The following is a 144,179-nucleotide window of genomic DNA, read 5'->3' on the forward strand; positions in this document are numbered from 1 at the left end:
TGCCAAGAACATGCTAAAATGAATGGTAATTTGTGGATATCACTCCCTCATATCTGAGCTGCTCTCTAAACACCCACTAGCTACATTTGAAGGTGCAAGCTCAGATATTTATTTTTGAAATTTATTTTGCATCTAAGACATTTGGAAAAACAATTAGCCACCCACTGTAATATTCATAAGCATGACCTTCACCACATTGTAGTGCATGGCTTTATTGTCTGTATGCTTTGTGATCATTTGACCAAAATGCCATGACTGTTTCAAAAAGCCAGCCTCATCTGAATGCAAGCAGATGTGGATTCACAAGAGAAAAGATTCACTTCCATGTCCAGTACTCCCCCGGCAAGAGCCAGCTGAGGACATCTACAGAGCATCACAATGGAGCTGAACGCTTATCTGGGTGTGACCAACTTATTGGAAAAAAAAAGGAATCCCAAAATGGTTAGTTCAATTTTTGAACTGTGGTACTTTTACTGAAGTGCAGAAAAGGAGGTGAGGGGTGGGCATAGGAGGAATTATGTTACAAGATGATCATTAGCTCTATTTAGAGCTCACCTGTCTTCTGCCAGCATAATGTGCCAATGCCATGACACGGAAAGAGGAGATCTTCTACTGAGAAAGAAGGATATGGTGAGACTGGGCTGATGGGATATGCCTCAGGAATGCTCTCCCACAGAGTGAAAAAACATCACCACAGGCTTCTGTGTAGCTCTCACAGCTGACCACAAGCTGATCTTCCTGTCAGGTTGTCCCAACTTGCTCATACAGGGAGTGCAGTGAATACAGATGTGAGTGATGAGGCAATTACCTTGTGGTCCTGGCAGCCCAGAGGAAGACTCTTGCCATGGCAGGTGCCCTCTCAAGAAGCCCAGTGCCTGAAGCCAGAGGCTGACTGATTGCAGAACTGACTGCTGGCTAATTAAGAGTGTGTTACCAGCCACAGATCAAAAGTTGGCTGAAACCTGCTCAGAAAAGCAGGCTGATGAAACATGATCAAAGGAGCTGTGCCCTTCAGGACACTCAGTCTCAGCTAGGAATGCAGACAAAAGTTCACCCATCCTCCTGGAGAGCTGACAGAGACATATTTTCTGCTCATCCAAGAACTATGCGGGCTGAAACATTCCCATGTCCTTGTCAAAGAAGAGGAGCTGACTTGTTTCACCTGACCAGCAAATCATATTGTTTCATGTCTGACCAGTATCACACAGTTCTGGGCCAGCCACACTTGGTGGGGTTTATTCTAATATTGGTTTTAATCCCTTAAAGTCCATCTCTGTACTGCCAGAAGAGAGCTGACTTTCACAAAGACTGCAGCTTTAGCTGCCGTACTTGGAGACCCTCCTGTTCACAGACCACATTGAAACAGTGATGCAGAGTATGAGAGTCTGTCTAGCAGGAGCTGGTAGCACATACAAGGTATTATTGACTTTCTGTGTCCTACTGTGACTGTGTCTTTTCTTACCAGCACATTTATTCCAGTTTATCACAAATTTGTGTTCTATATATATATATATATATTCGTCAGAAATATGAGAGTAGACAGAATAGGAAAAAATTATCAATATTTTGGACACCACAGGCCTGCTGAATACCAAATGGGAGAATGTATTCTTTGGTGATGGTATGTACATTCAGGAGTCAAAGAAATTATCATATCCATATGTTTATTTTCTATCTGAAAACTATGTGCTCTTCTCCTTACCACAACTTGCCTTGCCTTACCTTGTCTTGCCTCCTTCCAGCCACCCTCTTGGGGTCATAAGAAACAGGACCAGACCAGATCCTGACCTATCTGCCCTCCTACCTCATGACTATAAGGAGGAAACACAGTGGTGTGCAGCACCTCCCCTTTCCCAATGTGTTCATCACAGCCTGGCACATCTGCCTTTGTCACCATTCAGAATAGGGTGTAATCCCCTCCTCATAATTGCAGTTAAGTGGGAAAACATCCAACACAGATGTATCCACCCCCACACCAGTCTTCAGCATGAGAAGCAGATGTACCAGTAACCCCAGAGCCTTCCCTTGCAATGGTGGTCCTTGAAAAGTAGATATTCTCCTTCCTTGGGTATCCACTTGCCACAGTTTGCTTGGCAGGGACAGTACCCTATCCTGAATCTCTCCCCTGATAGACTTGGTGTGAACGGCTTTCTTTCTCATTCACTGACCACAGAATTAGGAGCTCCTGTGCCCAGACAGTTGCTTTCCATGGTTCCCTGAAGAATGAAGGAGGTTTAGGACTCTTATTTTTGTCCTGCATGCAAAAAAGGGCCAGGGCAAGGCTGACAAACAAAAAAGAAAACTGGAGTCTGTTGTATTTTTTCTTCATCTGGTCAGTGACTCATTTGGCACTGGTGTCTCAGAGCTCAAAATTAAAACTTAGATACGATCCAGTTTGCAACCCATAGAAGGAGGCATTTCCCTCTCTCTGTTCCAGGACTCTCCCAGTAGGCCACAAAGGGTTCAGCAGATAGATAGAATGTTTTCTGTGCTATGTATAATGAAATTATATTCACCACAGTTTCTACTGGGAGTTTTTGAGCTCCAGGTTTATTTCTTAAACAGCCACCAAAGATTTTATTGCCAGAACAAATAATTAAAGAGAGAATGGAGAACCTTGTCTAATGGATGTAAGTATCTCAAAGGAGATAAAATGATAGGTTTTAGTCAGATCATTTTCTAGGGATTGTATCACGAGATGATATGATCAATTATAGGGCAAATTTATATGAAGCAAAGGTTTTTAAAAGTTACACCTGTTTACCCATATCAGAAATTCCTTAAACTGCTCAAAACTAGAATAATCACCCATTAAAATAATTATCACTTAGAAATGAAGCATTAAAGAAAGGTAATAGGATGTGAGCTGTCAGCCTGTGTGATACACGTGTGGTTGAACTCTCTGGATGGATCCATTTCCCAGTTACAATGAAGCCTGTGCTAGGAGCCTTCTTAGACAGCCACCGATTTAGAAAGAACATCCAAATATAGCTCTATTATTCCATGTCTTTTTCTAAAAAAAATGTCTGCTAATTCACTAGTCTCCAGGGCAGCTTCAGACTACTTGTACTTTGGAGAGTCCTGCCCGGTATTTTTGGTACGTCAAAGCTTGAATTCTAAATTTGAGAGGAACTTGACAACCTTAGGAAAGTAAATTAAGCACATTGAGATGGGGAATGGCTCCATAACAGGAACAAATATAACAGGATGGAAGTGTTTCCCCTTAAGGAATTACATTCATAACCAGAACACAAAATAAATCAGCCCATGCAAAAGTAGAGCAATCAGCTCATTCCCCGGCATAGAGATAAATCCAGTCCCATGAACTATAGCTGTGTCACCCAGCTACATTCTCCCTGTTTTAAGCACCTCTGCATGAGGAAGGACAACCCCTCACAAGAGCCAGGTGCTGTCCTGGACCTCTCACAAGGCACCACTGATTTCAGAAGGCAGTAAACTCTGGATGGTGCTAATCGCACTGATAAAGCCATTATTTTCAGGGAACATTTTTCCATAGTAAAAAGCCCAAAGTCCCATTCTAGGAACTGAGATATTAAATAAGGTTCATGTCTTCACTTCGTGAATGATTCATGTAAGGAGGCTTTTTAGGGCTCAGAACCAATCATTTAGCCTCTGCTTAATATTTTAAACTCGGAGAAGAGCTCGTTTTTTGTGGGGGCCGGTAAGCCAGGGGTACAAGGGACAAAGAGAGTCTGCTGGTGAGACACTCTCTTGTATCAGAGATCCTCCCCAGGTCAAGGTGAACAGAAAAGGCTTCCCCCCGCATGCATTGTTCTGGTATGTTAATGTACCCCAGTTTTGCATTCTTGGTTGGCCATCGGCCGCCCCGCCCCCTTGCTACCTTATATGTTTCATATCCTAGAAAGTTCTCCACTCCAGGTTCCCCCCATTGGCCCTTGCCCCTCACCACTCCCCCAGAGCTTCCTCACTGGCTCCCGTTCCCTAGTCCCACCTTTGTACCACCCCCATGCCCTCAGATCATTGGTCTCTGAGGCTCCCTTCGCTCACGTACTTAAACCTGGACTCTCCATTGTTCTTGGTCTTCGCCTGTTGATTCCTTCGTGGTGTGGATGCAATAAACCTCCATCCGTGGAACTCTAAACGGAGACCCTTCCTGCCTCTTTGCTGCCAACCCATCTTACTGAAGCTATCTGTGCGTTTGTGTGTGGACACGTGTGTGAGAGTGTGGCTGGTCCTGCTGAGCAGCTTACAAGATGCTCTTGGAAGACCGCAGAACCTTGTGCTCTGGCACAGAAGCCATGGAGCTCAGGCTAGTGATAATTTTTCTCTTCATTTTTTTGTTCTCCTTAATGCTTAGGTAAGCATAATATATGGCAATTTTCATGTACCAGAACCAGCTTGGCTTATCTCCTCTCCTCAAAGCATGTGTCTGTCAGAGACTTCGGCACAGGACTCCGCGTTCAATTACAGCTTCTGCTTTTCAGTTGTATAATCAAGACATCACAGAGATAAGTGGCTCAATGCTTCTTCCCATCCTTCACTTCCTTTCTCATCAGCCAGTCTCACCGCAGGAATAGCTCCAAAATTGGTCAGAGTTGTCCAGGTTGTTCTCCTTCCTCTAAGTTTACTGGAAAATGCTTGTTGATTTGGGCAGTTTCACATAGGCCATTTAATGCATTTCATCTGCAACAGTGCCAAGAATCTGTTTGTACGAAGCCTTTTGTGTGGGGAGCTGCCATTGAAACTGGTCAGCTGCAGAAAATTTAAATACTCAGAACTTCATGAACTCCATACAGAAATAGAAGTGAATCTCCAAGAAAAGAAGAAAAAGCTCATTTTGCACAATTCCAAAAGAAACATTCCAGTATCTTGACTCAGTTGGAAAGTAATTAAGATAATCTGGAAATCAGATTCAAAATCTAGCAGGAAAGAAAGACTCCCACTGCAAAGAGAAACAGCCTTGCAGGAGATGCTGATATATAACACATATTCTGGTGAAACTGAGAACAACTAGATTGTCTGTTTTAATAAATAAACCCTATATTTTCATTCATTTACTGCTCTGCCTGCTTTCTTTTCTTCTTTCCTTGCTTGTCATTGTCCCCTCATACACATTCCAGGCGGGTCTGCTGTAAATCCTTTTCGTCACACTGTCACACTAACTGACATTTCAAGGACATTTCATTTGAAATGTTAAGAAAAACAGTACTTTGCAGCCTTCCAGGAAGAAGCATCAACGACTGTCAGCATTTGAACTAAAGTTGTGCCATCTCCAGCAGGACCCAAATCCTGAGAAGCAACATCTGGAAACAGAAATATCAGAAGAACTTCTAAAGGCCCACACACAGTTTGGGTTCGCCTGTGGCACCACTTCATGGCAACAATTCACTCACGGCTTGGTGCTGTAATTTAGCACAAGCTACCTCATTACTTTTTGCCTGGCTTGTCTGTAGTTTTACCCTTCCACCTGCAGTTTTGCTCATTCTTGGCATCCCTTGTTGCTTCCTCGGCATGCAGCTCTCCCCAGTTCCTCTTCTTCCATTATTGTTCACATCACAAACTCACTTAGAAGATTGCATTCAAAAATTATTGCTTTTGTAAATTATCAGCACCGGATCTTCCCCTGATGTCATTCATAGTAGTCCTTGACAATTAACAGCTCAAGGCTATTGAAGCTGCTGGGGAATATGGATTGCTGTTGTCAAACCCACAGTGCAAGTTCTTTGAGATAGGGCCTACACTGCCAACAAGTAAAAATATGTATCAGTAGATAAAAAGATGCTGATAGCGTCAATATGGAGTCTAAACAGCAAGGAGGGAAAAGGGAACCAGCCCTTGAACTATGAGACATATGGCAAAGAGAATAATCAAAGGTGACCCCTGGTAATGGAGTGTGTGATGTGGGACTTTAAAAGATTTGGAGAAGATGGCAGAAGCAAGATGGTAGAGCAGACCCTAAATCTTCGTGGTCATGTGGACAGAGAAGGTGGGTGCAGCTGTGCACGAGTGGAGGCCTCTGGGGACAGCTGTGCTCCTCTGCACCTGCTCAATGCTGGGGCTCTGCTGCTGAACCCCAGCCGTGGCAGTGGGTGGTCCTACATGAACTAATGGGTTTATCATACACTGTTTTCTCTATTCAAGGCATACCATTTGCAAAACAGAAACATGATATGGCACAGAGTAAAAGCCCTTATTCAGTTTTGATCTGCTGGAACAGCAGTATTTGGCAACTGCAAAGAAGAAAAGATCAAAAAAGTGCCACTGTAGACCAGCTAGATACCTGTGTCTCTAGTTATTATTTCTCTGCTTAAAAAAACCCCAAAACCAGCCCAAGTATGGAATCCAGATTTTCTTGATCTGCTCAAAAGTCACTTCCCTGATGATGGATTTTGCTTTCTCATCATATCCTCTTCTGTGTGAATCCCATCCTTGTGATAGACCAGCACCAGCTGTCATGGGTATAAAAAAGAAGTGAATCAAGGACTGTCATTGTTTCCTTGCTCTCCATCACTATCCCCTCACTTGCTTTGTTTCTTTTTTTGGTTTGAAAAAGAAAAATCACACAATCGATGATATGCCAACCTGAGATTCACTTTACTGCCCACCCTCTGCAATTTCAATAAAATTGTGGAATCACAGTCTTCAACAATATGTCATTGATGGCCTTTGGAAGTGGGACAAAAAAGTCAATAAAGTCTCATTTCTTCAGAACGACTTCTCTGTTGTTTTTTCATATTTGCCCTGTGGGATGTTTGGCAATTTGTCACACAAGCATACATAACCAAGTTGACTTATCACACACAGTTCTTTGAAATAACACTGGAGGAATTCAAGGATTTTACTTAACACAATATTGTGAAGAAACACATCAGGGTTCTGTTTGCATTAGCTTTAATTCCCTAATGTCCCAGGGGGTCTGTTCAGCTGGAGCTTGCAATTAAGCTAAAGTTGTTTATGCAATAATTAAGTTTTAATCATGGATACTTTTTAGAGCTCAGTTTGGGGTAAACCATTATTTAAGAACCTATGTCCAGATGAATGGTTGTCTTGGGTTAGATAAACATGTCAAAAAGTGACTAAGATGATACTGAGGGCATTTTCTATGATACCAACAATTGTCACTGTTGCCTCCTGTGGAGTCTACGTTTGAGAGAGTAATGAGCAATTCAAAGCCCAATTTTCCAGCATGCCCAGACCCTGCCTGCTTACGTGATCAATAAAGAGAAATCATCCAAACACCCTAGGGAGGTGCCAGTAGATTACGGTTTGAACCTCAGACAGGCTATATGGAACCATCACTGGGAAGTCAGAGGTCTAAACCACTCTTTTGGGTATCAATGTCATAGGAAGCATCTGAGCAGGACACTTAAGGGTTCAACCACCTGTTATGTTAATGCTTAGCCCTTAGTAGCACTGTTGGCTGGACAAGTTTGTTTGTAAATAACCATCCAGGTTGGTTTTATTGCAGATTGTTTCATTTTTACTGCCTGTGTAGAGCAGGATTCCAGCACCCTCTCCACAGTGAAAACCCTCTCTGCCGGCCTCCAAAGTACCTCTGCACTGGCATGAGGTTGTGAGTCCTCAGCATCCTACACCTGGTGCAGTTCAGTCCACTTGATTTGCACTTCCTACTGCAGTGGTGCTGGACACAGTATTTCCAGAGCCATCAAAGCAGTGATTCATGTGCCCCAGCAATCTCTGAGCCCAAAAGCACCCCCAGGCTTTTCATTTGGGAGGGAGCTGTGTTCCTGGGGACAACTCTACATGGCATTGGCTCTAACTGTGCGGGAACATTACTGGGCCAAATCCTCAGCTCTTGCTCAGTCTCTCTTCTGGGCTTGTTTACCTCTATAAATAACAAGCAAGAGAGAGACAGCAAGGTAGAGCAGAAACAGTCTCTGCCCTACCTTTGAACGATGCATGAAATCATAGCAACCTCACCCTCACTGAAGGCTTTCTGGTGTTACCTTAATAAAAATAATTATCCTAATTGCTCACTTTAAGTATTCCAGGTTGACAATAGTTGTGTCTTATAAATGAAAACATGAAATAAAAAAAAGTAGATGAAGCAACTAGTCTTATAAAGAAAAACTTGATCTAAACATTAAGTCCACATCGCAGCAGTAAGACAACATGAAGAATGTGGCTGTAGCATCAACATCAAACACAAGTTAGAAGTATTTCTTTAGTACTAAAAGTTTCATCAGTTTCACAAGCCTTTTGGTCCTGTGTGTGCCTTGATCTCCCCTGAGAAAGCCCATGTCTCAAAATGAGGGTTTTCAGGGTCCATGAGCCTCCATGCTTCATAGCACCTGAAGCTGGTTATAGTACCAGGGGCTATCCACATCCAGTGGAGAATGTCCATTCCTGTGAGTGAGACACTAACAACTTGCAAAGTTTGATGATATAGCTCTTCCAAATGGTTATTTTCTGCCAAAATCCTATTCATGACCTGGGATTGTTCAGCCTGGAGAAACTGAGGCTCAGTGGGGATCTCATTGCTCTCTACAACTACCTGAAAGGAGATTGTAGCCAGCTGGGGTCTCTTTTCCTAGGTAACAAGTAACAGGACAGGAGGAAATGGCCTCAAGTTGTTCCAGGGGAGATTTAGGTGGAATATTCGAAAACTTTTTTTGTGGAAAGGGTTGTCAAGCACTGGAACAGATTGCTCAGGGAAGTGGTAGAGTCACCATCCCTGGAATTATTTAGAAGATGTGTAGATGTGGCACTGAGGGACATGGTTTAGTGGTGGACTTGGCAGTGCTGGGTAATGGCTGGACTTGATGATCTTGAAGGTTTTTTCCAAGCAAAAAAATTCTGTGATCCTATTTCACCTTGAGGACCACAGCAGAAGAAACAGACTGCACTGCAGCAGGAGGGTGTGCCCTGGCAGAGCAGTAGCCATGTCTGCAGTAGCCTGTGGTGACAGGGGGAGAAGCTGGCAGAACAATGAACTCCATGTGTCTCTGCTGTGGTGCTGGCCTGGGGTAGGTCTGTATGCCCTACATTGACATGGCAGGTGGAAAGCCTCATTTGAAGACCTGATGAGCCCTTTGCCTGCTCTGCTCAGCCATGCCCAAAGCAAACAAAACATCCTGGAATCAGCGTACACTGCTGGAGTGGGCATTCCAAGCCTCGTGAGAAGGCCTGAGAGAGGCTGTGAGCACTCTCCTCACGCCTCAAGGGCAAGCATAGGAAGGCTGAAGAAGCTTTCTGCACTGTAAACCAGTGCTGGCACAGAGCAAGCTGATAGCAGCTTGCCAAGGGCACGCTTCAGCTGGGTGCTCACCGAGGGTCCCACAGGCTCAGAGCAGCCCCTGACCCAGCATAAAGGGCCCCAACTCCACCTCGGCCTAAAGGATGGCAGCTTTATAAGCAGCACTAGGTGATGTGGCACAGGAGGCAAAAGCAGGTTTGTTTTGATGAGCCAGGAGTCCCATCAGTCCCACAGCCCTCAGTCTACTGGGGAATTTTCATTAGAAAGCAGAAGTAGGGCTTATTATCCCTGCCTTATCTATACACGTCTGAGTCCTGACTAGTTGCCTTGCTGCCACTGACCAAGAACATTGAGTGCATCTTGCAGGGGAGCCCCTCTCTGGGGAAAAATTTATGAGTTCCTAATTTTAAAGCACAGGTTTCTTGAGACTTCGTCCTGTTCTTGCTTCTTTCCACAGTATGTCACTGCCAGGATGATCCAGCTGTGTAATAGTAGAGTAGAGGCTCCTATCTAAATTTCTTCCATTGTGAAAATTCAGGCCATGACATACCTTCAAGAACATATCCCTTTATATAACTGGTGATGCTCTGATGTGAGTCAGTCTGTGAATCACAGGAGATACACCTAGAAACCCAACTAGACCATGTTCCATTCTGTATTGTTAAAGAACTATTTTTCTGTAATATCAAATTACTCTATCCTTTCAGTTTGTTACTTTTGCCCTTCCCTCTCCCAATTACTTTCCTTTTTTCTTAATAGACGTTGCTTATTTATCCCTGACTGGAGTCATATCCTGCCACAAGTCAATGTGCCAGTGCATTCCCCTTGTCACTGGACTCAGGGGTGCATGTGGGACCAGTGGAAATGCTCTCTAAGGCTGGGATACTCTTGGTTCTCATGAATGCTGCAGCAGTGCCCAGAAATGCTTGCCAGGAGTATGTAAAAATTGCACACAAGTATGATACAAGTATGCTTTTAAGAACTGCAGTGTGGAATCCCAACTGGGGCTGTTGTGCAACCTCTTTCTTATCCTAAAGGGAAGCTTCATGCTGGAATATTTTGCTGCAAAGGGCCTAAAATGTAGCAAGGAGTAAAGTATGAGTGCCCCATCACACTGAGGTGCACAAGGACTGCCTGTGCTGGGGATCTGTGAGCCATGAAGGAAATGTCTCCTTGTGGTTGCATGGCTGGGTCCAGACAGGGTGAGCCCACACAAATACATGTCTGGGACAGCAAACTCCTGGCCTGAGCAAGTAGCTCTGTTGCACATGAGAGCAGAAAGTTGATTTTCCTGGTGGTAAGTATAGTTTGTCCATGGAAAGCAATTCTCTGTGATGCTGAAGTGTGGAAACCAGATAGAGAAAAAAACCACTAGAGATGGCAAAAACTTTCTCATGATTTTTTTATCCAGTGGTAAATCAATTTACATTCAGCCCTCTTCTGGCCAAGTTTTCAAGATGAACTGGCACAATCACGCTGGGGAGAGAGAAAAACAGTTTTCCCAGAAGTGTTTCAACATCCATCTTTCCATCTCTCAACAGTTAACATACCTGCAGAGTGGAGTTTGGCTGCAGGAGGAAATATCCTGTTCATTTGATAGATACAGATGTCCAAGTAGAGGAGTCCACTCCTGCCTAGGCAGAGGAGCCACTTGGGCATACTTCTGCCAGGGACAAGCCCAGGAGGGACCCGGCTTATCTCATGCTGCAGGTCCAGTAGGACTTTGCTTTTCCACTTTTGCGAACAATTTGCCCAGACCTGAGTTCATTTTTGCCTGCAGGTTTGGAGTCCTCTCTCAGTGAGGTGTCCTCTTCAGTGGCAAGAGCAGTTCCAGCCTTCATGACCACATTCAGCCAAGCTGCGAGCCCTGTTCTCCTTCCTTCTTGGACTGCTTTTGTGGGCAAAACACAAAGGAACATGGATACCTTTTCCCATGCTGGATGGGCTCCCTGTCCCTCCTCATTCTGCTGAGCTGGTGCTTTTCCCAGGCTGTGGCTGCAGAGGGCAGGGGAGGGGGCAGACATGGCTGGGCAGCAGAGGGAAAACAGGGAGTGTTCGAGCCAGAAACTAAAACTAGTGAGAGTAACTAGCACTGTGCAGGAGCTGGAATTTCCATTTTTGTGGGGAATTCCCCAGTTTTGCAATGGGCTATTATTCTTTGCTGAATCAAAACCAGAAAGTTTTGGAATTTCCTATAAAACTAAACTTGGGAAAGACAAGTAGATCCTTTCAAACCTGTCAAAGTGTTTGTTGTCAATTCAACAACTGACAGGGCTTTTTTTGTATTAAATTAATTTCAGAATGTGTTGCCTCACAAAAGAATAAGCCAAATATTTCACCATGCAAGGGTTGAAGCAAAGTAATTTTATTACTTTAGCACAGTGCTTCCTTCCTTGCTTCCAGGATTTTATTCAGTCTTTTTCTCTAGATGTTCCCTTAAAAATTTCCCTTAAAATGATACTTTCTCCTGGAAAAAGGAATGATACTTTCTTCTGTTTTATTACTGCTAACAAAGCTAAGCAATTGCAGCCATAAGTGTGTCCCTGGCACTTCCTGAATCTTGAAAAACAGCCCTATGGAAATAAAACAGATGCTTTTCCTTTCTCCTAAGTTTTCTTGAGTGCCACCTGTCCTGGGAGGGGCTGGAGGTATGCCCTGGTGGCACCTCAGAAGGGGACCAGCACCAGCTTCCCTCCCATCCCAGGGTCCTTGCCAAAGAGAAAGAGGGACAGACAGACAATCTATTGAAGGACTACAACAGCTCTTCAAGCAGGGACTGAATTAAAATTTGATGACTGTGGTAGCAAAACCAAAATTCAGGCTCTGAGCAGCTGCCTTTGACAGGCTGACAGCTTAATCTTGGACAAAAGCAAGCCTTGATGGATCTATCAGCCAGGCCAGCTCTGCATATGTATTTAGGCTACATGTTTTTAGTAAGAAAAATATACAAACACCTTATCCATGTCCTTAGTTTTCCATAAATCACGATCCTCCTGCAGCAAGGAGGTCCTGCAAACCCAGATGCCCACGCCACAGAGTGCACCTCACCTAGTGGTGGGAAGGAAAGAAGTTCATGTCTCCCCCAAGGCAATTGGTAGAGTGAGATGCACAGCCTGCGCCGGCTTGTGAGGTGCTGCTTTCATTTAATGAATTTTAAATAACCACGTTCTCACTTGATGCACCGATTCCCACCCCAGTTCTCCCTGGTAGGTGTGCACAAAGGCATGATCCCCCTCTGGTTTTGGTGGGTACAAGAACCACTGCAGTGTGAGCCATCCTGTTGGAGGAGGAACACTCCTTCAACAATGTAAATCCAAGTTCTTGCTTTTTTTTCTTGGCCATATTTATTACTTCAACTAAGTCATTCCCATCTGAATTCCTGAAAGCCAAATATCCTGACCTACCTAAGGCACTTTTTTAATCTTTATGGGAAAAGCAATGGGATCATTTCTTTGTATAGGTGCCTTTGTGTTTGTACTAACTGCTTTTCTTCATTTTAATTACTCATTTAATAGCCACTGCCCCATTGCAGCTACCTGAAGTACACTTCAAAGCTCCAAAACATAAGCTAGGTGCATATACATTTCAACACAAATTGAAGCAAAGATGAATCTCAGAAAGCCATAAAAGAGCTGCATGGAAAATCTTCCTAAACTATCCCCACTCACAGCAGGCAGCTGTGATGCCCCATGGTTCCTCCCTGGTAGCAAAAAAACTTTGGGAGAATGGTGCTCTTCCAGTATCAGCCCCTTCTCCAAGGATTACAGTGGGATATAGGTGCCTAGATAGTCTGAAGACTGTTATTTCACAGGTTTCAGTGAAATATTCAAGCCTGTCCATGAACAGCGTCCACCAAACACACTAGGGACCATGAGTGCACTCTGGTGTCTTGGCTGTGAGTAGAGCTGGAGGAGAGTGCTGGATCTTAATCCTCTCCCCAGGATGTGACAACTACTTCCAGCCCCTTACCAGCTGTCCCAGGGACCAGCAGCACCTCCAACACCTGGGCAAGAGGTTCTCTTTGGATGGGTCAAGTCGAGTTTTAAACCCTTCTGTGAATTAGTTGAACCAAGAAAATGATGGTGGCTTTCTATTTTCCTAGACCATCAGCTCAACAGAAGTTTCTTTCTACCCTGTTGGTCTTGAAGAAGCCTCCCTTGTCTTAAAACCATTTATCTGAGTTCTGCTCTTCACTGCTTGCCCCATACTCAGCATTCTTCTATTCCTAGCACTCCCATGTGCATTGCCATGTAAGGTATCTTTTAGGCGACATTCCTGACATGCATCCAAGTCATCTCAGCTGTCTTTCCCAACACTTCAGTAGCAGGGCAGCTTCTATTAGCTGTTTCCCTCATCACATCATCTTTTATTTTCTGCAGCTCTAGCCCAGCTGGCTTCTCTCCGTGGTCCCCATTCCTGAGTTGCTGCCGTTCTCATGCTCCACATCCTGACCCATTCAGCAAAGCCGTCTTAAACGCACTCATTCCTGACTTTGGCACAATGTTGGGAGTGCACTGCAGTCCTTGCAGTTTCTAGAATTGTTCCTCTTCTGGTGCCAGTTTCACAGCTCTAATCACTTCCAATAGTTCTCCACCAGGTTTTTCAGCTTGTCCTCCCTTTCCACCTCCCAATTCAATCTTTGCCTCTTCCTGTTGGTTTCATTTGACATAATTTTCACCTGCATGCTGAGCCTCTGTCCAAACTTTCTGATCTTTTGGTCCCACCTTGTCCATTATTCCTTGAAGACCTTTTTTCATCAGTGGTACCAGGTCACCAAGAGAGCTGAGCTGGGAAAGTGGCAATGAATAATTTATCTGACGGGTGTAGCTCCTTTGTGTGCCATGGCATAGCTGTGAGCAGCTTGTGTTTCCCTGGACTGCTTCCAAATCCTAGACCCATTTAGAAAAGTCTCTTAATCACCAACAGTTTTATTACTCACTCACAGGCTCGTCAGCCTGGGGGAGGCCAAGTCTTGGCTGTCACCAAGTACCATCAGCAGCTGGGTCTTGCACCCGGGTCCAGCACTGGTGGCTGAGCAATTTTCGCTCTATAGATGCCTTGCTGCTGATGCCTTCCACTGGAAGAGGCAGTTGAGAGTTTTCCCTAGGGGTGGAAAATCTGGTTCCCACACACCTGTGGAGGCAGCATGGCCATTCCTCATCACTGAACATGAACAGCAGCATGGCTGGTCTGGGCAAGCATGTGTGGCAGCTGGCTCCCAGAGGGATTTTGAGAGAACGTGGGGCCAAGGGGCTGTTCATGTCATGCAGCTGGGAGCCCCACCCAGCTCCCATCATGGGACAAACTCCTGATAGAGACTTCTCCATAAGGAGCTGCATGGGCTATCAGGTAATTTTAAAATCTAATTTCATCACCGGTTAAGTCAGAAGAAAAGGTTGTCAGGAAACTGAATAGCACAGGGAGATGTCTGACTCTCAGAAATCCAAGGATTATTCAGGGAAGCCTGTGTGCTGGCCACTCCTTTGCTGGCCACTCCTTTCTGAGTAATCCTTGCAATGAAAAATGGATATATAAACTGAGCCCAGCCCTTCCTCCCCTTGTAACCGCGGTCACAACAGACTGACAGACAGACAGACAAGGTATGCAAGTGAGAGAGCGTCGCATGTGTAGCTAATGGGTTGCCTTCATTCCCTGCAGGGATGGGATTTTATTCCCTTTTAGCTTCAAGTGCTGTCTTTGCCCAGTGGGCTGCAGCGGTGATTAATAGGAGGAAGAAGCTCATTGACCCAAACAAAAGCCCATTACAGTAAATGGATGCTGCCCATTGATTTTTCTGCAGGCTTCCTCCCATGGTCCAGTGAGAGATGATTTCCCTAGAGCTGGTCTGCAATGCTGCTGCAGCTTGGAAACAACTTTGGTTGGGACGGTGAGAAGTGGAGGATGGTTCAGATCCGCCCCCCTTTGCATCCCCACTGCCCCATGCTTTGGCCCCAGAGTACCATGACATTGTTTCCATTGAAACTGTGGGTACATACAGTCACCCCACATTACTTTCCGAAATCATCGTAGTGATGAACGCCCGTAGAAGAGGCTGTGCAGGCCCTGGGAGGGGGATGCAGCTGGGCATATGAACCCCCTGGATGTGGTAGGGTTTACCCCAGGGGTCTGCTTCACAGCTCACTGATTTGGAAAAGCTCAGGAAGGGAAAAAGGCTCCTGAAAGAGCAAGTCTTGGCAAAGGAAGGCTGCTCCTCTGAGGGGTCTGAAGGAAGCACAGTCACATCATGCAAACAGATGTATGCACAGTTGACTCCATCAGCTGGGGTCAAAAGGACTTTCAGGGTTTCAAACCTGCGTTTTCTGGCATATCCTCATCTGGTTCACAGGAGGCCACCAGTCAAAACCTGGTCTTTTTTTGCCCTTGAAAACTTCACTGTCAAGTGGAAAAGCTTCATTGTCACATGGGAGCCTGGAGTTCCCATCAGTGTCGGCTGGCACAAAAGCTACCACTCCAGACAAATGTAAGCTATATGCAGCTTCTACATCATTGCAGACAACAAACTATTTGCCTGGCTATTCACAAATTGGAACAGGCATAGCTCTAAAAAGGGAAGTAAAAAGACCAATGGGAACAAACACAAATGCTAAGCAACAGCAGAAAAAATACTTTAAATATGCTGAATACCATCCTGGGGCTGTTTTGTCTCCAGATGAAAATAGCTTTCAAGTCTCTAAATATTGGCTAGATGTTAGGATACAGCAAAATGGCATCTATAAGTCAGAGTAGGTTACTTTTCACCTGGGATGTGTTAAAAATGTTATTGTAACAGTCTAGAGAAAGTTAAGGTTATTAAGCCACTGGCTCTTGGAGCTCAGTCTGCAACACAGCTTTATTCCCATAAAACCAGTGATGTGGCAAAGCAAGCCCTGGTAATATCTGAATGTGCTTCCCCCTGCAATCTCACCGTGAGGCTTATGATGCTTGGCAGCATAGTAGTGTGTTTGAATTTACAAGATTTGGAGTTATTTCAGGGTAAAATCTCACAAAGTTGTTTTTTTTTTTTTTAAACAAGCATACATGTTTGAAGAGTCAGAAAAACAGAAAAGAAGATAAATGAGGCAGGAGTTGCTCTTAGTTGTTCAAAATATTGAATTGAAAACAGGAAAACTCTTCCTCGCTGCACTCCATCCTCCTGCAGCATGGAGTCAATGAACCCAGGGTGCCCTGATTTCAGAGAGCACATCCAGGGGGGAAAAAAGGAGCATTTGTCTCCTTGTTCTGTGCCAAGTGGTGCCCTGGCCTCTGTCTGCCATGCTTTGGACTCACTGGCAATATAAATCAGGATTTCCCAAGCTGTGGTCGAAGCCTATGCAGTAGGAGTTGAAATACTGAGCATATGGCTGCCTAAAGGCAGGCAGAGCCCCGAGGCAGGGGCAGGCAGGGAGGGAGGTGAAGGGCCTGGCTCCTCTGACCTCACACAAAATGCAAATGCATTGCCCAGATTTGACCACAGGGAAATAGGGGGAAATCATTGTGCCCCTCAGGCCAGCCCCAGGCAGCTTCTCCCCCACCTCTGCCTTTCCCGGCTGTCTAGCTCAAGCTCCACTTTGCAGGCGATGGTTTTGCTGCAGATGGCAGAGGAAGGAAAGACAGATTTCCTCCAGAAGTGGGTCCAAAATCTTATCACAGCAGAACTCATGTCCTATTTCCCAGCTCTGTCCCCAGCTGGCATCCATCTACCCAGCAACTCCAGTGGGAGGCAGGCCATCTCCACATGCTGGTGTCATGCCCCCAGCTCCTTGTGTGGCCGTCAGTGGATCACACTAGCAGTGATTAACTCAGTTCACACTCCTGCCCTCCTGCTCTGCGTCCCCAGACCTCTCACCCACCCAGCCATCCATTACTCCTCTCGTCACCCGTATGATCTTCTCCCTGCTGGGACCGACACCTGCCTGCTGGATTGAACAATGGCATCATCAGAAGCTGCAAGCAGAAAGCAAGAAGACCCAGCCTGGGTGCCTGGCTGGTGAGACAGATGCCTTGTGTGAATTTATGGACCTCATTTCCTTAGAAATGTAAGCTAAGCTAAGTGTTTGTGCCGTGACAGCAGTGGTTTCTATGATGATGTGAAAAGGTTGCTCTGGGCTCACTGCACGTCCTGGGCAACTGAGAGCAAAAAAGGTCAAATAATACATATATCCAGCAATAAAGATCTGTTAATGCAGACTTTCTTCTTTCTATGGCTGACAAAGAAATCCATCCCTGAGCACAGAAGCAGAGTCACAGAAAATAAGGATGGAAAAGCCTTTAAATATTAATTCAGCCTCGTGTTCCTCAGCTGGCACCCACTGCCCCCAACCCAACCCCAGAGTGGGGGTGTCGGACTGCTGCCCAGTGAGTATGCATCCACACTCCTTCCATGCTTCTGCTGGCTTAGGGAGCCTTCCAGAGACATCCTCATGGCCAGCAGGCCCTTCACTCATTACAGCACTGGGTCCCAGCTCACCTACTGCCCATGCTTGCTCAGATTCCTTGAAAAGAGTCGGTTAAGCCTCGTTTAGCTGGTCCTCCCTTGCAGGAAAAGCTGTGCACCATTTGAGTCCAGGACAAAGCCTGCTCTGCCATTTTTATCCATCTTATTTGGGAGAGGAGGCAAAGAGGCCTGGAGCAGTAAGGCTGGGGTGCAGGACTCGTCCATCCCTTTCTAAGGGACAGCACTGCTGCCTGCCAGGCTCATGCCAGGCATTATCTGTGGGCTGTTTCTGACTTGAGGACAAGAGCAAAACAATCATTCTGTTGCTGTGTTTCCTTCTGCTTCATCTGGCAGTGGTCACAGCAGAACAACACAAACAACATGCAGGTGGTCCCCAGCCCAGATTCCCCCTAAGCTGCAGCTTTCTGCTTTCCTCCTCTCATCCCCCTTGACAGAAGGGACACCCAGGGCACTCCCTAAAGAACACACCTACAGCACCACACAGCAAAGATGAGTAGGGACCCAACCCATCCCCTCTACCCCAAGGATAAATGATGCCAACTCTCCCTTTTTTCCTTGGAGGAAGGCACAGGAGGCTTTGCCCTACAAGGTGATGACAGACTTTTAGATCTATGGCAGTAAAAGAGATCAAAACGTAAATTAAAAAATACCATTAAGAGACATGAACAAGACCAGCATCTCCTGTGTCCAGATACAGGGTCAATAGGCCAGTGCAGGAAGAAGGATGCTGGGGCCATAGCAGCAGGCAGGGAAGGGACCAGAAGCCCTTCTGAAACTTGCTTGGGGCAACTTCACTTCAGTGAAGCCCGTTCAGGAGCCCAAATGCCTTCTTTTCTTCAGAGCTCAGCCGTGGCTCTGCACCACTGCACAGAGATCAGTCTCAACAAAGTGTACTTTAAAAATAGATGGGCAAAACCCAGGGGCGGTTCCTCAGGCAGGGAAGGGGCCGCTGTTCACGGCTCCTTCGCTTTACTGCAGCCGGCGTGCTCAGCGCTGCCGGAGACGTGCGTGGCCACCCCTTTGTGTTTCTCTGCAGCCTGCTGGTGCCGAGGAGGCAGCAACACCGCGCACAGAAACAGGGAACAATACCTGCAGCCACCAGAGCTGGCCGTGCCCTTCTCTGCAGGCAGAGCGTCAGCAGCCAGGCTGCCTTTCTGATCTGGAGCAGTCTCTGCCATCAGGAAATAGCCAGTAAAATAAAGGTTTGCATATGAGCAAAATACACGCCAGGATGAATTTCCTCCCATTTTATCCCTGTTCTTCGTGGTTTATAGGAGGTGAAGCACATGCTGCACCCTGACACTCCTGTGCTGCCTTCAGGATGCTCTCCCATGGCAGGAGTATGCTCATCTATCAGGGCCAGACAAGGGCACACTAACAGACTTTCTGTGTTCCTGAAATCACAAAAGAACACATGTCCTCTGCCAGGAGTCCCAGTTGGCTTCTGTTGAAAACCAGGGACGTCAGAAAATGGAAGTGGCTCAGTTAAGTGGAAGGGACAGGTGGAGATTTCCTGGTGTTCAAGCAGAAGCCCCAGCTGAGGGATTTTGCTTTTCAGCCAGAATTTCACCTGACAGCAGCCATCCTCCTGGCTCCCCCTTTGACATGAATCTCATTCCTGTAATTGGATAATTATGTCAATTATGAAGGTGAGGGAAAATTTTTAAGCTTGTAGGTGCTAGTACGGCTTCCTGGAGCCAACCTCTCACCACACAGCCAATACCTGTGGCTCGAGAAGCCTTCTGCATCAAGGATGAAATTCACCCCAGGAGAGACGTGCCAGAACAAACCTATGTGAGCACACAGGGTCTGTGGCTGGGGAAGGGCCAGGGCTGAGCTATCACCCACTCATCCCCTGCTGCCTGGTTTGGAGGTGCCTCTGGGTCTGTCTGAGCCCACTGAGGCTCAGGGCTGCAGTGGTGGGAAGCTGCTGTCTCTGTCCCTGGAACTCCACCGTGTGTGGCTCTGCTGCATAAACTGCTGTGAAATAGATCAATTTCTTTTTTGCCCTTTCCTTACAAGCAGACAAGCAAACCATTTGACCCTGTGAAAGCTGTGGTGTGTGCCACATGCCCCAGTCCGTGTCCCTGCTGCGGAGCCTGGGAGCAGCACTGCAGGGACTGGCAAGGGCAGAGAGCTGAGGGGGAGGCAGCAGCCCTGGTATGGGGCGCACACCCAGGGGGAACTGAATGGAGCTCCGGAGGGTTTTTCCCGGGCATTCCATGAACATTATATCAAAGTATAATCTAAAGTCATCTGACTCCAAAATCCCAAAACTCAAAATCCAGCTAAGCAGTAGCCAAAACGTGTTAAAGGGAGTGAGTGTCTTCAGTCACCTCTGCTGCCCGCTGCAGGATGGTGCAGGAGTAACTGGGAGTACAGCACAGCCAGGGACAGGAGGGGGATCCAGCACTGCCCCCACCTGTACCTTCCAAAATAAACAGTGGATTTCCACTGCATGGGCTTGTAGTGAAGGCTAGGAGCACTTTGGGTCAATTGTAAAGAAGGTCTTTTTCATTCATCAGGAATTGCATTCTTGTTATGCCACCAATGGCAAATGGTGATATGGCAGGGGCTGGAGTGGCAGCATGAATTGCAGCTTCCAGGGACTGGGCTTTGCTGAGACAAAGCAGGAAAATGCCTTTGAACCAGCAAACTGAGCTGGAACATGGGAATTCAAAGGTTTCTTTCAGTGCACCCAGCTCAACCGGCAAAGCAACGAGCTCAGCAGTCTGCAGCAAGAGCAGTGAAGTCTCTGCAGATAAGTGATCTCAGAAGGACAGGAAGGAATGTATTGATTTAGGGGCTTGGAGACCACTTTCATGCAGAGGATGCACAGGAAAGCCAGGGCTGTTTAGCAGGAGCTGTACAGGTTTTCTGGGGTTTTTTTAAGCTATGAGATATCTGCCAGAGGAAAAAATGGCCTGGACAGGAAACAAACTGCCTTCTACTTCTGTCTCATTACCCATGTATTTTTTGGCAGAATCACCTGAATTGGAGACCCTGTTAAATGTAAGAGAGAAAATAAATTACCCTTTTCAGACTGACCTTTCTTACATTTACCTTAATGTGGATTGCCTGCCTCACTCCAGTCGAGAAGGCAAAAGCTTTTAAGTATGCAGGGGTCCTCACCACCTGCCACGCAGAGCCACCATCATTCCAGGCAGGGCCAGAAAGAGGCTTTCTCCTCCTCTTGCTCACTGCATGCACATCACTGTTTTCCTCCTCTGTCCCAGCAGAGCCTCCCCAGAGGATGCTGCAGCTATCCTGCTCCTCCCATCCTCCCCAGGGCCACTTCAAAGAGCAGGACTGCCTTTTCCATAGTGACAACCTGTTTTGTACTTCTCCCTGGTTTTAAGCAAGAAGGTTTCTGGAAAAAAATTATGAGTAAATAGCTTTTGGACCTAGCAGTCAGCCACATAATTTGATATCACTGCTCACACTGGGGCCATTTTTAATTGAAGTATCTCTGGGTGTTTTTGTAATTGTCAGGAAACTGTTTGGAGATAGATACACACCAAACGAGTCTGGGGCTGCTGCATGTGTGAGAGGGTAAGTAATGCACCAGGCTATAGGTTGTAGCTCCAACAATGGTTCAGCATTTTGTTAATCTTAGGACCCTTGGATACTTCTGGCAGGGGCCTCAGGAGGTCTTCAGTCCAACCTGCTGCCCAGAGCAAGGTCAGCTTTGAGATCTGGCCAGGACACTCGGGGTCCTGATGTGTCCTGTAAACTTCTGAGGACAAAGAAATAGGACACCCTCCCTGGACAACCCACTCCAAGGCCTGGTCACTCTCACACTGGACATTCAGTTCTGTGGCAAAAGGGTATTTTCAGCCTGACTGCCCCCAGGCAGGCAGTCCCCTGGTCTGTGTCATTGCAAAGGGACAGGGTTTTCCTAGGTTTTTGTCCCTATTGAATTTCCTGATGTTCCTGCTGACCCATTCCTCCAGGATGCCTAGATCTCTCTGAATGGCAGCATAGTCATAGAATCATGGAACCATTAAGGTTGGAAAATACCTCCAAGATCATCAAGCCCAGCCTGTGACCAAACACCACTGTGTGAACTCAACCATGACACTGAGTGTCATGTCCAGCCGTTTCTTGAAGACCTTCAGGGATGGTTACTCCACCAGTTCTCTGGGCAGTCTGTTCCAATGTTTGACAATCCTTCCAGTGAAAAAATTCTTCCTGATGTCCAAACTGAACTTCCCCTGGTGCAGTTTGAGGCCATTTCTTCTCACCCTGTTGCTAGTTGCCTGGGAGAAGAGGCCGACCCCCACCTGGCTACACCCTCCTTTCAGGCAGTTGTAGAGAGCAATACAGTTCCCCTGAGCCTCCTTTTCTCCAGGATAAACACCCCCAGATCCCTCAGCCCCTCCTCATAGGACTCACTCTAGAACATTTCTCAGCTCTGGTGCCTTTCTCTGGACTTGCTCTACCACCTCAATGTCCTCCTTTTAATGAGGGGCCAAAACTGGGCACAGGATTCAAAGTGTGGCCTCACCAGTGCCATACACAGGGGGACAATCACTGCCCTGGTCCTGCTGGCCACACTATAATGACAGATCAGTCATTATAGTGTGGCAAGTGACCTCTGTTGCCTCTTCCAGGTAATTGGTGGCCAATGTTTAGCAGGACAGGTCCCACGATGGCCCCTGGTACTCCACTTACTGGGCTGTGGGTAGAGAAAAACCCATTAACCTCTGATCATCCAGACAGGTTTTTGCTTTTACTCCAACACAGCAGAGAGTAGGAAGAGGATGGTAAATCTGAAAAGCTGGTCTCTGCTGGCACTACTGATTTCTCCTCTCCACAAAGTTTGTCCTCTTCTCAGTAATTATTTAGAAGCGTACTAACAGTAGTCTTTGTGAGATCAGTAGCTTGCTTCTGAAGAGAGTGGACATGACAAAGCTATAGGAGGAATAAAACAGAACCTGTGAAATGTTACTATAATCGTCTGGACAGATAAAAGTGTCCTCAGGTCCCATCCATGGCTGCATCTGCACCATGGGCAGAGGAAAACAACAAGCCACCAAGAGAAAGACTGCTCTCTCCTTCTAGCCCCTTGCAGGAAGTCCTCAAAGGAAAACTCAGGGAGGGGAAGACTGATCCAGCCTGCCGACTTACTCAGATATCCAGGGGGATCTTCCTCCCTGAGGGATTTGACTCTGGTCTTGAAAAGGACAGAGTTATTCTGCATTCAGAAAAGGGACAAACTCTTTCACGGGGAAACTTCCATCAGAGCTTCTCCATGTTTGGTACACGGGCCAAATGCAAAAAAAGTAATGACTGGAGTCAACAGAAAGCTTTCTGTGAGCTACTATGGGAACAAGACAAGGCCACATTTCTCAGTACCTTTTTCTTTTTGCTTCTCCTCTCTACTGGCAGTCCTTGGAGCCCAGCCAAGTCTGTTTCCTGTGCTCCTCATTTTTCAGCATACACCTAAAAATCAATAGCCTTGCACTGGCTGCTTCTGTTAGTGCATTATCATTTCCTGCAACAAGGATAGCTTGACAAAATGAAGTCTCAGCTAATTAAAGATGGTAAAACAGTTGTGTTGACAACTGGGTCTCCAGCACTCTGTAAGCCACTTCGAACAATTTCTTCTGGAGGAGACTCCAAGAGATCTTGGCTTCTTCATGAGTCCTTATGTAGTTGCTACTGTGTGGTGTTCAGGTAGGACTCTGTCCCCCATCTATTAGGAATTGCTTTGATTTTAAGGATGCAAGTGCCATCCAGGTTCAATGGGATGTGAGCCCTTTGCATCACTGTTGACACAAAGGCATGGAAGGCTGCATCCACATGCAAATTTCCCATCTGTTAATGCTGAAACCTCCCTCATGGCACATGCAGTCCTTCATGTAAATGAGAATCAGCTTTTCTGATTTCCAAAATGTTTTCATTCGAACAGGTGTCTGCTGAAAAAACAACACACAATTGCCAAACGGCTCCCAAGGGTTGACTAAGGCAGCCCAGTCACAAGTTGGAGCCTTTGAAGGGAAGGGAAAGAAACTGTGCAGCAATTTTCAGTTTGCTGATAAATCCCAGGGTAGTCTGGGCAGAGGAGGACTAAGCAAAATCTATCTGGCAGCTGTAGCTCTCAAACAGTCCAACAGGCCAGTTAGGCTTGACAGATTTAACAGAGCAGTTTGCACAGCAGCATCATGTAACACATGAGCTGCAAGTATTCATATAAGGTGGATCCTCAGATTTTCAGACAGATGCAAAAAAGCACTGAGGGACCAACAAAGGAGTGAAGCTAAATAGGGTAAAGTCAGTACAAGCTCCTTTCCCATCTGCCCTTTCCCTAACAGGGATATTATGTCAACTTAGAGTTGTATTCACATGCTCACAGAAAAATCTCCCTTCCCTCCTTCTCAACACATGGTGAATGCAATCCTGCAGCTTGGCATAATCCAGATGCAAAAAGCCCAAAAGAGAGGATGCGCTGGAAGAGGAATCTAAGAGCCTGGCTGTGAAACTGCTGCTGGTGAGAGCAGGCAGCTGGTTTGGTCCCCAGTGTACCAGTAGGGTAATTTACACCAGCCCAAACTCAGTCACCTGCACACCAGCCCACCTTCCCAACTGTAGTCTAAAGCCTTTGATATATGATCTCAGAGTACAGCAGCAGCCTCATTTCCTCCCTCCCCGCGTGATGTGTGTGATGCAGCTCTCAGCTGGTTTTGCCGAACCTTCCCAGCAATTGCTTAGTAATGCACCAGCAGAGCAGCTATTGCTGTGCAAACAACTGCATCATAAAGATGCCTACCTTGTAGGAGGAAAGGAGATTGATTTCTGCTGCTGCAGCTTGGCCAACCAAATCCTGTAGTTGCCACTTTAAAAATGACAAAGAATATGTAAGTACACAGACCACTGGCACAGGATCTATGCAGAGACACAAAATGAGGGCATTATCATAGAGTTTTCCTAAAGAAATTCAAAGACCTGTCCATTCATAGTTTCTTGTTAGCACCTGAAAACCTGGCAGCCTCATCCAGGGTGTGATTGAGAGCCAGAGGTGGTGACCTCTGCCTGTGTCCATGCTCAGGCCAACAGTCCCAAAAGGGAGCAGTGATGGAGTAGCCATAAGAAGGAAATACTTCTTCTCACCACAGCAGGACTGATGGTCCAGTGTTGCCAAGATGTCATGCCACACAGAAAGGTGATTTGTCATGTTGATCAAGTGAATTCAGTGCTCAAAAGAGGTGCAAAGAAGGGACATCACACAGGAAAAGAAGAAATTTTTATTGAATCAGATTCCAACATTGTGGCTGGATTTTCAGTCTAGAAATGAATAATAGCATCTATTACAAGCTTCTGCATCTTTAGTGTGTCACACACAATCTTTTCCAGTTTTCAGTAGAAAAATGCTGTTTTCATTACAAAACTAGGACCAAAAGTCAAGCTACTTTTGCAGTACTGTAAAGGTGACTAAAAGGGCCTGCTCTGGTAATTATCATTTGTGAGACCTTATTTTCATCTTTAAGAAAATAACCAGTAAGCACAAATACCCTGGTGCAGGAATGGCAGCAGGTACAGGAGAGAAAGTCCTGACCTGCAGGCGCTGTGAGTCCCTTGTCAGGACCTGAGACGAACGTCAGAAATAAAAGCCACAGCCTCAGCTCCCCTCACCAGTCACTTCTCTGCTTCCTTATAAAACCAGCTCATCTCCCTTGGAGCATTTCTTAACACAAAGCTCTTTTCACCAGTAGAAACTGTACTTCTGTAAGGAAACAAGCTCAAGAACTGCAGCTGTAATGGGCTATCAGATGTCAAAATTCAGCACCTGTATCCAGGGATCGATATAGCCTCCATATGACAGTCTGCAAAATCCCAAAGTGCTGGAGGCAGCATTGTTTACAAGCAGCCTTTCATGGCTGATGCTGAGACACTGCGGTAACCTGCTTGCTTTCCCAGCTGAGTGGCACTCAGCCTTTTTCCTCCTCTTCCATTACAGTGCTGCCTTTCACCTTGGAAACTGGCATCCCTGACAGCAATGCTGCTTCAGGGGAGTTGAACGTATGATCTCTTGTTCCACAAATACTTCGTTTCAGCTTTGGCTCACAACCCTTTAGACTTATTTGGCCTGACGGTGCAATTAGGGATGCCCACATTCCTAATTTAACCCTCCTTATGCAGGTGAGTAGGGCTGAGGCAGCTCCACCACGCAGCTGCTGAGCCCCTGCTCCCTCCTCCCACACCGGTGCCAGTGGGGCTGGGGCTCCCCGACACTCTCTGGCCCTACACAGGGCCAGGAGCTCTTGAGGGCAATCGAGTTCCATTGTCTTCTCACTCAGCAGATAATAAGCTTCAGTCTGGGATTTTGCAAATCCCATTGGCTATCTTCAAAGAAACATCTGGTGAGTCAGGGAGTATTCATCCCAGGGGGTAGGGACTGAACCACCCACATTTAAATACCTCTCAGTGTCTGAAAAGGCGAGTTGTTGAATGCCAATTATGTCATGCTCTCAGAAGCTTCATTATCTCCAGGCTCTCGTGTTTGTCCTAATCCACCAACATGAAAATGTCTTTTCTCTGCATTTTTCATTTTTTCTCCTGAGAAAGGAGAGGTGTCTCTCCCGGTTTTGGAATCAGCCTGCAGGGACCAGAGGAACCAGTCAGGCTTTCCCTGGCAGCACCGATATTCACTCTAAGGAGGATGCTAGGAATGTTTGCTGTCTGTGGCCAACTCTTCTCTCTTGGAGCACAGGGGAATACTTACACCTGCCCTCCAGGCAGCTATTTCCAGCAGAACTGTTACCAGAGCTGACTAACTTCTGCACACTGGTTCCCCTTTCCAGGAAACCGAATGAAAGTTCTTTACTAAATCAAAGGGGAGCTGAGTTAAAGATTTAGATACCACAACACCAACCCAACATCTTTAAGACCAGGCTCCTTCAAGCAGCCCATGAACTTGTGCATGCAAGCCTTGCCACAGATGGGATTCTCCCATCCATGCACAACCCTGCATCACTGATAACCCAGCCCTCCTCAAAGGCAGGGTGGGCGTTTGGCACTTACACAGGCAACAAACCACCACACCTTCAAGCTGCCTTAATTTCCAGAGGTAACAAGAGGCTTCTCAGTGCCTGGCTGCAGTCTCCAGGGGTTAACCATTAACTTTCAGGTGAAAAAGAACCGCCAGGCACACATACAGTATCTAACAGGAACGAAAGCCTCTCGCCTTTTAACCACCAGGCAGAAGAAACTGTGTCTTTGAAGATGACATCCCCACATCCCTGAAGCCCAGGGGGAGGCAGCAGCTGCCGGCCCAATGAGGCAAAGGAAACCAACAGGCCTAGGCCTGGTACCCTGCAAGGCCTTCTGGAAGCCCAGGTTCCCCCATCCCGCTGGTGGCCGCACACCTCCAGGGAGCTCATGGGAGCATTGGATTCCTGAGGAGTCACCAGCTCAGGCATGGGTGCTGGATTTGGGAACAAGACTGTTCCCTGGTAGTCAGGTTGAGCCATGCAGCACCATGGTAATCAAGGTCACTTCTCGAAGGGGGCTGGAAGCACAGATGAGCAGTTGTGCAGCCACGGGCAGCTGGCAGAAGTGATCTGCACTGACTGCACCTCCCCAGCAGCTCTCTGAGGACAGGGCTGCCTCAGGCTGTCCCAGCCCTGCAGGCACATCCCAGCCTCCCAACCGTGAGCTCAGGATTATTCTAATCATTGCAAACCTTGAGATGGTAAAAGGCACTGGCAGCTGAGCAGCCCCAAGGCGAGCTCCTCCCAGGGCAGCTCGGGGTGCTGAAGCCAGGGCCTGTGATCCCAGTTCTGGTCCACTGTGACAAGGAGTTCCAGCAGCAGAGAAAAGGGAACAGAGCCAGGTCCCAAACCATCCCCGCAAGCTCTCTTCCCCTGCCTGTTTGCCATGGTCCCCAGGGTAGCCAGCACAGCACTCACCTCTGCAGTAGGGGCAGAGCTTAAGGTGCTCTTGACCCACACCTACTCCCATGATTAGACCTGGGAAAGCACTCCAGGGGTTACAGCCTCCCTGCTGCAGGAGGGCCAGTAGCTCTCACCAGTTTGATCACCACTGAGGTTCTCTGCTGCAACACAGCCTTACCCAAATGAAAGAGGCAGACGCGGCTGGAGCTGGGGGTGGCCAGTGTCATGAATGGCAGGTCTGCACTTTGCTTGGAAGCTCAAAGCATGTTCCTCTCCTCTCAGCAGTTCAGACTACCCATCCACAACCAGAGCCATGGAGGAGTCCTGTCTGCAGGCCAGAGGAGATGGCTGCAGCGGGATGCTGCATCCACACTGCCAATGTTTTTTCCAGTGGACTCAGCTCAGTGGAGCAGGTGTCCGGTGGTGATCCCTGTCCTCTGCAGCCAGAAGCACTAGGCTGGAAGAAAATCAGAACGATGTGATGCTCAAAGACCTTGGTGATGAAGCCAGAGAGTCACTGCTCAGGGCACAAGAAAAACAGAGCCTGAGGCAGCCTTCGTATCTATTTGTTGAGAGCAGACCCTTCCTTGGGATGCTGTCAATCAGGGTGACAGGAACCAAAAGATTTGGCTGGCATTGATTAATTAGTGCAAGAGTGCAAGAGAAGACTCTTGCCTATTTGCTTTCCAGAGTACCCATCAAATTCACTGAAACACAACTCAGCTGGTACAGCCCCATGGACTTGGTGGAGTCCCCCATTCTGGACACCTGCTGACTCGCCACACTGACATTTCATCCCACTCAAGACCTTTGTGCTTTTCCTTTCACATGGTGGGCACAGTTGTGGTGATGACTTTTCACCTGGTGAGGCTGCAGGGCACCCTGGAGCTCCCTGCCAACTCCAGCAGAGCCGTAATCTTGGCAGCACTGGGGATTAATGAGCCTTACTGAGGGACACGTGAGCTGCACAAATTAAAGAACTGAAATCCAATCTTTCTTTAATTTAGCCAGCACAGGTAACAGACAGATGAAGGTATACACACCAGTATGTATTTCCCTCATTCTGGAAGTCCAATATCATCCATCCAATATAGAGTTGGCTTCCAGAACCATGGATTTTTTAAAACATTAATTTTCCAATCTAACCTCTACAGGCATTTCCACTCTGTTACTCTGCTCCCCAATGATTGGTGCAAGATTCTATTCCCTTTTTTTGCCAGGCAACAGCTGAAAGTCTCATGAAGTGACAACTTGTCACCCCCTTCTGCCTCTCATTCACAACCTGAGCTACTTCACCCTGGCAGTCACTTGCTGACTGTGGGCAGTGGTCACCTCTTTCCCACAGTTGCTCTTTCTTGCATGGGTAGCTGCTGGTCAGTTTATTTTGACCAGACATTTAATGGTTGATCCTATGGTAGGCACCTAAAACTTCTCCCATTGTTTCTTCCTGATTTTTAGTTCAATGAATAGATGAAAGTAAAAAAGGAAAATTGTTGTTTCATCCCACTACCTTGCCTCTATCCAAACGAAATAGTAGTTGAAGAGTATTTTCTGTTAGAAGAGTCAAAACATTTACTACCTGTAAATTCAGCATCCTTGGAATTGATAAAAGCAGGGTGCCTGCATCTGGCACCACTCAAGAGGCATCAACTTCTGCCCCAAGGAACTGTAGTTCACATTCTCCACCAGCTAAAACACAGTAAATTATTCCCTCAAGCCTGCTTCAGGAAAGCACAAACATCCCCTTGAGTCTGACCAAAATTTCTTCTTGGGAAGCAGGACGTTTGTAGAGATAAACTCCTGCTGGAGTACACGATATGCTGGCCCTGGGGCTCACATTATGCACTTGCTTGTACATAATGGAAGTGGTAACATGCCAGAAGTATTTTTCCCCTAAAAGTTGGGCTCTTCACTGAAAGGTAACATAATGTCTGAAGGACAAAAATACTACCTTGTTGGGAAAGAGTTTGGCATACTAATGTTGCTAATTCTGGAAATTCTATCAATTTTCATTGATAAAATAATCCATTTTACTTTTATATCTAGTTCAGCTGTTCTCCTCAAATTCTTTCTGGTGGCAGTGAGTGCCATTCTTTTAATGAAAAAATGTTTCTATCAAATCTGAATTTGTCACCTCTGCTTTACAGACAAATGTAAAAACTGGGCCTATAAAGCTAAAAGACAAAAATAGAAGTTCTCCATCCATTTTCTCTGTGTTAAGCATGACTGTAGCTATTTTAACCTCTCATTCTCTTCAATCTCTCTGTAATATTTCTGCTGACTCATTATTTTTGTAAGCATTTTCAAAATCCTAAGGAACTTGTAATACAAAGTATCTGCCCGTGATGCCCAGAACTCAGACCTGGACGGACGCAGGTAATTTCTTTCAAAAGTAAGAGTTGTAAGAGTACTTTGCTTTCTCTACCTGTGCTGTCCTTCACATTCCAAACTGCAACCTCATTGTCACTGTGATCCTCTCCGTGAGCTTGATACGGTATCATTACAGTCTAATTTTTTTTGTGAGCTTGACTTTCATAACCTTCATTATTTTCTATTTCACTGGTCATTCCTTTTTCAGATTAATTAAAATACCCAAACCCAGACCCTTACCAATTAAAAAAAAAAGCCCAGCAGAAGTCAATAATAAACTATTGGAAAAACCCAGAGCATAACAATTGCATTTATACATAACATTGCAATTACACAGTCTAGTGTAATAAATCAGCTCTCACATTTTAAATCTCTTCACAGGTATGTACACGTGGCACAGAAGGACAAATATGCCTTTATTATCCGACTTTATGAGGGTTGTTATCAGCTTATTATCATGAGCCATATATTACCATCAGCCTCTTGAGTAACAACAAACATTTTATTGTGCTCTGAAAATAAGCTTGAAACTCAGAAGCTACGGCCAAGACAGGGTATCTAAGAAGAACCTCGGTACTTCAGCAGAAATAAAGGGGGTAGGAACTCTCCTTTAAGAGTCTTAACAGATCTTGGCATTTCCTCTGATTTAGGCACAGAATTCCCCCTGGTTTTAATAGTGTAACTGCTGTTAATTGTCTAAATGCCAATTTACACAGGACATGCAATTCAAAATCTGCTTAAGCTTACCCACTCAGCATAAATTTAGCAAGAGTGTTTTAGATAGAGAGGTATATCCATCCCTCTATTTGCTTTTGGAAACGAGTTTTGTGTAAGAAATCTTATCTGAGCACACACAGAACTACAAAATACATAAGCTTTACTTCCCTGGAAAGCAGCAGCAGCCACTCCTGATTTCTGGCTAGCCCAGAAACACCTGCCTGCCTTCTTACCTGTGAGAGAGGAAGGAAGTTTTTACAAAGTGCGGTATGTTTCTCTTCTAAATTAAATCATTGTTCCTTCTGCTGCAAATGCAGTGTACTAAGGAATGGTATCCAGAAACTGCAGAGATCAGCATTGAATTAATCTTGATGCAGCACCTTAGCAAAGCCTCTAACATTACAGTGGCCGCACTTTCTTCCTCCAGCAGCTGAGCTAATCCCCATGACTGTTTCCACAGTCATAATTTTGCTATCCTTTAAGAGAACAGAAGTTGTAGAGTACTTTCATTGCTACCAAGTATTACAGACTCTCAGAATGGGTCAGGTTGGAAGGGACCCCAAGGGGTCATGTGGTTAAACCTCCCTGCTCAAGCAGGGTCATCCCAGAGCACACGGCACAGGATTGCAACCAGGTAGTGCTTGAATGTTTCCAGTGAGTGAGGCTCCACAACCTCTCTGGGCAGCCTGTTTCAGTGTGTGGTCACTGCACAGTGAAGAAGTTCTTCCTCCTGTTCAGCTGGAACTGCCTGTGCATCGGTTTCTGCCCATTGCCTTCTGTCCTATTGCTCAACACTGCTGAGCAGAGCCTGGATCCATCCTTTGACACCTCCCTCTGGATACTTACAGACACTGATGAGGTCCCCTCCCAGTCACTTCTTCTCGAGACTGAACAGGCCCAGCTCCCTCAGCCTTTCCTCATAAGAGAGATGCTCCAGTCCCCCAGCCATCCTTGTTCTTCTCTGTTGGATCAGCTCCAGGAGCTCCATGTCTCTCTTGTCCTGAGGAGCCCAGAACTGGACACAGCACCCCAGATGTGCCTCACTAGGACTGAGTAGAGAGGCAGGATCACTTCCCGTGACCTGCTGGCACTGCTCTTCCACCCTAATCCACTCCAGGAGACCAATGGCCTTCTTGGCTACAAGGGCACTGCTGGCTCAAGGACAGCCTGTTGTCCACCAGCACCTCCACAGAACTTATTCCCTCAGCCTGTGCTGGTGCAAGGGGAAGAACTCTGCATATGCCTTTGTAGAATTTCAGACAGTTCCTCCCTGCCCATCCCTCCACTCTGTCAAGGTCCTTCTGAAGGGCTGCACAGCACTGCGGGCTATTGGCCACAATATTACTCCTCATATGTGTGAGTGTTTATGATTGATAACGCACACACAATGGTACAGGAGACAGATGTAGTCCCTTCACAGTATTTCAGAATAAGAAGGGCTCCAGATCATCTTCTCCTTCCCTTACTTCATGACATCTATTAACTCATCCATAGGGAGAAGATAATTTCTATCCAGCAGTGAAAATCAAATGCCAAACTCTTCAGTGTATTATCAGACCATCCAACAGCCTGACCCTGAAAAGACTTAGCTTTAATCTTTTTGCGCTGCTAGTATCCACTTGACTCCAATCAAAGTAGAAGAGAAGCATATGTGTGACCTTTAGCAAGGCTGGGAAATGTGGGATTAAGAGCTACTGCTTTTGTTTCAGCAAATACACAAACCACAATACAAAACATACAAGGAAAAAAGCACACATCTTTTAGCAATCCCCCTGCCCCAGTTTTCCGCCCGCCTCACACCACAACAGAAATGCTCTTCCGGGGCAGAACTCTGACCATTGTTAGGAAAATTCAGGCAAACTGTTCTATCCACTTTCTGCAGGAGTTATTTTGGCATGCTTTAAATGCCAGACAGTACTTAAGGATTTGCCTGGACATGTGCATATATGGATCTTATTCATCTTAACTAAAGGGGACTCCACATACTTTGCTACAGAACCTCACCGAATACTTTAACTAGAAGCTACTGGATTTTCATGTATTTATTCTAAGTACCTGACTATTTTTTCAAACCAGGATTACATCTCATGCATTCGTTTTTCAAAATCAATTTGAAAGACTTGTTTAACTAGCCGAGTATGTCCCGTCTCAGACCATTTCTTTTTCTTGTGCTGTCATAGCCATTTCCCATCTAAGTCTGTGTTACTTGGGTGGTCAGCATTTTGGAAAAGGGAAGTCTATCAGACTTTTTTTCTTTTTAAAGAAGAAGGTTTGTGTCCCTACAGTTTCTTATTTAGCAACCACACTGCAGAGCAGAAGGAAATGCCCCCCCCTCCAGATTCACTTTGGTAATGAGCACGTAATGGTGTGATCTCAGTTCCCAGCACCTCAAGGGATATGTGTGTGCTCTTTGCTATCAGTAAATGAAGGTTCAAAAACTCACAGTATGAGCACACGGCTCCTGTGAGGCACACAAGGGTGTGACACAGCTGCACATTTGCAACTGCTCATGCTCACATTCCTCTTCAACAGAAAAAAGGTTTCCAGGCCACTTATGAAGTAAAACAAAAATTGAAGTGATAAATCCCTTTAGCATTTTTCAGCAGGTTTTGTGCCCCTCCTTTTTTTTTTTAAATAAATAAAATGGAGTCCTTACTTAATTTCCAGATTAAGAAGTACTATTAAAAGCAGTTACAGCCCCAATTACAACCCTTGAAACACCACTGAAATGCACTACAATATTCTTTTATTTAGTTTACAGAAGAGTCTATCAGTACAGGTTGCAGAAAGAAAATGTTTAGTGCTATTTACAATTTGTTTTAAAACTCTGCTCTATACAAATTTAATTCTGATCAGTATGAACAATATTTTTGTAAATCTACTGCATATAAAGCATTTCATCAAAGCAGTAACAATGAATAAAATAACCTGTTTACATTTGAATGATGCCAATCATTCGGAAAAACGATTACACAGAACATCTGTAAGAGTTGTGGACACTTAGGTACAGAACACAATGTCAACCTGTGACTCAGTTTTTTAAAGGCTAAAGCTATTTATATGGAATATTGTTCTATTATACTACACGCCAATCTATATTTAACCTCTATAGTTATGTATTTTATAAGATCTTTATTAAATATATTCTACACATATTTGTAATTTCACCCAGGAAGAATTCCTCCCCAGTGAAAAAATATAAAATCTTTTATACTTTTTAATTTTTATTTATTTTTATTTTTTACAGGTTTAGATGAAACTAGCTCATGCTTTAGTGCTGTGCAAATTTCTTTAGCATATCAACATTTAAATTATTGATATGAAATAAAAGAATGGCATCCTTTTCAATTATGTACGCCTTCAAAAATCAGCTTCTGATTTTAATACCATTGCAAGCACTAATACCAAATGCAGATTACGTAAAGAAACAAAACTAGTACTATGGCAGAAGTTTTTCTTTTTGCTTTTTAAATTTTAATAATTCTCTTGAAATCTCTAATGAGTAAGCATGACACTGGAGTCTAAGGTACAGATGAGAAAAATGACTGAAAAACACCAATTGCCAATATTCAAATACATAAAATTGATTAGTAAATGATGTTTTCTAACATTTATGCACAATAATAAAAGCCTATGAACTACAGGAAACTACCCCTCCCATATTAAGGCTAGGAAATGCACTCTCTGCACTTGTTTGTGCTGTCTGAATAAGCACTCAACTAACACACGAGATCGGAGTGCACACAGTAACAAAAAAATCAGTTTCATCAGCCCTCTACAGAGTGCTTTTAAATTACAGGCACATAGTATTTTTTCTTTGTTGCAGTGAAAATATATATAGTTAGACTTGGTTTAGTTAGTATTCTGTGCCAGTTTGGCCACCGAGGTTGACTTAGGTAGAATTGACTTAACAGTTTTTCCTTTGATTTGGCCATAAGTGAGATTTGTTTTAATTATTAATATACTATTTTCCAGTGTTGCATTATACATTGTGGGTTATTACTAGATGTCTCAAATATTGTTAGAGATTGTTGATGAGAAATATACTGTCAACCATATTTAGTGCAAATTGCATCTAGAAAGCTTGACTGGTTAGATCCGGTTAATGCAGATTTTTGTGGTAGCAAAAGGATTCCTCCTATGGAAAAGAAAACAAACCTTTCTGGAGATTGAATTCTTTCAAAAAGTGATGTACTCTAAGATTATTCAACAAACAAAAAGGAGGAATTGAAAAAAATAAACAATTAAAGTGTTCATAGATCTTTCACTTTTTAAAAAAAAAAAAAAAAGACTAATGAGACAGTGTTCGTGTATTATTTCAGTTCCATGGATTTACAGACAGGCTCTTCCTACAGGTGTTTGAAGCAAGGTAGGGCCTCTTCTATTCCAGCAGCATGAAAGACAAAGACTATATTACATCACACTTAGCAGGTAAAGCTAACAGGGTTTACAGGATTACACAGCAATTGCTTTCTCCAGTTTTTTCACGGTTCCTTTGACCTGCAAAGAAGAAGGAAGTTTTACTTACATGCCATTTCTAAAGCAATGAGGCTGTTCTGTGTGAGAGTATACTTAATACAAGTCTGTTCTTTACTATTTTCAGTAAAAAATATTTATTGTTATACACATGCATACATAACTGCAAGATAAATCAGGACTAGATTTTCACAATAAAAACAAGAGCTTCTAAGGTCTGAGTAAGTTTCTGCACTAACATAAAAATGCTAAACCAGAAAGTTAATTTCTTAGTTTTCTATAAACATGTACAAGAGCATTCCATTGCCTTCTTCACAAAAGAGCACAAGGACTTGACTTTTCTCTGTTATGAAATACTCAAAAAGCCTGTAAGAGACCTGACCACTTTGCCATGTACTCGAGTAAGAAATTCCTCTAATGCCCTACCTTGAGAGTTTGGTTCTGGCAGTGTCTCTCTAGCCACCAAATGCATCACTGTTGTTTTGCCAAAAGGGAGTTTTAATGCTGCAAAAGGAGAAAGGGAGAATAATTAACACATTACATCAGTCTTTTTTTCTCCAAAATACCCAACTGAAACTAACTGTAATTGGATTAGCACCTGTTCAAAAGTTCATACTGTTGGGTTTGAACTGCTTACTGGTTGAAGTTCAGTAAATCAGGGACTCAGGGCATGAAAAGAATCACTTAAAACACTGCATTCTTAGAGATATGATATTCCTGTTAGGAAACTTAGCCTTCCTCTTCTGAGTAAAAAGTGAGGTGGGCAGTCATGCCAAGACTCAGGTGTTAAGCATTCTTTAATAATAAGGATGCAAAAAAGTTGCTAATTCAGCCACCAAGTTGTTATTCCTGAGATATCAAAACACTGAACCTCTACTGCAGAACAGATTTTCCTAAAACACATTTTGATCCATGACACAGATTCTTTGACATACAAAATGTCTGCATCTTGCCTTTTAATACTAATCTGTCACATCAGCTGCATGTGAAAAATATCAAATTTAAAGCTTTTTAAATTAGATACAGTAGTTCTCACAGTGCTGCCTTTGTGAGCTTTAGCAACACAAAATTTTAAAAAATGGTCCTTTCCACAATTCCTTCTGCTTGTGTCTGAAACTAAAATGATAATTTTTACATTCCAATTTAAGTATACAAATACATTGTATACTTAGAGTATCTTCCTTGATTGTTTTTCTGAGAAATACAAGGCAAGGATGCTCTAAGTTTTGTCCTTCCCACCTTACAGTGGAAAAAAAAGTCAGTGCTAAATTTAACAAGAATTTAATCCTTAATACAAAAATAATTCTGATTTGAGTAGAATTTGTCCTATCAAACTCAAGTTACAGCTTTTGTTTTCACATACAGTGAAATGGCATTTTAAGTGAATAGATGAATAATGAATGGCCAATAAACCTGAAGGCAACTGAAGTGAAAAACGTCTCTGTTTTACACTACAGCACAGATTAAAGATTCACTAATAAAAACATAAACCCAGTATTTAGTAATTAGGTGTATTCAATACAAGCCTCGCTACAAGACTGCTATTAAAATCATGTTTGTTGCCTACATATTTATTTGAAGAAATGCAAATTATGATTAAAACACAGGTCCAAACAGGTGTAAGCACACGAAGTGATACAGAACTCCACAAGATTCTTTGAAGCAGCTGTACTTTGGGAATAGTGATCTCTATGGAAAGGCAAATCTGAAAGTTTCTTAGTTTACTTGAAGCACTGCCTGTGCCTGCAACTAGAAGCTATTGATAGCTTGAAGTCTGACAAAGATGATGTATTTTGAGTACTTGGTACCATGACACAACTGAAAAGTCTAACAGACTGTTAATATGCTCTTTGCAAACTCCATGGAAAAGGACTGTCTTCATAACATAAACTCTTGAATTACAAAGTAATCACATTAAGAACATCTTTCATAATATCAACACATTTCAGGACACTTGATTAGTGAGTTGTGGAGATTAACTATTTACAGTAATCAAGTAGAACTATGCTAATATTTACATCAACTACTTTCAGCTACTAGTTTGCACAGTTTACACAAGTTCTTGCTAGAAATTTCCAGCTTCTTGTTTGGAGCACCATGACACCATCTGAGCAGCCTAACCTATGCTCAGTAATCCTTTCTTGCTCTTCTCTTTGTGCTTTCACGCCTTTCTCTCACTAAAAGCAAAATTGTATTTAATTCCTTTCCCAACTACTCAATCCCATTGTTTTTCTGTAGTTTCTATTGTCAGAACTTACTTTTCACCCCCTTTTGGAATGTGGATGGCATATGGCAGGTTGACTTCCCTTCCCCAATAAATAAGGAAGCAAATGCTGCTGATTACCATTATCTACCCAGAAATGGAGAACTGTTGATTATGTATTACTTCCCTAATTAATATTATTTGAAATGCAAACTGCAAAACAAATATTTAGCTAAAGGATTAAATTTCCTGTTGGAAGCTGAACAACAGACTGCCTTGCTAGGCAACTCCCCAGCACTTTGCACAGGTAGGACACAACAAAACAGTGTGGCTCAAGCCCTGCAGGCAAGAGCAGCGCAGCTTTACAGAGGGGTCTGTTCTACCCTGCTTCCAGTGCCATTAGCTCTGCTGTTCTTGTAGTGACAGTCCATTCAGAGAAGCTATCAAAAGGGATGCTTTCTTGAAAATAAAATTTTTCACTCAAAACCACTTTCTCCTATCAATTTCTCATTTTTGAGCCATCTTAGTTTATAGGAGTCTCAAATTCAGAAGCCACTACACAGACACGTAAGGTAAAAGTGAACAAAAATGCACTCCAGTTAAAAAAGAAAACACCAAACTGTTCCCTTGGAAACTTTTGTGTCACTGGATGATAAAGTGATTTTCAGTAGGTCAAAATTCCAGTCAATATTTCCTAATCACCTAAAGCAAATATAACACTAAGTGCTATAACTCAGTCAAAGAGCGCTACAGCTAGAAAAGCTTAAAGAAAGTGTATTATAATAGTATAAGAAACTAAATATTGTGTTTAGCAAGAAATTTCCTTCCTCCCCTCCTCCACTTCCCTTTTAAAGGTAACTAGTTCACTTAGGGCTGCCTCTAATGAACACCACAAACTGAAGTAAGAGTCTTTTCAGGCTGTTTCATGAATTCCTGTTCCCCTTTCAGCTGTGTAATCTTACTCCTGACAACTTCATTAGTACTGAAGTTAAGCCAATGTTTTAGGGATTCTTTTTCTTAAAACAATACAGCAACAAAAATATTTTTGAAAAACACTAATATACATGTAAGATCCCTGGGGTAAAAACACGATGATTAAATCACAACGCATGAACGATTAAGAATGAACTAAAATGCCCTGAACCCAAGCAAGTGTTCAAAATTCATAGACCTAAGTTAATGCAAGAGTCAGCAGCATGCAGATATCATTTTTCCGCTTAACTCATTAAATAATATATTAAATACATTAAACAAATATTCAACATTTTCTTAGGTTTAGACAAATGTCATTAAAGGGAAAAAGTACTGGTGGTGAAGAGCAACACTCAGATGAATGGCGAAGTAAATCCCATTTAACTATCCTTGCCTGGAAATGTAGGGTAAGACTAGCATCTTTAATTGCAGAGATGATCCAAGACTTAACATTTGTCTTTCAACTCTACTCCAACTGCTACTAGCTGCACTCACTGTCACCTGGTGAAAATACAAATTAAAGAGTGAATAAAAATTTCAGAGTTCTTCCAGCTGAGCTGACAATGATCTTGTTTGTATATATAGAAGCATTAAAAATTTATATATGTGGAGAGTAAATCTATTCTGTAAGTACATCACTAGGCAACACTGGGAATGGTAGAAAGTGAATCAATAGGTGTATCATCCCAGTCAATTCTTCATGGAACATCACCATAAGCAGTCCAGAAATACTATTTTCAGATTCCTCTTAATTTCAAAACCATTTCATTGGTGATTATATTATATTATATTGTCCTTTCTGTATTGCATCCAGGTACCAAACCATGAATAATTTGAACATACAAAGTAGGAACATTAATTTGTTTTTAAACTGGCACAGAATGGAGAGGCTCATAATGTTTAGTCACTGATACAGCTGATATTCCCATTGGCAAATGCTACCTACAAAAGGAAAGATGACTTAACAAATGTGTGTCACACCTCTATCAAGGGTTCCCACCAAAATGCGTAATTGTGGGGAAACAGTTGCCACGAGAGGGCACAGTTGAATTACATTTCCTTAGCAAACGCAGTGAAGCCATTTACTGTTGTTTTCACATAACTATGCAATTGTATCCCTGGGAGAGCACTGGACAGCAAGAATGCTTCCCCTCATTCTCATTCATAGGGTGTCTTCCTGCATTGCACTAAGATTTAAAGTATTGTTTGACCAATTTTCATAAAGTTTATCAAGCATTTTAAAATACTTCAGATATTTATTAAGTAGCTTGTCCTGCAAATGCAGTGTAAGAGAGGTGGAACAAAATATTCCATTTAGAATGACAACAAATAAAAGCAGCACTACAGTTTCTTTGTGTGAGAGGAGGCTTGACTTAGCAGGTGGTACCTCGCAAAGTTTAACAACTCATGGTAACAAGATGGAAAAATATGCAATAAGGTACAGTGTCACCCTATGCACAAGAAAAACAGTATAAAGCAAGCCATACTGCGATCTTGAACAGTAAAGTAGTATTCACTGAACCATAAATAAATATCCCCTTTGCCTAACTGTAACATGTATAATAAAAATTATTTTCATACCTCCTAATGTCACGTTGCCATGAAGAAACCTCCCTTGATAAATAAGCCGCAAGATATTTGGACTGCTGACTTGTTCTTCTTCCCAATCTGAAGAGAGAGAGAATTTCCACAGTTACATTGTGAAAAAAACATCTTTTGTTATTTCTCTCACCTTTACCCAGGAAGAAAATTGGGAACAGGACTCTTTTGCTTAAAACACTAAAGAGAGATCACAGGCTGAAGGTACAGGAAGGTAATTCAAGACCAGCACTCGAAGTCTATTCTTGAATTTATTATTTGACACTGGGCATTCAAACACGTAATTTTATGTCTGCAAGTATAAGTATTACTGATGTCACAGACTGCAGGATATATTTAGCACATACACAAGTCCTAAAGAAAATATTTCATACATGCAAATTGCTTCCTGGTTCTTGATACCCAGGCCATTCTGAAGTTTCCCAAGCCATGCTCCCCGTCACCAGCTAACTGACTAACTGGAGCTGCTCTCCAGCAATGGGAAGCTGCCGCACACAGAGCAAGCACGCATGTGATGGGTCACTTGAAACAGGACTCTGAGATCACAGCGCTGAAAAAAGCTCCGGAGGCAGCTCAGCACCGTTCGATGATGGCCAGATCCAACCAGTTCCATGGCTGGAGGGGGCAGGGACCTGAGCAGCCCCCGACTGCCACCACAGAGCCAGAACAGAGGCTCTCTCAGAGCAGACACCCACCAATACATTTTAAGGAGCTTCCCCAAGGCTGATCCATGGATGTTTTTATATGGCAAACCGTGGTTCGAAAAAAAGCAAGCATGCATTTTCCTATAATGCTTAAGCCATCATAAATAAATGATAAGCTTAAATGGTCTTTTCCTACTCTTTTTCCATTCCCTGTCACAATGTGAAGAACAACTAAATATGCACTTTGCTTTCAGAACAAGTATCATAAAGCCTTGAAATGTTGAATTTAAATGGTCTCTCTGGGAATACAGTGTCTTCTGTTTCTTAGATGACCAAATATCTGGCAACAGTTGTTCACAAACGTTCTCTCTTTCTGCTTGTAGTGTTTATATAGCAAAATCAATATTCAGCAAGGGATCAGGACAAGCCACAGAAACCAACCTGTTCACTGGGAACATACAATTAACATACGGGCAGTAGCAACTGGCACCACAAAAGGAGAGGAACTGAAAAGGATAGAAGGGGAAGCATTTGAAACAAAAGCCATGGCTTCAGAGCGTACAGAGAGGCATCTGGTGCAAAAAGCAAGCAGGCAGAGACGTGGGCAGCAGGAGCCATCTCAGCCCCAGACCACGGCGGGGGCAAGGCACCAACAGCAGAAGCTGCAACACTCCCAGGTGCTCCCACGTGCCTAGTTTGTAAGATTAGATTAAATTAGGCAACCAAAGCTATTTGAATTTCAAGTATTTCCACTTAGGGTCTGATTCAATTGTCTTGCAATTCAAGCACATGCCCATTCTGCTATGCTGTGAAGTGGGCTACATTAAGGATCTGAATTATCACACTGCTACCATAACAGTTTTATTTATTTTTACTCCATACAGTCTGAACTCCACTATACTGTGGCTGTAAAGAGCAGAAATCCAGCCAATTGACAGTGCCATAATGATGTAAAACCACAACCAAAAGAAGACAGACTAGATTTTGGCACAGGTATTTTCTCACTGTTAAGCTGCCAAGTTACCCATCCTTTTAATTTCTGCTTCTTGGCTGGAAGTCTGAAACATTTCTTTCTGACATGAATTCAAATTTTAATTTCCACTGATGACTAAATGGGCCAAGGAAACACTGAATCTTTTTTTTTTTTTTTAAAGTTCAGATAATTGGTCTACAAGAAAGATGTTAATATTATTTAGAAGAAAATGGGGAGGGGAAGAAGAGAACAGGTAACTATCCAGATGATATGCATTAAAATAAATTTGGTGTTTTCTACTGCAAATAAAGAGATCCTAAATTAAAAACTCTACTGCCAAAAGAGGTGGGGAGAAGTTTGCCTTAATCCTGCCAGTATGTGACTGAGGTTATTTCATCCCTTTTTTCCCCCACAAGATCATGACAAGTCAAAATGGTGGTAAAAACAATTGCATCATCTGTGTTTCAAGGATACTTTAGTCCTCATCAAGATTTCTCAGTCCTGTGGCAAAGAGGAGCACTCTCAGTCTAAAAACAGCTAATGGGCTAATGCTTGTGAAAATCTATATGATATTCTGAAGCGAGGGGGGGGGGTTTTCTGTCTTTTAAATAGAGACCATTCTTCTTTGCAAATTAAATATTCATCAAAATTTAGAGCACTCCCTCAGGACAGCAAGTATTTGAACCGAGGTTTCCATGTCTGGTTCTACTTTTTTTTAAGGAAGAGACTTTAAAGTCTGGGTTTCTTCCCAACTCTAAACTCAGAATCTGCAACTTTCAAGCTCTTCACGAGACTCTGAACATGACATCACGTGCTCAGGCATAAACTTGAGTAAGAAAAAAAAATCCAGTTCTGCCTTTACTAATCCAGATAAATGTACACAAAGAACATTTGGTTATGACAACTATGTTATAGGCACACATTAAAAAATGTACAGCACAGATGCTATGTTAACCTATTTTTTGAAGTGTTTTACATCTGTATCTAATACTTCAGAAGACTTAAAACCTCCTCTTTCATTACATATTTTACTAAATACATAATACTGCATCCCAGAAAACCGAACTTTTTTCCTGACCTCAAAGAACAGTTTAAGGCCTAAAATACTGATTATCAACATTAACTTTTTGGCATAAACGATCATCCACCATATGTCTTTGACAAAAGCACCACAGAAACAGATAGTGCAATGTTTTAGTTTGTCTAAATAGTAGTCTTTTTAACATCAAAACAGTAACCCAAATGAAGTCCTGTACCAAAAGAAGCATTTTCTTTCATCGTATGTAATGCTATGTCTGTGTTTTGGCTATTTTCCCATGAAATCATAGTCGGGGAGAACAGAACCACTTTGTTTTGGGGAACTATTCACATATGTGAATACACATCTTAAGTTCTCAAGCCCATTTTCCAAAGCCAGTATTCCTGCACGACACCAAGTACATTCACATAAACAACATCCAGTCTTTTAATGTCTCTTAAAATGGGCTTTTATATTTGTTTTTTTCCCTGGAAAAATATCAGTATTACAGATCCTTTCCAAGATAAGGCAGTAAGGAAAAAGTACTTCAGACTCAATTTCACTAATGCATTCCTGTGACTTCCTGTGTTTTATTTTAGCTGTCCTCACATAAGAGGTTTTATATCTCCAACATTTCCTCACACTTACTAGATCCTCTAACATCAAGAAAAGTGTTGAAAGATAGGGGGAAAGAAGTACTTCAATTTGGGGAAGCAAATTTTAGAAATAAAGTAGGAAACAGTCCTGACGTCTAAAAATCTGCCCAACTGAAGGAACTGTGAAAAAGAAGGCAAGACAACTGTATTTCTGCATAAATCTTTGTCCAGATAGTGAATAAACACACTTAATTTGAATGTTGAGCACGGAGATCAGTTTATCGACACTTTAGTCAGAATATACAGCAAAGCTCCTTGCTCACAAGGTAAAAAGCCAAAGCCACTCAGCTACTCACCCATTGGCCAGTTGTCATACACATGTTTTGCAATATCTGCAGCAGAGTCATTCGGTGAAAACAGGAACTCTTTTGTTTTCCCGCTTACCAAGATGAGGCGCAAATTTATCTGGTAAAAAAACCCCAAGACATCAGTATTAGGAAAGCTTACAGAGAAGACTTAAATTTTTTATTTTTTTACAGGTACTAAAAAATTGTTGTTGGTTTTGGAAGACTGATCCAAATGACTTGAGAAAACAGTTTAACATGTTAACATATGTTAAAAAGAGGGTCAAAGAGGTCAGTAAAATGTTGTTCACATACCCATAATCTAGGAAGATTAAATTCTAACAGCTGGCATTTTTGATTATAAACATCGGAAGATTCTGTTAGTGATTGAATCAACTGTGCCAGTAAAAAATAGCTTTCAATAGGGTAGAAACATATTCTAGCAAGGACACATAAGCAACTCCTGAATGAAGAGGAAAAATACAAACCTGAAAAATTAACTTAAATGGAGAGCATTAAAATACCAAAATCTGCTCCTGAATAGCCTGTGAGCCTAAATAAAAGCCCTAGAACGCTCCCTCCCGATCTCAGCCAGTGCAGCTACAAAACACCAGGGAGTCAGACAGCATCCTTCCTTGCTCCCAGATGCCACAAAGTTTGAATCCCTCTGCCAGTCTTCTAAATCCAAAACTTCGTCCCACCACTTGTCTTTCACTACAAGCAAAGTGAGGTCCACATGCAGCACAGTAATAACATCCCACCATAATTTTTCTTTGGTTAATTTCCTCCATGTAACCACCAGCACCTTCAGCCATAATTTTCCTCTCTTCTATTTGCAAATTACTGAATACAATTTCTTTTCCATATAGCATTAAAATAACACACATAAAGAGCTCAGTATGACATTATTTACAATGCAAAAGAGATTAAATTTTGGCTCCTCAAGCAACTGTTAGCAAGGTCACAAAATATGTTTGGGTAGCTAGCACTTAGCAATGCCCATGGCAAGCAGGAGTCTAGCTGCTGTTGTACTTCGACCTACAAGCCCACATTTCATCAACTTGCAGTGAGACTTCAGCAGACTAACTGCTTGGATACTTTTTTCCAAGTCACACTCTCAAGCTGTGGCTCTCACTTTAAGGCAAGCTGCAACAAAGCTTTCTTTGTTGGAATTCAGTAAACTGTTTTCTACATCAAATACCAAGTGAAAAATGTACAGCAATGTCCAAGTTTTCTAGACTTCTTGAAAAGATCTCAGTGCATCATATCCACCGAACATGACAGCTCTGCCTCAGCTACCTACTCTCCACTTACTTCAGAAGGTCTTTAGGCAGCTCGTCTATTCCCTCTTGAATGCTTTGGCTTGGATTCATCCTACCTATCTTTAAGCACCTAATGGAAGTATCTCTATCATCCAGCACACTTCAAGGTCAATGAAGGAAATGACCCCTCCTAAAAGCAATTCAGTCTCTATTTCAAAGTGTAGCAAGTATAAAAAGAGTGAGCATAAAAGGCTAGGTTCTCCTCCCTGTCCTCTTACTAACACCCTTCGGAAAAAACAAGTTCTCCCATTAGCCCAGGAAAGCAGCCAAGTGGCAGCTGTCTCTAAGAAAGCACCATGGCCACTCCAAGAGTATCACTGCATACCAGGAAATCACAAAAAAAACTTGAAGGAGAGAAACTGAGGAAATGCTGTTTAGTCAAAGACAATTCTTCATAAAATTCAGAATACATTTGGCTATACACATTAAAGTTTCGTTTTCTTTGAAATTTCCACAATGATTAAGGAATTATTTTCAAATTGCAACAATATTTAGCAGAAAAAGCAGATCAAGTTCTACAGTTCCTGTTTACTCCAAAAACCTGACTACTGTGATGAACTACAGCTACAAAAATTTGTTGGACTATGTTCAGGTGTTGTTTTGCTTATATTTTCAGTTTCAGTACTTCCCCTCCCTTCACTGTCTCCATTTGTGTATGTATAGACAACACTTATATATATAGTTCCTTTAGCTGGACTACCCTAGATAAGCTCTTCAAGCTATCTCTAGTGAGACACCTATTCCCTCTTTCATCCTAGGAGCCTGTCTCTGCACAATTTCTTCTATTTTCTCCTCAAACAAATGACTATTTCTGAAGCATATTAAATGATATCTCGCCAGATGCTTCTGTAACACCACCAGTAATTTCCTCTGTCTACTGAAAACATCTTCTGTGACATTATCCCAAGAGCACATATACCTTCTTCATAACTGCACCACACTGTTTGCTCAGTACTTTTTTGTGCCCTTTTCTACTTTGATCCTTTCAATTATTCAGCCTCCAAGCTTTTATCTTGCCTGTATCACCCTAAAGCACACAGGTCCAAATTTCATCCCACTCCTATTACTCCATCCCTCAGAGAGAAAGAAGGCTAGGTGTGAAGAAGTATTCTGCATCATAAAGATGTTTCAGATTTCCCCCATGTCTGGGCACCAGACCTAAGAAATCCCCCCCAAAGTTCTTCCTCTCTACATTACAAGCACTTTTCAAACTTCATGTCATCAATGAATTCTAGCAGCAAGACGTCTTTACACTTACCTTTGTCTTTAAATGACTCAGGAAACATCAAAATTCATCTGACAGTTGGTTCATAATGAACCTAATAAGAAGCTCTCTCTGAGCTGCCTCCCCCCCACCTCAGCTAGGTCCTTTATAGTAGGCTCACAGACACACAGTTTTTCTAATACATTTTAATTTCTCCTATTTAACCAACAGTTTGCAAAACAGCACCACATCAGTTACTAAGTACATATTCAGATGACACTACAAAAATGTGCACGTAGAAAGTAAGTTCTTTTCATCTGGCTTTTGGAAGTGCTGTGTACTGCATTTGATTCCACTCTCTCTATACTTCATTATCTTTAATTATTTTTTAAGCATTAATGCACCTTATTACAATACCAACATACCGCCAAAAATTTAGGAAATTCAGACTGCATCATGAACTGTTACTTGTACTTGGAATGGGCTGCCTGTTTAAAAGAACAAACAAACCAACCTCAAATTTTCAGCACCAGTGCCTACTGTAGCCTCTTCAGCAGCAGCCCATGTGCCTCTCACTCCAATTCCCCATATCCATTTTCTATACCCTAACTGGCTCATGAGACACCCTCTTAGCTTGCTCCCTCTGGCTAAGCAGTTCCCAAACTCTGAATTTATACCGTTTATGTAAGGATTTATTTTGTTTCATCTGTGTGTAGTTTACCTGTGTTGGGGGTTGCCTGGTTTGAAGACCATAGCACTTTGCAGGCAGGAGACATAATACCAAACCATGCACTCCCTAGAACTACCTGATTTGGATCCTACAAGGAGATGACTAAAAAAAAACCCCAAAAGATTAGCCCTGCTCAGCACTTAAAAGCATGATTATGGCACTGCATTAACATAGAAGTGAAGTTCTTCTTCTACCATAACATTAGGGAGACACATTTCTTTTTATTCTCATTACTGACTTTTGAGATTACCAGCCACACTAAAGTGAATACAAAAAGGAGATGAATATCACTGAAAAATAATCAAAACTAACTTGGCTTCCTGAAAAATTTGATTAAGTCATATCTCTGCAGTTAATATACACCAAAAAAAATCAATATAAGCAACATGGCGGGGGGGAAAAAAAGAGTGAAAAATGTTAGATCCTTCTTTCCCCCTATCTCTCCAAGAGTTCTCATTGCTGAAGAGCATTTCTTCTAGTCTTACTGTGAAATATACAAGGCACAGTGAGATAAGATAATCATTTTACAGGGTATATTACAAAGTATGTGTAAAATGCAGGATATATATTTTCATTTTAAAAAAAATCACCACATATCAGCAGAAGCCCAAAATGAATTTTTAAGTCAATCAAGCAGGTGTTACATCAAGTGCAAAGAAACAGCTGTTCTAATGAAAGGCTCAAGTATTTTCTTATTTATAGTACAGCATGCCACTGACATATTTAGTTTGCATGTTTCTCTCTCTCTCTCTCTCTCTATGTATATATATATATCTATGTTTCTTAATCTTGACTTGAAGGAATCTTAGTCTTGAGTTGTGCATCACATTACCCCAAAGGGTTTGAAGCAAATAATCCCACAACTTGCCTTCAAATTTAGAGTCTAATCTCATTTCCCTCAAAAATATTGGGAAATTTAACTACTTGCAACTGCTGTACTACTTAATTCTGCAAACAAACTATAGGGTATCTGAAAAAAATATTTCTGGCAAAATTCCAGAAAGCTCAGAACTAAAAGAAGAAAGAAAAAAAAAAAAGAGCATATGTGTATATACATTTACTCAAAGTGTAGAAAAAAGTCTTGGCTAGGTAAAGAAATTTTGACACAAAAGCATCAAATTATAATTTTTCAAGTTAAGAAAGGAGTCTTAGTAATCTCAGCTATCCTGTATCCTATTTCCTACATTAAAAGCCACCAAGGAGGTTGTATCTGTACCCACTGTAACCTTAAAGTCCCTCCACCTATTCTTGTCAAGTGTCTTGGTCTCAAGAGACTTCTGCAATTCTCAGGGCCTTGAGAAGTTCGTTCTTCAACCGGGGATGTTACAACAACTGTCCTGATTTTGGTTTTTCTTTTTTTCAGGGTACCAAAGGGAGTTCCAGCCTTTTGCTACAACCAAGTGATACGGACCACATCCTCACACTTCCGCATTGTAGTACCAACTGCAACATTACTGCTGAAAGCAGTCAAGGGCAGCCAGAGTATCAGAAGAAGGATTAAATACAATTTGCAGACTACATCCCCGCTGCACAGTTATGTAATAGCACATTCTGTTTGTGATCTCGAGCATGCAAACCTCACCCTCTCCCTCCCACCCCAATCTCATAATCACAGCTCCAGTAACTACACCATCTGCTGCACTGCATACACAATAAAAATTTTCAGTGTAGATTATATTCTGCAAAAAAAAACAACCCACCACCAAACAGAAAACCACCCCAAAAAAATACTATATTTATGAAAAGACTATAGTAACAACTGTGACCACAATTTTTGGAAGAGAAATTTGGGTCACATATATGCTGACGTAGAATAAATTGTTTTTTCTTTGTTCTAGGCATGCAAAGTTTGTTCATTCTTAAAGGCATACCTACAGAACATCTTAGTGCCACAAGTGCTTCTAATTTCACAGCTAATGTTAAATAACTGGGAAGTCACTTTAACATTAATAAACATTGTGTAGGGTGTAAATCTCGTTTCTTAATGTTTCACTGACTTCCCATCTATTCAGTTAAACAAGTTACTTTGTTATCAATTCTATGCTCCATCCAGTAGCAGCTTAAGATTGCTCCCCATCTTACAATTAAAATGCAGAGAAGGAAAGGTGTCATATCAGCACATGCTATGCAGCCCCAAGTTTAAACTAAGTACTTTTCTTTAGCTGTTTTAAGATTGAAATACATACACAAAACAATTTTTTCTTCAACATCCAATACACTTACTTTCTAATTGAAGTTCATTATTGTAAGAAGTAACTTGGTTCTCTAAAGACACATTAAGGTTTCCTAATGGCTCTAGGCCAAAGAGAAACCTCCCAGCTCCACTTTTGTGACTGAATTCCACCAGATTTACAAACGAAGTTGAACCAAGCCCAAATAACAGTCTAAGCATCACAGCGGCATCACACAAGCCAAGTCAGCAGGGACCTGCAGGTTCTAGACACCAGGTCACTCCTGGAAATGCATCCACCTGAATATAATGAAGAACTTCAGTTTTTACATGCCCTGGAAGGCTGTTGTAGACCCTGAGCTGCTTCACTGAGTGGTTTCTTCTCATTCCCAGCTTAAATTTATTCTTGAATAGGTTACATTCACTGATGCCCCACCTACATCACGCTTTAGCCAAAAAAAACCTTGGGGTTTTGACAGCTTTCTTTTGCATCTGCAGACAAGGACACACTTCGCTAAAATTAACAAGCAAAGGTTTTCCTCATTAAAGGGCTGGCCCTTGGTGGGAACACTGTCTTCAAAGTTCTGAAGCACATCAATAGAGATTAAGGTAACTGGGCTTGGGTAGGCCTGGAGGGGACCTATTAGCAGCCTTCCCACGCCTGAATTACCAAAACAAGGACCTCTTTACTGAGGTCCAAGACAGAAGACCAGTGGACAATGGTCATAAATGGAAACAAGAGACTCTGAACTATGATAGGGTAAAAAGTTTTCACCCTGAGAATCTCAAAACAGTGGTCACTCAGAGATGCTCTGGAAGCTCTGGCCTTGTGGATTTTCCAGGTCCAACCGACAAAGCCCCAAGCAAATTCAATGGTGACCCTGCTTCCAGTAAGAGCTTGGGCTAGAAAATTGCTCAAGGTCCTTTCCAAAGTGAATGATTCCACAATCCACTTTAATCCATATCTGCTTTAGTTTTGTTTAAACTTTCTTAAGTATGCATAATTAGAATGATACACAGTATTTCAGGAATTTATAAAATGCTACTAGAACCTCCTTAAATCAACTGCAAAAGCCTCTCCATTCTCAATACAAATACCACAACTGTCTTACATTTCTAATGCAGTAATCTTGCAATGCTCTTCTCTAGCCCAGCTGTTTCTATGACATAAGCTTTCAAGCTTGCATTTCAAAATACAGCTTTTAACCACCCATGATGTACAGGATATTTTTATTTTAATTCAATTAATTCTGTTCCTATTAATTCAGTCTTTGGGACAATCCCATCTCCACACAACACCACAATCATCTTCTACACTACTCATCATCAACAAATTTCATCAGCATACTGATTTTCCTTGTCCTAGTGGCATAAATGAAAACATTACAAAGACAGCTGGTCCCAAAATTATCTTTAAGGAATTCCACTGAGCACGACTGACAGCCTGACACTGACATCCTGAACACTGTACCTTACCACTTTCTCCACCCAAGTCACACACTCTATCAAACCCTGCCTGCCACAACTGATCTCTTCCTACGCAATATCAACTACTCACTGAAGTCCAGACAGATTACACCTCTTCTGCATTTCCCTCGTGAAAAACACTCTCCTTCCAAAGAAAATTGGCTGATGAATCTGTCATGATCTAATTTGGATAAATAGAAACCATGAATTTTATTCCATTATTTCTTCTCTGCTCCTTCTCAGCATCGTTCCTGAGATGGTTACTCATCTGTCAAGTTCATAGTCTCTCTTCACATCTTTTCACTGATCTAGCATGCAGATATTTTGTAACTTAACATCTTCAACCTGAAGAAATACCAAGCATGCAAATTCCTCAGATACACTCCTTGTTACTAATCCAGTACATTTAGTTTAATCAGTATCTGCCTCCTTGAAATCCAAAGCCTTTACATATACTCCTGCTTTGTTTATTTTTCCATTTGATTTTAACTGTATCAGCTCATGGTCATTGAATCTAAGTCATTTCCCCAAGCAGCCTTCTGAAGACTTCCAGAATGTTCTGGGAATTTGAGACACATCCAGAATAATAATATTAGCTCCTTCTCAGCCAATAAACTAGCTGGTAGAGGGATTGAGGTGCACAGGGTAAGAAAGTAATAGAGCAGAAGTATAAATCTGCAGCCCAACAGTGCAAGCATTCTCAATGAGACAGAAGAGATCCTTGATCCTGGATTCTTCTTCAAGAGTAATATGGTAAAATAAATAAAACTACAGTTCTCATGAATCATACTTCTAGACACCTCTTTTCACCAGATACTTCATAGAAAATACAGGCAACTTAACCATACTTCCCCAATTGAACACCTAAAATTTACACCTGGCAACACTCAGAACCCCTGTATTTAGCTACAGCACCTTGCAGTACCTATAATAAATTTACTTTGTATCAGGAAAAAAAGATTGACATGGAACATGAGAAGAAACATAAATTGTCCATGTGAATGAACAAAGCTCTGAAGTGTCATTGCCAGCTGCGTCACTCATTCAAAGCCACACCGCTTGTGAAAGTAGGGCAATCCCAACACAACAGCAGGTAAACGTGACAGCACCCTGCGTCACTCTATTCAAGTCTAAGGTGAACTTCATACCAGTTCCTATGACATGCTCACCTTTAGATTACTACAAAGTGAAACAAATACGGTTTTATGTGCAATGCTTGCTCAAACAAGGAATGGCTAAGGCAGCTTTCCACTGCTAAAAATTTATTTAGCAGATTTCAGAAACTTGAAGTGAAAAGAAAGAGAAAACCAAAAAAGAGCATAAACAAATTTTATTTAAAGGGGGAAAAAAGCAAAATCCTACAAGCATTTAACTCAGTAGCTATGATAGAACTAGCTGTTTCTATGGAAACCATGACACTCTTGAACTTAAAATCCTAGTGCTTGGTCACACTTCATCCATTTCCTCACTTCAATTCAAGTAACACAGAAACAATGGCAATATCCTCCTATGAGTTCCAGGGTTATGTTTTCAGAAGAAATATCTAGGAAACACTGTCCTTCAAAATAAATTAATACAGCCACTATGATAAATAAGCAGTAAAATACAATGGATTTCAGTCAAGTTTACATAGTGTTTCCTTTACTATCCTATTTGCATTCCTGAAACAATTCTGGGTTGGTTTGGTTTTTTGGGTTTTTGTGGAGAGGGATGAGTGAACACAACACACCAATGTGTCTGCTGGAGCTAATTAAGAACTAAGAATTTTCACTGAAAATCAATTTTAATAAGACAGTAAAACCCGAAGAATAACTTTTTCTTACAACATACTGGTTCTATAAGCAAAAGATTTTTTCATGATTTAATGAAGTACAACTCCACCATGGAATAATTTCTCTCCCAGAAGTACAAGAAAACTGAGGCAGTCCCTTACCTGAAATAAGGCAAGTGATCAAGTACCTGGTCTTCTCAGCTCAAACGGAATTTTGGCTACTATGTCCCAAGTACATACTTTAGTCATAAACCATCTCCTGCTGCCCCCTCAAGAGAATTCACTCTGACAGGGAAGACTCAAAGACCTACTCTGATTATTCATTAGCCATAGTCAGGGCAGTTTCACCCTGCACATGTTATAATTGTCTTAGTCCATCATGATTGTAATGTGCAAATTACACAACACAGAAAACCTTTAACTTGTCTTTAATACATGTCAGAAGACCAGGAGACTTAATACAAATAGATAGTAAAAAATGCAGAAAGTAAATCATGTGGCATTCAAGTTTGCTATTTTCAAAGTTCATCCTTTCAACTCAGTCTTACAATAAGTGTATTTTTAGTGAGGAATAAAGTGACTAAAACACAAAACAGAGAAATTGATACACTCAGATTAAGATCAAATTTAGGTAGAGACCATTTTAACAATTGGTATCCCACGCTAAACCAGTCAATTCCAAACACAAGAGTGGAAACAGTAGTAAAATTGCATCAAATGTCAATGCCCACAAGAGAAGTTCGTGCTTGCAAACTGAACCAGTTAGCTCTGCTCAGCACAACCACAGTGAGAGAGTTTGATAGCTATGGTAGTTTACAGCCTTGTGGCACTGTAAGTAGCTGTAGCCACCTTGACCCCTGAAGGTACCATAGAAACCAACCCGTGGTGGTCAGACATCGATGTCTGACAACACACTTGGTTAGGGTGAGAACCCATAATCCCCTGGTTTAGTGATTTGTACATTTTAAAATGATTGGTTTATGTTTCCTCCTCCCTGTTTTATGTATGAAGTTGTAAATAGTCATTTCCCTTAGTTAACTATGTATTAGTTCTAGAACGTTCTGTACTCCTCGATATCCCATTGGTTACTTCCCTTATTCCCGCCTATGTGCTGTTCCCATTGGTTTCCTCAGTTTCAACCCCGCCTCCTTCCCTTTGTCCCATTGGCTGTATCCCTTATCCCCGCCTTTCCATCCCTCAGTATAAACTCCCTGGACCCTCGCATATTTTTGGCTCTTTGTCCTTAGTGCCTTTATGTTAAGAAACCTTCCCGTGGAACCTATATGAGGAGTCCCCTCTCTCCTTCTTTGCCTCCGCCTGCACACCTGACAACCAGCCCAGGAGTAGCTCCCTCGGGTGAGGAGCTCACCCTCTATCCCTTTTGTGTGTGAAGCCGCCGGAACCAGAGGGTGCAGCCAGACCTCCGGGTGTCTTTATTTTCCTGGCTAGTGTGCCCTCACAGCCTCTGTCCTCAGGAGAGACTTGTAAAACAGGAACCACGTCATCCTGCTGTGACATATCCTGGGGGTCGCTGGCCTGTAGTACATGGAGTTAGAGCTGAAACTCTAACACAGGCGTTTGTATGACTTCTTCACAACCTACATATAATAATAGCAGAGAAGGGCATTCCAGGGTTTCTTTCTGAAGTGGGAAAAGAGTGTGAGTAGGAGAGAAAAAGAGAAGAAGGTGTCTGTTTCTAGATTTCAATCTCTGTCTCCCTAAAAATATCTTTTAATGACACACATCCCAGTGTTTGACTCCAGAATTTAAAAGTGAAATCAGTGTGTACCATCTGTGTTACCATTCTGCCATCTCTTCCCAAGAGCTGCCCCTGGATAAGCCCAACACCTTGTTTTCACCTTCTCCTATCAAGCTGATGTTTGAAGCTTAGAAGTCCACCACACAAATATGATTAATGATAATTCTAGTCACTTAAATTTGGATTTAATTCTGATATAACTCAGTAATTGTTCTAATGTGCTCTGTAGAGAGAATATATATGCATTATTTTAAAATATTATTTAGGACAGTTCAATGGCATCTTTTAAAAGACCGATGCAAGATCACAAAGTCTGTGAACACTTGCATTGTGAAATGCCTAACATCTCCAATTTGAAAGTGAACACTACTGCAGCTGCTAACAAAGGAGAACATACAATTCCAAGGAACCAGTTCCATACATAGGTACTTTTTCCAAGTGGAAGTGGCAGACAGATACTCTCTATCCCTTCATAATCCCCAATCAATTATTTTCTTACCTTTAACCAACTTTGTAGGGCTCAATTTGATTTAACCATGTATCTAGAAGATTATCTAGATTGGAAGGTATTACAATTGTATAACCCACATAGGTCATACCATAGACAAAAGTGACAGTAGTTTTCATCCAGTTATAGCCTGGATGAAAACAAACATCAGCTTCAATTTGACCAAAACTGAAGCTCATTGAGGGGAAAAAAAAGTGAACATAAAGAAAACATTAAAAACACATGCAAAAATGGACATTTCAAGGAATCTGCTATTTAAAAAGTAATCAAAACAACTATAATTGCAAGCAGCATATATTCATGGATATCACCTAGTTCCACATCCTAATTTTCAGGAGAAAAGTTTGGGGTTTTAATGTTTTTTGTTTGTTTTTAAACAAAGTTTTAAAAGATGATTTTTTATATTAAGTTACCTAAACATTATAAAGATGCACTGGGCTCTCTGCATTCCTGATCTAGACTTTATTGCAGAAGTCCAACTGCTTCTCCCTCTGCTTCTGCTTTCTACCATGTGAGACAGGAACAGCAACTAAGGATCCCTTCAGTGTATACATTCATGTACATGAACATATACATGTAAAGACACAAGTAAGTAGCCAATTCAGAAAACCTCTTGGGAAATCTTTAAATAAGGGGAAAAACCTCCATTTATTTAAAAAACTAAAAAAAAAAAAAAAAACCAAATATAAACCAAACAAAAACATACAAACCCACAAGAAATCACCCCACTATCCTGGAAATGAATGGTCTATTCCTTACATATGAGAGCATAAAGATTCATGAGATCTTACTCATGAAGATTACAGCATGAGATGATACTTTTCCTCAGAAGCAAACTGATCTCCAAAGCAAAGCCTATTTTTAAAATGTGCTACTCTTCAGGTCCCCAAAAAGGGACAATGACAACCAAGTACAAAAATAGCCTGATTTGGAGCAGAAGAAAAATAATACAAGAGAAAGGAAACAACCCAACCTTCTGGATTCAATCTTCTCTTTTCTCTTGCACTAACTGTTGCATTATATGTTTTTTAATACAGTTTACTGTGCAGTACAGAAAACACCACACTGTGACTAAGTAGGCGATTATAGCTAAAATAAATATTATTTGCCATTTAAACTAAACACAGCTTGAAAAAAATATAAGGAAAAAAAGTCCCTCCATAAAGATAAATAGTGACATGGTCCTCTGAAAGTCCCCTCATATCAACTCTGAGCTATTAATAAGTACACTGAGTGAAAAAAAACAACAACTTCCCTAAGGTTTTTCAGGACCTACATCCCAATGGAAATACCAGCAATAGGAGGTCAAGTTTGCAGCTTCTCACTTCAGAGTCACGTTGGAACTCTGCTGACAGGTCTTTTAACTTGGTCAGTACCAAGGTATTAAGTTTTTCCGGCCTTGAGAGTCCATGTTGAAAAGAAAATGGAAAGAAATCTTAAATATCTTTTAAAACATGAAAGAGGAAAAGAGCTGCACCTTGACTTACAGATGTATTTCAGTTCACTTGGGTGGGAATACCATAAAATTAAATTTTTATTAATAGCTACCAATTCCTAGCTTCTCTGGGCTTACTGTGTATCATGGCAGTCAGCCAAAGTTTTGCCATTCCAAAGCACTATATAAATCACTGAGCTGTGATAATTAAAGGCAAGAGACAGGGCATTATATATTTTTGTCTCTGATGCAAAATATCATTCACATTTTAATCAAAGTGGGTATCTCAGTGACCAGAGAGCTCATTTACTCTATCAAAACCAAGCAACTCAGATATGAATGAGAACACAACCTCTTCTAATTGTTTTCCCCCTAAAATAGCCCAGAGTAAACACTGAATTATGTGATAAAAACCAAGGATTTTCATGCTGATGCCAATTTATTCAGAATGCAACGCTTCAAGAGCAAACAACTTGACTTTGACCTCTGCCTGTGCTTCTCAGAACAGAATAATGAACACTCTTTCTTTCCATTCTTTTCTTCCTCAATGACTTACCCTTAATGTTCAACAAAAATTTAAGCCATTTTTATAGAAAGCTTACATGTCTTTCTTCTATTTAAACATTATGGTACTAATGCATCCCCAAGCTAAGCTTGTTGAAGTTAACTCACTGAAGTTAATGGAATGACATCACAAGTAAGGTCTGATCCAGTTATTTACTGTGCTCTGCATTCACTGTTGGAACACTAAAAGGCACAGCTTATTCACCTTTCTTTCTGAAGCCAGTTAAGTGCTTGTGTTCTTCCAACGAGCTGGCAGTCTAGAGTAGTTCTTACCCTGTTTCCATCTTGATGAGCACTAGCACATCCAGACTGTCTATTGATGACTAAAAGAGTTAAAGCTGCCCTTTCATTTTGGTCTCCTCCTTTTCGGGAATTGTTAAGCCTTCTAGAGTCAGAAACATACAATTTACCAGCTGTTTGTTAACTTACCACTCAACTTCCTTGGATGATCTAGTTCCTGAAGCAGTATCACTTTATGACTACCCCATGGCTTTGTGAAGTACTTGCTCTTACAGTGCGGGGATTACTGCAACATGCATATCAGACAACGAGGCCCGTGGAAAAGAAATATATATGGACCGATTCCTGATAGATGTTTCAGAGATGTTTATTTCTCCAGCTGCATGGCCGGGGCTCTGCTGAGGAACTGCTCAATCACGGGACCCGAGGGTCCTTGCCCGCACAGGGAGCACAAAACAACCAATGGGGAATGAGGCTGACCAGGGACAGGGAAACCCCATGTCTGTCGCCTCAGGGCCCCTCTCCCAGGACCCCACGGCAGGGGGGAAGGGACTCCAACATTTCACCCATTTATTTTAAACAAAAAGAGATTTAAAACTTAACATTGAAAACAACTGGATAAACATAACAAGAACAGTTTCAAAACAAAACAAGCCACCTTCCTGAGTCTTTAAATGTCCAAACAGATTCTCTGGAACATCTTAAGGCTGACAGAAGGGAGACAGAACTCTCCAGGCATGCTTTGTGGGGAAACTGAGGCAGGAGAGGGTTTAATTTCTTCCCTCCCCCTTTTCATCCCCCTCTCAGCATCAGAGAGGAGTTGTAGGGAAAGGGAATTGTATAAGGAAGCCATGGGCTGAAAAATGGATTTGGAATACATTGGGGGTAATAGGATATAGGGTAAAAGGGAAAGGTGGGATTAGGAAAGGGAGACTGTAGGAGGGGCTTATAATAGAGATACTGTCTTACATGACTACAATTTTTAGCATATATACTGCCTTTTACAGAAACACCATCAGGCCCAGTGATCTCTGCTGCTTGTAACCCTTTTCTACCTTGCACAATTTTGAACTCTATCATTTCTCCATCTCCTAACCTTGGGATGTATTTTTCAGGGTTATTCTTTTTAATAGCAGTTCTATGAACGAATATGTCTTCTTGGTTGTCACATCTTGTTGTAAAACCATAATCTGTTTAACATTATACCATTTTACTATTCCTAAAACCGTAGCTACGGTGATTTTTTCCTTTTTCTGAGTGGCTGCTGTTTTCTGTCTCACTGCATTTTCACTTTCACTTGCTCCCATATTGGAATTGTTGGGGCTGCTTGTGCCTTCGCGCTCTTCCCGGGGTCGCATTCGGGGCCGCGCGGGCCGGCCCGGGCTGCGCCGCTCAGCTCCCTGCGCGCTGTCTCCTCTACTCTCAGCTGCGCTGCCACTGCCTGGCGCTGCGCCCCCGTCTCGGCCGGGCCCCTGAGCGGCAACCCCCCCCGCGCCCTGCTCCAGCGTGCATCTCAGCTAGATGTGGCTCCGCTCCACCACCGCCAGCCACCGCCCGCACACCGCTCCTCTTGGTCGGGCATTCACGGGGCTCGCTCCACCACGCGCTGCGCGGGGCCGGGTGGGCTCCCGCTGCGCCTCGCTCTGCTGCTGACGCTGTGGCTCGCGTCGCTCCGAGGTGGGAACTGCCTCGCTGCTGCTCGCAGAGTGCTTGGTCCACATGGGCGAGGTCGCACGGTCCCTGAGCCAGGCTTCCCTTAACCAGGACACAGCTGACATTGCTCAACAGTCTCAGTAATTAAATAATAGTCATGAAAATATTCTTCCATCGGCATATATTTTGACTCAGAAATTAACTGTGTCCAAACGGTATTCTGAAAGTCTTTGGTGAGAATTAAATCCCAAGAAACATAGAAAAAGTTCTTAAACAACCATGCCAGGAAATGTTTCAGTTCCTTTTGAGCTTGAATTAAGCTAAAATTTAAAAATCGTTGTTCAAGAATCTTTTCAAGTTTAAGATAAATGTCCATATGCGGCTCTGAGAGCCAAGAGTCTTTCCACGGTTCCTCCATAGTTTAGATATGGAATAGCAAAACAAAAACAAGAAGAGAAATCCAGAGTTTCCAGAGTTTTCTCACAAATCAGTCGCTTAGGGATGGGGGATCGTTCTGCCTGCATTTTTCTCCACCATTTGTTACAGTTGGGGTACTGAAACACGCTGTATCAGACAATGAGGCCCGTGGAAAGGAAATATATATGAACCCATTCCTGATAGATGTTTCAGAGCATGGCCGGGGCTCTGCCGAGGAACTGAGGCAATCACGGGACCCGAGGGTCCTTGCCCGCGCAGGGAACACAGACCAACCAATGGGAACGAGGCTGACCAGGGGCAGGGAAACCCTGTGCCTCCCACCCAGGGCCTCTCTCCCAGGGCTACATGGCAGGGGGTAGGGCCCCAACAACTTGCCACCACAGTAGGCAAGTCCTTCCAAAGCAGACTGTGTCTGCCTGGCAAGGTACCTTAACCTTTTTCATCCACACAAGAGTTTTCTTCAAAGAAAATCAGATTTTAGTGAAGATGGGTAAAAAAAATCATCTATAAGAAAAGCTTTTCAGAGCTGTCTTCTATTTTCATTTGTCTTATATGTCCAGAGCCTACACAAAAACCATCAAATTACATAAAAATGCTTCATTCCAGCCCTTCAGGAAAATCTATCTTCATACAAATAGCACAAATTTAAGACCCAATTGATATTCAGGCATCTTCTATGCATAAATATCCTCTTGGTCTAGGCTCTCACTAAATCCTTACCACAAGGAGAGAATAGTGATGCCTTCTTGAAGGCAATACAGTCTTTTAATCAGTAGTGATTATAAGCAACACCAGTCATGGCTCTCAGTTCTTACTGTATCAACAACTACATTATAACAAGCCATCTGCTCTGTGTCAAAGCAGTGAGTAAGGTTGGCTTCTGTGAATCTGGGGCAACATGTGTTCTAGCTTGCATCTTAATTATGGTTTGCAAAACGCTGCGTACGGACAACCACAGAGGTATGTCACTGACAGCTCCCCAAGTAGCTATGATTCTTACCTTTAAAGCAAAAAGGAATTAGTAATACGTCCCTGAACTTACTTCTTTCAATCTATATACATAGGCAACAGGAGAATACATAATTTAATATGCTTTTCTTCTCATACGTTGTGAGTTTTGCTAGAATCACTTTAGACCTAAGTCATATTCCAAATCCTAAATTTTCCTGTCCTTATGTTTTTCACACATGTGCTCAATACAGCTAGTACACAGGACTCGCCACCTCCGCATGTCCAAGTCCTCCAAGAACTGGAGAGGACCTGACTCTTCTCATTTTTCTTTCTTGTGTACTCAGACTGTTAAGGTTTTTAGGATAGCTATTTGTTATGCTTGACATATAATATTACTTCCAGGATACAGGGGAGACGCTGATTTAAAATTAAGAGTATTTTATTTATAGTTCCACAAATGCTATAATAGATTTTAAAGACCCTCTAACCCTCTATTTTAATTAAGGAAAAGGCATGACAGTCTAGCATCAACTGACCACATTATGAAAAATCTAACTGGTATATAACTAGCTATCGTTAGAGAAGAATGATTCCCCAGACAATTACTAAACTTTTGTAATTATCTCAATTGAAGCCTTACTTTGATATTACAAGAAACAGAATAAACTCTCACATAAACTAACAAAACAAAAGGCTGTCTTTCTTATTGGGGTTCAACGTGATCAACTCAAGAACTGTGGACAGACATCCATGTCAGCTACGATGAGCTATATATATATATATATATATAGACATTATTTCATTAGAGGGAAGAAAGATGCTATAGTTTTGCATTTCTTGTTGTGACATAATAAAGTTAATGGGACCATGCTTTTGGAGAGAAGAAGATAAGAATAGAATTTAGCAAGCTCTCTGTCAGGAGACACAACATCTGTTAGTATTAATCTTTTTTTAGGGAAATATGTACGTATATATATATTGGCTGAATGTGAATTCTGTGCATACAACCTGATGCTAACAGTGTTATGGTTCAAAAGTTCCCAGTTATCAGGCAAGGATTTCCTAGCTAATTACCAAGTCAAAATTACAGCACAGTAGTAGAATTGTAGATATAACCACTTCTTACAAAGGGTCTAGCACATACACACAAGACAGCCTAGAAAAACACAGCTGCTCTATAGGAAGAGAATGAAAGTCCACATAGTCAGTTCTATTCCATTCTTCCCTATCACTTTGGGAAGACAAATAATTACACAAAGCTGAAAGGAAGATCTGGCATTTAGAAAGGAAAGTGTATTTGTCATACAAAACAGCTATCAAGAAAACTATTGTGTTAAGTTGTGCATGGCTTGGGCAACTATTCAGCAGAGAGTCAATCAGCATCAACCTGTGACAAGTAATACTGTCCCTTACTGGTGCCAGACACAGCTATGGCATCATCCACTTTTCACATTCACATTCTCATTCAGAAATTACTTTTCAGCAAACATAATGAATTCTCATGTGCATATAACTATTTCATTGATTACTTCAACAAGCAAGACTTGTAACAAACAGCCCATCAAATCATACAAAATAAGTGTTGTATGAATACTATGCAGTATTTACACAACATATCAAGGATCTGAAAAGCTGGATAAGCATACATTACAGGACACTGTCTAAGAGCTAAACATCACCACATTACACAAACATTCAATCTTGTCATCTCATCAACACATTTGTTAGTCTGTCTGACAGGTGAGTACCATGTGGGACAGTTCAGTTCCCTTTTAATCTGTACTGTAAGTGATGCTCAAAAAACTTTTTTTTAAATTCAAGATTTTTTAATAAAGCTTGAAACCACTATAAAGCAACTAGACAAGGCAGTGCAAAGAGGAAGAACAAAGGAAATGTAGAAGTGGAACAAGATGACAGCTACAAAAACTTGTAGAACCTGGAAACTGTTTCCTTGGGAAGAAACCAAACAAACAAATCCAAAGCAAAACACAAACAGAAGATAACTACAAACAAAAAACCCACAAAACCCCAAACCCAACTCAATTCCAGACTGCAAAGAACACAGGAATAACATCGGCAAGGGAAACAGAACAGCAGCAAAAGGATGAAAATCAAGAACAGTGGTGATGAACACAGCCTGGAACGAGACTGATGGCCACCGGCTACAAACTTTGTAAAGCTATGTGAAGCCTATGAGGCTCTAAGCGATGAAAAGTAACTGGCCACAAATATTCATGGCCAAGCAATTAAAAATAAGTGAAACCAAGGTAATAATCAATTGAGTCTCCTGAGTTGCAAACCTTTCCAAGAAAGAGCCGTTAAATACACCTAACATGATATGCCCCAAATAAAAGCTTGGCCAAAGTACCTCTGAGGCAAATGTTAAGAAACTTTTAATAAAGTATCAAAGTTGCATTGTATCCTGGCAAAAACATGTTTCACATTTTAATGACTGCAGCACAGAGAACTGTAACAGACCATAAGCAAAACTCCTCTCTTCAAAACCCACGGTATTTTGGACCTTTCCAATACATGCCTCAAAGGTAGGATTAAAAAGTTTAATTAGCTTTTTATGCAAGTACTGAACCAGCTGATCATGTTCACCTTCCTCCCCAAGTGCGTCAGTAAGTCATCAGGGTACTATTTGCTCTCTTGAAGAAGAGACCATTATCATGATTACCTGCTAACAGTCAAATCTCAAAACCCTTGGTGTCATCTTCTCAAAACAATGTAGGAAAGGTCACATGAATGCTCTATGTTATGCAGCCTAGACCTTGCACTCTTGTACCCATCCACACTCTGGAACTGAGAACACACCTGTTCTCCATAATTCATCTTCTTTTCTTTAAATGTGAAGAAAATGGACTTCCTCCATAATAAACTAAAATCCTTACATTAATAAATGTGATCTTACTTACACTACACACATTTATGTACATTATACCAGGAAATATAATAGATTAACAAAACAGAACCGATCTTCAATACACTAAGCATCAAAACAAGAATAAGTTTTCAGAAGAGATAAGTCTCCATAAAGATATGATCTGAAACTTCAAAACAGTGAACAAACAGAAGTGCACATAAGAAAATAAATTAAGTAATAAAAAAGTGACTATTGTTGCTAAAAACCACTAGTTTTTTAAGCATTATACACATACTGAGTCAATCTGGTTGCATTATAAGAAAAAATAACTCATGCAATGCCACTGTGAAAAATTAAGACAAATTACCCATAGAATTCAGTTTCACGAATAGTGAGAATATTAGTAATACATACAATACTAATAATTGGTGCTTTCACAAAGATAAAAGAAAATTGAGACAGTATTTCAATCCTACATTCTAGAATGCTTGTCAGGTCACAGGTTTAAACTTCTCATAAACTTCTGAGATACTTCCTTTGCAACTCAAATATTATTGGCATTTTTACAAAAGGCACCTCTATCTTTCCCCATTAAAAATGCTGCTAAATAAACAAAAGAGTAAAGTCCATATACCAGCAAGCACTTCCATAATTATTAATTATAGTATTACTTCTCAGTATTAATTCAACCTATGGAGAATATTAACTTGCAGATGGAGCCTTATTTTATCACAAATGTATTCTGGATATCTCAGAGAAAGGAGTAAAATTTTTATGGAGAGTCTCATTTCCACAGTACCATAACTGAAGAATGTTTTCCTGCCTTCAATGACTGGTTTTGGCTCTTGAAAATTAACAGCTCTGTTTGACATAAAGCATGACAATCATTTTCACAAAGATTCTTACTAAATTACATCTTTTGTCTCATTAAAACGAAGTAGTAAATTCCACTGAATACTTACCTCGCACATCCTCTGTGTTCTTGAAATCTGACCATTAATTTGCCTCACTGTCCAAAGGCAATTTATATGGTTATTACTTCCTACAGCATTTCCCCACCCTTTTACCTCAAAAGAAGGATTAAGCATGTTTTTCATGTCCGAAAAGGAAGTAATTCAGCACATGGCATACCCAATTTCGGTCTATTTTGAAACATTGTATTTAGTCAAGAAAAAGTAACCTTTCATCCCCAAAACAGCATTTTTATCCTTGCATATACACGAAGTTCTCACTTCTCTTCAAATTTAACGGTTAATAACAATTCACAGCTACTCAGACTCCATTATTTTCTCAGTTAATGTTTAATAGTAAACATGATTCATAATATGGTATTTCCACGTATAGATAAAGTTGAAGTCAAATACAAGTGCACTAAGGTGCACACTGGGAGGTTTGAAAAAACATTGACTTTGATCTTTCTTTAAATAGTGATAATCATTACCAAAAAACCATACATTACAGAGAAAACACATTTCTTCAGAACTCTGCAAATTGCAACATAAACCCAAATGTTTCTTGCCTACTAATTAATTCTTTTGTGGTTTGGTAACAGAGGGAACTTGCACAGAGGGAAGGTACTTGCAATAAGCTAAATTACTATAGGGACATAAATCAAAATAGTATTTTACCCTACTCTGCTTCACAAGCTACATTCACAGACACTCATCAGTTAAAGACTTCCAAAGTTTCCAGAGGAAAATACAATGGTAAATAATACTTCCTTGTTATTATACTGTTCGTTTCCTCAAGGAAGGAAGTGTAACTGACATTAAAACCACAAGAGACGAAGTCATCATGACTCTTAGTTATTATTTTTTCCCCTCTCCCAACAAACTGAGCTCTGAATGGATGCTGAGTGTCCACCACTGATTCAACAGGAGAAGTTACAAGTGAGGCCTCTGCACCATTCCCATGTGCTTGGAGGTGGAAGTTTGACTTGCAGCCCCCCAGACTGCTGCTTCTGCTGCCTCCTAATAACAGGCTGAAGCCAAACAGATTCTCCTACAGAGCTGTTACTGCTCTATAGAAAAGCATTAAGAAGAAAACCAAAGAGAAATATTAAAGATGACAAGCTGCTAAATGGACCCCCTTCCATTCCCTTCTGTCTCTCCAGAATCACACACAGGCTGTCATATGATTTGTCTCCTGCACATAAACGAGTGCAGACAGAAACACTAGGAAATACATATGGGGAAAAATTATCCTATAGGCAAAGCAGCAAGATGAACAGTTGGAAGCATAAGTTCATGACAACAGACCAAAGGTGTAAGCCTCAAACTGAGAATTTTGAAAACTGTGCCGTACCTGTGCACACTTGAAATAGTTTTAGTTAGACATAATGTCCCCAGAAAGGGGTGTAAAAGTACCACTCTCAGTACATGCTCTTAGTTTGAGATTAAGAGAAAGAACAACATATATTTTTACCAGTCTTCCACAAGCAGTGGTTCAATGTGCAGAGAACCGAACTGAACAACCAGCTTCCAAAATGAACAGATTTTAAAGACCTTATGACTTCTGATCCAGAGTGCTTAGTAAGAAGAACAATTTGTAGTTATTCCAACAGTACTTCAAGAACTTCAGTATATTTTTATGGTAGCTTCTTTTTCTTTTTTTTGTAACACTTAAAAAGTGTGCTCTAGCATAGAAACTCTATTACTAACCAAAATGTTTTCCCCTTTGCACATGGTTCAAGTATGAAAGCAGTACAAAACAAAGAACAAATATTTAATTTCTTGAAATACCACTGATTGTTTCCCTTTCCAGAAAAGCATTAAGTGCTTGTGAACTCTAAATATGTATCTTTTAAGGGATTAGATACTTCTATGTAAAATAAAGGGTTAGAGTTGTTTGGGTTTTTAAATGGCCACAATTATTTTAATTGCTTCAGAAACAACACAATTACATTTTTGTTGTATGAAACTGCACGTTGTACATACGACTCCAATCTTTCCAGAAAACATTTTTAGAGAAAAACAGACCCACATTCACTGCATTACTAACACATACAGATATCTGTAAAGATAGTTAACACTGACTGAGGTTTTCCATTGAAACCTTCTGCACAGACTACACTTAATATTCTGAGACCTACATCTGTGACACTGAGATTTTCAACTCTAGTTTTCACTAAGATAGGGTTTGCTCTGTATGTCCAAAAGGAGGGCTGGAATGAAGTAACTGCTTCTGAAAAAAGTAAAGAAACAAGGAGAAGCACTTCCACTTATTTTTAAAAAGCAACTTTTTAAATTTAAATTAAAGTTTGAAACAACTGTATTAATACAAATGGAAAGGAACCTAAAGGTCCAGTGGTAATGTTTGAGTGATGACTATCTGCTCTTGTGAGACCGCACATGGAGTACTGCCTACAGTTCTGGTGTCTCCAACAGAAGGACATGGAGCTGTTGGAGCATGTCCAGAGGAGAGCCACGAAGTTGATAAGAAGCTTAGAGCAGCTCCCTTATGAAGACAGGCTGAGAAAGTTGGGGCTGTTCTGCCTGGAAAAGAGGAGGCTGTGTAGAGACTGCACAGTAACCTTCCAGTACCTGAAGGAGGCCTACAGGGAAGCTGGAGAGGGACTCTTCATCAGGAACTGATAGGACAAGGAGTGATGGTTGCAAACTGAAAGAGCGGAAACTTAAGTTAGAGATTAGGAAAAAATTTTTCACTGTGAGGGTGGATGAGGCACTGGAACAGGTTGCCCAGAGAAGCTGTGAGCATCCCAACCCTGGCAGGGTTCAAGGCCAGGTTGGATAAGGCCTTGAGCAACCAGGTCTGGTGGGAGGTGTCCCTGCCCATGGCAGGGGGGTTGGGACTGGACCATCTTTAAGGCCCATTCCAAGCCCTTAATGTTTATGATTATCTAACAGAGCTACCTTCTAACTCAAGCAAAGAAAATTAACCTGTTTACAGTTATCTTGGAAACTGTATCAGAACACAACATTCAGTCTTTCCTGAAAGAGATACATTTTAAAGGGAAGCTTTGCAACAAGTCATCCTTTGCAGAAGTCATTTTAGCTGACAGCTTTCTGGTAATTAATTCATTGGCCCACATTGCTGTCTGTAGCTTAGGTTTATTTCCTAGTTCACAGTGAACTAGATGCAAGTAGATGAAGAAGTAAATACTATTCAAGAGACCAACCATCCACAACAATACAGGTAAGTATACAACACTGAGGAAATCTTTCTATAAGCATTACATATCATATTCAGCTTCTCTCATGAATCATCCTATACAATTAACTTTACTTTTTCTAGGTGGGTGAGTTCTTGCTCCTTAGGAAAAACAGTACAAATCACTAGAAAACACATATTACATCACCTTTCCTGTTTGACTGGAACTTGTCAAGAAGCCAAAAACCAGTTTACTCCCAGAAGGTGAACAAAACCAGCAAGAAACCATTCTGATGACTGTTTAATCCCTAGTAATCTGCTGTGATCCTGGATGCTCTTTGCTCTCTCCACCTCTTACTATACTTCAGGTTCCTATGAATTTTCTTACTTATTTTCCTAACTTTTCCCCCTTCCAGCACTGTTTTCTTCTCATTATCTGCACCCAGTCCAAGGTGACTCATTTGTATTCACACATTTATTTGACACTATACATTGAAGCACTTTTCCTCAATTTAGTCTCTTACACATGTGACAATTCATTTCATCTGCAGGTAGCTCAGTCTCAGCACAATCCAAAGTAAGCTTGTATTTTGCTTTCAAACGTTTTCCTGTGTACCTACTCCTACTTGTACTTACTACTATTGTCCCATTTTTCTGACTTCTGTGAGTAAAGCCAGGACTCACTCAGGAGCACCTCACAATTTTCAGTTTGCCTCAAATATTATATTTGCCCCTTATGAACATGGACAGACACTGTCCACTGTTTCCTTACTTATCTGTATCACAATATGGCCTAGAAATCAAAGTCTAGCACACTTAACTGTTACCAGAATAAACAAGCTGCCCCTTATAACTCAAGGTTGACAAGAAAATACAAAACCCCTACAGACAAACCACAAAGAAGGCACTGCTCACTATTATTATGCTCAGTGGTCTTAGAATAACACCTATGTGTTGTCAAAATCCTTGCAGAAATTTGCAAAAGATATTCAACAGGTTAAAAAAATGGAAAATATTAGTTTTGCAATAAACATATACAATATTCTTTCTGAACAGAATGACCAGTATGGGATAAAGGTCAAGATGTACTCACTGGATCAGTAAGTGCACGTGCAGCTGCCAGTGAGAAACAAACAATCCAGCAGTAAACAGGAGTGTATAATACAAAGATAAGCAATCTATTTTTCATGAACTAGGGAAGAAAGAGACAATGAATGGACATATTAAGAATGCAAACATTACGTGTATTATCTTTGCAGATCATTCTGAAAGCTCATAAAATGAGTCAGGGAAAAGAATACTGCAGCAACTGAAAAAAAAAAAAACAATGAGGAGAACCTGGACAGTACGAGCTATAGGGACAAGAAAATGTAATTTACTTTGAGTTCCTATGAAAGAAGAATCTGAAACCTTTAGATGAAGATCTTATTAAGCCATCTCAATCACACCCATTCAAAAATGTCACCCAGATTTTTCAGGCCCAAGTGATGATCAGAAAGCTGATACTGCTCATGTAACCAGAACAAAGGTAAAGCGAACAGCTTTAGGCCCAGTTCTGCTCAAGCTAATAAAAGATGTGTCAGAGGAGCAGAGGTTTTGGCCTGGACAAAGACAAGCCTGGACTAGAGGCTTTTACACAAACCCAGCGGCAGATGGTTCTCTGTGAACAAGGAAGCGCTTGGGAAAGTCGAAGCAAGGAGAGACAAAGCAAAGATGGGTACACAAAACACAACTGAGCAAAGTACCAAGGACAGAGTGTTCTGAAACCTCTACAAGAAAGCCTGGAGTGAAGGAGTTTGAGCCATCTAAAGCAATAAAGACACTGCAGGAAAAAAAGAGAAAAGAATGTCACAATATCCCTGAGGGACAGACTTTCTCAAATCCATTATAACCCCAAGGCTGTAATTTATTGGCAATAGTGAGATATATACATACAGCTCATTTAGATGTTAGTAACAAGTGCATTATTTAATGAATATTGGACACAGACATATAATGTAGCTGAAGACGACATTTCTCTTAAGGATTTATAGGCACTAGAGTGGGCACAGAAGTTGGAACAAGTTTTGAGCCTTTTTGAGTTGTTCCTAGTAGGACAAAAACAATTGAAAATTACACCACATAAAATTGCAATTCCATCTTCAGGAAAGTAATACAGTACTTGTATTAACACAACAGAAGACATTCTCTGAAGTATATATTAAGATGTTCCAAGGAAGTGATTAAAAATGTTCACAGCCCTTCAGGACTTAAAACTCAGAGATTTAAAAAAAAATTACAAAAATAAAAAAATTGAAGAGCCTCCAGGAGAAGCAACTACATAGGGAATATAAGACAAAAAGACAGCATTCCTGTCAAGATGGGTTTCAAGAAATAAAGTATGCCAAACCATCTGGATACAAGAGGGAGGTATTCCAGATTGAATCTTAATGTAGATCAGTTTACTGTAACCCTCTCTTCCATTTCTGCAGTTGTGTTCTTTACATCATTTATGTTTTCTATTTGAAATATTATAAATATGGTAGTGGGGTTAAATTTTATCTAAACCTAGATTTAAGTAAAAATAATTTCAAAGTAAACCTGAACACTAAGGACATGAAGAAAGCTTATGAATGAGTCAAAAAAGTTTCATATAGATGAATGTAAAAGAAACCATAATGCCATCAGTATTCCCCCACCCTGTCCCCTAACTCAAAACTTCTCTTGTTCCCATTTATGACTGTGAACTGTCATTCACTCTCTCACCCTTTTAATTCAGTAAAGAGCCTGGATTCAGCTTTTAGACAACCTCCTTGTAGATACTAGAAGGCTGGTGTAAGGTCTCCCCAAAGCCAGCTTTTCTCCAGGCTGAAGTCCTGTTCCCTCAGCCCCTCCTCATAGAAGTGCTCCACCTCAGTGGTCTCTGCTGAACATGCTGCAGCTGGTCAACACATTTCCTCTTTCAGTGCAGTACAGGAAACACTGCTCAAAGCTGGACACTGTACTCCTGATGCAGTCTACTGAGTGCCAAATAGAGGTGAACGTTCACTTCCCCTAATGCCCTGGTTTATGCTCCTCCTGCTATCACCTGGGTGCTGTCAGCCTCCACTCCTGGCAAGACACTCTGGCAGCTCATGTGTGGCTCCCGGCCAGTCAGTACCCAACATACATCACTTCTGGAGGTTAGTCCACCCCACGTGCAAGACATCTGTTCTTGCTGAATTTTCTGAAGCTCCTGCTGGTTCATTCCCTTGGCTGGTTCATTCCCTTCATCCCAAGTCCCTCTGCATGGCAGCCCTGCCCTCAAGCAGGTCAACTGCACCTGCAGTTTGGTGTTCACAAGAGTTCACAAGGCAGGAGTGTCTCCTCTTCCAGGTCACTGATAAAAGATATTAAACAATCTGGTCCAACAACAGAGCCCTGCAGGTCTGCTTGTACCCAACCTGCAGGTTGGAAACCAACCATTAGGCACGACCTCTCAAGTTTAATGATCCAACCATGAGTTCCCTGTTTAACCAACCAGCCTACGGGCTCATCTGTTCGTTTTCCCCATTCCTGAGATGGACTATCTCTGTGCTTAGAGGAACTGGAATCTGTAAAAAGCCCTGATGAAGAAAGCTCAGACAAGGGAAGCTTCAGCAGCTTGGCAAGGGGCATGGCACAGTTTCCAGCTGGCACTGTAGGATGCTGCAGTCTACAGGATCTCCACCATTATCTAATTAAAAAAAAAAAAAATCCTTCTGTTTCTTCTCCTACCATATGTCTGTCTACAGAATACCTGAATTAACATTGTTTTCCCCACAACCATACCAGGGATGTTAGGGCTTTCAGGTCAGGCAAAAGTCCAGGGAAGAAAGGCATGTCTTATCAGAGTATTTTCAATTGTTAGTATATAAACGTACTTAAAAATTATTCTCATTTTAGTCATAATCCTTCCTTGGCACTGAGAATTAAATGTGCATTTAATATACCAATCCTTGGATCTCTTCAGAAAGACAAAAATATTGCAGGGAATAAATATCTGTTCAAAAAGTGATTTGGGATTTGAAGGTATTTTTTGTGCTTTTTTATGATTTCTTCCTCTAACTACTATGACTATGAAAAGTTCATTTTTTAATTCATTAAAACAGCATAAAACATATCGTGGCCCATATCTGAAGAGAGGAAAAAAAAATCCCAGAGTGTCATTTTCATTAGAATTACAATGTTCAGAAGCGTCACTTTCCTAGAATACTACCCAAATCCTTTACAAAGCTTTATGGGTGGTTTGGGCCTTTTCTTAGGTCATAATTTTATTTCCAGTATTGAAATTCTTTCTTTGAGTGACAGGCGTGGATTTTTTTTCCTGTATGTGAAAGGATCAAAACAATCACCAGGTATAAGCAGTCACTTGCATTCCCTTGATATGCAAATACTATAAACATGCTTTTCTTCACTGAGCCATTGCCTGTTCACACCTGGTACTGGAATAAGAGAGCAACACGGACACACACGAGCAGTCACAGAGTGAAAAACAGTACCCAATATACAGTCACACCACCTAAAGTACTACACAACCTGCTGCAAGGCTGACACTGCTTGATAGCAGTCAGATGAAGGTACTGTAATCTAATGTGACATTATCCTGAGGGGCACAGGTCCCAGTGGCCCTGCAGGATTAAACTGTTGTGTTTTATCACTTCAGAAAATGGAAGGGCTTTTCAGAAATAAAGCCAGGGGAATAGACACTCAAATGAAAAAGTTTGTTATATACAAATAGCAAGGTACAGCAACAGTGTGGACATTCGAGTGAAGCACAAGACAGTGAAACACACATCACATGTTTGACCAGACAGGGACAAGATCACTAACTGAGGCCCCTTTCTTAGCTGATAACAAAAGCAAAGAGCAATATTCTGCTCCAGATCTCCCTCTTTTCCAGTAAGTAGTAGTACCAAATTCCACCAGGATGCATATTTCAGAGATGACAACTTCTCTTGCAATATCTGTTCTCAAAAATTTATGAAACACATGCAATAAAGCATTTAGAGAACAACTTAAAACACAATTTCCACATCTTTCAGTATCACTGACACCATTTAGATTAAATAAGGTATTTGCTGGTTTCTTTTTCCCCTTTTTCTGTTTGTTTCTTTCAGTAGCCTGAATGTTTAAAATAAAGTTTAAAACAAAACCAAAAGCAAGCAGCCAACCAACCAAAAAACAAAAAAAAAACCCCAACCTAACACATTAAATGAAGTATTTAAGTGAACAAAATAAAGGTTACTATACATGTAAGGAACAAAAGGTTAACTTGTGACCCAGAAAGTTGGATGGGAGAACATAACATTGCACATACACTTTTAAAGCACTTTTCCCTGTTACAAACAGCAAAAACAGAATAAACCTTTCCTTGTTTATTGTTTTTTGCCTTACAAAAATCTGATCAACTGCTCCTCTCCAAAGTTACACACACACAATAGCCCGTTTAGCATTTGGGAAGAATTATTTTCTTTGTTCCTATTTAGCAATCTCATTTCAATTGAAGTGTCTTGCTATTTTTAAGTCCCTCTTAACCCAAAAAAAAATTACTTTCCTACTTCCACCCAAGTTACTGAGATGGCCATTTTTGTTGGTATTTCAGGTTAAGCCTGATTTTCAATACAAATCTATACAATCACAACCATTCCATCTTCAGATGAGGGCAAACATTTAAATGAAGTCAGAAATGCAGAATGATAGCCTATTTTGGTAAAACTTCAGAGGTATCTCTTCAAGCTCCTATGTATAGGCAAACTCCCTATCCACCACAGATGCCAAATCAGTCATGTATGGACTTTAAAATACAAGGAATTCTGATGTAGTTTGGTTTCCAAGAGCTAAAGTATCTAACAGCATTTTTACCATTTTGATGGTGGCAAGCTGCAGCAAGGGAAATTCTCACTGCCCATGCAGATACAACCTTCCCAGTGAAGGTAGGTTAAGCTCTGGTCCTAAGAGGCTGCAGAATCAGCATCTTTGGGCAGGGCCAGAACTCAAATGCACAAGGCTCAAGCAGCATGATCTGAGGTTAGCCCTGCTCTGAACCACCATCACAGCTAGCTCTGCTTTGGGCTACACACCTTCAGAGGTCTCTTCTAATCTTAAGACTCAAAATCTATAAATATGGATTTTCTTACTTTTATTTATCATTTGTATTAAATGCATTGCATGTATCACAGCACTGGTAAACTGAATAGAGCTTCAAAGTTCATGTTTGGCAGCCTCATCAACAGTTTTAAGCCCAGCTAGTAAGTTCTGGAAAAATGATTTATTATGGGTCTAGAACTATATCTCTGTATAACAAATTCTGACTTACAAGTTTTCTATGGGACTCCAAGAGTTAAAAAGAAAAAAAATCTTTTATTCTACCTTAGCACTTTATACTATTACTTCACTACTACAGCTGATAGCTGAAGGGCTAAACAAACAAAAAAAACATTTTACAGGAATAGGTGAACACCCCCAATGCCTCCCACACACATGCAATTACAGTTTTATTAAAACTCATGTCCTCTCTCAGACCAACAGATTTTTATTGCTACAGAAACACTGTTTCTCTGACTTACTTCCTCCCCCTTCTCCCAAAACAGAACCTGTTGGGAGATGAATGTCTGACAAATATGGCACCAGGAATATGAGAAGAGAGAAAGTATATATTGTATCAGAAAGGTATGAAAGAAGTTTATTTCCTAAACTCTCTTCTTGGTTATTCAATTCCATCAGAAGTCTACAATAGGAATAACTACCTAAAATGAAGACTATTTAGGAATTCATGTGCCTTTCATTATTAATATATTCAGTTCACTAGATAAAAAAAATTAGAAGAGTGCTTCTGTTTTGCCTGACAAGCAACTAATCCTTTAAGCTACGTTCACCGCTATGATCCGACTTGGAGACTGGCATTGTCTCAGTACATTGGTGGTTACATAAATGTAAGCAGGCTTGGATCTCTAACATTCAGCCTGCTGGTCTTTTCATTAGGAGTGTGCATTTTCTGTTACCTCTGGACTTGTGTGAACACAGGCTATCGATAAAAGGGATGCTCCCACTCTCTCCCCTTTGCTGGGGTCAGATCTAGTGACCTACTATCATCAGATGACTGGGTTTAAGCTGGACATATGGAAAAGCTTTGGGGGAATTTCTGGTAGATTACTGTTCCCTCAAATCACTCAGTGGCTAATTCCTCTGCAGGCAGAAGGACCACTAACTAAATCCTGCTATAAGGACATGGAGGAAACATGGCCAATGGAAGGCAAGTATTACATGGTTAATCATGTACAGACATGATAACTAGATGGGAAGGTAAAGGGAGAAATAGATTTTGTCTACTGGTTCATGTGGAGACATTCAAAACCCACCTGGATGTGTTCCTGTATAACCTGCACTAGGTGACCCTGCTTTGGCTGGGAGGTTGGACTAGATGATCTCCAAAGGTGCTTGGTTTGGCTGTCCACTTGCCAGGAACACAGATAAATGGACTGTCTTGCAATCATCTTATATACTCTGGCTTTAGCTACAAAGCTTCCAGTCAGATTTTGAAGACAAGGGCTGGGGCAAAGGAGATTTTAAAAGCATAGATTTGAGGTCCTTGATCTTCCTAGAATAAGCCTCCGATGAGCTGGGCCAATAAAGTTAAGCCAAAGCAAACAGCAGAGACTGGATGCAATTAATTCTCAAATTCAGTTTATCCAATTCACATACACATAAAAGCAAAGCAAGCATTTCAAGTATTTTGATACCACAGCTTGATTAGTAGCCCAGATGTACTCCATACAATAGCAACAAATTCTTGTTTCCATTTCACATGCATATCTATAGTTTGGAGAAACAAATGCTACTCTATCAAGCAAAATGCTTGATGCTACTCTATCAAGCTGTACAAAAACAGTGCTGCTGTTCTGGGAAGATCAGAAAATGAAGCTGGACAGGGCAAGAATATATTGGGATATTCATACATAACATTGAATGGAGAGGTTTCATGCTTTTAAGTGGTGCAAACGTGTAGCTAACACAGTGATGAAGAATAAACAAATAAGGACTTCTGCCTTTCCCGGCACAACAGTCTCACCCTGACTGAACAGAGAGAGCCAATGAAAGGAGCTTTGCCACTCTGAGTGATCAGACACAGCACACAATGTATTTCATGGAAATCCAAATCAGAAAATACAGCGCATTGCCTCAGGTAGCTTCTTCAACTGACTTCGGCTCAATTTTATTAAGGCATTATTTTGCAATTTAAAAAAAAAGCAGAATTCCTGTGGAAGTCAGAATATTAACTTCTAAAACTATGTTTTAAAGCCAGCTCTAAATTGCAGTCAGCAAAGAGCTGGTTTCTAATTCTAAATCATTTTCTGCAATTCTTTTTTTTTTTTCCTGAATACAGATTGTTTTGCTGCAAACTGAGCAGCAGAATAGAATGATTACCTGACCTGCAATAACCTTCTTTCCAGGCTTTTGTAAATACCAACTTCTTTCCTTGTCTCATCATCCCTTATATAAATTATAATCAAGCACACAAACAACATAACACTAAAATCTGCCAGGTCACCCTGACACCATTACAGAATAGATCTTTTTTATTGTGAAGACAACACTCAAAAACAGAGAATGATTTTAGCAAACTCTACTGGTCTAAATGACCATCCCAAGACACTCATGTAAAGGAAAATAGAGTTCCAAAAAGCTGTATCATCTCACAGGGTCAGATAAAGCAAGGAGAGCGCCCGACAGATTAAGTGAACGCCACGTGGGCTGGATGTCAATAGGATTAGAGTGGACTTTGGTTGCCGCGAGCAAAGACTCCACATGCCTCGCAGAGGGGTCGCTGCGAAGGCACATGGCTCGTCCTGTGGGGCAGCTCCAGACCTCAGTGGGAGGAGATGAAAGCCAAACCAGAGGAGTGCAACAGGGGAAAGGTTTCAAATACATTCCTCAGCCAGAGACTAAATATAAGGAAGTGTCAGACATGCTATTGGAGTTTCAGATCAAAATAAAAAAGCTTTTTGTCAACTCACAGAAAGCCTACTGTGTTATTCTTAAATGCACGCCTCCATCCAGGCAACAGCACAAAATGGACAGCTGGCTAAACCCATCCAGAAAAAAAATAAGCTTCTGGTGTATTTAACAGATGGTGACATGGGTTATGAAATTGGTCTTTGCCTCAGTCTCCAAATATTATTTTTAACATAATTGAGATATAATATTTAAACACCCTTAGAATAATTCTCAGATGAAACAAAACTAAGCACTTACTGGAGTGCATGTATGTATATAGATTCTATCCTATTCCACATTTCTGTTATCTGAGAATAAAATCTGTGCTCACAAAAGTGAGGAGTTTTAGGGTTACTTTATTGTACCTAAATATCATATTGCTTAAGAAAAAGAATTACAAACAATTAAAAATTTCCCCTCATTCATATAGCTACCAAGCTGTCTTCTACAAAAACGTTCTGGAATGTAATGCCATGCAACCACATGCCATTTTCACAGAGAAAATAGTAATGCTGTTAATCTTTGTTTTATATCACAAGATTTGGGAGGGGGAAGGAGATTTGTTTTTTATCAATAACAAAGATCATTCCCTTCTACTCCTACAAAAATCAGTCTTAACCTTTTCACACGGTACAGGAAAAAATGAAGGTGTCCTCTCAAAAAAAATTGGTTTAAATTAGGCATTTTTCTTAAACTTGCAAATAGACTTCTGTCAATCCTGAGAACTCTTAACCAGCAAATTTAATGCCACAAAAAACAAGCTCAATTTGGGCTCAAGCTGAAGTAGCACAGCCCCATATTTCATCAATTTAAAAGGAAAGCAAAACACGGAACATAACTACTTAACTGCAATTCTTTATTCTAATGTTTAAAAACTCTGTTTGAACATGTCTAAGTAATAAATTTGTTCATTTACAGTGACTTGACCATCCCTGAAAAAGAAATGTGAATACACGCTAAGGGAGGTTTAGATTGGGTTTCAGGAAAAAATGCTTCACTGAAAGGGTTGTCAAGCACTGGAACAGGCTGCCCAGAGAAGTGTTGGAGTCAGCATCCCTGGAAGTATTTAAAAGATATGTAGATGTGGTGCTTGGGGACATGGTTTAGTGAAGAACTTGGCAGTGTTGGGCTAACAGCTGGACTTGACCTTACAGGTCTTTCTCAACTTAATGCATTCCATGATTCTATAATTATTAGACTTCCAACATTCAAATATCTATCACTACAGGTTGGGCAGTCAATTCTCCCTAAATATGTAGTATGCTGATGCTACAAATGGACAAGCTACGTACTTCAGAGCCTGCATCAATTACCTAGGCTGACCTCTCCAATACATTACATTGGGTGAAACATTCTCTTCACATTAAAATTAAACCCTAGAATTTAACATTTAATAAAACACTGTGCACACTCTATTAACAGACATGTAACTCTTAAACATAAAATAATTTATTCATCATCAGTCTTCAAAGAGAAGGAAATAAAATTAAACAAAGACATACAATGCACAGATTTAGCAATATAATGCTTTCCAAAGCATGGAAATCCAGAACTATGTCACAGCTTTATCTTGCTGGTAATTTTCAGCTTAGTTTGAAAAATAAAAAAGTCATTTAAACAAATCTGCCTGCATTCAACAATTATGATACACTCATCCTCAAATAGAGGCTGTATTATAAAGTATAACAGCCCATGTATCACAACAGAAAAGGGATGAAGATGAACAAATATACTTGTGGGCTGATAATTTTTTGCTCCTTTAAAATTCAAAATTATTTTTAAAAAATCTGACTCTTCAGGTCACGTGTTATTTCCAGGGTTCCTGATCTATCAAATTCTTTGTCCATTTTTCACTGACCCCACAACAGAATCTGGCCATACAAAAGAAGTCTGCTAGAAACAAAACCGCAAAGTTTAGTTTTGTCAAAGGAATGAAGACTATATTTGGATATATATCTATTTACACAGTTACCATGTGAAAATTCCTCTACATTAAGTTCCTCAAAACATGAAGTGGTGCATAAGCAAAGTAACTTTCTTGATAATTTATGCTGGAAAGGTTCCATTTATGACCATTAGATTTCTACTTCAACTTAAAAAAAACAAACCATAACCAGCAACAAAAACACAACAAAAAAACACCACACACACAAAACTAATGTTTCAAAACCTAAATTCAGACAGAAGTGCTAATATGAAACACAGCATAAAGGCTTCACTCAATCTGTAACTCAACCTTCAGCAGTACTTAAGTATCAAAAGCTGCCCTCCAAAATATAAATGGAAAACGTATTTATCAAAATATAAGTATGAAATTTACTCCAGTATCCAACTGGAGAAATTGTATTGAATTACTAGGGCAATGATAACAAGCTTCCCTGCATTTATATCTTATATAATGCCAAAGAATCCTCATTATTTAATTATGTAAGCATAATTTTTCAACCCACTCATATTAATTTCTGCTCTGAGGATATGAAATATCTTGCAAACATTTCAGGTCAAATGTCAAAAGAGACCTGTCAAGCTTCAAGCAGTAAGCTTCTTTCATGTAATCTAATATAAAAACCCCCAAACTAATCCATATCTGACTTTTTTTGCAAGATTCCATTATAAAAAATTCAGTTATTAAAACAATGTAGCATTGGTATAGGCAGTGTTCTTTCTCTCCTGGCTCCACAGCTGTGATTACACACCTATGCAAAAAGACACCACATTTCTGCTGTGATTTTTAGAACAGTTCATTCAAGTCCAATTTTATACAACAGATTATGATGAGAATAGATAATGCACTTTAAAATTTTTCAGAATTACCCCAAATTAAACTGCCCAATTTTCATTTGCTTGATAACTTACATTACTTTTAAATTTACTGTGCTAATGTGTATAAATTTCCATTTTCTTCTTTTTAACAGGCCGTGTGCAACAGCTTAGATGGGATCACACTTAGCAAAGATCTGCAACCACACTGTACCTACTTCACCACCACAGGCAGCTGCACACTATTTCCATACAGTTGTAGTTAGGAGCAGATCTGCTCCATTCAAACAGCAGAAATGTATTTTGAATCCCGGAAGATTTTCTTTCTTTTGCAGTGTTCACATCTGTAGGTGTGAGAGTTTTCTGTTGGAAATAACAAAGCTGGTAGAACTGTGATTACCTGTAAATTGAAACATTTAATGATCTTGAAACATTACTTAATGAATTTAAGCTAGGAAAAGACAACCTACCTAAAAATCAGTATGAAAGGACTGGAAATGAGGTTTTACAAAGCCCCAACAGCTCAAAAGAATTACCTAAATATATACATCTAGTGCTATTTCCAGATGATGTGAAATATTCCCTTCATACAAAGCAGCTGCATCTCCTGCAGGGCATGGGTCTCCTGCAGCTCATGTGTCATTGCTGCCTGCCCTTTCTGGCCATCCTGAGAACGCTGGCATGTGCACACTGGCACTGGATGCCATGTTTAGGCAACTGAATCATGTGCTTGAAGCACTATTGCTTTAAAGCCTGTATTTGGTACGGTAAGATTTACTTTTGCCAAAAGGTGAGATAATGTTTACATGGACACTTCTCAACAGTTTTTCCACCCAGCAAAGTAACACACACGGCTTCTCTATCTCCACTCAGCAGCATTTGGATATGTTTGTGTCTGGAAGGCAGAGGAAGAGTGAGGGTGTCCTTCATCAGAAACCTCTTATCATGTGACAGACTAAAAGCTTAATTAAATGGAATTTTATCACTCCAAGCACAACCTATGCATGGTAAGAGAAATTTGTTATGATTCCTTGACTGTTTCTTGCAGCCCATTGTGCTTGTACAGCAGATTACTGTCCATAAATAAGCCTGATGGCTTTGACACTGTTATGTTCAGTGTCTGTACCTTTATCACTACATGATTGTGTAATCATGATTTGTCTTTCCCTTTTACTCCTTTCAGCTGCTACCACCACCCATCCTACAAACTGGTACAGCACTCCAAAATGCCTACATTGACAAGTGAATGCCATCTTATCCAGCAACCCAGCAAGAACTACTTTGAAACGATTCAAGAGACTTCTCTTCCCTATCCCAATGGCTGCAGAGACTGGGGTTTGCCAATACAGCTTCCAACAGAGCACCACAAAACAACTGCTCTCTTTATCCAAAAGTTAAAGATAGGACAAAAATACAAGACTACTATATTTTTGGATTTTGAATAAGTGATTTTTGCATAGAAAATTTCAAATTGCCAAGACAAAGAGCTATGGGTCTTCCTAAAAACTGTATCCCATTTTTTGGAACATGTTACAATCCGATTTTACAAGAGAAACTATGATACAAAAGACAGCAGAAAATGCTGTGTTCATTCAAGTATAATTCTCTCTCTTCCATTTCCTGCAAAATAACAACTAGTCAAAGAAAAGAAAAAACAACTTCAAAACTGTACTGCACCAACGACACCAATTTTCCTTCCCTCTGGTCTTCATTTCTATATGCTAAGAATTACAAGATAGAACAAGAATTTTCTTTTTTTTTTTTTCTTTCCTGAAGAGAACAATAAAGGGGAACAAAATCACCTCCAAACCACAAGTTCATTATAAATAAAATTCATAACCTAGGACACTTATTTAAGCATCAAAGTCAGGACTGACATGCAGGAGCAGAATCAAGTATGAAAGGCAGCAAACTATTTACCTACACTCTGCCTTATCTGGCACTACTCAGCACACTCAATTATTCACTTTGGTGCCTGTCTGTTGGTTGTGGGCTTTTTTAAAGCTGACTTTGAATTTCACCAAGCAGCATATTTGCAGATAAAGGCACTGACTGATAATCATTCTATGCTCTATGCTTAGGGCAAACTGTCTTTCCTACATTTCATTTCCTGGAAAAAAAAATTAATACAGAATTTAAAGGAGATAATTTAAAAATAAAACTAAATCCCCATGTCCTTGAACATTGGAAACTACTCTGGATTTGTCTTCTTCTCCTGAGATTGTTTCAGATTTAAACTGAGGGAATGCTATTTAAAAAGTATGAAGACGAAAACTGACAGATATATTAAGTCAATATTTGACAATAAAGTGCTCAGAATTACTGCTTTATTGAAAAATCATCAAAACTACAGCAACAAAACCATGTGATTCTCAACTAATAAGAGTGGAAAGAAATACTAACATAACCCTAAAAAACAGCTTCCCCATATGCATTAGCCTCAAAACTTGCTTTTTACAACTTAACAAATACAAATAACAATACAACAAATACAGTTACAACCTTTCTCCAAATGTTCTTGGGAGCATCTCTCAATGTATAAATATTTTGTTGTCTTTTGCCTGATTTTAATTAATTCTCTGTCCACAACAAGTCTTTTGAAATAAACTCTTCACATCAGCAAAGAGCATGCTGGTTTAATTGAAATGCTGGTACAGTGATGTTCTGAACAAATGAGACTGACAGGCACAGAAGATGCACCAGAGCAGAGCTGGCCTGAGAAATTTCAACAGAATTTGACTAAAATATGAAATGTCATTTAAAAAAACAAACCACAAAACACCACAAGAAAATCTTGGCCTTGTTTGAATTTTGACTCGCCGCAATTCAAACTGTAAGATTTTATTCCCTGTAGCTCTGCTGCAGAGTTATCTAGCGTAAGAGCACATTTGAGTGAAACTACATTACTACAACATCCACCATTTTTGATAAATAATAACCTTCTTTATAAAAATAAATGGATTTTTTTTAAGAACTTGTTAAGAAGACTAGTATCACAGGAAGGCTGAAGATTAAGACTTATCTTCTAAAAGAGTTTGAACAGTACAGGAAGATAAGACAGCAATCCAGTCTCTGAACAATGAGGAAGCGCTGAATAAGGGGAGGGGTAAAAGCAAATGGTTCTGGAAGAAGAGACAATTATGCATTTACACCACAGAATGGATAAATATTGTTAAACAGTCAGGTATTTAGGACCAGTTGTACTTCATTTAACAAGTCAAGGGAGTTCCCTCGATATGGGTTTTCCATGTATGCCACAGACTGCGCTATGTTACATATACCACACTCACAGCAGCAAAACATAAAAGATAAAATTGAAAGCCACAAAAATCTGTACTGAAAAGACAATCTCAGCTTAAAAATGCCAGGCTCTTTGTAGAGAGGTATTTCAGCCTTCATAGTTAACTCAGGGAAAGTTACAGCTGCACTTCTGGAGTCCACCCCCACCAAAACTTCGCCCTTAAAAACTTTCCACTCCTTACTCCAGCAGTTAGGTGCAAGGAGCACATATGCTGGGATCATCAAGTGCCTGCATGGGAATGCTGGAACAAGAAGTATTGTGCAACTGCACTGCAGCCCTCCCTAGGGATTTCCCTGGCTACCCCTTGAACCACCTTCTCCCTTCCAAATAAGAAGAAACAATTCAAAGGTGACCCTCTCCAAATTAAAACAATTTTGCAAGTACCTGCTGCCACTTTCACCAGAGCCCTCATCACAACTTTGCTCACAGTTCACAAAGCATTCCACCCACTACGATGGCTATTTTGAACCTCCAAATAATTTCAAACATATGTAATTTGAAAAAAAAAAAAAAAATCCATTTGCAGACTTAGATGAAATCCTAATTTGTATAGAAATATACTGGCCAGATGCAGTAAGCAGACAGGAATCAAACCCAGTTCCAGTTTCTCTTTATTAAGAGCTCCTAGCTATCTTGCCATTAGTTATGAAAATGAGATCCTCAAAACAAAGTCAAATAGCTCAGTAACAAGCTGTTCTCTTGGTGCCAGACCTAGCATATTGCACCCAAAAACCCCAGTCTTATGTCTAGACAACTAGAAATACCCACTAGCATAATTATTTTTTGACATAAAAGCTTTCCTTCCTACTTTCTTGAGATTGAAATGAACTAGCATAGAGCTGAGCTTACATAAAATACTTAACATATCTTTAAATTATACAGGTGGTCTTTAAAACACCTTTTCTTGGAAATCCACAGCATGAAGAATACACATTACGGCACATTTTGGTACAAAAACTTCGAATATTCATGTCAAACATTATTCCACTTATGTGTTGTAATATGGGTAGTGGAAGTTACTTATTTTGTCTTGGACTTGATGTTAACTTCGTTACCACTGAATCATATGGACTCAGCAAATGTGGATTTATTCCCCATACCTAAAATATTTTAATAAAGCTTTTTGCAAGCTTGGGGTTTATTGCCAAAAAAATACCTATATAAGTATGCAAAGTATAAATCACTAAAACTTGCGAGTCCAATAAAGTTTGTTTGCATCACAGATCAATAACCCAGATTCAGAAGTGAGAGCTAAGCTTTCACTGTCACACCACACAACTGTTACAATGCACAGATTAAAAGCATATAAATTCACAGGCCAAATTATGTAAATATTCAATTTAATATGCCCTAAGTAATGTGTTGTGCATCAAATACAACCACCGAGCAATATTCCAAGAACTAGTTTTATTTTGATGTTACTGCCCATACAAATATAAATTCTATAAATAAAAGAAAATACTGCAACTAGGTATTTCAGAGTTTAAAGGCACACAAAGGCTTCTAGATACTCTCTTATAGTATATAAAAGGTAAGCATGCCTAAAAAATCTTGGGTACTATTTAATCTTCACAGAAATACTGAAAAGAAATGCTATTTTAGAAGAACTATTTTATAGTAATGTAATTAATAATAAGCTTCTTGAGACTTAGTAGTATATGCCACATATATTCACATGTAGATTGGCACTAATGTACTTTTAATAAGAGAATCCTGAATTTACAACCTCAGCTATGAAAGAGTTTTGACTAGTACTGCACTTCACTATTTTATCACTATTCCATTATTTCTCTATATTAAAAACGTATGTCAGATTAGATGGTACCATCTAGAGTATATATTAAGTATCAGAAACAGATTATGGTGATGTGGATCTCGGCCAGACCACAAAGCATTACAACATCACAACTTTGCTGAGGAGATACCAACCAATGCTACAGTATATGGCTTTGAAGTACTGTTCTTTTTGAGATGAAACACGCTGTTCTTCTCAGTCTCAAAGAAGAACACATAAAGCTTCCTTCTGTTTATTTTGAAACTGGTACCCCACTTTTATCAAGTGCTTGAGATAATTTCTTATGCAACATGAAACAGTTAATATTGCATAATGAAGACCACAAAAGAGCTTACAGAAGAACTCAGGACTACCTTTAAAAAAAAAAAAAATAAAAAGGGAGCTTAGCTTTCCTTTCCATCCAAATTGTCAATAGATTCACAGACTAAAATCCAGATCCTCAGCTGCAGCTAAAAAGCACCCCAGTATAAGCCCACCTTTGTTCCTCAGCAGTGGTCCAAGCCCTTGACATAAATTAGACCAACTCTCAGAGAGACCAAAACCATCACAGCAGGTAGACACCAACACAAACACTTCCAGCTTGCATTCCTTGTGTGAACATCAAGTATCATTTTGATACCTCCATCCCACTGAGGTACAGATTCCTTGTCAGGCAGTAGTAAAACAAACCTACCAAACTCCTAGACTGAATCTCTGGTATTACTTGGTTAATTTCTATGGAATACATAAAACTCAAGGAGTTTCTTGCTCGCTTCTGTCTCCATAACAACAGTGTCATGGAATAAACTCTCAGCTAAACTCTGCCACAAGTCTTCCATTTAATGCTAAACTGAATCTCCCAAAAATTATAAGTAAGCAGCCAAACCAAAACAAACCCACAAATGTAATCCTGTCACTGGCAAGCTATTTTCAAATTTCTTTACAGAAAGTAAGAAAAAAACTCCAAGACACTGATGGCAGTGTTGGAGTTGTGCAATCTGCCAAATCTTCATTTTACACAAAGTTTCTATCTGTGGAAAATGTACACTATTTTTTAAAATCACATTCTACCATACATGCAGAGTCTTACTACAAACTGAGAGCAGGTCTTCACTGTGGATGGTGTAAAAGCAGCAATAAATTTCTCCTCTGTCAAGGAGCTAAACACAATCCCAGTTAGCGACCACAAAATAGACCAAATTTCCACAAATATGTAAGAGTTGTCAGCTGCAACATTTAAGTATTTCTGCAGAACTACACTTTTCAGGTTCAGCAGACCTACAAACAAGAAGGTCTTAACTTTTTCTTTAAGCATTGCTCTCAAAACCAAACAGACCTCCTAAATAATTTATCTTCATTGTTAGGAAGCTTTTATAGCAACTTTTCTCCTACTTCAAATTTCTTTTCAGATATGGAAGTGCACAATGCTATTTGCAGAACCTCAGCTGATGTCTCAGAAACCTTTCTTTTACCAACTCTTGGAAAGTCTTGATTATTCATGCATTTTTTCCTCAGTCCTTCCTTACAATCAGCGCTTTCAACACTTAGTAGTACATCTGTGACTTTATATTTGTCTGGAGGTATACCAAATGAAAATGTTTCAGCCATTGCTTTAAGATGTTCTGCAACATATGTATAACTGAAGCTGTCAAAAATTAAAGACTGTCCTTCTAGAAGAATTTACAGAATAATTTTTAACAATAATTGAATTCCAAAAGACAGATCTCTAAATTATGTGAAAACTTGTGAAGAGCAGGAGTCTTGAAGTTTAGATTTGATATTAGCATAATGACATTACAATTTCTCATTTACATGCTGCTCATTTTCCCACACTTCTAAAATGAAAACAGCACACTCAGTCATATCCCTTTAATAATTATGATGAGCTAAAGTTTACCCATGCAAAATTGTGGCAGGAAAGGCTTACTACTTTAGTAGGCTCAATTAATTGCTGTAAAAACAGACTTAATGTGAAAAAGAATACTGATCAGCAGCAATGTCTTTCACCATATTCAGAATAAGAAATAACCAACCTAGTGGATCCAATACTGTACTCAGAAGAGACTGAAAAATAAGCCGAATTATCTCTTTTACATAAAACCACAAGAATGATTAGTCACATTCCAGATATTTCTGGATTCCTGCAAGCTGGTGTAGACTCACAGGCTCAGTCAGAACTGAGGTCTCCATTCTGCCCACTATTGCATAAGCAGATATAGAGACATCTCCAAAAGTTTACATTCTGAGTTTTACTGAGTAACTAAGCTGACTGACCAGAAGTATAAAACAAGTAAATCCCACTGACAGTTACTGTGACCATGGCTTTCAACATTCACAGAAGTTATACCTAGGAGGAACTCTCAACTAAAAAAAAAATAGTAAAGCATACCTGTAGTAATTTTGTTCACAGTATCATGAAAGTATTGCTTACCAAGTCCACTGCAAGGACCACATTCAGACAGGCTAAGTTCCTACTGCAGCCTTAAGCCAAATCAAGGAAGTGAGATATGGGCTTCGACTGATCGAAAATTTAGGTTTAGATATGCAGAAAGCAGTCACAAGCTCCATGGTGAAACCTGACTTTGTCCCCAATTCCACATCTGAGAGGTGCAACTTGTCCCCATTCAAGCCCTGACTGACCTGTCCAGTTACCAGATGATGTCTGCCAATTTTTTAACATGCAGAATTGAGCATTCCTGATGTAGATATGATCGTTCTCCTACACTCGCGTATACTCAGCATTTGTTTCTTGCCTCTCAATCCTGCTGGAACCTGCCAGCAGCTACTTCTCAGCATTCCCAACATGGGAGGAGTTAAATCTCCTTCAGTATACATCCCCTCCAGTATTTCATGAAGTTAGACAACAAAAGCAGAAAAAAACCAGTTCAGGTAACAACAACAACAAGGGTGAGTGGCAGGAAGGAAGAAACAGTTTATACCATCAGCCTACACTTCCATCTGAAGTATAGAGCTGCACCAGGGCCCAGAGTGAGGATCAATCCATCCACAGGCTACAGCTACTCATCCCCAAAGAAAATGAGATTAATGTCATGCAAACATTGTTTCAGAATATGTCAGATATATTAGTAAGTTACAAAGTTTCTACAACAGTGCCAGACCTAAAAATGTCAGTTGCTGCTACGGTGGTTTTTTTTGGTTGTTAGGTAAACCATTTTTTAATCTGTGAAACAAAAAAAAGGTGGATGGGGGAAATGATAAATACAAATCATTTTGGAATATACCCAAATATATACACACTGAAGATGAGCTTTGGTAGGTTTATCCCTGGCCACTGCTTCAGATAACAGAGAAAGTTCATTTCATTACAAGAAGTACTGCAATATGCTACAAAGGCTCAACTGGCTTATATATTGGCTCAATATATAAGGAGTCAGAAAGAAGCTTCTTCAAGCTCTTCTTTCTAACACAGATCCCACCAATTCCTTCTTCAAGAGGAGAAAAACAAACCCAAAACAAACACTGATAATGGCAAAAGATAAGCTACTCATTTCTGTTACAATCAGCAAAGAATTGTGGAAAAAAGGGAAGGAAAAATATCCATACAGAAAAACTCAGTTAGCTATTTTTATCACAAAATGTAATGTATTAGAACTTTCAACATGTGGGGGATACAAAAACACAGAGAAATAATCATACTTTTATTGCTAAAAAAATGTAAGGGATGAACTTAAGACTATTATAGACAAAGGCTACTAGGAATACAGTAATTTTCAAAACCACGAAAAGGAGCTACTGAAGGCAAAAGTAAAAGCACTTAAAACAGAAGAACAGAGATGCAGGACTTCTCATATTTTGTTCTGATACATTAAAATGCTATGGTGAACAAATTATTTTCTAAGTTCCGATCGTATTACAACACTAATGCACCTATTATTCTTAGATGAAATCGTTTAGATTGAATGATGGACAACAAAACTCAGCTGCCATACAACCAGCTACTCCTTTAAGTCTCTCTCATCTGCACCTTATTCTTGGATGCCAAAATTCCCTTACTGATGCAGCATCAGTTTCATGTCCTTCCTTTTCCACTGCTAGCCTCCATTAATATGTGTTAAAAAGGAAGTCCCTATATATGTTCAACTATTAATCAACATTCTATATTAAATTTCCTAAAAAAGAAGATGCACATACATATTTCCACTAAAGATGCTGACACTAACAAGGCGTGAACTGAGCAGGGTTTCTATTAGTTATTCTTCTTCCACCTACTGCCCCCTTTAAACACTGGCCACATACAAGCATTTTAGACCATATACTCCACGCTCTTTTATGTCTGCAAATGTCGCACACCAAACATTCAGTTTTCTTAAAAGTAATCTCTCCCATACCACCTACATCTCTTAAGTATAGCATATGGATTGAAGAGCTGTGCACATTAAAAATTAAAACCTTTAATTGTTTGGTAGATTCCAGCATTTTGCTGTTTACCAAATGCAGAAAAACCCAACAAACCAACAAGAAAACAAACCAACAATAAAAACCCCACCATGAGCTAAAAGCATCACCCTCTGTTACGACTCAGACAGGAAAAGAATTGGATCTCCTAGAGGTCATGCAAAGAACTGCCCAGAAAGAAAGTGCTGGCAGAGCCTTTTCATACCTACATAAAACACACTGACTACAGGAAACGGTGGACACCGTTAGTACTTTTTAGTCATGCAGGCGGCTTTCTGTGGACTCCTAAAATCCCTGAAGAATTCTAACTATAAGGAGAAATATCACAGGCACACAGAGAAGAAGCTTCCCACATTCTGGTGATAACTCCACTAAAATAAAGGGGATTATTCAATTGAGTAATAACTTCTTGACTGAGCATAAGTTTTTCATAGATTGCTTTAAAATTGTCAGCTACAGTGTTTAAACAAATATCAAACCATTTTCATTTGGTCCACTCAAAAAGCCAGTGTGATTAATTTCACAAGTCCATAAACCACTGCATGTCTATTTATCACTACAAAAGAAATACAACTTGCAAACAGCCCTGCTGTTATTCACAGTCAAACTCTAACTGCTACCAAATGGTAAAAATGATAAATTACCTGATTAAATTACTGAACATAATCAGAGGTGCCCTGCTGCCACTACATCAGTGCTTATGTGAAAAATTGAACAGAATTAGGCTCTAGATACGCAGTTTAGTCTTCAAGAACTGCCCCAGACATGTCTAGTCCTAATGAAGTTAATGAAACTACTCAGGTAGAGAGGTCAATATTAGCAGGTTTCATTCCAGGAGTGGAGTTTTAAGCTGTAAGTAGCACACATTGCTAAGGAATAATGCACCACAAACTTACAATACCCGGAATGTGGTGTGTCACTATCCAATTTATTAGTGGAATGCAAATTATAAAGTACTGTGTTAATTATTTAAGAAGTGATGTTGAAATGGTTAGGTGGTAAAAACTGCTGTAGTTCTGGAAACAAGTCAACTCAATGTCAGAGAACAGGAGACTGAGTCAAATTATGTCTACTTAGAAATACAAAGCTTACTGAAAATCAGATCATTTACTATGAATTTATGTATAGCAGATCATTCTCAAAGGTGGGACAGGAAGACAAATTAACATATTTTTAAGAAGCAGCAATTATAATATTATTATTATTATGAGCAGGTAAATTCATGAATCTGACATAAACAGTTTCAAACATTATTATTATAATACTTATGTAATTCATAGCAGATTTACTAAGTAAATGGAGTCTTCATAAAATGACACTCCATCACACTCATGCCAGCTCCTACAGAAATGGGAAATCAATTTTTTGCAAATGCAAATTACACAGTGGGTGGGTAAGAGAAATGCAAACTGCAAAATCCTACACTAAATAAAAACATATATAAACATGGTGACAGCCTGGTAAGAGCTCCTCTTCAAATAGCTAACGAATGGCAATCCCATTTTCCTTCCTGAATGAGCTCCTTTCAAATATGGAGGATGGTGACAAAAGGAGACCAAAAATGAGTTTTCAAGTAATCTTTTCATAAAGTAATATTTATTTGTTGTAATTAATAACTGGAATTTCTACAACACACTTCAAACTTTCAGAGAGAAACTGCATCAAATAATGCAGAAACTAAGAGAAAAATGATCCCATGACAGGCCAGAAAATATCTATTTATTTAGTTAAATTCTACCGACATTGGTAACATCTTCATTCAAATGTTTTTGTAATGACTCAGTATTTAAACATCACTATGTATAACAAGCTTCTTCCTGATTTGAATAAACAGAGTAGCACTAGGCCCAGCTATCCCGAGCAGTGGTATTCTCATTACACTGTAGCAACAGAAGGAAATAGTTTCCATGGAAAAAATTGGATTTTGCCTATCTTAAAATCTGTGTACTTTGTAGAAAATGTCAAGCATTACAAGCCTAGTGGCAGCACCGGGACTCCCAAGCAGGCAGGCCCTAGGAGGAGCACGGAGGTGGCAGCTCAGCCCAGGGTGACAGGAAAGAGGAGTGTGCTTCATGTCACAGTCAAGGGACTCCTCCAGGCAACTTAAAAAGCAGCACTGAGATTTGCACCTAATCCTCCACAGCCCAGGCGCGGATTTCTGTGATATAACGCTAGACAGACACGTGCAGGAGAGAAGGGGGTTCAAAAAGCTCTAACAGTCTGGGAGACACTAAAAAGAAATACATGAAAACTGATAGCTGAAGAGCTTATTGCCTCTGAGTTTAAATCCTTTCATCGCTCTTTTCATCCAGGGGAGGTAAATTTTATTTATAGTATTTGAGAAAGGCAGGGGGAAGAAAAAAAAGAAAAAACCTGTAAGCTTATAACTGCTGTTTGATCATCCTCTGTATCTTACTGTTTCTGCTTTTTTTGGTCAAAATTCACTCATTGTGACTGCTGTACAGAAGCTGTGAAGGAAACACTGAAAGCAAGCAACTAAACAGATACCATTATTTCAATAGCCCACTTGCCATACATATCCCAATTAACTGTACATCAATCACTTAGACAAGGGCTACTCGTTTTCATTGTTATCACTACCGGGGCAGGTTTTACCCGCAAAACAGAACTTCATCCTGAAATTAAAAAAAAAAAGCATAGACAAGTCCTCTGCTTTTGGGGAGGAAAAAAAGTACCTTTAAATGTGAACAGCTGTGTGGAGAGACATGAAAATATTCTGCTGTGAGAATAAAGAATTAACATATCAAACTGCAGCTACAAGTTCGTGGGTGTTTTTTTCCAATTAAGTGACTTATGAAAATATATCCTGATTTATGGAAATGCATACAAATGGAGAAAGTCGTGCTGAACGGAAGATTACCTAGCAGACCTGATTCACCCTACCTCTTCACGCTCTGTTATATCTTCCTATTTTAAATGCATCGAGCCGAGTATCCAATACAAGCTGAAGTACAGTCCGCCATAAGAAGTACTAGGAGTGCCCTTGAAAAATGTCCAGATTGCAGCTAGTGCACAAAGGACCTCGCCATGAAAATAAAGCGCATGAAGATTTCTCTCTCGCTGTTGAGCCGGCAGCAAGTGAAGAGATTAACTTCCCACCAACATCGGAAGACAAAGTGTTGGCAAGACACAAGCCAAGTTTAAGAGGTTTAGAAAGAAAGAAAGGAAAAAAATTAAAAAAGAAAGAAAGAAATGGGTCGAGCAATTCATCCCGAATGCTCTGCTTCGTATTTGTCTCCCCCACAAAAAATGCTCGACTGAGCTGAAGAGCCGTGCCACACGACCCAAGCGTGAGCACTCCGGTACTGACTGCCATAGGTAAGGGAGCCTGGCATCCCCCTTCCCTGGCTACACGGGAGGCGACGCTGCAGATCTCCCACTCCACCATCAAAAAGCGAAGCAGAACCAGCATCAGGGGCGGGAGGGAGAAGGTAATTAACTGGGAACTTTATGTTCCTTAAATATGCAACCAAGACCTTTTTTTTCTTCCCACGCCCCTCTTCTTTCCATGTTCTCTGTCAAAAGCAGGCTGAAATAAACGTTATTCTATAATAAAACTATTAAATAAACAGTACAAGACTCACCATATCAGCTGGAACGCTGCTGGACATTTTGATGTTACCCTAAATGGCTTAAAATCAACTTTAAAAAAAAAAGAAAAAAAAAAAAAAAAAAAAAAAAAAAAAAAACAGAGCAGCAGCACCAAGAGCAGCCTGCCGGAGATCTTCAAGATGCAAAACCGGTGTCAATATCGGAGGCAGCAGCTTCCACGTCCCCTGCGCGAAAGAGAAGAGGTGCCCGATAAGCAGCGGGGAAGGCGGCCGGCTGAGGAGCAGGAATATCCAGGGGCAGCGGTGCCGGGCTGGACCGGAGGAGCCAGCGGGAGACCAGAGATGGCAGCAGATCTCTGTCAGCGGCGGCAGCAGCGGCACCAGCGGTGCCAGGTAGACCAGGCAGCAGGACTACACCGCCACATGAGCTGCGTGTGGGCTTTTTCCCCCCTTCTCTCCCTTTGCCTTCTCTCCCAGCCTCGACAAATGACGACGGGATGATTCACACGGGATAATAGTGCGTCCAAGTCACCTCCTCAGTCGGCGCAGGCGACCCGGGCACGCAGGCAGGACCTGGCTCCTGCCCCGGGCGGCGGGGCAGGGAGGCGGGAGGGCCGGGGTGGGCCCGGGGCCGCTGCGGAGGACGCCGGGCTGCGGCCCCCTCTAGGCGGTGTGCGGCATCCAACAGCGCCCGGCGGGGACGCGGGCCGGGGCGGGAGGGAGGGCGGGCGGCCGGAGGGGAGAGCCCTCCCCCGCGGCGCTCGGCGGGGGCCGGGGGGCGTTCGACGGCGGCCGCCTCCCGCAGCCTCAGCTCTCCGCTCGCATCGCCGCCGCCGCCTCCTCAGCCCGCCCTCCCTCCCTCCCTCCCCCGCCTCGTCCGCCGGCGGGTCCGGCCGCCCCCCGAGAGCCGCGCTGCGAGCCGGAGGTGCCGCTCCTTCAGCGCGATCCTCGCCCGCAGCCGCCCCCTGTCATCTTCGGCTCAAGCCAACATGGCGCCTGCCGAGCCGAGCGAGGGGACGCGGCAGGGGAGACACGGACCCTCCGCCGCCGCCTCCGCCACCCCCGCTCCCGCCGCGTCACACGCCGCCGCCCCGCGCGGCACCATGGGGCTTGTAGGCGGCCAGGGCCGACCGCCGCCGGGGCGGGGCCACCCGCCCTCCGCAGGCCCCCGTCCCGTCCCGTCCCGCCCCGCGGCCGGAGCCTCTCGACCCTTCCGCGCTCCTGCAGCTCGGCCGGGACGGTACCCAGGGGACTCCGCGGCACCGGCTCCCCCTCCGGGCAACAGAGACGCCCCGACCGTGACGTGAATGGGCGCTTTCGCCCTACGGGCGCTGCAGCTCCCTCAGGGGCGTCGGGCGCTCCCCTCACAGCCCCTGCCTCCCACAGCGGGTGCCGTTCCCGGCGTGTCGGCCCGCGCTGTCCCCTTGGACGGCTTCCAAAAAAAAAAAAAAAAAAAAAAAAAAGGTAATTGCCATAGAATGTTTAGGGTTTGGAATGGACCTTAAAGATCATCTAGTCCTAACCCATCCAGCCACTAGACCAGGTTGCTCAAGGCCTTATCCAACCTGGACTTGAACACTGCCAGGATTGGGGTATCCACAACGTCTGGGAGCAACCTTTTCCAATGCTCCACAGCCCTCTGAGTAGAGTTTCTTCCTAATGTCTCTATTTCCCCTCTTTATATTTGTATGCGTTACTCCTTGTCCTATTACCCCTTGTTCTATCATTACAGTTCCTGACAAGAGTCCCTGTACAGATTCCCTGTAGATCGGTTACATTTTCATGTTAACTGTTTTGTTTTGCACCCCAGATCTTCAAGTCTGGGCCTGTACATCACGTTTTTGTATTTCTCATTCTCACATTATTCTTTAGGTTTTTCTTGAGGGTTTTTGGGGTTTTATAATTATTTGTTTGTTTCTTTGTTTCCCAAATTGTGTCATTTTAATAATGAAAAAAAAGCTCCTGTAAAATTCACAGTGCAAACAATGACTGCCACCTTGGAAGCACCTGGAGAAAGGGCACTCCCTCATCATGTCAAATGCCACTTCAAAAGCCACCTTGCTTCCTGAAGAGCTCTGCATTTTGTTATGGATCCAAGTTATCAGAAACTGTGTGTGCAATGGGTGTTTTATCCCTTATTCCAGGTGGCTCCTGGAGATCAGCATTCAACAAAGAAAGGCAGTGCCTGATGAAAAGTGCACTGCAGCTCAAATATACGCAAAAAAAATCCACACAAGGCACATGTCTAATGAAGAAATGAGTTGGGCTTTTAAGAGGGGTGTGGATAAGCACATTCACATACCAATACTGTGAAACTGTCCAAGAAAAAAAAATAAATCAAGAAAATCAAGCAGATGGTGACAGATGGTTCCTTTGTGGACAAATCTCATGTAAAACCACAGGAAATTAAGACATAGTTGTTCCCTTTAATTCTAAAAGTTCGAGTCTGCCTTTCCTGTTTTAGGACTTCATACTGCAAAGGCAACCCCTGACAAGACACTGTCCCTTGCAGGGGTTATAATTCTTTATTTTGTACTCTGCCCCAAAATAGTACAAAAGTACTGACTTCAGAAGATAGATCTGACAGCAAGAAGTCCTGTTTGATGCCAGGGAAAAAAGTTGGGGGCCAACAGATGTGGCTCTGCATGTGTGACCTCTGTGAGGATTCTATACTGTCACATTGTGTGACTTTAGGCACGTCACTCCCTCTCTTGTCAGCCTAATTTACTTGGATGGTACATTTTTGGGAGTCAGTGGCAACCCCAATCTCAGTCAGGCCTTCTAGACACCAACAGGATAAAAGGTCTTGTGTTTGTGGGAGTAATAGCAAATTGTTGAAGCACCGCTTACTCTTTCTCTGACTGGATATCCTTGAGGAACAGAGAAAGTACAAGAGGAGAGTTAAAGAGATGAGACTTGAAAGATGGGTCTCCATTTCAAACATTATGTATTCTCAGGTATCTATGATTTTCTGATTAAATCAGTGACAGACTAAGAAATTATAACAGATCTTGCTTAGTAGAGTTTATACTTAGAACCTTACTAATGTAGGCTTTTCCCTGAAAAACAATCCATCAGTCAATCAATCAAACAAACAAACCCCAAGAAACTTATATACAACAGTTTAATCAGCATCTTAATATCTGCTCCAAGGCCGTCCTGCAGACCAGCCCTTCACTCCTCTCAGACAGCAGCCCTGTATAGGTGCCTCGAGGTGATCCAGGTAATTTAGGAGGTGCCCTGCCCATACCTTTCCTGCCAGCACTCTCATAGTAGGGGCAAGAGAACAGGCACCACAACTGCTTTACAGGCACTGCACATCACAGCTGTCTCCCGATGTAAGCTGAAATTGGTGGCAGCACAATTACATCCTTGGCCACTCTGTGACTGCTGAGGTGCATGGTCCTTCCCACCTCCTCTGCTACAAGCTGGCAACACAGATAGCGGGGCTTTGTAATCCTTTGCAGCTCACAGGGTGGATTGCCAAAGATTATGTGGAAATACCCTTCCTCTGAACATCAAGAAGTCCATGCGCCCAAGCAAGTCAGGCAAGTAAAGACAGCAACAAGCACAGGCAAACTGGACAAGGGGTCAGCAAGGCAAGCAGGCAGCAGCAGGGCACATCCACTGCACTGGAGATGGCCCTTTTTAATATTCAGATGGAGGAACTCTTCTGTGGTACACAGTGATAAACACATCCATAGGACATAACCACAGGAAAGAAACCAGCGTGATTCTATGGGTTTTGCTTTTTTCCCTCTCTTTTAGCAGTACATGAAGAGGAAGGATCATGTGTTGGTGAAGCAGTGGGGCACAGGAGGAGTCAGGAGTCTTGAATACTCTGAGTTCTTGGTGCTTTGTGTATGCAGTTGACTTGGTCAGCTTTTCTGCCAAATGTTGTATAAATGAGGATCGGCTCCTCTCTGATACACAGCTGTACTGATCAAGAGATGTCGATTACCTTTTTAATGATTATTATGATTACCATCTATTTGAATCTACAATTATGACTGCTGGCCAGAATGCTCCAGTATTAGGCACAGCACAGTGTAAGTACATATCTTGTCCTGTCCTGAAAGGTTCATAGTGCTGGGTTTACCCAACAGCTGATATTTATATCACATTCAAATGATTATTTTTTCCCCTGGCTTTCTTCTGTGATGACCAAACACAAATGAATGGAGGATCTGGTAAAACTGGCACATGCTGGAGAACATTTCAGGGTGATTTTGTGATCGCCAAATAACTAAAAAGAGGTGCTGAATGATGATGCTGGTAGAAGTTGCACTACATATGATGACAGGGGTAGAACCTACCAGTTTTGTAGAGGTGAGGTCATGTATTTGAAATGCAGGGTGGTCAAATATAAAACAGAAAACCAATCTTTTCTCTTTGGGATGTATTAAGAAATGCTGTTATGATAGTATTCATTTCACATTTGCAGAGAGAGGAAATGAGAGTTGTGGTCAGCAGTAGTTGTCTGGAACAAGGGACCCTGCAAAAGCATAACCACAGGCTGAGTCTGGGATCAGCTTACAGATAAATCCCAAGCAAGTGCTACAGGCATACACATCTGAAAACGAATCTTTTCCACATCCAAAGATCAAGGAAAAAAGGGGAAATGCTGTTCAAGAGGAATACTAGCAACATAGAAAGCTTAAAAGGCTATTTTGTTTTTGGGGCCTAATCCTGTACTCAGATGCACAAATCTTTTTTCCATTAAGTTTCCTTTGCAGAACTGTCATTTGAATTTAGACATCCGGGTACAAAATAATTCATCATCATTACTTTAGCAATTTATGGGGGAAATTGATGAGGTGTACAACTGATACTTCATTCCTCATTTGAAAAATATGCCATGGCACAAGTAGAATTTGGCTGTTCTGTATTCCCTTAGAGAGGAATTGTGCCAGGTATCCACAAGTAGACTGGGCTGCGGATTAAGCGTTTCATGGCCATCAGTACTAGTTGAAAGCTGACTCTGTACTGAGACATGCTTAATAGGAATAAAAGGTCTGTTATACTAAATCAGATTAGTAGTCCAGCCAATGTGATATCCTGTCTCCAGCAGTGGCCAGCATCAAATGCTTCAGAGAAGGACACACAGACTCCCACAGTGGACAATCATGTTATGATCATCTTGTTTGCTAAGTTTCCACTGCTGCCAAGGCTGCCAGAGAGGCTGGTTTATGCCCTGGAGCACAAAATTTCATGTCCTTTATAGCCTTAATGGCAGCATAACCCATTGTTAACATGTGAGACCGATTGCCGTTTTTCAGAAGAGCAGCGCTCTCTCCCGAGAGTTGTTACTGCTGGGGTTGGAGACCAAGTCGAACCTACATCCCACGACTGACATTAAAAGCTCTCAGCTCAGTACTGTCTTCCAGTGTTTTCCCTTTGTGAGCTGCAAAGGATTAACGGAGCATCTTCAGGAGAGGTAACACACCATCACGAAATTTCTTTTAAGGCGATTTCTGATTTGTCTCCACATTTTTCAGAGCACCCTGAGAAGGTGAAAGGCTCCCAAGACAAAGGATTTAATTCTTTGGGGGTTGGCTGTGGGACAGATCAGGATTCTTTCCCTCTCTGGCAGCCACAGCAGCAAGATATCCAGGGCAGCAAGGAACACACTGGGTTACTCAACAGGGTACTTTTAGTACCTCTGTAGAAACACGTGGCTTTTTTTTTTTTTTTTTTTTTTTTAACTCTTACAGAGCCAAGTTTGCATTCAACTCAGTATGAGTCAGTCACACTGAACTCAGGTGCCTTACAAAGAAGTGTTCAGGCAAAAAAGCTGCACTGGAAATGAGGGCTGGATCCCACAGAGTGCTTGCCACCCGCTGTCTGTACTGCTGGTTTCTCGTTCTGGCCTCTGCAAAAAATTCATATTTTGTGTGTTCAGGTTGGTTTGTTTTTTTGTTGTTTTTTTTTTTTTTTACTAAACTGACTCCTTTCCCCTTGGAAGAACATTGATTTTTGCCTGTTTGCTGCTTCTGTGTCAAGCCAAACCAGCATGTGGGTCCTATCAGCCTCTCCATCAATGCCAGCAGGCTTCTGGGAATAGCATTCCTCAGTGCCTCACCTTTCTCCGAGCCAGCAGGAAGGCAACAGAAGGACCTCTGAGATTTTGTAGAGTTTAGAATACATGCTGCCAGGCAGAATCATGGTTTATTTATTTATTTTTTAAGTTATTCATCAGATTGATCTTGCTGGCAAATAAAAACACACAGCCAGTTTAAACCAACTCACATTGTTCCTCTGAATGCCCCAATATGCTTTAAGGGTTTATTTCCTCCCCTCACATCTGCAGTTCCTGTGTACAAGCAGACAACAATAGGAAACAACTGAGTGACACTGCGTGCCCAAGGTTACTCCTGACCTTCCTGATGCAGCTGAACCAGGCAGGAACCGTGCTCTGCCAATCTAGTGAGTGTTGCAGAGATATGGCATAGTGGTGTTACACTTACTGATGTCACAAATTATGTCAGCTAACTTCTAAGAGCAGGGGTGAAGACTGATAGAAGAGGGTACAAAGGTGGAATAAGAACAAGAAGCCCCCTAGCCTGTTTTAGAGAGTACTCAAATCACCAGAATTCTGAAAGTGGTTTAACTATCTGTATATCTAGGAATTAAAGGATGCATCTGTCAAGTTCCTACAGAAAAATAACCCTGAAAACAATTGGAAGAACTCCCTTATTTTATAATATATAAGAAACAGGAAGGAGAAATTTTAGCAGAAAAGCTTCCATCCTGGATCAGCTTCCTGACAACGAGGGGGAACTTTAGGGAGCATTGAGGTAACACTACATTTCTGAACTTGAGACTTGAATTTAACAAAACATAGCAGTAAAATGCTCTTTAATATCAGGAAATAAATATGGGGAAACAAAGAAGTCCTACACAACTGATTGTAAGGGTTATGGTGGCAAAACTTATTAAAATTTGCCTGAGAAGAAGGAGGTCAAAGATCATGAAAAGTGCTATATCAAATTAAATGACAGCTCTGCAGAAAAAGGAACAAGAATTTGTGGCTTTGGGGAATGACTGTTGCAAAACTCAAAGCTGCAAAAGAAATTGTCTGGAAAAAAAATAGAGAAAAATGTAGGGTTAATGTTCAAGAGAAAATATATTAAGCGGACCAAGTATCAGTCTTAGACTGATCAAGGATGTAGAAGGAAAATGGCTTTGTAAAACTGTTAAACATGAAAGCTAAAGCTCAGATTGCTTGTTGGTGCTACCAGGATCCCAGCTATTGTTTGTGCCTCACAGGAGCCGCTGCAGCCCAAGGCTGAGTGTAGCCTATTAGCTGTGCAGAGCCAGAATCGGCAGGGACCTTGGGGTACCAACTGTGTTTTATCATCCCTCTGTCCTGCTGACTGCAGCAGGTTATTTTTTACACTATTAGGCAACTAAGTTCATTTTTTTTTCCTGTAAGGGTGTCTAATGGGCAGCTAAATATTAGTGAGCTCCCATTATAGCTCACATTTACTACTTCTAAAATAGTACTAAAAATACTAAATTGAAGTAAGAAATCTTTTTTGCTTCTTTGATTTTCATGTCTGTTATCTGTACTACATTAGAACTACTCAGGTTTTTTTAATTTAAGGACCTTCATATGCCTGTAATTTCAGGCTGTTATGTATATGCATGTGTATATATACTTAAACATATGTTTATAAAGCTCTCAATCTATATGCACACATGCATATTAATACTCTGAACACTTTTTAAATTAGCTGAAGCACTCAGATTACATGCAAATCGAATTGTATACTACTTGAACTGAAACAAAAACCCATCTCAGAATTTGCACTGAGTTAATTGTTGTTTACATAAGTTATGTCAATGTAATATAATATTTTATTTGCCTTATTTTCTATCATGCATTAGTCTTTAGATGAGAAACAATATCTGAATGAAGCAGTGTCTAGAAATGCTATTTTTAATTGGCTAAGGAGATTGGTTGACCTCTGGTAACTGGTTACTGTTGTTGGGGAGACTCTCCATGAGTGGTGGTGCATTGTTTAAACATAACGGGACAATAGTCTCATGTCATCCATAGGATATGGACACACCAGAGTTTTGTGTTTCTTTTACTTTATTACTATACATGCAAGGCACAATCAACAAAGACTTCCTGAGGATGAATGTTGTCAGTATATGAAACACTGAATAACTGCTTTTTGTTTTGATGAATGTCCCCTTTCTTTCAGATTTAAAGGGGAAAATACAGGAAAAAAATAGCTCTGGGGAATGGAATCTTGCAGATAGGATTTTTTTTAACAGCCTTTGGGCTGCATTAAATTCTTACAATAATTTTATATGATTTTGACTCCATTGATATAATCTAAATGATTCCAGGCTTACAATATGATGTTAGGGACTGGGCAAATTAATAGGAAGCTGAATTCATGTCACTTTCAAGCTCACAGTCACTTGGGTTCTGAATGTTGCCAGTGTTGGGATTGATTTTTTGTTTCTCTATTTTCACTTTTGCTGATCATGAACATGAAACCCAGGAGAGCCTGATTTCATTCCAACCTCCCTTTCTCATGCCAGTCCCAGGGCCTCTGTGGACAGTAATAGGTATTTGTGTTGCAGAGACAACTGCTCCTGAAATAGCCAGCACTAGTAGACTTCTAATTGGTTTCCTGTCAGCAAAAGAGCAACAGGATCTGAAAGACTGAGTGGGCAGGTTTTACCATGTTTGAGTTTGTTCTATATATGTGTAGTTGCTTTGAAAGAGCTTGAATAGTTTTTATTAATCTCAGTTTTATTAATTTATTAAAATTATTTTAATTAAAAGTTAAATAAAAGGAGGCTGTGTCAGACATCAGTGTTGCTGCTCGCTTATGTTGTGTCTGTCATTGCCCACGGGCTGGTGCCTTGGGTGCCGGCTGCAGGCACAACAGATAGATGAGGAGCAATAGTGTCAATTTTTGTCCGTGTGCAAAAACTTAGGCCACATTTGCAGATTCCCTTTATCATAGCTCTAAGGGTGGGACTCAAGTCATCTAAATCTAGTCCTCTAAAAATACTGGATTTCTTATCTCAGTTACTTTTCCAGCCTCCATCTGTCATCAGTGGAGCAAGGTATGTCCATCACTTTGACCTCTTAGATAAGATTCTTGACTTCCTTCTGTTGACCGTTTTAAAAGCCTGCACAATTAGTTTAGTCTAGATGCTTAATTTTTATACAGATGAAGATAACCTTTGTGATTTCTGTCCAATCTCTCTCATTTCTCCCCACCAGCATGGTATTTTCTGCTCCCCACTCTGCTTAGCTGGAAAGTTAACCATGATTTGATGCTCAGGGCTTCTCCACACCAACCCATCCAGGCCTTGGCATTGTTCATGCTCCACAGTGCTGAGATCCAATGCCAAGGAGGCTGCAAACATTTATGCAGGACCTTCAGCATGAAAGTAATACCACCACGGCTGGAGTCAGTGGGCGCAGGCTGAGGGAATTACCTGATAGAGGCAGAACTGGTTACATACTTAAGCAGGTGCACAGACTTTGGCAGGACCAAGGCTTAAATAATAATTCCCTCGAGGCAAGAAAATGTTCTTCTTTTGTTTCCTTTGCAGCACAAAACCTTCTATTGTCACTTAATTAACTCGGTTTTCAAACTGATGAATGATGAAGTAACTTTGGGAGTGTTACAATCATGGCATCACTTGAAACGCCTCAGTGCTTTCCCGAGAGAGGTGAGAAGGTTATGGGCTGCCTGTTCTGCTACTCGGTGATCACAGCATGTGCTCTGGAATCTGTGACATCACGTCCTTGGGGCACAGCCTGGCTGCTGTTAAACTGTATGGGCAGGATCCCATTACCCAGGTGAGAGTTGCATGAGGTCTGAAAACCTTTCATTTTTCCAGAAGGATCCTTATGTAGGACACCGAGGACACAGTGAGGGAGCTGATCGTTAAAGGCTTGTTGAAAAAGAACAAGAAGAGGACATGAAAGCTTGGAGAAAATATGCCTAGATCTCTTTTCCTTCAAAGATTTAATATGGCTTGTAATGTGTGTATGCTTCCTAGCTCACTGCTGCAGATTTCTCTGTAGAGGCTGCAAGAGGCAGTTGTTAAGCAGACTGGTTACACAGAATATTAGAGTATGTCAAGGGTATTAAAAATGCCACCAAACAAAGATCTTGTTCACTCACCCTGCCCTTTCTGTGACAAATGACTGCAGTAAAAGTGAACTCCTGCTTTTCCTTGTTTATGAAACACCTCTTCCCTTTTGTATGAAAAACTAATATTCCTGTGCTTTAGAAAGTGTATAAGTGGCAGTTGGGAAAGCGGGTAAAAGCTGTACATTAGAGTGGTGGAACAAGGCAAGTACTGAAAAACAAAAGGCTATTCAGATTTTCTTTTTTCCCTAAAAGAAAATGAATGAAAACTCTCATCAGACTGAATTGTTCCGCTCCTGATTACTGTGTGTAGCATGATGAAACAAAAAATGCATTTCCATTTTAGCTTTTGCAGGCAATATATGCCTGCAAAGCTTTTGATAAAGAACTGATTTTCAAAGCAGCACATTCCTGTAGGCTGTCAGTGATCCAGCAGAGTTCTCATGCTGCTTTGACTTTTCCTCCTCCCAAGAGTATCAGACCTTTACAATTCTTTCTAGGATCCTAGCAAATTTAATAATATAGGCAAACTTCTCCACAGATTGATTTTGGATTTACAAGGCTCCTGGCTGTTTGCTTGCATAGATGTAACCAAGAGGCAAAACCCACACATCAGTCTTGAAAAAAACAACCTCATTTACACAAAATAGATTTTACTCTTCAACCTCTTCACAACTGAGACTGGCAATGTATCACACTTGGCCATAAACATTTCTTCAGGAAGGAACTGAAATAAGCCAGTTAAAATAAGATCAGCAAAGCCATCTCCAGTAATACCATCTGGTGACTCTTAATCACATCCGAGTCTAGAATTTTGTAAATATGAGTCAGGTTAAAAAAGACATGCGAAAAACAGTATGAGCAGGGAAGTGCAAGAGCATTAACTAAGAGTAGCTTGCAGCCTGTAGGATGGAAAAGAGCAATAAAGAGGAACATGTAGCAAAGCAATTCATAAACTTAGGGACTAAGGCAATACATTCTCGTTAAAATGCAGCCGCTTACCAACACTACCCTGCCCGTTCTAACGTCTGGTTTGGGCTTAGTCCTTATGTCCCACCCAGGTTTCAGACAGGTACAGAGGAGAAAGATCAGTGCAGAGTTGAGCATCATGTGTTTGCCATGTTCTCACCAGCACCAGACTGTCCCTCCCCTGCCTAGTGAGCCACAGCAGCAGCGTGTGTCCTCCTGAAAGTACGTGAGAACCCATGAGCCACCCTTGTGTCAACTGTATTTTCTAAGCTATTGGCAATATTTTGTAGGATTTGAACTTTTGTATGTGAAGTGGTGAGGTTTTTTTCTTTCCCATATTTGTTTTTCCTTTTCTGCAGTTGAACCCTAAATAAACAACAGCCTGTAGCAACTTGTATCAAGAGTAACAAGAATGTGGGTGACACCTGTACTGGTTTGAAGAAACAATTTAAACCGTTTTGTTATGAAATCTTCTGCAAAGCAATTCTTTTTCCTTTTCTTTTTCTTTTTCTCTTTCTCTTTCTCTTTCTCTTTCTCTTTCTCTTTCTCTTTCTCTTTCTCTTTCTTTTTCTTTTTCCTTTTCCTTTTCCTTTTTCCTGCTGGCATGTATTGTTAGATTCAGTTTCATTTCACTGTCTGCGATACCATTCCTTCTCCAAAATAAGCATCCAAGTGATGCATCACAGGCTTGCTGTATCAGGGAATGTTGACAGATAAATAAATGTGCTGATTTTTTTTGGCATTTATGCCTTTTATTCAACCCTCTAAGCTAAAGACAGGTGATTTCTTAAAATGGATTTACATGCTAGCAAATATAAATAAGCACTTAAAGTGACAGTAGAGATGAGATCTCTATAGACTTGGAAGTTATTAGAAAAACAATTTAAAAGGTGAGAGCAGTCTTCCCATTTTAAAAATATTTTCCAATTAGTTTAACAGGATTTGATGCAGTGTTTTACAGGTTGGTGAACGAGTGGCTGAATAGTTTGGGCAGCATGTGTCTAATCTTGTTGTTTTCGTTAAGCAGCTAGCAAAGTGTGCATCTGTCTCCTCATCACTGACCTCCATTCTCACACACTTTCTTTTCCTTCTTCGGGCAAAATATGTTTGCACATGCTTAATCCCAAGAACATCGTTAATCCCAGGATGTTTATGTGTGGAAACTAAGCACAACTTTTCAGTACTTTATTGGCCTTTGCTGAGACACACAGGGACATATCTCATAGGAATCCACCCACTCCTGGGAAAGTCACTGCTGAGTGCTCTGTGCATGGGGCTGACTTCTACTGGCCAAGGGTAGGGAGATGACATCTTTTCCCTGTGGCCATAAGGCAGCCATTGGGTCATGCACAGTGTGACCTTGAACATCAGGCTTAAGCACCTGCTCTGGCGACTGAATTCAGGAAATTAGTGAACTGTTCAGGTGGTCTGTTCTACATGTCAAGTTCAAGTGGTTGGTTTAAGTCCATCTTAGATGTTTCAGCATGGTTTCTGCTTGTAAGATCTGTAGTGTGGCAGGTACGGGTGCAGCTCTTGTTTTTTCTCATGTTTTCAGACTGAGTCCTGGCTTTGCAGCTGTGGAGAACAGGGACTCTGAAACACCCTTGCCCTTTTCTCACACAGTAGGTGAGCAGATCTGTCAGAAGGCCCATGGGGATAGTCTCTTCCCATTTGTGACCTTAACTCACTATCGGAATTTGTGTAAGGTGAAGCAATGTGTGATGGATGCTCTTGTCATGTATTGATCACTTAAATCCTCTTGAGAGAGTCCGGGCATCCACTGCCTCTTCAGTGGTACTGCAGCCAAGGAAAAGTACTGATCAGAGAGGTGAACATAAAAAGATAAATATATCAAAATCTACATTTATAAAAGTATATATGTGTGTGCATGAGTAAAGTCAGTTGTTTCTTTTTCCCATATCTATTGCCTGCAAGTGCTATTACCTGGTGCTTGGCCCTTGGGACATTTTGCATGGTTGTAGAATTAATTGGCATGTTTACTGGGGTCTTCTAGTGATGGACATTTGGGGTATTTTGGTTAAGAGTTAGTTTTATGGGTACTCTCACTCATACAGAATCAGATATACGTGTGCAAATAAAGCAAGGAAGGATACAGTTACCTTTATAATTAATTTGATTGACAAAGTATGGGAATAGAGAGTATCTTTGTCCTTGTACAGGACATGTTTGTTGTTCTTCAAGCACTTCTGTGAGCAAATGAATATGTTCAATTAGGTCCTGTAGAGACTTGTTGGCTAGTGGCATAAGGAAGCTTGTTTCCAGCTCTGCAGGGATAGCTTTTGTTAATCTACCAAATTAAGTATTGGGTAGACTTGTTTCATGAGCAAATGGCAGAGGACATGCCAAGACTCTTTTCTTTTACCCTCCTTCTCTCAGGTCTGTGACCACCCTCTCTTCGCTGAGGGGGAACCAGAATTCTGTGTTCTGAGGGATCGGTACAAACATTTCCTGACATAAGAGCCTGTCTCACATCAAACACCTCCCTTGGAAAATACTGATGTGCGTTAGAAAAAAACAAACCAAGCCAGAAAAAAACCCCATCTGTTAGTTTCTTAACAGGTTTCACATTTGTTTCAAGCATGCTGGTCAAAAAAACACACCCCAACAACATAATCACATGGAGAAAATACCACTTCCTCACCTCGGAGAGAAGCCTTCTACAGAAACTTTGAACACTTTGGAGTGGATTCCCCTCAAAGCTGTCTGAAAGGTTAGTGTTTACCTTAAGATTCAAATGAACTACAAAGAAAGGCAGGAGCAGAGGGCAAGCCATCCCATCTACTCTGGCAGCTGTCTTCAGAGGGGTGAACCATATTTTGGCAACCCATCTCTCCTCTGACCAGACAGGCAGCCAACTTGGCTGGCTTTGATTAGATGCCTGATTCCTGAAAAGCTAAATTTAGGTGGTAGGAATCCCAACCTTACATTTTTAATCTTAAGACAAAATGAGTGGCTGTGTGTCCCCCAACAGAGTTTATTGATCCTTTTCCAAAAATCCAAGCACTTCATGTCATGCCAGATCAATTTTGAAGACTGGTTGCCTTTCAGTTGAGATGTGGTACTGTGGTATTCCTGCTGCCAGAGCATTCCTGCCTTGCAGATAATGCAAAATAAAAGGAAAATGCCCCTCCAGCTGCACGCTGAGCAGTGAGAAGCCTCAGGCTGAGAACAACAGAGAGCTCAAGTGATTTTGACCAGTATATCTGAATAAAAGAACCTTCATAATATTTGAACAACAAAACACTTTACTGCTCTTAGAACAACAAACCACTCTGCACACAGTAGCAAAGCGAATTACTACTGTTGCTAGAGCACAGTGATATCTCAATAAGGGATCCATGTCTCACTTTTCCAGCATTAATCACTGGAAATTCTCACTGTACCAATAAGCTTTGACTTGTATATTGTGAAAATAATGGTCTCACCTATACACAGTGAAGTCAGAGAGAAGGCAATGGCGCAGAGCCACAGGTAGCTTGTATATCCTCTATAGGGAAATCTGGCAATGTATCCTTATACAGAAGCTAAAATACTCTGCTTGAAAATAAAGACAAGAGCACTCAAAAGCCATTGGTACCATTGTATTTACTGCTTCTCACTTTGAAACCAGAAAGGGCTTGTGCCTTTTAAAAATCTAAACACAGAGAAAGCAGAAGATGTAATGACTTAATTTTGTAATAAGACCCAGGCACAGGAACCCATGAGGATTTTCTTCCTGATGTTGAACTTCATGTCTCACACCTGGAAGAGGCCGCATGCTGGCTTTGGCTCCCAGCACTGTCCCCAAATGCCTTCTGGCTTGGAGAGGAGAAAGCCTTCTCTGGTTACCTTCAGGCTTGTCCTTGGACTGCAGGAAGAGAGGGAAAGGACAAACCTGTGTTGGCATCAGGAAAAGGCTATTGTCTGAGCCCCTTGCTAGAAAGTGAGTGCACAGCACTACAGGCAATGCTGGGGTATCCTTTAGCAAAAATGTAAGTGTCTGCAAAACCATTCCTCTCTCTGGAGACAGCAGCACGAGGACCATTGCTGTTTCTACATTCCTTCAGGGATGCTCTATAAAATAGAGAAGGAAACATCAGGCAGAGTAAATATTACCAGTCCCACTCATCTCTGCATGCACAATGAAAATCGTGTTTCTGCTCGTGAATGAAACAAAAGTCTCATGGATTGGATGAAGAGCAAGGAAAGAAAATGTAGGAGTACCCAGAGACAGATCCCTGTAGACACAATGCTTCTGGAGACATGATCATAAAGCTGGTCTCATCCCTGGTTATTTCCAGAGCACATGAAGTTCTACTGCAGCCAGCCCAAAGCATGGTTATCTGTATCTGGATGGATTTATTAGTGTGCCAATCTTCACACTTACAGTCATGAGCCCAGATACCCTCATCTTTTCCCTAATTCCTTCCAATACATCAGTGACAGGGAGGGGAGAAACAACTACTTTCAGAAGAACAATTGGGCTAAGCCCAAAGGTGAATGCTGGCTTAATGTGAGCACTATTTCACACAGAGTAGGGAAGAAAATGATCCTAAAGGCCTACAAAATTCCTGGTGCAGTAATCTCAGCTGCTGGAAGTACCTATATGTTTTGAAGTGACTCCTTGTGTTGTCAGAGCTGGACTTCATTCAGGAAAACAAATTACTGTTTTTATTCCAGCAGCATTCCATCCCGATACCAAAATCTTTTCAGAGAAATGCTCCTCTCTTGACTTTTATCTTTGCATGTGGTACAGCTTGTGCAGAGAGGCAAAGGACACGGCCATGAGGCAGAAAAGCATCGATGTTCTGAGGTGCTGCATGAGAGCACCCAATGTGGGTTTGCTCCATTACCCACACAAAGGAGGTTCCAGGCTGGCCTGGCTGCCAGAGCCAGGCAGGGTAGGTGGGGCAAGGGCATAGAGGGGGTCCAGACCTCTATGCAAGCAAGGATAAGCAAGGATAAATGCAAGCTTCAGCCATGCAAACAGAGGCAAGAAGCTCTTTGCTGAAAGTCATTTCCCCTCTTTCAGCATTGCCAGCTCCTGACATGTCACCATATGCCTTGTGTGCAATGGGAAGGGAAGCTGGTGGAAGTGATTTCCTTACATTTCTGGATCATTTCAAGCCTGAACAAAAGACAAAAAACTTCTGATATTGGATTCCTGTGTCTGATGAACCCCTGACTTCTCTAATTTGAATAAGTAGTTTAATTCATAGCAGCACTGATGTCAGTTGGTGGTGTTGAAGTGTTGTCATCACAGCATCGTTCAACACAGGATAGGAAGGTGACCGGGAAAAACTGAAATTAATAGCGCTTTCATATGGCCTTCCTAGAAGAGTATGAACAAAAAGAAGTCATAACTGTAGAGGAAAAATTGCAGTGTCTGTATGGAAGGGATTCATTCTGCCATTTGCTCTCTGGATCATTATATTTGCTTTCCATCACCACCATCACCCTTTTACTGCAAAATAGTAACTTTTCAGAAACGTATTCTCCATTGACATTTCACCTCTATTTCATTCGCTCAGACAATTTGAAGTGACTTGGATAACATTTAGTGAAAGAAAACAGCCTGAATCAGATCAAACATTCTTTTCGTTGACAGAACACTTAAAAGCAAACCAACAAAAAAATATATATGAAATATATGGTTAATATCATCATATGTTCTTAATTTTGTTGGGTTACTAAATTACAGGGACTTCAAAAGGAGACATTATATAAATCCTGTGTGAACATATGGCATTTTTTCCCCTTCTGAGATTGCAGGCTGAATCTATGCAATCCTGTTAACAAAATGAGCCTTGTCGTTTGAGGAGTAGTGCTAAACGACAGTTGTCAGTCATCACTAGGTACCACACTCAAGGGACATCTTGATATGCCTGTGACAGACAGATTAGATATTGTCAGGAGAGGGTTGTGCGGCAGCTGTAAGAAAGCCTAGGGGATAGGAAATGAGGATTTTAAAAAAAAGAGCGAGGAAATCAGATACAGCTTTTCCAGCCCCTGATCTCTGGAGCAGATGAGTCTTCTGCTCAGGTATGAGGCGTGTGTATCTGCAGCTAATGGCTGGATGGGAGATGGCTGCTGCTGTGGTTTGACTTCAGTCACCCAGAATTGCAGCCTTGTTGTGATCAGACGTGGAAAGATGAAAACCCTCTCTTCCCCCCAGATCGTTTGCCATATAATCGGCTTCCTTCCTGTTCTTCAGTCTTTTGCACTGAGGGCAAATGTAATCAGCACAGCTATGTCTGAGGCAGAAAGAGACTGAAATCATTTGGCAGTTATGACTTTCACTGCCAGCAGCAGGAGGTAGTGGAGGGATGCTGCTGCCCATCCTTGTGCCCTGGAGGGGACCTGTTCAGTGCCAGCAGAGGTTCATGAGCTGGCACAGGACCCTGCTCCCACTGCCAGAGACGCTGAAGGCAGCCCCACAGCTCCCAGCTCAGGTATACCTGTAGGAATTGCCTCCCAAACAGCTCTTTGCCTCACTTGTCCTTGTTAGTTGGCAATGTGGAAACCAAAGAGATGCAGGGGTCAACTCAGGAGTCTATGCACATACTGCTCTCATGAATATGTGCTCTGTGTCCATGAGTGACCAGAGACTGAGCCTGTCAACCAGAGAAAAGGCTTTTCCTGCATTTCTAGTAATAGCCACAAGGTCATTCAACATGGGTACGGGCAGCAGGAGATAGGATTTGGAATCTCTGCTGCAAAAGTCCTTCATCATTTTTTCAGCCAAGGGTCAAGTGAGACTGCAGAGCGAGGAAAACAAATGGGACACCAGCCCCAGGAGGCCTGATGCAGGAGGCCAGTGGAGGCTGCCGAGACAGCAGGTTGTAGCAGACGTAATGCTGCTCACATAAAGCTGAGCAGAGAAACTGCAGCGCTCTGGGGCCTCTAAAACTGTTCCCTGCTGCCTTGCTGGGACAGTGGTGATGATGGATTACACTGGCTCTGCTCTGCAGGATGCCCAGCCCCAGGAACACTGCCTGCTGCCTGCTCCTGGATACCATTGATATCTCAGGAAGCTGCAGCCAGCATCTTCCACAGTGAGCTGCTCCCCAGGGACCAACCCTCTGCTTACAGCAGCTCTCTTCTCTTTTGAAGTCAGGAAATTCCTTGAGGATTTGTAAGGTGCAACACACCTGACTTAATACCTTTAGTCTTGATCTTCATGTCCAGAAAAGCAGATATGAACAGATACACTACAGAACAATAAAAGTTGTATAAAAAGAAAGTAAATAAGTGACCTTGAACTGTGGAGGAAGCAAGAGAAAATTCAAGGTTTAAAGTTAATTAGCCCTTGAACTCTCAGGCCCAATTACTTCCAGCAGGCTCTGACATTTTGAACATTAATTAGGGAGTTTGTTGTTATGTCTCACAAAGGACCACCGTTATGCCAAGGAAAACCTACCTGCTTTCTGCACACAATGTCTTGAAATTCTGCAAAAAACTAACTAGGGACCTTTGATAAAAGCTTTCTGATTGTTATAGCCATTTTGAGGAAAACTCTCTATTTATACACTGAAATAAACCTGGGACCTTTGAAGGGAAGTTTTAACTCACTGGATGATGATTTTAAATACTTGTAGCTCCTGGGCAAAAGGTCCTTATGTTCCTCTGCTTCTTTCACAACACTCTTGTTGCATCCAGCATAGATTATGTTGTAGTGCTGTGCCCAGTATATATATCAATTATCTAGCAGATCTGTGCATGTTACTGTGTACTTGTCACTGAAATCAGCCTCCTGAATGATTTCTGAGCAGCAGAAGTGTAGCCCCACAAATTTGAGTCAGCAGCAGCCTCCTGCAGCAGCAAAAGCAAACCGTCTCCTGGACTGGACCAGCAAGGGCATAGCTGGCAGAGCAGGGAATGGGGTTCTTACACTCTTCTGTGGAGTCCATGGGCCTGGTGCAATTTTGGTGCCCCCAGTTCAGAAGACACCTTGGAAAATAGGAGAGGATGCAGCAGATGGCTATGATGGTGCTTAACGAGTTGGAAAATACAATCTAGGACCCTGTTTTCAAGGGGAAGTCACAGCAGCTAATCCCCAGAAGCTCCTGTCCTTTTCTGGTGTGATATGTTTGCTAACCCTTTGTTCTTCCCCAGGATAGACCGGATCCCTGCAGGGCTGGAGGGAGAGGCCATGTGCTGAGCATTCTGCTCACCGGTGCAGTGAGCTCTGCAGCAGGGAGCCAGGATTCTACCTGCAACTTTGTCTGTCTCATACCATTTAAAATGTTGTTGTGAGCTTCATAGCAGATAAAAAGCCCTCCCTGGCTCACAACAAAGAAAGTTTGAAGCTTCGATGTAGTGAATCATGGATAGGGTCCTTCAGAAAAATTGGAACAGAAAAAAAAACAAAAGAAAGGAAAAGGAAATGAAATCCCATTTTAGACACAAAATGGTTTCTGGCTTACAGCCATGCAGATATTTTTAACATGTTCATCAATACAGTCTCTGTGCACAGCAACTGACTGATCTGTGACTCTCTATTCATGCTTCCATCTCTCCCCCAATGACCAGAGGGTGTTTTAAAAGAATAATTTGGTCATAACTTTTTATTTTCCTTTATCATCAGGGGATACTTATGGGAAAGCTGAGCTCTAGAGAAGTGGGACCTCTTGCCAGAGAGGTGGTAGATGTCCCATCCTTGGAAACATTCAAGGTCAGGTTGGATGGGGCTCTGAGCAACCGGATCTAGTAGAGGATGTCCCTGCTCATTGCCGGGGGGTTTGGACTACATGGCCTTTGAAGGTCACTTCCAGCCCAAACTATTCTATGATTCTCTTGGGAGGTGGTTATTTCTGTGGTCCATTTGATGTCCACTGGTAGGGGAGGTCCCATGGCCATGGCAGAGCTGTGTGCAGCAGCCAGTCTCCTGCAGGGGCCCCCTCAGCCCCAGCACAGCAAACTCAGGGGCTGCTGGGGAACGTGCTGCCCAATCCGTTCCACCAAGATGAGAGTCACCAATAAGCTCCTCGTCCTGCTGAGGTACATGCTTACAAGCCAGTGCAGCTGCAAGGCAAGGTCCTGAGGAGGTTAAGGCTGGGACTCATCCTAATCTCCTTCAGTCATCCCAAAATTAAACAGCTAAGCCAAGTTGAGAACCTCTTTTTTAAAATGTTCTTTTTAGTAGGTTCTCCCAAAAAGCACTTCATCTCATCCGAAGATACATGAGATGATTCACCCTCCATCACTTGTAGGGAGAACCTGTGGTATTTGTAAGGCCTGGCCCCAGAGCTCAGGGGATGACCCTGACTTAGGTTTCCTGTTTCTGGGAGCTAGACTTGAAACTTCAAAACCCTAAAACAGAAGTGCTTTGCTCTCCTAGTGACCCATTCAAGGTCACGGAGTTGGCAACCAGACCAGGAAATTATGTGCCCCAAACACAGGCCTGGCTTTTTCTCACATGCTTTTCTAACCATTTTCAAACCTAGCAGGAACAGATCAGGGGAAAAAAAAAAAAAAAACAAAACAACAAAAAACCAGCCTGAGATTCCAAATGCCTTCTAATCTTCCGTATCATCAATGCCGTGGTCATAAATACCACTGAAACCAACCCAAGGATGGTTTTCCATTTCGTCTTTCAAGGTCTAATTTTTTAAAAGCCAAGAGGAAAACTAGTTCCTCTACCGAAAACAGTTAATCGTTAACGGTACGTGCAAAACATAACACGCTTGACCCTTTGACGTGGTAGAAGCAGTGCGTAAGTGGAGATGACAGGATATATTGGCTTATGCTTCTCCCAGACAAAATCTGCCTCACTGTGGGAAGGGAGGAATTGAAATCTTTATCACCTGAGCTTAGTAAGGATGTTGATCTTGAAAGGGAGAAATTGGTTATTTTAAGGCTGCTAGCTTGTAGCCACTTCAGTAATTCTGCCTAATAAATGCAAAGTCATTCATGCTTTGTGGTTGATGTCCAGCATCAGACAGGGAAGTGCTTAGTCAGCCTTATTTTGCTGACTCACTGACTCAGCTTTTGGAGGCACAGCCCATCTTCCCTGGGCAGTGCTTTGCAGGGAGAAATGCAGGAGCTGGCAGGCAAGCAGGCTGGGATCAGCATCCAGCATGGCTCTCTGTCACCTCTCCGGCACTCAGAGATACTGCATAAGAGATGTGTTCCTGGATCCTCTTGGAGTCTGACCCAAGGCACTGAGTACCCTCAGCTCCTCAGGTTAGGAAAATGTAAGGATGCTTGGCATATTGCACATCCAGCCATTTATTTCCCGGGAATAAAAAGGGCAGCATTCCTTCATTAGGTTTTGCAAGAACAGGTCTTCAGAGAAAATCAGTATTTATAAATGTATTTTGTAAATTCACCCATCAAGAGCTTTGCATCTCTGGGCTCACCCGCGCCTAAAAAAGTATCAAAAATTGAACAAACAGATTTAAAAAAAAAAAAATAGAATAGCAGACGTTTTTCTTGGTTTCCCTGGCCAGGGCGTTGAGAGTGGCGATGCCATCTGCTGGCGACAGAAAGCCGGGTCCCCTCGCGTCCCCGCAGTTCGTACAGCACAGCCTTTGCTGTCACTGTGATGATTTTTAACAACGCGGTGCTCAGCCGTGGCACAGGGTGGGTGTCCCGGTGCGAGGCTGCGGAGTGGGATGCTCAGCCGTCTGTGTCACGGGAGTGACTAACCCCTTGGGAAGCAGCGGTCTGTACACGTGCTGTCACCAGGTGTAAGAGGGTACATCTGGACTGGGGGGAAAGGGGAGATGCTGGGCAGGAAGATGCTCTCTGCTCAGGCAGTTCCACAGGCACTGTGGTGATGTATCCCAAATTTTTCCCTCTGTGAGCCCCTAGCACATGGCTTTGCATCAGTAGCAGCTGAGATCCTCCTTGGTAACACAGGAGCTCACAAGGAATGATACAAAGAGAAACTCAGAAACAAGCCCAGAAGAAGGGACTGGAAATTATGATCCTCCTGCCCCGCCAGGTCTGCTGCCCACTCAGCAGTGTAGTCATGCTCCTCTTCTCCCCACTCCTGTGTCTGGCTGTCTTAGCAGAGGGAAGTAATTTCAACAGCCATATGGGCCCTTCCCTGACCTTACAAAACATGTCCAACCAGGTGAGGAATGTCTCTGAGATGTTCACAGGAGCTGTAAAGCTTATTCCTGCACATCTGCACCAGCTGTGCTGGAAGGGAGGGTGGGGAGCATGTCTGTGCCAGGGCCATTCCTGTCCCATGGGCACACCTTCTCCAGTCTCCCAGAGACCACAGGAACCATACAATGTACTCTTTGGCCATCAGATCATTTTGGCCAGAGGCAGCCCGTGCTGCCTAGGAGTTCATGTGTCTGTGCATTATTTGCCCAAACACACACATAGGGTCAGAGTTGGGACTGAAGAGGCTTTACCTCTCATCTTGCCCTGGGAGGGCTTGGTTGTGCCTCTCTCCCAAATGTTTTGACCAGAGTGTGTTGCTAAAAACCAGGGGTAAGTGTAAGAGGTAGCCTTGGAGAGGCAAATACAGCAATTGCAGAGCTAAGGAAGATTTGACCCTATTCAGTTTGCAATGCCTTGGCACCTAGAGTCTTCCCAAAGACTGTGCAGTGCACTGTGAGATGTAGCTGAGGGGCAAGGGACACTCTGGCACAGTAAATGTGTTGCAGCTTCTTTTTCAGACCAAATAGTTCTGAAAATAATATTGGATGGTAAAATGCATACAAAAAATCTGTAGCCAAGCTGCCAGCCCCCAGACAAGACTAGGAACTTTTGAGAGGACTATCCAGGGGTTCCAATCTATGGTGGAAGCTGAAAAAAATCCTGGGTCATTCTTCCAGACTTCTTGGACGTGACCTTCACCTTGAAGGAGTGCTTTGTGCTGAGCACCACAGAGCTGAATGAGAGGAAAGGAGAGTGGGGTGGCAGAGCCAGGGGAGGAGGCAGCCCTGTGCAGCCAGTGGACAGTGCCACCATGCTCTTCTGCTGGGTCATAAATGCAACAGCAGTGGATCTGGAGCATGAGACTCCAGCACAGGACAGAGGGCAACCCTCACAGCAGGGCAATGCATGCCCCTGGCCACCAGCCTGCTGCTTTTCACAATGGTGTTGAGACAGCTTGAGTATTCTGAGCCCCTGGGAGCTGAATGCCTGGTTCTGCCTTTGCCAGCACCCTCCCAGGATCAGGGTGGCACAGAGGAAAGGGAAGAGAAAAACAATCTTTCATGCCTGGGCAGAGACTGGCTGATCTCAAGAGGAAGTCTAAAAAATAGTTTCTGATTTAAAACACCCTCAAATGATTTCTTACTGCCCTTTCTCATTGTTATGGCTGTGATTAATGACAACAGGCTCCCACCTGGCAGCTGGGATAGCTGCTCAGAAAAGTGAGAGGGAGTGTGTCAGGTGGAGACAGCTTCTTCCAGGGCAGCCAGGCCATAGCTTGGGCACTCAGTGAAGACAACCATTTAAGCTTTCTGTGAAATAGCAGCATCTCAGCTGTGACTTCTGCAAAGAGCTGTATTGAGGATTGGAGTGTGGTGACAGCCCAGCTGCTCCAGCACCATATATGTACCACTGGAGCTGGGATGGCAGGTCAGCCTCTCCAGAGACCACTATCAGTATGGCTGGCTGTTAATTCTGATTGAAAGGTACCCTGCATAAAGTCACAAGATAGAAAACAGGGACAGGAGAATGGGTATGAACCATTAAATTTCTTGCCTAACTCAGCTGAGGAAGCCGCAAGAAGAACTTGCCATTCTTGGCCGTTTGCCCCAAGGCTGTGTGCAGCTGGGGGAAGAAGAAGTGAAAGGAAGAGCCTCCCACTTGGGTTCCGGAGGGAAGCATGGTGCTGACAGAATGCAAAGCTTTAATCTGCAGCAACCAGGCCAAAAATGCACGCAGTAGGTAACAGCCCTAAGGCAGTCCTGCCTAACTGTACATGCAATGAGAGCATACAGTGCCAAGGGGATCTGAGCTAATTGCCCTTCTTGCCTGCACTCTGACCCTGGGCAAGTCTCTTCACCTCTGTGCTCTCAGCTGGTCTGCTCAGATTTCAAAAACTCCAGGCTTTCCCCACATGTTTGACACAGTGCCTTGGACTACTGCAATCCCACTAATAAATAATAAACTGGTGGTGAGACCTTTTGCAATGTCCGTCAGCCCTGACTGAGCAAGCCAAGCCCCTTATAACCTCACTCTCCTTGAAATGTTTTGTTTTGTACACTCTCCTTGAAATGTTTTGGTTTGTACAGATCTTTCTGTGAAGTAACTCCTCATTGTGGCATCAGAGACCTGAAAAACCTGGCTCTGGAATCAGGAGCTCCAGAAACTTAATCCTTCAAATCCTGATGATCTGCTTCATCATGTCTTAGATGCCAGGCCTTGTGTCTTACCTAGAGGTAACTTGATTGTTGGAAAAAAGTCAGATCTCAGTTATTATTTAGTACCAATTAATGTATTTTCTCAGTGGTTTATCTGTTATTTTCTCCTTTGTCATCCTTGTCTTAGTTTGTATAAATGAAAGTCCAGAAGGACTCTTGCTCCCTTTTGATTAATGGTAGTTCCTTGTGCTTGTTAGCTGCCCTCATCTCACCCATTTTCTGAATGTTTCTGAGTTCATTTAAAAGAAAACACAGTATTTTATTTGGTTGTGGTGGGTTGACCCTGGCTGGATGCCAGGTGTCCACCAAAGCCATTCTGTCATTTCCCTCCTCAGCAGGACAGGGAAGAGAAAATGTAATGAAGGGCTTGTGGGTTGAGGTAAGGGCAGGGAGAGATCACTCACTAGTTACTGTCACAGGCAAAACAGGCTTGACTTGGACAAATTAGTTAAATTTATTACCAATCAAATCAGAGTAGGATAATGAGAAATAAATCCAAATCTTAAAAACACTTTCACCCCACACATTGATGCTCCCTAGGCTCGACTTCACTCCCAAATTCTCTACCTCCTTCCCTGAGCAACACAGGGGGACAGGGAATGGGGGCTGTGCTCAGTTCATCACATGTGGTTTCTGCCACTCCTTCCTCCTCAGGGGGAGGACAATTCACTCTTCCCCTGCTCCAGTGTGGGGTCTCTCCCACAGGAGACAGTCCTCCATGAACTTCTCCAAATGTCCTTCCCGCAAGCTGCAGTTCTTCACAAACTGCTCCAGCATAGGTCCTTCCACGGAGTGCAATCCTTCAGGAACAGGCTGCTCCAGTGTGGGTCCCCAGTGGGGTCACAGCTCCTGCCAGCAAACTTGCTCCAGTGTGAGCTCCTCTCAACAGGGCCACAGGTCCTGCCGGGAACCTGCTCCAGCATGGGCTTTCCACAGGGTCACAGCCTCCTGTGGGCATCCACCTGCTGTGGTGTGGGGTCCTCTGCAGTTTGCAGATGGATATCTGCTCCCCCAGGGAGTGCCATGGACTGCAGGTGAATCTCTGCTCCAGCTCCCAGAGCACCTCCTCCCCCTCCATCTTCACTGACCTTGGTGTCTGCAGGGCTGTTCCCCTCACACATTCTCACTCCTGTCTGGCTGCAGTTGCTGTTGTGCAGCTTTTTTCCACCACTTCTTTGACCTGTTATCCCAGAGGCACCACCACTCTTGCTGCCAGGCTTGGCTCTGGCCAGCAGCAGGTCTGTCTTGGAGCTGGCTGCCATTGGCTCTGTGGGATATGAGGCATCTTCTCAGAGAAGCCCTGTACCCCTCCTCTGCAGCCATGCTAACCTAATGCATCAGTTTGTAAATGTATCTAGTGGTATATAATCACTCTGGATGCAAATAATGTGTCTTACACCACTTCATGACCAGATGAGTCATTTTCTGCTGGCATACTCTAAGAGGTGATACCCAGCCTAGCTCAGGCCCTGGTGTGCAGCACACTGTACTTGGAGGAGGCACTGGCTGTCCCAAGACCTGGAGGCTCCTTCCACTAGGGCAGAGTCTGGTGGGCTCCAGCAGATGAGCTCCTGCAGCTCTGGCAGGCTCTTTCCCAGCAGACCTGCCCATCTCCCCGCAGGCGCTGCCATGCTCCGAGGCTAGAGCAGCCCTCAAATGTCGGAGCAAACTCCAGCACTGCCATACAGTCAAAAACCAAGCAACTCCTGTCATGCAAACAGGTGGAGGATGTGGAAAACCCTGGCATAGCCAACCTCTCTGAGACTTTTTTCTTTCTAACCCAGCAATAATACTGTGGAATTCAGTGAGGCTATCCCATCTCTGAGAAACCCCTCATTAGTGGGAAGGACAAATGAATATTTACATTCCTCCAGGGACAGAAATTATCAGCAGAGATGGATACAGCTGAATTGACATGGACATGCCATTCTTGCTGCTGATGACCAGAGAATAAATGGGGTCACTGCAGTCTCCTCCAACAGCTGTATCTGGGGCAGCAGAAATCCTAGGGCCAGGGTGAGCAGGCTACCAAACCTTTATACCAGTTGTCAATATAAAACCAGATTTAAACTGAGGAAAGTTGGAGGAAAAATCTTATGGGTGGGCAGGAGACTCCTTTCCCTGGGAGTCTGCTGGCCTGGAGGTGGCCACCAGCCCCAGCCAGGGCTTCAGGCTGGTCTTTGAGGTCTCTGGGTCCTTGCTGCATCCCTGTTAGTGTTTCTCTACTCACACCCTCGACACCTTCAGGGGCTGCACGGCTCACTAGGGTTTCCCAGATGTAATGTGTCTGGGAGCTGCTTTTTCCAGGCTTTGTCCCCACTCACTCCTCCTTGTTAATGAGACCAGCACGGCTTCCAGAGTTGCCAACTGGCCAGCCCTGGCTGTGCTACATTATTTTCACCCAGGAGACTCATTTCTTTGTAGGGTAGAGAGTGAAATTCCCAGGCCTAATTCTTCTGTGTTTCTTCCCCTCCGTGAAAGGAGATCAATTGATTTTATTGTCTGGTGGACATTGCAGGCATCATCAGTGTCCAGAATCTGGTTTCAGCCAGCAGCTTATCTTGGGGATCCCTGCAGACTGCCAACCCAGTGGCTGGTTCTTTAGTGCAGTGAGCAGATGTTGCTTTGCTCCACAATTCCCTTGTTGGAGGTAGCACTGCTGGGATAACCCTGCAGCCCCTGCCTGTCATGTTTGTATGACTGCTGCATACAAACAGTTCCTGGCTGCAGCTCACCAGAGGGTTTCCAGCCTCCACGGCTGCCCTGGGGAGCTCAGAGACTTTAAAAGGCATCACACTTCAGTGGTGAGAGATATTCCCTCCTAACCTGAGCTGTTGTGGAGACAGATTATAATTTTTTTTTTTTTCTGATGCCAGAATTTACCTTAAACAATCTTCCCTACCCTCTCAGGAATTTGCAGCGGGCAGTGACAGCTCCTCTTGGTTCTCCTTTGGGTACACCACAAATATCAGGTTTCTTCTTACAGCAGTCTCCATTTCCTTGGTCAACTGGTTCTCCAGGTACTGGTTCTTTGTGGGGCGCTTTGCTCTCGTAACCAAGAGCGGTGTTTGTGCAGTACCAGAGCACTGCACAGGCACACAGAGAGGTGCCGAACAGTATTGACTTCCTTGCTTGGTTTTCTCATGGGTTGGGCCTTGTAATCCTGTAACCTGATCATTGTTATTGGCAAATGGGCCTCTGGGCAGTCTTTCAGGTGAGGTGCTGGCAACCAGAACGAGGAACCCTAAAATATTTATCTTTCCAGGGCAAGCAAATAGAGGTTGCCTTATTTCCAAAGCATTTCCCTACACATCTGCCAGAAATATGTAAAAATGGGGGGTTTTGGCCAGCTTTATGTCCTCTTGGAAATTTATTCAACAAATTGTTCTACATCTGCTGCAGGACAAGCTCTGTTAAGTTACTTCAACTATTTATTTCAGTGTAAACATTGGCATGCTTGCCTCCAGGTCTGTGCCCTTTTCTCCCCCGATTTTAGTTCAGTATGCCTTGTGTGTTGTGATCATTTGGGAGAAGTGTTGAGGCACAGCTTAGGTTTCTGGCAAGTCTCTTAAACTGCTGTGTCCCTGATGTCCCACAAGGAACCAGATCAGCCTTGGACTGTGGCAGGAGGTCTCTGACAACTGCAACCCAGCCTGCTGGGAAGAAGCTATGGGACCAACAAAAGCAGTTGTTAACCTCAGTGCTTGGTATAGTGCATCCAATGAAAACCCACTTTAACAACCTTATTTACTGAGAAGGAGACAAAATAACCTCCCTTTTGTACTGCAGGGATTTGTTTGACTGTTAGAAAAACAAACCATGATTGCAGGTGAGAAGTGTCTGGATCTGAGTGAAAGAGTATCAGATGGAGGTGGCAAAATCTTATTGTTTGAGAAAATTATCCCAGTTCATGAGAAGAGAGGAGAAGGATGTTAGAAACAATCAGTGGCTGTGTTTTCTTTTCTTACTTCTTCTCTTAAAATATTTTACAGGTAAGATCTGTGTCTCATCCCCAGTGCTAACTCAGAGGGTGTTGGGTGAGACCTTCTCCATGCCTGTCACAGTGGGAGCTCTTGGAAGGGCTTTGCTTAGTGCAGAATGAGTCCAGGGCCATCAGTCATCTCTGGGCTCACAGCAGGGGGTCTTCTGGGGCTGAAGGTGGAGCAGACAGAACCCCTTCCTAGGACATGCTTGGCAGGCCACATAAAGCAGCTCTGCTGTCATCTCTGCAGTCCAAGATGCTTGTGGGACCCTGGATCTGCTGTCTGGGGACCCAGACTCAGTAAGGTGACACCTTTCATTCAGCCAAAGTATCTGTTCCAGGATATCATAGAGGTTTTTATAATTTTGGGTTTGGTTTTGGAATAACAGTCAATAATAGTCAAGGACCAGTTTAGGTGTAATTCTTCTGGAACATCTGTAAATTTTCACATTTGGGCAAGACTTGCACTGCTGTAAATCTGTATTACCCCACTGAGCAGAAGAGAATAGAACTAGATTTTATGCTACAGATGTAACCAGGATGAGGGCCTGGCTGGATGATTTGTGTCTTTGCTCAATTCGCACTTTAAGGGCACCAGATTTGTTTCTGAGCTCTGTCACAGAGGCCAAGCATCGTGACCCCCCTCAACCTGAGCATCTGAAAACAGCCACCTCAGCTGAAATTCACCTCATGTAGCATCACCCCTCTTCTGTAAGCCATCCTGTACCTATCCATGGTTAGCACAGAAAAACAGGCATGGGGAGAGCATTGGCTCAGTGACTGCACACTAATCCTGGCCGCACAACAAATCCAGATGTTCAGCTGAGGCTGAAGGAAACTTTCTTACGGTGCAAGTTAAAGAAACGCAACCCCAAGGCCAGAGGTCATGCTTGAGAATTGTGACTGTGGATTTTATCTCAGGTCCCACCGCTGTGGCCACTGGAAACTCTGTGAGAAGCATACAGACCATCAGACAGAGGACATGAAACCTAAAGAAAAGGAAACACTGATAAAAAACTGAACATAACTGGTGTTTTCTCAGTTAAGGAGTCACCCTGATTACTCCAGTGCTCTTGGTCTGCTGGTACTTTAATCAGAGGGTCCCACGAGCGCATTGCACTTAATGTGTATTAAACACCCCAGCCAGGAATGCAGGCAGCAGAGACAGGAACACTCAAGGATGAAGTGCCTCTTAAAGTGTTTTCCTGTTTAAACAAAGCCATGTACTCGTTAAACACCGCTACGGAAGGAGGCAGCAGCGCTTGGCAAGCGAGCCCACCTGCGGCACGCTCTCGGCGCATGTTTGCTCAGTGGGTTTGAGAAGTGCACCGAGTATATTGACATTATAAAGCTGTGCACGCTGTGTGCCCTGCGAGGCAGGAGGGAGGGCTGGCCATGCAATTGGTGGCCCCAGAGTTACTCCAACCCAGGACGTCGTTATTTCTTTGCAAATAGCTGGTGCTTGGAAGAACTGGATTAATTCCCAGGCAAATTTAGAAAGAAATTAAGTTCTACCGCCAATCAAAGATCCAATCACAAAGCAAACACAGGCTAAAGTACTCAAGGGGAAGACAAAGACCTTGTGTGGCAGCTCACAAGCCCTGCCTGGCTGCAGAGAGACATCACTACCCAGAGAGATTCTATGGCTGATAAGCAGCACCCAAAACAGTGTCTGGTTATCAGGGGAGGCACAAAGATCTGCCTGAGGCAGGACAGATGCCACACTCTCTCTCTTCCTGCATGGAGGCCAAACCTTATTACCAGGTTTAAGAGTCTCATCCAACACATTCCATATCATCCTGCTTTTGGGACAAATCTAGGCAAAGGCAGGATTGCCAGCTGTCAGTATCTGTCCATTTCCTTCCCATTTTGAAGTTGACATTAAATCCTGCTATTTGAGAAAAAAAAAAATCACATATGTGGCAATTTATTTATTTTTATTTTTGGTTATGGTGCATGCCTCATGCTGACCAGTCCCAGATGCTCTCCTGGTTACCCCCAAAATCTTCATCCGGCTTTCAAACACTGAGGGTTTAAAACCACAGAAACTAGACATCTTTCACAAGGTCTTTGAAGCCTGACCTTCAGGACTTGGAGTTTCAAGCTTTCTTCTTTCACATAGAAGAGAGAAAGAAGAATATGTAATGAAAAGTTGCAATGCTGCTAAAACTGCATGACTGCAGCATCTTGGTCCTTAACAAAAGCTCCAGATACTGGAATTCAAGATGAAATAAATCAGATTGACAACATTGTATTAAAAGCACTAAATACATTTTCACTCTTATTATTCTATTTCTCTCTCTGTGACTGTACTTGTCACGACAAACCCTGCCATTTAGAAAAGGATCCAGGCTTTGAAGCCAGGACTTGAATTAGGTTTTGGTGTCTTTTCCTTCATAGGGAACTCTGTCTGTTTGGTTTGTCTCTTTCCACACTGAAAAGAAATATCCTTAAACCAAGCAAGCTCCACTTTTCCCCCAGATCTCTTTCAATTCCAGCTCATTCTGGCTCAGTGCCTCTTTATGCCATCCAAAGCATTGCCTGCAATACAAAGAACAGAAGAAGAGAAATCCATTCAATTAAAAAATGACATAAAATAAAAAGTGCTTTGGAGGGCAGGTGTCACAGCTGGGCACTGTTCTCACTGTCTGGCTCTTGTGAGTTTGTTAACCTTAAGGATTATTAACAGAAAATTTATTTCCTGTTCTGACACAGATTTCATCTGCAATTTGTGGAGGCTTGGGGTGGGTTTTTTTCTATTTTGAAAGTGTTTTCTCTTGTCTGTGTATGCTGATAAATTCCCATTACATCTCCTGTGAAAAAATAATATCTCTATTGAAAGCCGTGTTGCTCTGTGACATCCTCACTAAGGTGGAGGTACCCTTTCTCTGGATTCTGCCCTCTATTCATCATGAGGATTCCCTGGCTGCTCTGGAGCTCCTAATTTTTGCTAAACCTTTTAAAGTGTCTGTTGGAGGAATCAGTATGCACATGGGCATTTCTCCAAAGCTGCCTCCTTCAGCATAGAGCAAATTAAATTCAGTATCAGTCCCAGGGCTTCTTCCCTCAGGGCCCTTTGAAAACCTCAGCTTTTAAGTCCTGCTTTAGCCTTGCAGCAGTTGTCTGTAAAGCTTAATAAGCTTAATTTGTTTGGTTTTCCTTATTTTTTCCCCCCAGACTTAATTTGTCTCACAGCACTGTCTTCACTGTATACCAAGTCTGTTTTGAGCAAAAAATGTGGCAATATAATATGAACACTCACAGATCCCTAAAGCTGTTCTTCCTTAAGATCTCCTAAAAATTGTACATGTTTAGCAAAGGGAGGCAGGGGGAAGTTCCATGAGCTGGCCTTGTAAGGATTTGAGCAGGGGTTGGTGGATAATAAAATTTAGGTGTGGGGTTATGGCTTTGGTGGTGCTAGGGCAACCCTTGAGGGATGGGGGGAGAGGAACATACACATCTCCTGGTGCAGATGGGGTGAGAAGTGAGGAAAGTGAGCAAAGAGGAGGTGAAAGGGCATAAACCCTGGGCAGTGATGTGGCCACCACAGCAGAGGTGGGATTGGCCAGGGGCTTGGGATAATCACCACCTCACACTGGGCCTGTGTGCAGCAGTGCACGAGAAGTTTATGAATGCACTTCCAGGGAGGATCTGTCTGAAGCGTAAGCACAAGCAATTTCCCTAATTAAGGGAAGTTCATTTAAACATGGAGATGAGCCAGAGCTAATCTCTGCATCCGGTTACCGCTCTGCCTGGGAAATGCCGGCGCCTCCAGGCTTGAGCACTGCTGCAAACTGAGCAGCCATCTGCCACGGGCCCACAGTGCCGGACACAGCGCGGCACAGAGCATGGGACAACGTGTGAGGAGCAGGGTGACGCTTTCCCCTCTGTCAGCTCTGAGCACATGGGTACTGATACAGAAACACCTACCCATTTCCCTGGAAAAATGGAAATATAAGGGGGGCTGTGCTGTTTCACCACTGAAAAGATGGAAATGTGGGTCTGCAGCACAGCTGCAGCACCTTGTGCTGAAGGAGGACATGGAAATTGAACCAGTCTCCCATGTGCTGGGTGAGGAAGAGGAGGAGGAGGGCTGGGGCTGAAAGAAGAGGTGACAGCCCCCCCACCAGCAGCTTTTTCCAGCTGAAACACCTGACCTCTGATGGAAAAATTGAATTGATTCAGGGTGCCAAGAAAATTGCTTGTTAGTAGTGGAAGCAAGAAGCTCAGGTAAAGGGCTGATGAAGAAGAACCTTTAATTTCAGATGGCTAAAAGGCCTCCCAGGGAAAGCCCAAGGTACAGTACAGAGGAAGCCAGAAACAATTACAGAGACAAGAGCTGCAGACAAAGGCATGAGGATACCACTAGCTCTCAGATATTGCATCTGCAGAGCTCTCCTTTCACAGATCAATAAAAAAGATGCAGAGAAAAAGAGAAGAGAGGAAAAAGCCCACATTTCATGGTGAATACTTCCTGAAGTATCAGCTCTTGGCTGTATTACCTGATGCCAGCCCTCTCTGAAATTGCTCCCCATCCATTCTCTGCCAATCAGTAGAGACTCACCCGAGTTTAATTTTCTGTTATTTTGTGTTATTTTTATTTTAGTAGCGTGAGGTGGCAGGATTGCCACTGTGCTGTGCAGTGAGAGGCAGCCCATGAGCAGGGGACATTAGGGCTCATGGTGGGAAAGGGTCTGAGTGCCCCCATTTCACAGACACTGATCATGATTTGTGTGCAGTAACACAGTCTGGAAATGGACAAAAAGATGACTCCAGGCTTCCCCACAATGGCTCCTTTGCATTTTTGCTCCCCCAGCCAGTGCAAAGCTTCATTTTCTCTCTTCTTCCACACCAGCATCACTCCTAGCAGGAGCCTTTAAATCCTTTAAACTTTTAAAAGCCTTTGCACTTTAACTTTGGATTTGAAATCTATATAAGTATGTATATGTAAGTGTGGGTGTAGGCACGTACCTTAAGGAACTCCTAAACTAAAAGGCCTGTCAAGATTACGTGCTAAGTAAGCATTTCCCTCCCTCACCCCTAGCCTGGTCCTCTTTCCTGGGGGCTGATCCTGTGCCTGGCATGGCGATGCACAGCACACTGTGTGGGCTGCTGGCCCCTGGGCTCGGCCCACGGCTGACGACACATTCCCACCATGCAAGACTTGCAGCTCAGTCAGGGTCTCTACCTGGACTTCCCTGAGGCCTTTGATGCAATCCCTCACATCATTCTTGATGCTAAGAAGGAGAGATACGGGATGGACTGTTAGAAGGATAAGGAACTGGCTGGATGGTTCTGTCCAACACATTATAGTTATATCCAGATGGAAATCACTAAAGAGAGGTGTCCCTCAAGGGTCCATACTGGGAGCAATACTATTCAGTATCTTCATCAGAGACATAGACAGTGGGATTGAGTGCACCCTCAGTGAGTTTGCAGACCACCAAGCTGAGTGGTGTGATTGATATGCTGGAGGGAAGGGATGCCAGCCAGAGGGACCTGGACAGGCTTGAAGAGTGCCCCTATGGGACTCTCATGAGGTTCAACAAGACCAAGTACAAGGTGCTGCACCTGGCTCGGGACAACCTCTGGTATCAACACAGGCTGGGGGATGAATGCATCAAGGGCAGTCCTGCGGAGGACTTGAGGATACTGATGGGTGAAAACTGGACGTGACCCAGGAATGTGCACTGACAGCCCAGAAAGCCAATTGTACCCTGGGCTGCATCCAAAGTAGTGTGGGCAGCAGCGGGAGGGAGGAGATTCTGCCCTTCTACTCCTGTCTGCTGAGACCCCACCTGGAGTGCTGCATCTAGCTCTGGGACCCCCAGTACAAGAAATACATGGACCTATTTGAGTGGGTCCAGAGTAGGGCCACAAAAATTACCAGAAGGATGGAATAGGCGAAGAAAGGCTGAGAGAGTTGGGGTTGTGCAGCCTGGAGAAGGAAAGGCTCTGGAGACACCTAACTGTGGCCTTTCAGTACTAAAAATGGTTTTATAAGAATAATGGAGAGAAGCTTTTTACCACAGACAGGATTAGGGATAACAGTTTTAAACTGAGAGAAGGTAAGTTTAGATTGCACCTGAGGAAGAGATTCTTTACTGTGAGAGTGGTGAGACACTGGTACAGGTAGCCCGGAGGAGCTGTGGGTGCCCACGGCTGGTAAGAGCAAGGGCTGTGGCAAAAGGACCTGGACAGGCTCTGTTTTGCCCAAGAGAGCCGTCCCTGCAGCACTGCGGAGCCTGAGCTGTGCTGTGCACTCAGGGCTGCTCTGGCCCCTACAGGCTCAGAAAGTGGCTCCTGTCTTTAGCTTTATTAGGGAGATGTTGCTAATTTTACAGACTGCCAGGACTGACATTTCTCTGACCATTTGTCATAAGCACCACAGCAAAAATAGTACCATTAAAATGGATCTTACCTGTGACTTGAAACTGAAAGCTGTTATGTGGGCTACCTCTAAAATTTATGCCTTAATATTGTGAGATGGGTTTATAAAGGAGCTCCATTTCAGGTTCCCATTTTCATCTCTTCATGCAGCCAGTGCTGAAGGATTACAAGCACTTTTCTGACAGGCTCTCTCTTTACACCGTCTCTTACTCATCCCTAAAAATCACCAAGTGAGTTTTCCAATATCCCATTAGTCACCTAGGAACACAATTTATGCTGAAGTTCATTACTTTCAGTTTAAGGAAGATCTGTGGTACATGGTAACTAAAGTTTGATTAAAAATCCTTTATTTCCAAAGAAAAAATACATCCCCCTAATAATATTTATTAACAATTTTTAACCAGCACCCAAAAATTTCGTTTTACCAGCTGGGTACACTTAGCATACTCAGGTTCAGGTCACTTGTGCACAGAATGAATGGCAGCTGGCCATAATCTGTGCACTCACGACTTTCCAAAGGCACAACCAGCAAAACCAGAGGTATTTATTCCCAAAGAGACACACACATCTGAACGTGTCATGCTTCCATGCCCTCTGGAGAAGGAGGGTAGCCTGTCACCTCCCTTAGTGAGCCATCAGGGGAAGCTGGGCAGGGAGAGCCCTTTGCCCTGCATTGGTGCCTGTCTCCTGCTTTCGGATGCACTCACTGAGAAAGCCCCGTGACTCCTTCAGTGCCTGCATTTGACTATTCTGACATTTGACTGTTTCTAAATTATTAACATGCCTAGTACTCTGTGCTGTGGCTTTGTCAGAAGCCTTTTCCTTTGATCTCCATTGCCTTTGAAACTCTGCCTGTACGTGTGGGCAAGCCACACTGCTTTCTTCAAACCACCACCCTGCAGGGTGATGTTTCTCTTGCTAAAACCAGTGCAAAAGGTCCTGCAAACCCTCCAGAACTCAGAACACAAGCTGATGCATTGTTTTAATGTTAGAGTATTTTTTTAAGAGCCTGGACATTTCCCTAGGTCTCACAAGGTGTTAGGCATCTCCTGCAGTCACCAGCAGCAGGTGAGAGCATCAACACCTCCTCAGAGGCCCACAGCATCTCCAGTATTAGATCCATCTGTTGCTGTTGCTGGTTTATACCCTTCGAGTATAAATTCAAGTTGGTTTACACCCTTCAAGTGCCACGCAAGAAAGCTCAAGCATAATCACTGCACACATTTGTATTGCAAAAATGCACATCTTGTGCCAGACCAACAGCTGGGCTGCCCAAAAATCTGTCTGTGAAGGCATGTCTCCTTCTGGAGGAGTGTCAGAAAAAGGATGTGCCAGAGCAATCTTACACATGGTGTGTAGTTGAACCTCCAACACAAAGCCATTTAAAGATGTTATGAGGCTGGAGTTTGAAGGCAGGCTTCGGCATGCAGGATGGATGGATCATTGCTTCCCACTTTGACCTTAAATTCTGGAACGTGTCAAAGAACAAAACACAGGCATAGGAAAGCATCAACTATGACTCTTAGCAAATCCAGTGGGCCAGCTGATTACCTGTTGATGAGCAATTTAATTTGAGTAGAATTACATGCTCTGGAAGTCTGGCTCTCAGGGAGGTAATTAACCTGAATGTCTGCCCTCTGATGGGGCCCAGCACGCTGGTGTATGTGTGGTGTCCATCCACGAGCATCCCACCAGCTGGCAAGCAGCAGGCTGGCAGCACAGCAAGCTGCTGCAGGTAATGTCCTGACTGCTGTGCAGGGAGGGAGAGAGTCCTGGCTGCTGAGCATGAGGAGGAGCCATGCTGCCCATCTCCTCATGTCACGGCACTTTTGAAACACCAGTTAATAGGGACTGTTTAAGAATGCTTTTAACTCAGAAAAAAGCCCTATGTTTCAGTCATGTGTTTACCACCATCTCTGGATGCGTTTACCACCATCCCTGGATGTGTTTAAAAAAAGACTGGGTATGGCACTCGATGCCATGATCTAGTTGAGGTGCTAGGGCATGGGTTGGACTTGATGATCTTGAAGGTCTCTTCCGACCCAGACATTCTGTGAATTCTGTGAATTTATTTGATTTGAGGGGAAGCCAGTACAGCCAACACCCCCTAACATTAACATGAGGTGGCTGGGGCTCCAAGCTATCGCAATTTCAGCTACTGGAGACTTTATCTTTCATGTCTGGTTTATATTTAGGCCTGGTTGTGCAAGGCTGTCCCATGCTGCTGGGCATGCACTCATTTCCTCTGACACTAATGGCAGCGCTCACATGAGGGAGGACTCACTAAGGTGAGCAGAGGGTGACTTCTAGGCTTCTGTGAGAAAAAGCAAAGTTTCCAAAAAGGCAAAGGCCTTCCTCTTCTTGGGTGTTTTGGCTGGGCTCACATTGCAGCAACCACAAGGTTTGGTGGGGGGCTCCCTTTTAGGAGGAAATTGTGCAACCAAAGGAGGAGGTAATTCTAGCTCTGGTGGGAAGCCCCATTTCTTTAAACTCCTAACACTTCAACACTTTCTTAAAGGCTTCTATTATGGTCTTTGATAAAATATCTGAACAGCTATTTCTTTGCTGTATGATTATTTGTGCCCTGATCTTGCTCTTCCAAAGCAAAAGGAGACAGCATGTTGTAAACACAACTGCAACAAGAGTTACACTAGCAAGATTGCTTAAAAATCAGTAGCACTGGAGCACGTGCCAGGAGCCAAGCAGGTGGTAGTTCTGAAGTGAATGAGGCCTTATATTGTTTTTATCCAGGATCTGCAGGAGCAAATCAAGTTTACATAGATAAAATTCACATCTTAGCATGCTGTAAACTGCAAACAGTATTTGCTGGCAGAAATAGCTGGCAGAGCTTTGTGGACACAAAGATGGATTATTAATTAGAAAAGGATATTTCTGCTGTTATGAAATCATATATTTTGGGGGTGGAGAGATGGTGCATAACAAAACCAGGGTTGGAGCTCACTTCTGCCTTGTGCAGCAGTATAAGGTCTCAGCAGACCTGAAGCCTTCTCCAGCTTCTGTCCATCACCCATTCTGGAGCAGGTTTGCTTCCTGAGAATTACCCTTGTCTGCCAGTAAACACATGGCTGCTTGCAGCTTCAGTGTCTGAAACCACCACTTGACTGCCAAGATTTCCCAATGCAGCTCCTCAGAGGCATGTCTAGCTATGCAGTTTCCTTTACTTAATGCAAAAAGAAAGAAAGGGTGGGGAAAAAAAGATGATTATCAGTCAGATCTACGTGTCCTACATCTCTATGGCAACCACGTGCAGTTAGGCAACAGCACAGGTACATCCAGGAACTCTCTTAACAGCATCCACCTCAAACCAGCAGCCTGCAAACAGTGCTGGAAATCTGTCTGGCACCCTGAGAGTAAGGCACGAGAATTAGAGGCCAGCACAGAATTGTCCTCCCAGGGAATTTTGATGTCTTTACTGGAGGGCAGCCAGGCATGAGTCACGATGTGCCTCGCACAGCACATGACACCAAAGCAGCCACATTCCCCCTTTTGGTGAAGGGGCACATGTGGTCAAAAGGCACTCCAGTGACTTAGCGAGCATGTACCAGCTTTGGGGTGACATGAGGGGTCCAATGAGCAAGGGAAGGTGGGGATATGAGGTGCAGGTTTTGCCATACTCACGTTTTTACGTAACCAAGCAGGTCTCAAAATGTGCCCAATCTTCCCTGATACCCTCTGCACAGTTTCGGTCCAAGCTGTGATGGGAGAGCAGAATGCATGGGAGAGCAGCCACCAGCAAGAAGCCACATCAGTGGGCATGAATTTGTCATAGCCTGAGGAAGAAGCAAAGGGCAGAAAGGGGATAAGTTTTTGAACTGGCTGGTTGGGATATCCACCAGCTGCTGTAGAAGCTGTACCCTCTCAGCCAGCACAAGCCACAGCTGCCCTAGCCCAGCTGGGTTTCCAGCAGTGTCCGAGCTGTGAAGGTGGTGGCAAGCAGGTGAGTAGTTTGAAGTAAGAGGAGGGAGTGCTTCAAAGGTGCTTTAGCTCCCAGAATGAGGGGTTAAGCACGGGGGAAGCTCTCCAAGAGGCTACTGTCCCAGCAGCACCACATCTCTCTCCACCTCCTGCCCTCCACCTCCTTCCACAGCTATCCCTCTCAGGATGCTGGTGAGCATCACCACTTCCCAGGCTGGCTCCTCTGGTGGTCCATGGGGCAGCAACCTGAACTTTGAGGCAAAAGCATAAAGTCAAGCACTGCCCGTCCTGATGGATTGGCTAGATTTTTTCCACTTAAGCCTTAGGAGATCCTTGACTTGAATGGGACCCGAACTTGTTTAATATCTCCAATGAATAATTGTAGATACTTTTCTCTGAGGCTGCATATCTTTGCATGATTATATCCCCTTCCTTCTTTCTCATTTCTCAAGTCATGCTCTTAGTTTTACTCTAAGCAAATGCAGGTTTTAGGCTTCTTGAGAAGTCAAATATTTCATGAACTCTCTGAGTGATGGTATTTTCCCTCCAAACTCTGTGACTAACACATCATTTCTTGTTTAGAGCTCTGCTAAGTGTGGGGGGAAGGCTGGCCACCCACAGGGCCACATCAGCAAGAGAGTACGCAGGACATTGAGGGAAATGAGAATTCCCCTCTACTCAGTACCCATCTAGGGGGCTGTGGTAGGGGGGAGTCCTAATGCTGTCTGTGGGGGGACCTGATGCTGTTGTCCATTGCCTAAAGGGCATTACAGGGAAGAAAAGGCAGGCTCTTCACAGAGATGCACACTGAAAGGACCAAGGCAATGGTCACACGTTGCAACTAGGGAAAGTCTGGTTCATTAAAAGGAATGTATCTTGCCATGAGATTGGTCAAACACGGGCACAGGTTGCCCAGTGAGGAGCTGGGATCTCCATCCCCGGAAAAACCCATAACTGGAGTCCTGAGGACCTGGTCTAGCTTTGGAGCTGGCCATGGCTTGGGTTCCTTCTCTCTGAAATTATTCAGTGACTCTGCAATTCTATTATACACACACACAAAAAAAAAAAGGACAAGAAAATTAAAAAGAAGGGTAAAGAGAAACAGTTGTTTCTGTTTGACTTCCAATAGCAATAAAGAATTAAGCAGAAGGCTTAAGCACAGCTCTGAAACGATTCAGTCTGATGAGCCTGCTGATGCTTGTGCATGAGAAAAACACAAACTGCAAAACACAGTTAAACATTATTTATTCTAAACCTAACAGGATTTCTCCTTTTTTTTTTCTCCTTATGAGTTTTCAAATTCATGTAGGATTTTTCTGCCCCCTTAATGCACACAAATCAAATATGGATTTTGCTTTGCTGTGTGAAAGTGGAGAGGTGGAGCTGACTGTTTTAAGGCTGCTAAAGCTCCCTCAGGATGGCAGGGTGGCCATTTTATTTCCTTCAGCTTGAAATAAAGCCCTCTTTTTAAAGCCCTCTTTTGATTTCCACACTTGATCTCTGATATTCTCAAGAACCAGAGCCTTATCGCTACAAAGGTAGTGCAGATAAAAGACCTGACGCCCACCTTCCAAGAGGCCTTTTTGCCAGGAGAGCCAGGGGCACAGCTCCCTGCAAAGCAGCTGTTTTATTCCCACTGCTTTGCTGAAAACTCCCCTGGTGCTTTTTTGTGCCCCAGGTCCTTGGGCTGCCTGCACTGGGTGGAAATTCCACTCGCAGCAGCTTTCCACTCCTTTTCTTGCTTGAAATCTCTCAGGTATCCGATTCAGATTAAAGTCTCTTCTCTGCCACCCAATGGCTATTGACCCCTGATTGCTTTAGGAAGGGGTGTTTCTGGCTGCTTTAATCTCTTTGGAAACCCAAGGGTTTCTCGAGCAGAGCATATACCATTTTGCAGGCATAAGGTGCTCTCCCCCAGGTGGGCACTGCCACCATGCAGCTCCATCATCACTAAACTGAGAAAAATCACCCATTTGGGCATGTCTGACCCAGGCTAGACAGAGGCACATACATGGGTTCATTCCTGTTGAACTGGCCAAGGAGGTGGCACAGGGTTGCACCAGCCACAGGGGAACAGACAGTCCCTGGTGGGACACAGGGTGAACCTGTCACCTTTCAAATAACAGGTTCCCACCAGCACAGCGCATTTATTCCAGATAAACTTTTTGTATCAGGGGACTGTGGCACTTCTGGATTGTTGGAAAAAGTCCCAGAGCTCCGCTCAGCCTCCTGCCAAGCACAAACCCAGGGAGCCCTTTCTGTCCCACCAAGAGAGATTCTCCCAACACCACATGCTCCAGCAGCCACACTGAAGGTGTTGGCACTGGCATGGCATGAATACCAGCAGCTCCTTACCCCCGTGTGAAAGGGGCAGGTTTGGGAGTAAGCTGGGGCTTAAGGTGGCAAGGAGGTTGAGGCGACTGAACCCCCGAACCACTTCCCAACAGATCCTACATCGTGGATCTCTGTGAAAATTGCTGGTGGCAAGATGATGGCATGGTGGGCTTGGCTGTCCCATGGCAGGGGTGCTTCACTCAGCCTCTGGGATGGTGATCACAGCCAGACAGCACAGAGACTACCTGAGGCAGCAACTGGAGCCATGGACACGTAGGCATATCCTCTTGGAGCCTACAGCTTCTGTGAAAGCTCAAACTGATCTTGCAGCAATTCCCACTGGCTGGTCTCCACTGCTTCTCCAAAGCAGGGCTCAGCTCCTGCAAAGTCCCATGGAATTTTAGGCACCAAACCTGCTGAAGAGGGGCAGAGAACACTAAAAAGGAACCTAGAAGTCTCTTCCATGTGATGTTAGAAAGACAAAACAGTGGGTTTAAGGAACGTGGTGTAAAACAAAGTAACTCGTGGCTGCCAAGTTGAATCTCCTGTGGGTTGCCTGAAAGTAATCCTTTAGGCATGACACTCTTCTGTCACAGGAAAGGAGTCACTCTCTTGCACATGACTGACAACAGTGCGGAGAGATTAGGAAGGAAGAGAGCTATCATGGTGACAAGCTGTATTCATATGACATATTGCAGCACAGATCCAGATGAGGAAAAAATAGCATCATGATTGTCTGGACAGGTCAAAGGATGATCAAGAACTCGGAGGGGTAGTTTTCAGGACAATTAAAGAGGTATCTCTGCAACGCCCATGCCTTGTTTCTGCGCCATGCAGGTGGTGTTGGCTCTCACAGCTGGTGATGGAGTATCCCCATGGAACTCAGGGGCAAGGGCTGGCACAGGGCATTAGGAGGAACATTGCAGTGGTCCACAAGCCACTGTCCCATGCCAGGCAGGATGCTCTTCAAGGGTCACTGGAGCACCAGGGACCTGCCAAGGGGACACCCACCCAAGGAATGGGTCAGATAGCAGTGCATGTCAAAATGATTACAGCAGCTCAGGCACAGCAGGTGCCTTGTGAGTCATGGCAGGGTGGGGAGCAAAGTGTTTCCTCACCCGACAGCCCTGCCAGGGCACAGGTGGGTGGGAGGCACACAGGGCACTGCCATCTCCAGAGCCAAGGCCCTGGCAGCTGCTCCATGGCAGTGTATTGTTGCAAAGGGGTCACCTTGGTGGTGACCCCTGGTCCTGAGCTCTTCAGACTGGTGGGGTTTGCCTCCAGCCCCTGTGCTGAGGGAGATGTGCTGTGAAAAGCAGACCATTCCTACACACTTCTATTCTCTCTTTTACTGTTTTTACAGTACTGCCAAATTGAGAACAAATCCAGGACCAAGGTAAGGACACCAACGTCTCCCCAGAGTGATGCACTGGGGAGAAACCTGAGAGATATCCCCACTTTGCATGAGATATATATATGTATGGAGAGTAACCCAACCCCAGGAGGTTTCTCTGCAGGAGCTGGAGGCATCCAGGACAAGGTGACCAGGTCTTGTGTCCTGCTCCCACCAGCTGCAGCCTGGACTGCTGGCACAGCCCCTGGCTGAGCTGCTGGGGCAGGGCCAGGAGAGTTGGTTTCACAAGGCACTCCAGGCACAGCCTTTATCAGAGCTTCTCCCAAATTCTCTGGGATGCCATGTCCTTTATAATCAAGAGGCTGGAGCAAGCCCCTGGCTCAGGGTCTCACCTGTGTGTTACAATAGGGGTATTGAGCCCAGATGACCAGGTGTTCCCCAGAACTCTATTGCACAGAAAAGCCACTCAGCTCATCTGTTTGGCATGATTGAGCATTGCCTCAACATCTGAGGAGACTTTATTGATCACTAAGCAGGTAATGAGGAGTGAATCTGCCCACCTTTCCCCCTGCTGCCTCCCTTAACACTATGCTCAGGGAACCTACACTGTATTTCCATTTTTTGCCTGTTTGTCACGGACATACACACGGAGCAATTATGGCACACAGGGAAACAGTAGTAAGAAGTATATTTAGCTAACCTGTTCTCACCTCACCTTGAATTCTGTATGCAGTCTTGACCACTGCAGTATTAAAAAGATATTAAACTACTGTAGAGTGTCCAAAGCAGGCCAGTGAAGACGGTAAAGGGCCTTGAGTGGAAACTGTAGGAGGAGTGGCTGAGGTCACTTGGTCTGTTCAGCCTGGAGCAGAGGAGATTGAGGGGAGACTTCATTGCAGTTACAACTTCCTCATGAGGGGGAGAGGAGGGGCAGGTAGTGATCTCTTCTCTGTGGTGACCAGTGACAGGACCCGAGGGAATGGCCTGAAGTTGTGTCAGGGGAGGTTTAGACTGGGTATTAGAAAAAAGGTTCTTCACCCAGAGGGTGGTTGGGCGCTGGAACAGGCTCCCCAGGGAAGTGGTCACAGCACCAAGCCTGACAGAGTCCACGAGGTGATCAGACAGTGCTCTCGGGCACGTGCTGTGACTCTTGGGGATGGTCCTGTGCACAGCTAAGAGCTGGACTTCAATGATCCTGTGGGTCCCTTCCAACTCAGTATATTCTCTGATTCCTTTTTTAACTGCAGGTGTTTTTTAATTTTAAGCTAGGTGTTACAAGGCTTACTTACCACCTTATTTTTGATGGTAAAGAGAGTGGAAGGGCCCAAATGACTCATCGGCCAGCAGAAAGCAGTACCACTGTTCCTCCCTCCTCAGCTCCAGCGGGCAGCCCTGGGTCCCTCAGACATGACACTGCTCAGGCTCCCTCTGCCAGGGACATTTGAGCTCAGCAAAATACCAGTGTGTGAGGAAAAAACATCCTCAGTGCCACCAGAGAAGGAGTGCACACGAGGGTGTGTTTGTGTGCACACAGCCACATCTACCTACAATCAGGGACTTGTTTCTGTGGCAAAACAGGCAGGGACTTGGGTATCCAACTCCAGTTCATAGCTTCCCAAGTGGCTTTCACAGAATCACCTTTCCCTACCCAGCAAAAGAGAGATACTGGGAAGAAGGCAAGCCCCTACTGACAGGGACCCACCTGCCCTTGTGCCCTTACCCCGGAGCGATGCCAGGGTGAGGGGCTTGCCCAAACTCCCACTGGAGGTAGGAACAATTCAGACTGTACAAAGTCCAGCATTGTGCTTTGTGCTAAGAGGGGTTTAAGCTACAATCTTCCTTCGCCAGCTCTCATATACAGATCAAAGGACAGGATACCTTACTGGCTATTTTTGGATGAAAGATGCTTTAAAAAGTAGAGAAGCATTTATTCCTGACCCCTTTCCTCCCTGAATTGAAATGAAGGATCACGCCAGGCTCACTGGCAGCCAGGCTGGCACAGCAGCTTCCCCCAGAGGGAGATTTTACCACATGACATGTATCTGCGGGCATGGGAGGAGCAGTGATAGCATCAGCTGAGGTAAGAGGAGAGAAGCCGTTATCCTGGCAGCCTGGAGGTCAGGAGAAGAGGCGGCTGAACAAATTCCAGCTCCAAGGGCCCAAAGCACCACAACTGGCATGTCTCGGATTATTTTGGAATAAATATGCACATGCCACTCCCAGCACTCAATTGCCTTCCATCATCAAACTGAAAGAGGGTAGGTTTAGATTAGATATTATGAAAAACTCTTCACTGTGAGGGTGGTAAGGCACTATCACAGCTTGCCCAGAGAAGCTGTGAATGCCCCATCCCTGTAAGTGTTTAAGGCCAGGTTGAATGGAAATCTGAGCAATCTGGTCTAGTGGAATGTGTCCCTGTCCATGGCAGGGGGATTAGATGGGAACTAGATGATCTTCAAGGTCCCTTCCAACACAAACCATTCTATGCTTCTATAATTCTATGATCCTTTCTGGAGCAGTGCAGGGGCCACTCTGATCCTCCATAGCAGTGAGGCTGTGCTGGGGCTGCTCCATGTGCATCTGCAGGTCAAACACACACCACAAATCCCTCCTGGAGACAAGCACAGTCCAGCCACTGTGGTATGCAGAATGGCCTCCTCTGATAAATAAACCAGTGCAGCCTCCCACAGGAAGAGTCACTCTGTCTCTGCCTCATTCCAAAGTGAGGAATAAGTGTGACCCAAGACAGGCAGGTGTCAGCAGCCTGAAAAGGCTCTATGCTCAGATAAGCAGTCTGGAAGCAGCAATAGGAGCTGCTGTTGTGGAGCTGAGAGGGTTGCAGAAAGGGATGTGAATTTAGCTCCACGCCAAGTACTTCCATCTGAAAGATTTATTGCTCTGCCTGGCAGCCGTGCCCACAGAGAGAAACAAGACACCATCACTGGAGAGATGACTGCCCACTTTAAGCATAAACTGTGCCCAACTCATCCTCTATGGGTTGTTCCAGATTTGCCTGGGGAACCTGTCAGCAGAAAAAATGAAATGATTTTTCTGCCAAATGCACCTGTTGAGGCAATTTTTCCCAACCTGCTTTGGCTGCACAGTTTTGGATGCAAAACCAGGTGGGGTGAGGTCTCTGCTCATGCTCTCAGTGGCCGCTGCTGTGGGGATCCCCTGGTCTGGTACTCCATCCCAGCATGTGGCACCGCACTCTGAGCTTCCAGCCTTCTTCTCTGTGGACATGCATGAGCATCTTGTTGCCTCTCTGCTCCTCTTCAGAGTAGTTTTTTACCTTACCTACCTCAGCCAAACGCAGCACCAGGACAAAGGCGACCCAGGCAACCTGGTTTGTACAAATCCAGTAAAAACAGCCGCCAAGGTAAGGCAGGATGCCCTCTGTGCTGAAGAAAGCAGATAAAAAGCTGGCACCAGTGCAACATCAGGAAACCCAGGTGAACATGATCTCTTATGCAAGCATAATATGATGGGGGAGGCTGTGGGCTGACCCTAACTTTCATGGAAAAGGTTTTTCCTAATAAACGTGCTGAGAACTGCAAATCCCCATGCATGCTGTGTTCCCAGCCTGTTTCAAGGCCAGGAATTAAGCCAGCTTTGCAGGCAAAGCCATGAGGACACTGGGGAGCTGTCAGTGCAGCAGATGATTTAATAGACCAGCAACACCACAAGAAGGGCCAGGGCCAGGCTGGGGCATACCAGCCACTCTTGTGGCAGCACAGCATCGCCCTGGCTCTGTGCTAAGCCTGGACCACTGCAGCCCACACGCAGCCATATGCCTGAACCACAGCAGCAGACAGAGCATCTGCCACTGTCCCGGCCGGCTTGTCAAGGACTGGAGGGCATGAGTCCAATGGGAACAGTTTTATTTCCCAGTCTGGAGAGGTTTTTCTCCATTTGGAAGAGAACTATCAGCCTTTTCTGACCTTCCTCCAAGGGACAGATGTTTTTGCTCTATCACTCATTCACTGCTAAGGCTTCGGGCTATATCTACTGCTATTTCTTTTAGGTTTTGGATTCAGTTCCACAGCAGCGGTCCCCGGCTAAGTCAAGCTGTTTAATTAGTTATTAAAATGGAAACACTATTTTTTTAATCACATCTCCCACCATTCTGGAACAGGTCCACTAGTAGTAGACGCTACTCAGACAAGCATTTATTACTCTGCCTTGAATAGACTAAAGAGTTTTGGCAAGTCAACTCTTCTCCTTTGGATTTGCTAGGCATCTGACTCCCTCTCACATTTGCTTTCAGGAAGGTACAGCAGTTAAAGGCAAGGCAGCTGGACCAGGCACAGTACTCCGTCACCTCAACAGCAGCATTCCCACCCAGCATTACAAGAGGATATAGGGTTGCTCCATCTCTTTGGGGTGATGGTTCACTCTGAAAGCCTGATTAAGTGCTTGTGGAGGTATCTTGTGGCAGGATTTCCTGTTTATGTTGCCCTACACCTTGTTATTAGCATCACACCTCTGCTGAATGCGTGCCCTCACCCTGCAGCTCTTTGCGAGTGGGGCAGGAGGAGATGGTTTGGGAAGGTGAGTCAGGAAAGTGCTGGGGGCAATGGCTCCAAGCTGGATGACAGAGAGAAGGAACCATGTGGGAGCAGCAGCACCGTGCTGTGAGGGGGCAGACCACAGCATTCCTCCTCTCCCCCTGGTAAACTCACCAATTTGCTTTCCAACTACACCTCAGGTGGAGGTGAGAGCCCACCATGCATTCATGTGGGATTTGTTTTGGCATGGGGTACCTAGGAGCCAGGAGATGCCAGGAGAACAGACAGATCATTAAACATCTCAGGCTGCTTTTCTCAGCTGCTTTTCTTCCTCTCATGCATTTTACCCTTCCAGCACACTCCTTTCCTCAGCAGGAAGGTGCTGCAGGCTCTGTGCCATGCACACAGCCTCAGCAGGGTCATGTTGCCCTGGCCTCACCATTGTGCCATCATGTCCTACACCAAATTAAGCAGTGATTTACGAGTCGGCTTGACACCAAGGAACCGGCTCCAGGTGCCTGACAGAAACAAATCAGTATTTCAGTGGGGGATGCAAGTGTCACAGATGCTCCAAGGCAGCCTGAGGGAAGCCAGAAGAGACCACAGAGTGAATATTTCGGTTTCTTGGTTTTGTGGCAGGCTGGTGATTAGCTTGGCCTTTGCATCAAACTAATGAGATGTCTCTGCTCAAAGGGACTCCCACATCCCCCTCTGAGGCTGCATGGGGCAGCGCTTCACATCACCCAGGCACAACTTTAAGCCCTCCTCCTTTAGAGGAAGAGTGATGTTTTCTGAGTGCTCAGCATCTGTTCCCTCCTTGGCAAGACGTATTTCTGGGGTCTGGGATTTTTTCCTGGCAGGCAAAAAGTGGAAGTACACTTCCAGTATCTGCCAACCCCAACTATCCAGTGTTCCCACCACTGACATGCATGGTGGGTGGTAGGTGAAACCTCAGATGTCAGGATTAGCTTTTCCAGGGCCCTTCAGAAAAGTTGAAGGTTTGCTGCAAAAAAAGAGAAAACTATCAAAAGAAAGATTTGCTTGTCAAACATGAATGTTTGCTGCTGCAAAGCAAATAAGGAATGCCTCAGGGCTACACCAAGCACCCAAGATTACCCAGTTGTTAGTATTTGCATGTTTGGCTGAGGCAAGGGACAAGCACACCATCTCTCTCTGTGCAACCTGACACACCACCTTGGAAGGAAAATTAGCCACTTATCAGATCTGAAGACTGTGTCCCTGCTAACTGGCTTAATTTGTGCCTCTGTTCAGAGGGGCAGACACAGGGCACATCACCTCACCACTGCCCCAGCCATAACCCATTGGAGGTGACATTTCACCAGGTGACAGAGCTGTGGTCTGTGTTAAAGGGGTGGTGGGGCTCAGTACCTGCAGAAATTGAAACCCTGGGTCTGTCATGCACACCCTCAAAGCTGCAAAGGCAGCTTGTGAAAAGGGGCTGTCTGGCCCCTCGCTCCTTAAAATGCTCATGGCTATGGTGCTGGTGGGTGTGCACCTCTGTGGGTGCTGGGATGACCCCGCTTTCCTGGCGCAGAGCCAGGATGCGGCTGGGACAAACCATGGGTTCTGGGAGATGGGACGTTTCACTGGGCCCAACACCACTGCCGTGTCCCAGGGCTCAGCACTGCCTCTGCCCTGGCTGGGGTTGCCGGTGTCTGACCCTGACAGGCTTCAGTGGTGCCTTCCCTGGGTATTGCTCTTGGCCCCATGGTCTCCTCCTCAGGGTATGCCAGCGGAAGCTCTGGGACTGGAGCAGCTGCCAGGGAGGAGGTGTGAGGGACACCCTGGTGAATGCTGGTCAGGAAATCTCCATCCTCAGCCCCAAGCAAGGCACTGTTACATGCTAGATTTGCTGCAGGATGTGGGGCACATGCTATCTCAGCTGCCCTAGCAGCTGGCAGGGATAGGGTCCAAGCCCTGTGCTGGATTGCACACCCTGACTCAAAGCATGTGCCCAGGCAGGGCAAGTGACAAAAGCCAAGGCAGGAGGATGATTCCTCATCCACCATTATGGCCTCCACTCCCCCCATTACCTGCGAGCTGGGCTGGAGCCCCTGAGGTCCAGCTAAGCTGTGGCAGTGCTGCCAAAGGCCTCCTATGCCAGAGGTGGCTGCAGGCAGCTCCACAGACGGACAGACAGCCGGCTCACTGCAGAGCCAGCCCCAAAATGCTCAGCCCTGCACCCCTGAAAACACCATTTGTTTGCCGTGCACAGCACACAGTGCAAGGCAGTCATGCCCCACAAAAACACAAACCCACAAAAATAAAAGAAGAAAATAAAAGATTCCCGTGTTTCAGCAGTTCCCCCTTGGTTGTGCTATCAGAAAAAGGGCATTCAGAGTAACAATGGAGTCTCTGGGCAGCTCAGCACTGCACAGGGAGGTACAGACTAAGCTTCCCTCTCTCCAATTTCCAGGCCAGATGGAGCTCAGGCAGGATGTGATACACCAAGCACCCACTGCAAGATTTTTCCTGGCTCGCTTGGGAAGGGATTACATGGTTGTGGCAGCAGGAAGAGAGCCAACAGAGACCTGTGGCCAGAACATATGGGGCACCAGGCTCTGGTGTCCCTGCTCTGTGCAAGCCCAGAGCTGCCCACAGCTCCCTGCTGAGGAGGGCTCTGCTGAACCTGCAGCCAGCTGTGGAGACCCCGGTCCCGGCACCGCATGGGTGGCCTCAGCTCATCCACAGTGCTGATCCTGCCACAGGGAGCTGTAAGGAAAGCTGCTTAGTGGAGGCGATGCTTGGGTGTCTCTGGAGCTGGGCCCTGGCAACAGCCCTGGCTGCCTTCACGTGGCAGGATGGCAGCAGCGGAGCAAGCAGCAGTGACAGCTGCTCTCTTTGCTTTGGGGATGCTGTGTTGCTCTGCCTCTGGGCTTGCCACCTCACTGTTTTTAATGGATTCAGTCCATTTCCTTAAACTGAAGCCCTGGCAGGACAAAGTGGGCTCCCAGTGGCCTTCTTCACCACTGAGCAAGAGGAGTCTTATCTACCATGAGTGGTAGACCACCAAGTCACCACACTCCAGGCATAGCAGTGTTCCTGTGCAGCCACCAAAGCTTTCCACCACAGCAGCAAAAGTGATTTTTAAGCTTTTAATATCAAGAAATAAAGTCTGTGTGTGGAGCACACCGCATATCCCTGTTACACCCTCACCGTGACTTTAGCTGGATGGCAAAGGGCTGTCATTGCAGGGAACACTGCCTCACTCTTCCTCATAGCTCATCTGCCTCCCCAGGGAAGGGCTTCTTGCAGCCAGCAGGTTGGTCAGGCTGACCCCAGCATCCCTGTCATCCTAATGTGGGCAATTACTGTTATGGCTGGGCTCCATCCAGCCCCAGGAATGTCTTAATAACTGCAAATAGAGAACAGCTGCTAGTTTACTCATTCATCCAAAAACTGAATTTACGGAGAGGCTCCACAGTCCACTGCTGTCAGTGTCAGGTCAGCACAGTGCAGGGTCACTCGGAGGGACACACTGGGCAGGTGAGGATGCCAATCCATACTGATCACAGCACTGTTGCACTGAAGCTTTCAACACTGACACATTAAGAGGAGAGAGCACCTTGCAGGAGGTGTTGATCCCTTAAGCACTGAAGAAGTTGATAAGGGTACTGCTTGCTGTAAGGCCATGGAATGACTGTGCCCACCCTCTCTCCTTGGGGGAGGGAATGTTGCCAAAAAGGTGTTGCAGGAATATCAAAAACTGCTCCCTGCATAAGATAAGAATCAATAACACTTGGAGAAGGGAAGAAGGGAAGATTTTCTTCTGAGAAAAAGCAGTGGGGTTGTTTCTAGGGGCAGAATGAAGGTCCAAGCAGCCTTTACTCCACGACTGCAGAGCCGGGCCTGCAGGAGAGGTTGGCTGCATCACCAGAAGAAGCTGGATCATACTGAGTGACAGGGCCTCCTTGGGTCTGATCCAAGGGTAGGCAGATATCAACATGGTTTCCTTTAAATTCTACACACCTGTCCCCACTACAAAGTAATTTCATATTTATCCAACATATATTTACACCCACACAGTGCCCGTCTGCACACAGGCTCGCACCAGGCACCCACTGACAGGAGTAACTAAGGCTCTGGCAGACGGGGTGTGTTGTCTTTCAGCAGGAGTATGCACATTAGCTCTCAAAAAGCTACATCCCAATGACCTGTCTGTGGCTTTCATACCTCTACAAGAAAGCACAGAAGGACTCCTGTCACAAAGTTGGAAGGTGTCACTACGCAGCAGAGAATTCTCCTGCTAAACTGATGGTTTGCTGTGGTGTACTATGAAACCACCACCACGGAAGAGCTGGGCATGGGGAAGATGCCTCAGTGTTTCTCCTTGCTTTGGGAGGACCGATGAAGGTCAGCATCATTGCAGGATGGTGAGGGTCACCTGTGGTCTTTCCCCCATAGCAGCCATGCTTTAGAAGAACATTTTGAAGGGTTGGGTCTCCCTATAAGTGGGACTTGTTTGCAGTTTTTACTGTGTAAGACCTGAGGGAAAGCTGAGTTTAGATGGTGCTGTGCAAACAGAAAATAAGAACTAATCAAAGTACTCAGAGAAACTAATAGGTCAGCATTTTAAACCACTAGTTCCATCCTTTAGAATATGTTTCTACCAGCATGGTACGTGATATAACAAATAGCTGGTCTAGGGTACATAAATGCAATATATTATCACTCTTGCTTAGATGTACTTTAGTAGCATCCATGTAAAGTTGCTTGTGCAGCTTTCACTTCAGCTGTGGATTAGGAGAATTAATTACATGGTTACATACTGGAGATCAGCTGGAATACGTGCTCTCATCTGTGACAGGAGAGACAGTGCTCCAGGAACATGTCTGGGCTGTGCACAGGCAAGGCTGCTACCTGAAAGATCACCGCCTGTGTGATGTAGTTGAAAAGGAAAGAAGGGAAAGAGGAACAATGACTTGCTAAAGTGACAGGCTGAAGGAGCTGATCGCCCTGCCAGACAATGGGGATCTACCCTTGCTGAACTTGTGATATTTCTCTTTCTGCCACCAGCCCATCAACCCATGGGTCATCTGATTTCCCCATCTCCCAGACACCCAGCAAGCAGGGAGAGCAATGTGTGATTTTGAGGCAGGCTAGGCATGCACAGCTGCACCAAAATGTGCTCTTCACTCTGAAAATATCCTGCCCTGAGCATCCCAGATGAGATGGGCAGACTGACCCCAGCCCTCTCACTGCACAACTGAGAGGGGAGGCTTGCCTGTGCCTGCAAGGGAACAGAGGAGACAGCATCAGTAGCAGCTGCAAATTGCTGCCACACTGACACCATTGCAGAAGCACCTGTGAGGAAATTAACCATTATAAAGCCTGTGCAGGGAATACCTGGGTGCACACAACCAAGGCACATGCTGGAGGTGGATAGTAAAAGCAGAAAGGGGTAAGTGAAGGGGATGAAGGTCCCAGACCCATGGCTGATGCAGGAGACAATGCTGGGATGGAGCAGGGACCTGGGGTGACCGGCACTGCTGGTGATGCTCAGCTTGCTTCTCCTCTCCTGCCACCTCGTTCCTCCTGAAAACCCTCATCCCAGTCCTGTGAGCAAACTGGTGTGTCATGGTGCAATTACAGGCTGTCAACCTGTGACACCCAGAGGTGGGTGGGAATTAAGGCTCCACGGACATCTAACATTTTTCTCATTTTTGACAGTCTGACTAAATTCAGAGTAATTCGGTGTCTTCTTGCATTCTGTCGTTTGTGTTTGGGTTTTATCATTATTACTGTAATTAC

The 144,179-nt window shown here is 43.1% G+C and overlaps 1 protein-coding gene across 1 annotated transcript; it reads right to left on the reverse strand.

Moving 5' to 3' along the window:
• Positions 1-33,366: 33,366 nt before the first annotated feature.
• Positions 33,367-92,183, reverse strand: LOC121673447 (ubiquitin-like protein 3). The gene is made up of 5 exons (XM_042046746.1): positions 91,501-92,183; positions 43,475-43,583; positions 39,870-39,956; positions 35,540-35,617; positions 33,367-35,137 (listed from the first exon to the last, which is right to left on the reverse strand). Exons 1-5 carry the CDS (start codon positions 91,525-91,527, stop codon positions 35,085-35,087), a joined length of 354 nt encoding a protein of 117 aa, XP_041902680.1. The 5' UTR covers positions 91,528-92,183; the 3' UTR covers positions 33,367-35,084.
• Between the last annotated feature and the right edge of the window lie 51,996 nt (positions 92,184-144,179).

This window comes from Corvus kubaryi, unplaced genomic scaffold (assembly GCF_017639235.1).
Source record: "Corvus kubaryi isolate FWS band 111438036 unplaced genomic scaffold, C.kubaryi_AGA036_p1.0 65439, whole genome shotgun sequence".
Classification (NCBI taxonomy): domain Eukaryota; kingdom Metazoa; phylum Chordata; class Aves; order Passeriformes; family Corvidae; genus Corvus; species Corvus kubaryi.

Bases quoted from the DNA above. Each gene is read 5' to 3' on its own strand.
- LOC121673447 (XM_042046746.1), bottom strand. From the start codon at position 91,527: ATGTCCAGCAGCGTTCCAGCTGATATG. The intron at 39,957-43,474 runs GTGAGTAGCTGA...CTCTCTCTTCAG, and splicing joins GTATGACAACTGGCCAATGG to ATTGGGAAGAAGAACAAGTC. The intron at 35,138-35,539 runs GTAGGGCATTAG...TCTTCTTTGCAG, and splicing joins GCCAGAACCAAACTCTCAAG to GTCAAAGGAACCGTGAAAAA.